The sequence below is a fragment of the Hyperolius riggenbachi genome, chromosome 9, assembly GCF_040937935.1.
Source record: "Hyperolius riggenbachi isolate aHypRig1 chromosome 9, aHypRig1.pri, whole genome shotgun sequence".
NCBI lineage: Eukaryota > Metazoa > Chordata > Amphibia > Anura > Hyperoliidae > Hyperolius > Hyperolius riggenbachi.
Window position 1 is genome coordinate 274,439,699 of NC_090654.1, and position 144,179 is coordinate 274,583,877.

Below are 144,179 nucleotides of genomic sequence, written 5' to 3' on the forward strand. Positions count from 1 at the left end.
CATCACTGAGAATGCAGCCTACCCATTCACTAGAGACCAGTGACATCACTGAGAATGCAGCCTATCCATTCACTGAGACCAGTGACATCACTGAGAATGCAGCCTATCCATTCACTAGAGACCAGTGACATCACTGAGAATGCAGCCTATCCATTCACTAGAGACCAGTGACATCCCTGAGAATGCAGCCTATCCATTCACTAGAGACCAGTGACATCACTGAGAATGCAGCCTATCCATTCACTGAGACCAGTGACATCACTGAGAATGCAGCCTATCCATTCACTAGAGACCAGTGACATCACTGAGAATGCAGCCTATCCATTCACTAGAGACCAGTGACATCACTGAGAATGCAGCCTATCCATTCACTAGAGACCAGTGACATCACAGAGAATGCAGGATATCCATTCACTAGAGACCAGTGACATCACTGAGAATGCAGCCTATCCATTCACTAGAGACCAGTGACATCACTGAGAATGCAGGATATCCATTCACTAGAGACCAGTGACATCACTGAGTGCAGCCTATCCATTCACTAGATGCCAGTGACATCACTGAGAATGCAGCCTATCCATTCACTAGAGACCAGTGACATCACTGAGAATCATAGCTCCCGACTGTCTCTCTTTTGGAGTGACAGTCCCTCTTTGGGAACCCTGTGCCTCTTTTCTCCTCATTTGTATCTCTGTCTATGTAAATATATGTATTTCTCTGCTGAAAAAAAATGTGTTTAATTGCCTCTAAACTTTATTCCCATCTTTTAAATAAATATATTTCTTATTTTCAAATGTTAATATGAAGGAAAATGCGCCAGGATAGAAAGGACCAATATGGTTTGAATTAAAAAACAACATATTTTTCTTAAGAAACCTTTATGGTATGCGGGACTAGGGGTGTGCCGGGGGCGTGATCAGGGGTGTGGCTTAAGTGTTCCTCTTTCTCATCTCAAAAAGTTGGGAGGTATGGAGAATGCAGCCCATCCCTTCATTAGAGACCAACGATTCAAGGTCGGCTGGCACACCAAAGTCAGTTTCCAAGCAAATTTATTGAATGCACAGCATGACAATTGTTTCGGGGCCAAGCATGGTCCCCTTCATCAGATAAGTGCAGACATACAAGTGATGCAAAAAACCAGCACATATATATACCCAACAATGATCAATCACCAGGCATCAGAGGAAGGGACCTCCCCCCTAATTACCATGCATGATTAAGCTCAATGCAAATCCATTGCATATATGTTACACTAAAATACGTATTTCATAACCTCATACCTGACTTTCATGGTAAGTCTCTCCAAATGTGATAATACGTTTCTTTCAAAGTGTCCAAAATCCGCAGCAGCTCCTGTTGTTGATGTTGCAGACTGCAAATGACAGTCTACAACTATGAAACTCGTGCTACTCGCCGCCTGAGGAGTCGGTCAGCCGTTAGGCTGATCAGGCTGTTGCCGATGGAGTCGCCATGGTAACCTGACAAGCAGGCTGCCTTAGCCAGTGAGCTCACGGCGGGGCGTGGTCAAGACGTCACCTCGTTCCCTGCTCAAACCGCGCTGTCAGCGAGCGGGGAACGGGCGAATAGTGGGCGTGGCCGTGGCATACGGCGCTGCCCTCAATGGCTCTGTGGCTCTCGATTGGCTAGGGGGCGCGGACACGCGCGCAACCATCCTGCCTCCTCGTCTCAACATGGGTAACCTAGGTTACCCTAAACAACCAGGCTGCGTAGGACTTGGGCATACTCTGAATGCCAGTAACAGCTCTAGGATACATATGGTAACCCAAAGGGGAGGGCAAAGAGATAGGGAAACCGGGAAAGAGATGATTAAAGGGAAGTTGGCAGAGGGAAGCCAGATACAGAAGGACTGAGATAGACAGGTGGGAAAAAAAGGGGGGGGGGGGGGAAAGGGAACAAAAGAACAGAAAGATGCCATAATAACACAACATAATAAAATAAAAACAGTGCAGCATATGATTCACGCACCAGGCGTGGATGGCTGAGTTGTCACTACATGCCACTCACCGCTCATGCCCATTAATCAAATCGGAAGACTGTGGAAAGCGAGATATACACAACAATAATATTACAAGGCATATGGAACCCAATTTTATGTTACCACCTGAAAAAATGAATATGACAATCTCATCTGTCATCCAGAAAGCAAGTCAATGGATTAATTTGGTTTAGACCTTTTGGTTGTAATGTCTCCAATGTATAAATCCAATATGCTTCCCTCTGAAGGAGCAGTTTGTCTCTATCGCCCCCTCTCCTTGGTTTTTTCACCTGATCAATGACCAGTCCCCTTAGCTCACTGACTCGATGACCTCTCTCAATAAAATGCATGGCAACTGGTTTTGTGACATCAGGTTTTTTATTCTTCAATTTCGCTTCTGTGGCTATTTTGATATCACTCCTATGATGCTGAAACCTCACCTTAAATGCACTCGTAGTTTTACCAACATATCCCATGCCACATGGGCATTTGAGCATGTAGACACAGTACTCGGTGTTGCAGTTATAGTACTCATGCATGAAGTGTTTTTCGCCATTACAAGGATGTACAAAATATTCACCGGTGATCAAAGAGTTACATACATTACAGTTTTGGCATCGATAGCATCCTTTCTTATTGGAAAACTTAAACGGTGTACTGCAATATTTGTCATAGGGATCCGCTTGTACCAGCATATCCCTCAAGCTCCTGTTAGATCTATAGGAGAACAAAGGTTTCTCTTTAAGCAGTGGACTTAGACTCACATCTGATTTCAGTATCGATAAATTTTTTGCTACACAATTTTTGATGCATGCTGACATGGGGCTGAAGTCCTGTACAAAAGGGATACCACTCTTGTTTCCCCGTGTGGCACTGCCCATATATATCTCTCTTGCTCTTGTAATGGCGACTGTCAACACGCCTTCTGGGTACCCTCTCTCCATGAACCTTAATTTCATACACCCAAGTTCGGATTCTGCATCTTCCCCAAACGTACAAATTCTTAAGACCCTGAGGAATTGTGAGACCGGTAGTCCCTTCATCAGGTGACTCGGGTGTCCACTATTATATTGTAACAATGTGTTGCGGTCCGTGGGTTTCCTGTATAAGGTAGTCGTAAGCCCACCCTCTGTTTTTCTCACCATAACATCAAGAAATGGTACCTCCTGGTATGAGATTTCCGGATTGAACACTATTCCCTCAAACAAAGTGTTCAAATATGCAACAAACTCTCTCAACAACTCCTGCCCGCCGCTCCATATCACAAACACGTCATCTATGAATCTAGTCCAAAAGATGACGTGTTCGCGATACAGCGGCGAACTGTACACCCTTTCCTCCTCAAGATATCCTACAAATAAATTTGCATATGCCGGGGCTGCCGAGCTGCCCATGGCAGTCCCCCGGCATTGCCTGAACCAAGTCTTTTCAAATTTGAAACAGTTTGTAGTCAGTATCAATTCCAATCCTGCTAGGATAAATTCCGTGGGTAACAAAACATTATTCGATTTTGATAAGAAATGACCTACCGCCTCCAAACCTGCTGTATTCGGAATCGATGTGTAGAGAGACCCGATGTCCATCGTGCACAAGATCATATCCCGGGTGTTCACTGTAATCCGTTCCAGTTTGCTCAAAAAGTGGTTAGTATCCTTTAAATAAGCAGGTAAGGATTGCACAATTGGTTGTAGCTGGAAATCAATAAACTGTGCAATTGGTTGTGTAACCGAGTCCGTGCCTGAAATGATTGGGCGAAACTTAAGTGGTGTCAGTCCCTTGTGTATTTTTGGCAACCCGTATATAACGGGCCGCTGAGGAAATTCCGGAGATAGGAACTCTTTTTCGCTTTCTGTAATCCAGTTGTTATTAATGCCAAGCATGAGAAGGTCATCGAGCTGTTTCAGGATCCTCTGGGTCGGGTCATTCGCAATTTCTTGATAGCTGGTGTGATCTGCCAGCATTTCTTTAATGCCCATACTGTATTGTTTATAGTCCATGACGACAATGGCTCCCCCCTTATCCGCGGGTTTTATAATTATCCCTCTGTTATTCTTTAATAAGAGGACAGCCACCTAGAGGCAGACCAAGGCCACGAGGAGGACCACGTCCTCAACCCAGACCTAAACCAAACCCGGATTCTGACGTTCCCACAGAGAATCCGTCTTCTGAGAGCGATACCCCTGGTCCATCGGGGTTTCAGGGGGACGCAAAAGGAGACACCCCAGGAGGGGAAAAACCAAAAGGAAGAGGACCCCAACCTCAACCACTACGCCCACAAACACGGAGCCAGAATCACCAGTGATTAATCTAAGTAGTACTGCCCTCAGTAAATACGAAATGGGTGTCCTTTCAAAGGGATTATCATTCTGCCCGACGGCAAGGTTCGACCCCTTTAAATTTGAGGTAGATCTCTTTAAGTTTGAGCGTACGTTGAAACTTAAACAATTCTTTTATGAAAAACCGAGTACCGCCACAGTGACACAAACCTCCAGGTTCAAGTTAAAAAGCTCATTTATACCACCAGGCTCCTTTTCTAGTATTGAAACTTTTGCCAATACAGTGAGACATGATGTCTTACGATACAATAAGAATAGCAAAGTAAATAAATCTAACTTGACATGGAATGAAAGACAAGCCATCAAATCATTAAAGAATAACAGAGGGATAATTATAAAACCCGCGGATAAGGGGGGAGCCATTGTCGTCATGGACTATAAACAATACAGTATGGGCATTAAAGAAATGCTGGCAGATCACACCAGCTATCAAGAAATTGCGAATGACCCGACCCAGAGGATCCTGAAACAGCTCGATGACCTTCTCATGCTTGGCATTAATAACAACTGGATTACAGAAAGCGAAAAAGAGTTCCTATCTCCGGAATTTCCTCAGCGGCCCGTTATATACGGGTTGCCAAAAATACACAAGGGACTGACACCACTTAAGTTTCGCCCAATCATTTCAGGCACGGACTCGGTTACACAACCAATTGCACAGTTTATTGATTTCCAGCTACAACCAATTGTGCAATCCTTACCTGCTTATTTAAAGGATACTAACCACTTTTTGAGCAAACTGGAACGGATTACAGTGAACACCCGGGATATGATCTTGTGCACGATGGACATCGGGTCTCTCTACACATCGATTCCGAATACAGCAGGTTTGGAGGCGGTAGGTCATTTCTTATCAAAATCGAATAATGTTTTGTTACCCACGGAATTTATCCTAGCAGGATTGGAATTGATACTGACTACAAACTGTTTCAAATTTGAAAAGACTTGGTTCAGGCAATGCCGGGGGACTGCCATGGGCAGCTCGGCAGCCCCGGCATATGCAAATTTATTTGTAGGATATCTTGAGGAGGAAAGGGTGTACAGTTCGCCGCTGTATCGCGAACACGTCATCTTTTGGACTAGATTCATAGATGACGTGTTTGTGATATGGAGCGGCGGGCAGGAGTTGTTGAGAGAGTTTGTTGCATATTTGAACACTTTGTTTGAGGGAATAGTGTTCAATCCGGAAATCTCATACCAGGAGGTACCATTTCTTGATGTTATGGTGAGAAAAACAGAGGGTGGGCTTACGACTACCTTATACAGGAAACCCACGGACCGCAACACATTGTTACAATATAATAGTGGACACCCGAGTCACCTGATGAAGGGACTACCGGTCTCACAATTCCTCAGGGTCTTAAGAATTTGTACGTTTGGGGAAGATGCAGAATCCGAACTTGGGTGTATGAAATTAAGGTTCATGGAGAGAGGGTACCCAGAAGGCGTGTTGACAGTCGCCATTACAAGAGCAAGAGAGATATATATGGGCAGTGCCACACGGGGAAACAAGAGTGGTATCCCTTTTGTACAGGACTTCAGCCCCATGTCAGCATGCATCAAAAATTGTGTAGCAAAAAATTTATCGATACTGAAATCAGATGTGAGTCTAAGTCCACTGCTTAAAGAGAAACCTTTGTTCTCCTATAGATCTAACAGGAGCTTGAGGGATATGCTGGTACAAGCGGATCCCTATGACAAATATTGCAGTACACCGTTTAAGTTTTCCAATAAGAAAGGATGCTATCGATGCCAAAACTGTAATGTATGTAACTCTTTGATCACCGGTGAATATTTTGTACATCCTTGTAATGGCGAAAAACACTTCATGCATGAGTACTATAACTGCAACACCGAGTACTGTGTCTACATGCTCAAATGCCCATGTGGCATGGGATATGTTGGTAAAACTACGAGTGCATTTAAGGTGAGGTTTCAGCATCATAGGAGTGATATCAAAATAGCCACAGAAGCGAAATTGAAGAATAAAAAACCTGATGTCACAAAACCAGTTGCCATGCATTTTATTGAGAGAGGTCATCGAGTCAGTGAGCTAAGGGGACTGGTCATTGATCAGGTGAAAAAACCAAGGAGAGGGGGCGATAGAGACAAACTGCTCCTTCAGAGGGAAGCATATTGGATTTATACATTGGAGACATTACAACCAAAAGGTCTAAACCAAATTAATCCATTGACTTGCTTTCTGGATGACAGATGAGATTGTCATATTCATTTTTTCAGGTGGTAACATAAAATTGGGTTCCATATGCCTTGTAATATTATTGTTGTGTATATCTCGCTTTCCACAGTCTTCCGATTTGATTAATGGGCATGAGCGGTGAGTGGCATGTAGTGACAACTCAGCCATCCACGCCTGGTGCGTGAATCATATGCTGCACTGTTTTTATTTTATTATGTTGTGTTATTATGGCATCTTTCTGTTCTTTTGTTCCCTTTCCCCCCCCCCCCCTTTTTTTCCCACCTGTCTATCTCAGTCCTTCTGTATCTGGCTTCCCTCTGCCAACTTCCCTTTAATCATCTCTTTCCCGGTTTCCCTATCTCTTTGCCCTCCCCTTTGGGTTACCATATGTATCCTAGAGCTGTTACTGGCATTCAGAGTATGCCCAAGTCCTACGCAGCCTGGTTGTTTAGGGTAACCTAGGTTACCCATGTTGAGACGAGGAGGCAGGATGGTTGCGCGCGTGTCCGCGCCCCCTAGCCAATCGAGAGCCACAGAGCCATTGAGGGCAGCGCCGTATGCCACGGCCACGCCCACTATTCGCCCGTTCCCCGCTCGCTGACAGCGCGGTTTGAGCAGGGAACGAGGTGACGTCTTGACCACGCCCCGCCGTGAGCTCACTGGCTAAGGCAGCCTGCTTGTCAGGTTACCATGGCGACTCCATCGGCAACAGCCTGATCAGCCTAACGGCTGACCGACTCCTCAGGCGGCGAGTAGCACGAGTTTCATAGTTGTAGACTGTCATTTGCAGTCTGCAACATCAACAACAGGAGCTGCTGCGGATTTTGGACACTTTGAAAGAAACGTATTATCACATTTGGAGAGACTTACCATGAAAGTCAGGTATGAGGTTATGAAATACGTATTTTAGTGTAACATATATGCAATGGATTTTGCATTGAGCTTAATCATGCATGGTAATTAGGGGGGAGGTCCCTTCCTCTGATGCCTGGTGATTGATCATTGTTGGGTATATATATATGTGCTGGTTTTTTGCATCACTTGTATGTCTGCACTTATCTGATGAAGGGGACCATGCTTGGCCCCGAAACAATTGTCATGCTGTGCATTCAATAAATTTGCTTGGAAACTGACTTTGGTGTGCCAGCCGACCTTGAATCGTTTGTATTGGATTGATGTCGCTTCTACATCAAGGCTGAGCACCCAATAACCCACGGCAAGGTGTGCCTATCCTAAACCCAATATTTCATTAGAGACCAGTGACATCACTGAGAATACAGCCTATCCATTCACTAGAGAGCAGTGACATCACTGAGAATACAGCCTATACATTCACTAGAGAGCAGTGACATCACTGAGAATACAGCCTATCCATTCACTAGAGACCAGTGACATCACAGAAGCTGCACTCTAGAAGACAATATTTAGGTCAAACGTACAGAATGCCATTACAACAAATATCACAGAGGCATTTTTAGAACTCAAGAATGATACGTCTGTTTATTAATAATGTTCATCTTTCAACTTAACTGTACATTTGATTGATGTGTAATTTTAGTGCATCAGACATAGATAAGCATCTTGTGGGGAGGTAAGCCAAATTCCTTCCATCTTCCCAGGCTGATAAATTTAAATGCGAACAATCTGCCTTACGGATAAAACACAGTGTGCGGGTCTGTCAGTATCTCACAGGCAGCACGTCTTCCGTGTATGGAGGTAGTCGGGACAGTCAGCATATTCTAGGGGCAGTCCAGAGAACCCAAACTACCTTGCTTTCACATTGGTGAGAACCACCAGCGTCACCATGAGTGGTTATAAAGTACCACACTGCAGACCGCAGGCAGCGGCGGAACCCATCTGAGGCCTCGGCAGTTCCGTAACTCTGCAGCACATCTCAACAAAATACGGCAGTCAAACAATTCTTTAAAACAAATCAATGCTAAACATTCTTTGGATTAAAAAAAAAAAATCTTAAACAAAATATCCAATAACAAAAATGTCAAACTCACATACTGAAAAGTTAAAAGCTAAAACGAGAAGTGTACTTAAAACGTCACTTTACCAAATCAGTCCCCGACAGTTCCCTGATCAGTAACGCAATCATAACCAATTCCCGATCTTGCCTCCTCCCCCCTTTAAGTGCACCTTGCTTTAGTAAACAGGCTTTGAAATAATGAGTGCTGACTAAATGTCCAGATACCTACAGGGAGGAGCGGTGGAGGAAGCTGAAGAGTTACAGGGCATTGCTGAACTAGTCACCACTAGCCCAGTTGTTTGCTCAAATTTCTTCTCATCAGGGTTTTAACGGTTTCAGGGGACAAAAGAGGAGGAGAGGGGGGGGGGGGGGGGGGGGGGCAAGATCATGATCTTTACAAGGGGAACAAAAAGATCTTTCCTTAGGTTATACTTAAAGCGGAATATAACCCTGCATTTCAACTTTGCTCTAAAACATTATTTACAGCATATTATATGCAAAAAGCATTTTTTTTTTACTAGACCAGCATTGGAAGGGTTAAACACAGAGGTTTTAAGTTCCGTGCAGACATTCAGATGGTTACATTCTATTTAGTTAGTGTGTAACTGTTTATCAATAGATACATCTCTTTGGCTGTCCTCCAAGCTCCTTCTCAGTGAGAGAGATGAGTCATAATAAACACATATTTGTAAACAAAAAGTATCTAACTCAAGTTCGGATTCGGTTGCAGAAATCTCTAGGGACTTTAAAGCCCTGTGTAACCCTTCCAATGCTGGTCTAGTAAAAAAAAAAAATGCTGGTTGCATATAATATACTGTAAATAATGTTTTAGAGCAAAGTTGAAATGCAGGGTTATATTCCGCTTTAAGTACATTTATCCTTTACGTGAAATCTAAAAAAATGATTTAAGAGAGAAGCAGGTGTTTGTTTATACTGGCCATCTCTAGTTTAGATCTAGTGTTAATAATCATGTCCATTAGGTCTGATAACGCAAGTCAGTCATTGCCAGCAAATCAGATACTTCCACATCATACAATAATTCTAGCAGCTACAGGACAATTACAGCCCCCCCGGCTACCAGGTAGGGATCTCAGTATGACTGCTGAAAAGTCACTTGCTTTGGTTGAGTAAACCAAGCCCCATTGATTTGGCCCAGCAGAAGATCGTTCCGGCCCGGACTTGCAGGTAAAGGTACGGGTGGTATAAGAGATGACAGGTGATGACAAAGAAGGCAAAATCGGTCAAGTGGAGAGTAGATTTCAGGTAGCAGCTGCAGGCAGAGAGGAATAATCACCATCAATGCCCTCTCTACTGCCTCCTTCTGGAGGAGATTGTTGTCAGTAGTTTCAGTTTTGGTCTGGGCAGACGGTGTTCATAGCATACTCAATCCTAAAAGACACAAATTGAGAAAACATCAGTGTCCAAGAATGCTAAACTTATGCACAGCAGCGTATCAAAGAAATACAGAGGATATGAAGTCTCGTCTCCAGAAATTATATTTTCTACTTCTCCCTCACCAGATCTCTAGGCTGACAGGTGCCTGCAGCCCATTCCCCTCACCAGATCTCTAGGCTGACAGGTGCCTGCAGCCCATTCCCCTCACCAAATCACTAGACTGACAGGTGCCTGCAGCCCATTTCCCTCATCAGATCTCTAGACTGACAGGAGCCTGCAGCCCATTTCCCTCATCAGATCTCTAGACTGACAGGAGCCTGCAGCCCATTTCCCTCACCAGATCTGTAGGCTGACAGGTGCCTGCAGCCCATTCCCCTCACCAGATCTGTAGACTGACAGGTGCCTGCAGCCCATTCCCCTCACCAGATCTATGGACTGACAGGTGCCTGCAGCCCGTTTCCCTCACCAGATCTGTAGGCTGACAGGTGCCTGCAGCCCATTCCCCTCACCAGATCTGTAGACTGACAGGTGCCTGCAGCCCATTCCTCTCACCAAATCACTAGACTGACAGGTGCCTGCAGCCCATTCCCCTCACCAGATCTCTAGGCTGACAGGTGCCTGCAGCCCATTCCCCTCACCAGATCTATGGACTGACAGGTGCCTGCAGCCCGTTTCCCTCACCAGATCTCTGGACTGACAGGTGCCTGCAGCCAGTTTCCCTCACCAGATCTCTGGACTGACAGGTGCCTGCCGCCCATTCCCCTCCCCAGATCACTAGACTGACAGGCGCCTGCAGCCCATTCCCCTCCCCAGATCTCTGGACTGACAGGTGCCTGCAGCCCATTCCCCTCCCCAGATCTCTAGGCTGACAGGTGCCTGCAGCCCATTCCCCTCCCCAGATCTCTGGACTGACAGGTGCCTGCAGCCAGTTTCCCTCACCAGATCTCTGGACTGACAGGTGCCTGCAGCCCATTTCCCTCACCAGATCTCTAGGCTGACAGGTGCCTGCAGCCCGTTTCCCTCACCAGATCTCTAGACTGACAGGTGCCTGCAGCCCGTTTCCCTCACCAGATCTCTAGACTGACAGGTGCCTGCAGCCAGTTTCCCTCAGCAGATCTCTAGACTGACAGGTGCCTGCAGCCCATTCCCCTCACCAGATCTCTGGACTGACAGGTGCCTGCACCCCATTTCCCTCACCAGATCTCTGGACTGACAGGTGCCTGCAGTCTGTTTCCCTCACCAGATCTCTGGACTGACAGGTGCCTGCACCCCATTTCCCTCACCAGATCTCTGGACTGACAGGTGCCTGCAGCCCATTCCCCTCACCAGATCTCTAGACTGACATCTCAGCAGATCTCCCTATTCACACACTAGACCAGGCTTTCTCAGCCAGTGTTCCTCGAGTACTCTGCAGGGGGTTCTTGGGATTTTGCCCCCATTATGTGTGTTGGGGGGAAGTATGCTAGAGGGCACACTAAAATAAGGGGTACTGTAAAAAGAAGCACTAAATTGGTGGTCAGAATAATAAAAAGCACTAAAACAGACATTATAATAGAGACAATACAAAATAGAGTCATTATAATGAAAGGCACTGTGATAGGGTATAAACGGGCACACCAGCTTTTAAAGATAATGCCACCTGCAAAGTAAATTCAGGGCTTCCTTGAGATCCAAAAGGTATTTGCTGGGTTCCTCCAGGGTAAAAAGGTTGAGAAAGGCTGCACTAGACTGTCAGCATATATGCACAGGACTACACAGGACCATGAACTCTCATCTCACATCTATGGGGTGTTTCTGCACCAGAACTTCAGAGGTAACAAAACAATTCTAGATGAGAATTAAGGTTTCTAATAAAAAAAAAAGACAGCAAGCTTCACCTTTCTAATGGGTATCCAGACTCACAGAGGTTGACCAGAGTATACAGCTCTCTCATGGCATATTCATACTGCAAGGACAAAGACACAGAGTCAGGCCTCTAGTACAGCATGCAGTACAGGAAACACATGTAATTGTATAGCAGTTACAGTACATCATCTGCAATGATCAGACTGCAACACAACCTCATTAAAGTGAACCAGAGATGAAGCATCGTCATGTATTTTACCATATATATCAGTGGGAACATAGAGAAAACCCCTACCCTGCTCTCTGTTTCATTATTTACTGTTCAGATTGCTTCTTAGCAGCCCAGGTAAAATCCCCCACTGAGCTTTCAGTCTGGCTTTCCTATAATGACTCAGCTATAATGATTCCTGAGCAGAGCCACAAGGGGGCAGGCTTGGGCTTGAAAAGACAGCACAGAAGACAGACTCAGCTATAAAGATTCCTGAACAGAGCCAGAGTGAATGCTCAGTGGGGGATTTTATCAGGGCTAATAAGAAGCAACCTGAACAGTAAATAATGAAACAGACAGCAGGGTAGGTGTTTTCTCTAATGTTCCCACTGATATATATGGTAAAATACATGAGGGTGCTTCGTCTCTGGTTCACTTTAAGGAGACATAATTATTCTTAAAGTGACACTGAAGCGAACATAAATCTGTGAGATAAGGAATTTTATGTGTGGTACGGATAATGAATAGAACATTAGTAGCAAAGAGAAGAGTCTCATATTTTTCAGTTACATAGCTTTATTTATAACATTGCATCACACTGTCATATTTGCAGTTGAGAAACCACACTCTGTATTTTAACAGTAAAACAGAGCAGAGTTAATGACCTTTTAACTTTCCTGCAGTAAACCTTATCTAAATCTGCCTCTGGCTGTTTCTTGGCTGTTTAGGCTGTTCAGAAAACAGTATTGAGTTTTATCAAGTTGGTCGAATAGCTCAGAGAAGCTCTTTGCACAGAGGACTGAAGTTTTTCGGGCCAACTCTTCATGTACTGGAAAACAATATGAGACTTTTTTCTTTGCTAATAATGTTCTATTTCTTAGTTGTACTACACATACAATTGAATTCATTATCCCATAGGTGTATTTTAGCTTAAAATTTGCTTTAACTACTTTAGCATTTCGGATGTAGCTGCTATGTCCAAAATGCTACCCTTGCTGCCGCTCGCCACGCGTGCTCCCGCAGCCTTCCGTTAGCCCGGAGATCAATAAATGGGAACACATTTCCCATTCATTGATCTAAGTCCCGGTATGAATGACCAACGCCATCTATGAGACGGCTCCGTCATTCATAAAGCCCATACTTACATGTCCACGCATTGCTTCCGTTTTGTGCAGTAATACTACGCATATGGAAAATAGGTGCAATATCTTGTGGCCAAAGAGTATATTCCTGTTATTTTTAAACTATGGGCTTGTAATAAGTGATCGACGCAAAACTGAAAAAAAAGCACCTTTTTTTCGAAATAAAATATCGCCGCCATACAATGTGATAGGAACATAATTTAAATGGTGTAATAAACTAGACAAAGGGGCAAATAAAATATGTGAATTTTTTATTACGGCAGCATGTATTATTTTAAAACTATAATGGCAGAAAAATTAGGAATGATGAAGTGTTGGCGAATGAATGGGAGGTGAAAGTTGCTTGGATGCACAAGGTGAAACAACACTGAAGGCTGAAGTGGTTAAAGTCCATCTAAAGCCCCCAATACCAATAAATAATAATAATAATTAAAAAAAAAATGGTTGACGAGTTAGAGATGACCAAAAATGTTCCTTGCTGCCAATTTATTGCTGTGTAGCTGTGTGCTGCTTTCTCTCACTGCCAGATATCGGTGCCCTCTCTCCACCGTGCTAGGAAAAATACTGTAAAAAGTTCTGGTGGGCCCAGTTCCCGCAGGCTAACACTAGGTGGCATGGAGGCACCATGGCATTAGTTTATGGCTGCTACAAAAGCCAAACAGGACTACAAGGTGGGGTCCCCAAGACAATGGTGGACGCAGACATTAACCGTTCCGGGACTGACGCCGCTGAAATCTACGTCCTACATGTGGCAGCACGGATCTGACAGGACGTAGTTTTCAATCATTGCGCCGCGCAGTCTCGCCGTTCAAGACGTTTTGTCCCCACCGCAATACATTCGCCCTGCCGTCTCTATGACGGCAGAGTTCTGTGAGCCGGTCAGGAGTAGTTTTCATTGGCTCCTGGCCCTGTCATCACTGTAAGCCAATCCCACTGGCTTACATTGATTGACAGGGTCAGGAGCCAATGAAAGCGGCTCCTGACCGGCGCACAACGCTCTGCCGTCATAGAGACAGCAGAGAGAGGAGCCTGTGGTGATGGGTGAGCGGTGTGACCGGCGAGAGCGGCTGGACTGCGCGGAGATTCGTTTGTAAGCGCCGTTTTGCTGTACCAGCAGTCTCTGGTCCTTGAGGGGCCAGAGGCAGCTGGTAGAGAAATGGCTTAAGGGAACCTTAACTCAATAAAAAAAAAAAGTTTCACTTCCCTGGGGCTTCTACCAGCCCCCTGCAGCCTCAGCTGCCCCGTGCCCTCGATGTCCTGGAAGGATGCTTCGGTCCTCTGCAGCAGCCAAGTTACGTGTTCAGAGACTGGCCAGTCAACAAGCCACTGCGTCGAGCACCTGCAGAGAACTCACATGCTGTGCAGTATGGGGGCGGCGATGTGAGCGAGGAGGCGTGCGGCCAGGGCCGTGCAAGCGCAGTGAAAATGAAACTTAGCCGCTGCGGGAGGCAGGACATCGAGGGCACAAGGCGGCTGCAGGGGGCTAGTAGAAGCCCCAGGTAAGTACTTTTTTTTTTTTAAAGTAGCGTTAAGGTTCCCTTTAAGCCAAGGGAGGAAGCCGCACAACACTACAATGCGAAAAGCAGCAGTGATGAACATAAAGGGTATGTAGAAGCAAAGCAGGGGGCACAATATAGCATCATATATTCAGTTGGTGGGCAGGCAGGCAAGGTGTGACCATGTGACACAAAGTAGGTAGAATAGATGCCAGGCTACATTCCCTACCATCCCATTACAAGCTGTGTGTTTAAAAGGAGGAGGCGGGACCTTCAGGTCACAGGGGGTAAAAGGCAATATTTCCCGGTGTCTAGTCATTTCCACCTCCCTCCCCATATGGCTTCCCTGGTGATCTAGAGTGGGTCAAACATGATGCAAAGTGAGGATACTGCTTGAGGGCCAAATCTGATGGCTCTGCGGGCCAGAGATTTGGCCCACAGGCTGGAGTTTCACATGTATGCCCTAGAAGAAGCCCCAGGTGAGTAGATGTGATCTTTAACATTTCAGCTCGGGTGTCCTTTAACCTTTAAAGTGGAAGTGTCAGGAAGGAGCCTGTGTTGTGCGGAGATGTAAAACAATGACGCATAAAGCGCTGACGCTGGTGACAGATGGAGCGTCTCAGATGCAAGAAGGATTAATGTAGACGTGTAGAAAAAATTAAAAACAGAATCCGGGCACCCCCCACAATAGCAATTACATCGCCTTTAATTAATTCCCAGCATCCTGACATGAAATACAAAGTTGAAGCCTGACAGCCGTTTCGCAGGCTAAATGCTCGTTTCGTTAGTGGCAAGAATTAACCTAACTCTTGCCTCTGACGAAGCGGGCATTTAGCCTGCGAAACGGTTGTCAGGCCTTAAAGCGGATTCGAGATGAAAAACTAACTATAAGGCCTCTTGCACACTGCAAGCAATTCAGATTCCGATTCCGCTTTTTAATCTGTTTTTACTTCCGATTCAGATTCAGATTTGCAGTTTGCTCCTTGCACACTGCAATTCTGAATCTGAATCGGAGGTAAAAACTGATTAAAAAGCGGAATCTGAATCTGAATTGCTTGCAGTGTGCAAGAGGCCACACAAGTAACTTGTCTATATATTTTATCTAAAGTTTAGATAGTTTACACAGCAAATATAGCTGCAAACAGCTTTAATAGAAAATGATTATTTCTTCCTGTGATACAATGACAGCAGCCATGTTGTTTGTAAACATTACACAGAGGCAGGCTTATCTGTATCTTGATCACTAAGCCTGTGAAAAAAAGCTAATCCCCCCTCCCCTCTGTCTCGGAAATCAATGGCTAGTAACACCTCCTCCTCCTCCTGCCCAGACTGAGCTCCCATGAGCCCTTGCTACTGCCAAGGCTCTCTGAATACCTGTGGGTGTGGTTTATTTAGTTTATAGGGAATTAGAGTATTAAAACAAAAAAGTATTTGGCTTGAGGAATGCCCTATAAACAATAGGAAAGGAACACAATTATGCAATGAGTAAAAGTTCACCTCGGATCCACTTTAAACTTGTATTTCATGTCGGGATGCTGGGAATTAAAGGCGACCTAAATTGCTATTGTGGTCGGTGCCCGGATTCTGTTTATTTTCTACACATCTACATTGTTGCTTGCCTCTGGAGACACGACCACGGCACCAGCTCCTCTCAGCTTGCCTGTCATCTAGTGCTGATTACCCCTTCTCCATGGCTAAGAAGGAATAAAGTGGGAGTGTCTCACCAGGGGCATATGCCAGTTGAAGCACTTGTACTTGAAGCGTTCTGCGGCTGCGCTGTAACAACCGAAATCATTAAGGACCATCTGATCAGTCAGAATTTCCTTCGTCATCTCGTCCGATTCCGTCACCAAGTCAATTATCTTCTTCACCTTTTCCTTGATTACTTCTTTGGCCTGGAGGGAAAACAAAAAAGGGGGAAGAATCAGAAGTTTTCCAACAAGTTGCAACGATCACAGATTTCTGTGATTACACAGAGATGAGAGGGCAATGCGTAAAATGATGCACATCCTTATCAGTTATTGCAATACGTTGTGGAGAAAATATTAAGAATAATACTTCCATGTAGTACAGGGGTGTCAAACTCTAATACAAAGTGAGCCAAGATTGAACACTGGGACCAAGTCGTGGGCCAATCTCAATGTCTAGTGGCCACCTCCCTTCCTTATAAAAAGTTTCCTGGTGTCTAACGGCCCCCCTCCAACCCCTATACAGTTCCCTGGTGTCTAGTGGTCCTCTTACCTCCCCTATACATTTCCCTGGTGTTTAGTGGTCCTCCTCTCTCCTCTATACAGTTCCCTGGTGTCTAGTGGTCCTCTTACCTCCCCTATACATTTCCCTGGTGTCTAGTGGTCCTCCTCTCTCCTCTATACAGTTCCTTGGTGTCTAGTGGTCCTCTTACCTCCCCTATACATTTCCCTGGTGTCTAGTGGTCCTCCTCTCTCCTCTATACAGTTCCCTGGTGTCTAGTGTTCCTCTTCCCTCTATACCAGGCATGGGCAAACTTGGCCCTCCGGCAGTTAAGGAACTACAAGTCCCACAATGCATTTGCCTTTATGAGTCATGACTGTGGCTGTAAGACTCCTGCAATGCATTGTGAGACTTCTAGTTCCTTACCAGCTGGAGGGCCAAGTTTGCCCATGCCTGCTCTATACAGTTCCCTGGTGTCTGGTGGCCCCCACCCTCCCATATACAGTTCTCTGCAGTGTTTAGTGCTTTCCCCCTACCTCCCCCATATGGATTCCCTGGTGTTTTAGGGCTTCTCTTCCAATATAGCGTCCCTGGTGGTCTAGAGTGGGCCAAACACAATGCAGAGTGGGGAAACCACTTGGGGGCCAACTTTAATAACTCTGAGGGCCAGAAATGGCCCGTGGGCCGGAGTTTGACATGCATGATGTAGTAGGAAGCCCAACAGATTTTGCATACTATAAACAGATTGTGTAGGTAAGCACCAATACTACATGGAAGTGGTAGAACTGGTCAGTTATTACAGCCCGGCTAAACAAACATCTCTTGGTTCACAATTCACAGCTCACTTTATTGTGCTTGATAATTAAGGGATAACCTTGAGGGCCCTTTCACACTGGAGCGGTGTGGTGCTGTAAATTTAGGGTAATAAAAGTCTATGGAGACTTTCATACGGATGCAGTACGGCGTGATGTGACGTTTTCGCCACATCCCTGACGCTCGGACAGATGTACGTTACCACGCAGGTTCTGCGCCGACCTGAAAATAATGCAAGTCTATGGCGACGTGTGCCAATGTGAAAACCTGCTGCAGTTTTACGCGTCGCACACGCACATTCTTTGCAATACGCTTCTGCGCATATGATTGCATCGGCCACAGGAAGTGACGTCACTTCCTGCTTGGCAGCCTGCCAGAAGGCCTGCTTTTGGCGGTGCGGCCCAATACCACCAATCTGCAGTGTAAAGTCGCCCTCAATGTATAATAATAATAATAATAATAATACTATGGTGTGTGATATTGGAGTGCAGCTGGGGACTAGCGACATACCTTTAGAAGGGCATTGATCCTAATCATGATATTTCTGGCCTCCTGAGCATCGTTAGTAGCCATGTACTTCCTTTTTAGGATGGCCAGAGGTACGTCTGGGCTGGGGGTCAGATCCAACCTCTTCACCGGCTCCAGGGTCATTCGGGGGGCCTGACCTTTGTTGCTGCCCTGGAACTGTTTCACCTTCATCTTGGAAATGGTCTGAGAAGGAAAGAACAATAAAAATGAATTTATCTTGAGAATTAACGCTAATACACTGGCCGCTGCAGCCAAAAGATAGATCCCTCATATCATCATCTGACCAGGGATGGATCTACCCGATTGAACCCCTCCACACAGGGTAGCATGAAATCAATTGATAATTTGTGTGCACTTCCTGCTGGCCTCCAGGTCCCCCAATCTACACCCACCCTCGGGCTGTGCAGTGTGGACAGCGGAGCTTACACTCACCTGTCCTCCGACGCGTCCTCTGCACCACTTCCTCTCTCCCGGTTATCGGGTGTCCAATGAGAAATGCTAGAGGCCACACACTGGGGACACCATGGCACATACCTTACTTGACCACTAGAGGCCTCTAGTGTTTGTGACGTGATACGGGATACCCAGAAGGAAAGGAAAAGAGAGGAGCGCCGGCAGTGGCCAACTAGTGTATAGCCACCTTAAAGGGATCCTGAGCAGACCCTTAAAATGAAAATCTGCACATACCTAGGGCTTCCCCCAGCCCCCCATAGCCTGCGAGATTCCTCAGCATCCCCTGGGTCCCCGCTCTGTGGTTCAGCTGGCGGGCCCTTTAGCCTGGCGACTTGGGGTGCATGCGTGGTTCTCGAAAGACTGCTCATGTGCAGGAGGCTTATGGCGACAGGCACGTGAACGAGCCAGGTGCACAGACGGGCCCCATATGTGCACAACTTCGCCCAAAGTCGCCAGGCTAACAGAGCTGCTAAAGACACCATGGAGGGGACCCAGAGGGACCTAGCGGGCTATGGGGAGGGAGGAAGCCACAGATAAGTGCAGATTTTCATTTTTAAAGTCTGCTCATGGTCCCTTTAAGGTGGCTATACACAACCACATTTAAAGTGAGGATAGAAAAAAAAAAAAAAAAAGTGTTTCACTTAACTGCAGATGTCCTGTGCCCGCGCTGTCTGAACAGAGCCAGTTTCGTTTTCAGCAGTGCGTCTGCAGGCTTTGGCTGTGCATGTACTCTTATCGTACGATCGAGTACATGCGTGGCCAGAGCCAGTCACTGAAAACGGAACTAGCTGCCTGTGGGGGACCAGAGGATCGGTTTGAGATGGCGGGGGCACAGGTCATCTCCAGGGGGCTGGGCAAGTGAAATTTTTTTATTATTCCTCAGTTAAGGTTCCCTTTAAAGAGAAACCGTGACCAACTATTGACCTTCATCCCAATCAGTAGCTGATACCCCCATTTACATGAGAAATCTATTCCTTTTCACTAACAGACCATCAGGGGGCGCTGTATGACTGATATTGTGGTGAAACCCCTCCCACAATAAACTCTAAGGACCGTGGTACTCCTGGCAGTTTCCGGGCTGTGAACCTTGTTGCATTGTGGGAAATAGCGGTTTACAGCGGTTTCCAACCGCCAAAAAAGCAAGCATAGCTACATCACCTGCCAGCAGCAAAAATGTCACCATGTGATAAATGTCAGAATGTAAATCAGGCAGAAGAACGATTTTACAATTTTACAATGGCCAATCACTGATTGACATTTATACATAATTATGATAAAAATAAAGCAGTTTTTTCTTACATTATTTTTACTGGAGTTCCTCTTTAAAGGATACCCGAACTGACATGTGACATGATGAGATAGACATGTGTATGTACAGTGCCTAGCACACAAATAACTATGCTGTGTTCCTTTTTTTCTTTCTCTGCCTGAAATAGTTAAATATCAGGTATGTAAGTAGCTGACTCAGTCCTGACTCAGACAGGAAGTGACTACAGTGTGACTCGCACTGATAAGATTTTCCCCTTTTTATCTCTGTCTTGCTCTCAGAAGCCATTTTCTGCTAGGAAAGTGTTTTATTGTTGGAATTTCTTAACAGTGAGGGTCACACTGTGCTCACTTCATGTTTGAGTCAGGACTGAGTCAGCCACTTACATACTTGATATTTAACTCTTTCAGAGAAAGAAAAAAAGGAACACAGCATAGTTATTAATCTGCTAGGCACTGTACATACACATGTCTATCTCATCATGTCACATGTCAGTTCGGGTATCCTTTAAGAACTGCTCACCCTCAAAAAATATTACACAAGCTTTTGCATGAGCTGCGCTTAGCATGCCTGCAGCTCTCCGGGCCTTGCGTTAACCCGTCCAGCCAGTTCTTGAGGTGTCCATCAATTACACTATTTAGCGAGCAATCAACCTTCCGAGCCAATAATTGTGATTGGAAGGAAACGATCGATTGGACCCTTAAATGGGATAAAAAAAAAAAAAAATGTATAACCAATCTGATTACTTCAAATAGAATCAATCTGCAAAACAGATTGCTAAAATGATCAATTAATCGATCATTTGTGGTCAATTCACACCATCAATACTGATCTGATTGGAAGGTCGATCATTCACTAAATTGTATCGTTAATGGGCACTTTAAGACTCATTCCCGTAAGACAATCAATGGACTTCATGAACATGCTTTGTAAAAATGTGGAAACTTACCCGGTTTCCATACTGCATCACGTGACTGAGGTTAGTGTGCTGTTTGACCAATAGGAACTGCTGATGAAGTGTCTCCTTCGTTAGATCCTCCTACAGCAAGACAGATAGGAGAGATTAGTGCTCTATCATTCATTATCCTCATCCACACATCCAATTTTGATTGCCCAATAATACCACCTCCATGTACTATGAAGGCCAACAAATTTTGAATACTATGAACAGATTGGGTTGGTAAGCTCTCAAAATGAATGGAGGTGGTAAAATTGGCCAATCAAAGGTGTGGCCACACCGTTAAAACAGGAGTGTCACCATAAAAATCTAATTTCAACAGCAACTGGTCTGAGTGTATTAAGTGATAAAGATGCTAATCCTGCATTCAAAACTTTTTCTGCTGTTCTGGTTTGGAGTTATCACATACTTTAGGAGCACTGGCCCTTTAGTAGTCAGTGCCAAACAGTTGCATGCTGGGGATTCTTTTTATTTATAATATATTCCTCTTCCATTTATTTCCCTGCTTAGCTGCTTATCTGAAACACGATCCTCTGCTCACTTGTGTTACAAGCAAGGCTGAGGTGACTCAGCGATTGGAGGAGAAAAGAAAAAAGTAAAGGGCAGAAATGACATCAGGATTTAGCCTAAACTGTGGGCAAAAGACATGGCCCCCACCAGGAACAGAATTCTCTTCAGTATATAAAATTCAGTGAAATCAAAACGTGGACAGTACAATACAGGTGTTATGTAAGTAGATCAAGTATTTATCTACTTATATACCGTATGTGTTTTCTTTCCCTATCATAGTATGGCTAATCCTCCTGCTTTAAAGCAAATCTGAAGGTAAAAATTTAAAAAAACAAAAAAACAAAACAAAAAAAAAACCCAGATACTTACCTAAGGAGGCGGAAGGCTCTGGGTAGAGCCTTCCTGCACCTCTCCTCATCCCCTCGTTCCCCGCAGGCTCTTCCATTTAAATCTCCCACGGTGGGAGGCTTCGGCAGACTTCTGGAGCCCGAGTGCTCCCGAAGACGGGCGGACCTGTACTGCGCATGCGCAAAAGAGAGTGCTGACATGTGCGCAGTAAGTAGCAGCACGTCTTCGGGAGTCTGAGGCTCCCAAAGATTCCCGAATTCCACTCAAAGCAGAAAAGAGCAGTCTCCGACTGATCGGTCAGAGAATGCCAGCGCAGGAACGGGGAAACCAGTAGAGAAACAGGAAGGCTCATTAGGACCCAGAGCCTACCCTCTCCTCAGGCAAGTATTGTTTTTTGTTTTTAATTTTTGCCTTCAGACCATTTCTCTGAACAACCCTGCGCTAGACCGCAGCACTGTACACTTGTTTATGACTTTTTCCTCTTAGTTTCAGCCTGCCAGCTCCAATCGCGGCAGGCAGGCTGTTCGCGGCTGTCTCCCGTGTTACCCTGCAGGAAACGCGTGCTCGCACTCTTTCACTGCTAATCTCAAGAGGACTGCCATGATGCCAATCAGCGTTAGGCGGTCCTGGGGGAGCCACTCTGCAACCGCCCATCGGCGTAAGGTGGTCGCAGAGTAGTCAAAAAGGAATAGATAAAAACTATCGGATTTCCCAAAAAATCTAAAGCTTTTTTTCTTATTCGAGCACGAAATCCAAGTGGATTTTTTTCTGATCAATTTTTATGAAACTTGAATGGTGTGTGGTAGATTGTCAACTTATTAATATGCACCCCCAAGCAATTTTCTCAGCGTTTTCAATCTTTTTTTTTTCATAATTGGGGAAAAACAGAACATGTGTGCGGTACATTGGTCAGATTTTTGAAATGTTAAGGTGGTCACACACCATACAATTAAAAGATCCAGTTTTTCACCAGTTCAATAATTTTGATCGGTTGTCTCGAAAAATCGAGAGCTTTTCTTTGTTTTCGATCGAGAAATCTGATCGAATTTCTCGATTTTGGGGAATGGGACATGTTGGAAATTTCAGACCAACTTTATCAAGAATTGTATGGTGTGTGAAGGATTGTCAATTACTTGATGTACAGTTCCAATCAATGTTTTCTGAGCTTTCAATTATTTTATTCATCATTGGGTAAAAATTTAACACACGTGTGTAATACATTGGTCAGAGTTCTGAATAGTTACAATCAGTCAGAAAAATTAATTGCTATTCTTGAATTGAACAGATATTTAAAAAATTGTACGGTGTGTGGCCACCTTTATGAGAGAAAATAATTCTTAGGGTTTTGCGAGTCACTCTGCTGCCTTGTGTTGCCAATGTGTCACGTCCTGGTGTGTTGGGACCCGTCCCCTCCCCCCGTGATATTTATCTGGACAGGGTTGGGGGAAATCGGCAAAGACCCCCACAACTCAGTGACACTATGTTTAGTGGGCAGACAGGAGGAGGAACACGACCAACACCGTTAAAGTGATCTCGAGCTGAAGCTTGGGGTACAAAATCAGATACTTACCTATAAGGAGAAGGGAAGCTTCAGGATCCTATTGAGGCTTCCCTCGCTATTCCTTGGTCAACCGTTGCAGAGTCTCCCCCCCCCCCCCAACCGGAAGATTAGCGAGGTAGGTATTGCCAGGCCGAGCAAGGTCTCTCTTTGGGTTAAGGCAGAAATAGCCGAACCCGGTCGTATCCGCTCTAACATGCAGGCGCGAGTCCTTTTGCGTCTGCACAGTAGAGTTGATACGATTGGGTTCGACTATTTCCGCCTTACCCGAAGGAAGAGCTGTTACTGCGCTTGCGTTGGATTCCGACAAGGTAAATAAATCAGTGCTTATCAGGCTTGTTGGGGGAGGATTGCGGGACACTTCAGGGGAGCCAGCGCTGGATTGCCTGCAGCTACAGGGGAGGGGGAAGCCTCATTGGGACCCTGAGGCTTCCCCCTCCCGAGGTGAGTACCCCCCAGGGGATGTTTTTTTTCGTTACAGAGTCTCATTAAGATTCGTACACACGTGCAACTTTCTGCGCAGCTATTGCCCAAACTTGGTCTGTTGGAAAAACTTTGGGCATGTAAACGTGTCACAAACGACTAGAGAAGCGACTGATAACAGGTGGTTTCCCTGATCCAACAGGCATATCGACTCACACGACTGTTGGGCTGGTTGTCGTGCAGTTGGCCACGTGTGTACAATGTAGTTTGAACGACTTGTACTTGTTTTGAATGCACCCATATCGTGCAGTCCATCGTTCAGTGTGCAAACGAGTTGGTCATTCAGTTGGTTGGTGCGCGGAAAATACAAGTCGTGCAATTGCTTGGTCATGCAGTCGGTCATGTCGTTGGGTTGGTCATGCAGAAAAAGTTGCATGTGTGTACGAACCTTAAAGAGGCACTTAAAGGGAACCAGAGACGAAGCACCCTTGTGTATTTTACCATGTATATCAGTAAGAACATTAGAGAAAACACTTACCATGCTCTCTGTTTCATCCTCACTGCTAAAAGTGTCTGTTATCAGCAGTCACAAGAATCCCAGACTGAGCAATTAACCCCCCTGGCGGTTTGCAAAAAATCCGCCAGGGGGCAGCAAATCTTTTTTTTTAATTTTTTTTTTTTTTTTTCATGTAGCGAGACAAAGTCTCGCTACATGATAGCCGCTGCTCAGCGGCATCCCCCCAGCCCCTCCGATCGCCGCCGGCGATCGGAGATCAGGAGATCCCGTTCAAAGAACGGGATCTCCTGGAGGGCTTCCCCCGTCGCCATGGCGACGGGCGGGATGACGTCACCGACGTCATCGACGTCGTGACGTCAGAGGGGACTCCGATCTGCCCCATAGCGCTGCCTGGCACTGATTGGCCAGGCAGCGCACGGGGTCTGGGGGGGGGGCGGCCGCGGCGAGAGGAATTGCGGCGGATCGGCGGGTAGCGGCGGCGATCAGATGCTACACGCAGCTAGCAAAGTGCTAGCTGCGTGTAGCAAAAAAAAAATTATGCAAATCGGCCCAGCGGGGCCTGAGCGGTGCCTCCCGGCGGCATAGCCCGTGCTCAGCACGGGCTTACCGCCAGGGAGGTTAAATCTGGCTTTGCTGGGAATGATTATTGCTGAGTCATTATAGCAAAGCCACAAGGGGGCAGGCTTGGTCTTCAAATAACACCACAGAAGACAGACTTAGCTATAATCTTTCTGTAGCAAAGCTAGACGGAGCAGCCTGACTGTTCAGTCGGGGATTCTTATCAGAGGTGATTATAGTCAGATTACACAGAGAACAATGAAACAAAGGGCAGATTAGGTGTTTACTGTCATGTTCCCACTGATTTATAAGGTAAAATACAAGAGGGTGCTTCATCTCTGGTTCTCTTTAAGTCAACAACAACAACAACAAAAATGAGTTTTACTCACCTGGGGCTTCCCTCAGCCCCCTGTAGCTGATCAGTGCCCTCGTCGTGTGCCTCCGATCCTCGTGTCCCCGCCGGCTGCTACTTCTGGTTTCGCCGTCAGGACCCGACAGGCTGGGAACGCGAGTGATTCTTTGCGTTCACAATATCGCCCCCCCTATGCTGCTATTGCGGCAAGGAAGGCCTCAATAGCAGCATAGGGGGCGATATTGTGGCTGGGAACGCGAAGAATCACTCGTGTTCCCAGCGTGTCAGATCCTGAGGCCGAAACCGGAAGTAGCCGCCGGCGGGGACACGAGGATCGGAGGGACACCACGAGGGCACTGATCAGCTACAGGGGGCCGAGGGAAGTCCCAGGTGAGTAAAACTCATTTTTTTTTGTTGACTTAACGTTCACTTTATGACTGCATTGTACAGTATTTGATTGATCGATAAAAGTCATCTTTTAGCTTATGGCTAGGCACATATCGGGCTCGCCCTTCAGATTGATTGCTGCAGTATCAGTGTTGGTAGACTATCTCACCACGTCAGAGTCCTCCATCCAGCTGATGCTGTAGAGGTCGCCGAGGTAGGTGTCTCGCTTGTCGTCGTAGTAACAGGCATAGGAAGACTCGTGAGGGTTGGCCGCTGTGGTGGCATAAACTGTAAATACACAAAGATGCAGGTCACACATCAACTCAAGAGGAGGTTTCTGAAAAGAGTCTCCTAGCGGGTTACAAATGACAACTTTATGCAGTCGTGTACCGCACTACCTACGGATAAACATGCAGGTTAAAAAGGGAGAACAGAGTTCTGCTGCAACTTCTGGCAGGATTAGGAAATTCTTAGCTTGCTGGAGATTCAAATTGAGAGTTCATTTTTAGCAACCTTAAAGAGAACCTGTATTGAGTAAAAATATTTCAAATAAACACATGAGGTAACTTCAAATGAACATTACATAGTTACCTTGCCATCAGTTCCTCTCAGAAGCTCACCATTTTCTTCTTACAGTGATCCCTTCCAGTTCTGACAATATTTTGTCAGATCTGAAATATATCAGTTGCTGTCAATAAAATATCAGTTGCTGTCAGTTACAGCTGAGAGGATGTACCAGGTAATGTCCATGTTTCCCTATGGCTCAAGTGGGCGATGTTACAGTTTAACTGTGTGCTGACCAGAAAGCGGTTATGGGTAATGACCATTTTCAAAATGGAGGACGGAAAATTCCCTTGATCATAGTGAACAAACAGGACGCGGGACAGGAGAAAGACACTGAGGAGTAGACAACATGGAAGGTAAGTATGACTTGTGTATGCTTATTTTGACTTTTATTTTCAGTTCAGGTTTTCTTTAAAGTGAACCAGAGATGAAAATAAACTAACGAGATAAACAATTGGATCTGTCCTTCTACTCCTAAAAAAATGACACTTTTCAATATCTCAAGGTTTTATTTTATGTATAAACATTTACAAAGCAGATGTGGCTTCATGGTGTAATGGTTAAAGGGGAACTGAAGAGAGAGGTATATGGAGGCTGTCATGTTTATTTCCTTTTAATCAATACCAGTTGCCTGGCAGCCCTGCTGGTCTATTTCTCTGCAGTAGTATCTGATTAAAACCAGAAACAAGCATGCAGCTAGTCTTGTCAGATCAGACTTATAAGTCTGAACCACTGAAACACCTGATCTGCTGCATGCTTGTTCAGGGGCTAGTATTAGAGGCAGAGGATCAGCAGGGCTGCCAGGCAACTGGTATTGTCTAAAAGGAAATAAACATGACAGCCTCCATATACCTCTCTCTTCAGTTCCCCTTTAAGGGCTCTGCCTCTGACACAGGAGACCAGGGTTCGAATTTCAGCTCTGCCCGTTCAGTAAGCCAGCACCCATTCAGTAGGAGACCTTGGGCAAGACTCCCTAACGCTGCTACTGCCTATAGAGCGCGTCCTAGTGGCTGCAGCTCTGGTGCTTTGAGTCCGCCAGGAGAAAAGCGCTATATAAATGTTCTGTGTTTAGATGTAATGTTTTATAGTCTGTGCTCAATTGCAGTGTCTCAAGAGTCCCAGAGTGAAAGGGACCCTTTTATCTTTTCCCCTCGCCGTAAAAAGCCCAGGTCTCTGCTTAGGAAAAGGTTTTATAGCTGTAATTTGTTATCAGTGAGCCGACGGAGTCCTGACTGGAGAAAAACTAAGTTCCATAGCTAATTATAAACTCTTTCAAGCAGGGGGAAAAAAAAAGAAAAAAAGCACAGCATAAGTGTCTCTATGCTTGCCACTGTATATACACGTCTATCTCATCATGTTACATGTCATCTCTGGTACACTTTAAAGGTAACCAGAGACGAAGCACCCTCATGTATTTTACCCTATAGATCAGTGGGAACATTAGAGAAAACACCTACCCTGCTCTCTGTTTCATCCTTCACTGCTCAGCCTGCTTGTTATCAGCTCTGATAAAATCTCCCACTGAGCATTCAGTCTGGCTTTGCTCAGGAATCATTATAGCTGAGTCATTATAGCAGAGCCAGAAGGGGACAGGCTTGGGCTTGAAAATACATCAGAGAAGACAGACTCCGCTATAATGATTCCTGAGCAAAGCCAGACCGAATGCTCAGTCGGGGATTTTATCAGGGCTGATAACAGGCACACAAATTGTCACATGTGAAAGTTGCAAAAAGACTGGGAAAGATCAGATCTGTACATGGTCAGAATGAGAGGCGAATACCCCCCCCCCCCCTCTCACACACACACCAAGAATTGCTCCATCATAAGTGACTCAAACAGCCGACAATTTACCGTCAGATAGTCACATGACTTGTCGGCAGAATTCACCGCTTTTCATTATTCAGCTCTCACATGAGAGGACGGGATTTCAGTTCTGCAATCTGAATTTCAGGGGGAGGTCAGCGTCGGGGGAGCTCATGATGTACAGACGTCAGAACGCGGGCGCGGTCATATCAGATCTTCACACGAGGAAGTGAAAGAATAAGAGGAGCACAATGCATCCATACACACAAGAGGAAGTTGTACTTTAAAGCATATGAAAGAAAAGCGTCACTTAGATGTTACTCATCCCCGGCTGTGAATAATAAATACATGTGGAATAAAATAAAGTCCCTTTAAAAGGTTAAGGCGCTCGTGGATAGCAGCAGTGGCAGGCATTTTAAAATGTCCTGTGGTCCGTTAACAGGTACTAACAGGACGTTTTAAAACATAGCGGGGGCGGGTAATGGTTAATAACCGCCCATGTCTCTGATTGGACAGCACACTTACTGTTGATGTTGTTGGGTAAGTGGTTCATCATAGAGCCGGACTCGCAGGCCTCGATGTACAGGACCATCTGTAAGAGAGAGAACTCCGCTGTGACAGGCAGCCCAGAATACAGGATCACCAGATCTCCAGCAACAGGACAAGCTGCTGCCGGGAGATCGCACTATATATCCCTGGAGAGGGGAAACTCCAGCAAATCTCTCCCCCCTCCCCTATATATAAGAACATGGAGCTGCAGATCCACTTCCAGTTTTTATTGCCATTTTACAAAAGCTGGGATGTGTACGTGTAAAAACAGCACCGTGCTAATTTGGAAGCCAGGAGAGGCTGAACTTACCAATATTCTACTATTGGGCTCTGACTAATTTCGATACGACTTTAGCGAACCCTCATCTCTCACTAACCCTCCCTCTACCTTCCCCTAACCCACCCTGTACATATCCCTAACACTAACCCTCCCTTTACCTACCCCTAACCCTCCCTCTACATATCCCTAACACTAACCCTCCCTCTACCTACGCCTAACCTCCCTCTACCTACCCCTAACCCACCCTGTACTTACCCTAACCCCCCCCCCCTCAACCTATCCCTAACACTAACCCTCCCTCTACCTACCCCTATCTAACCCTGCCTCTACCTACCTCTAACACTAACCCTCCCTCTACCTACCCCTAACCCACCCAATACCTACCCCTAACACTGACCCATCCTCTACTGACCCCTAACACTAACCCTCCCTCCACCTACCCTTAACACTAATACACCCAATACCTACCACTAACATTTACCCATCCTCTGCTGACCCCTAACACTAACCCACTCTCTACCTACCCCAAACACTAACTTATCACCAATCACCTGCAGTTATTACTGACACACCCACTAAGAAACTCTGTAGCAATGCTGAAGTGGCCTTTTCAGGTTCAATCAAACTAACAAATCGAAATGGGTATTTGCAAAAAAATTCTAGTACTGCAGTAATCTGAATGGAGGGCAACAAAAAAAAAAAAATGGAATATCACTCTTACTGTAAAGATTCCCTTCCTCTATGAGCAGTTTATATTTTCCGTACCCTTTTGTACTTCTTGTTCTCATACATGTACTGTAAGGTCTTGTTCAGGTCTTTGACATGAAGCTGAAAGAGAACAAAGTATACAAAAACATTGAAAAAGTGAGCCAACAATCATACAAGGACTGTCACTGTGGCAGGGGGGAGGGGGGCTTAATCCCTCCCGAGACAGCAGTATAGATGTGTCACTGGCCCCCAGGCTAGCGGTGGGTTGTTAGTATAGAAGGGGATGACACGTGGCCCACGCTTCTTGCAGGCGGGGCTAGTGGGAGAATAATGAGTTTGGGGGTCACTCGGGCATTAGACGTCGCTATGGATGCGCCATGGCGGATCTTAAGGTGACATTTGGGGCTCTCATACACAAGCTAGATTGTCACCCGAAGTGGACTTTATTGTGACAAAGGTAATTTGGCCACTCCCATTTTAAAATTCTGGAGAAGCTCGAGAAGATAGCTGAGGGGAAATTTGCACTGATGGAGCAGAGCATCGTAGCGACCATTTTATCCGCTACAGAGTTCTGCGGGCTGACGGTAATCTGACGCCAGCTAGCTCAGCATTTGCAGCTGTACACGGACCTTTTCTACAATGTGAGTACAGGCAGACATCAAACAACTGAAATCAACGTTCTGAGAACACAAGCCCTTAAAGAGAGTCTGAAGCTAGAATAAATCTCGCTTCAGACCTCATATATAGCAGGGGCATGTGTGCCCCTGCTAAACCGCCGCTATCCCGCAGCTTAACGAGGGTCCCTGTCCCCCCAAATACCCTCCGTAATGCGGGGGAGCGCTTCCTGGTTGGGGCAGGGCTAACCGCCGCAGCCCTGCCCCACGCGCGTCTGTCAGCGCGTATCTCCGCCTCTCCCCCGCCCCTCTCAGTCTTCCTTCACTGAGAGGGGCGGGGGAGAGGCGGCGATGCGCGGCTGATAGACGCAAATGGAGGCAGGGCTGCAGCCGTTAGCCCTGCCTCCAGGAGCGACCAAGCCTGCGATCAAGTGTCGCAGTGGGAGGTTTGGGGGTGAAGGGACCCCCGTTTAGCGGCGCGTATGCGGCGGTTTAGCAGGGGCACACATGCCCCTGCTAACTATGAGCTCTGAAGCGAGATTTATTCTCGCTTCAGAGTCTCTTTAACTGAGAGGGATATGGAGACTGCCATTTTACTTCCATGTAAACAATAACAGTTGCCTGGCTATCCTGCTGATCTCTTTGGCTGCAGTAGTGTCTGAATCACACACCTGAAATAAGCATGCGGCGAAACCAGTCACACTTCAGTCAGAGCACCTGATCTGCTGCATGCTTGTTCAGGGTCTATGGCGAAAGGTGGCCACGCAAAATACAATCAAATGATCCAATTCAATTCCAGATTTCCTTTTTTTTTTTTTTTTTTTTTTCTCGATATAAGTCAATCGGGAGAGGTGGATTTTTCTAATAAACTTTTATGCAAATTGAATGGAATGGAATAGGGTAGATTGTCAATTTCTCAATATATACAGCCAAGTGATTTTTTCAGAGTTTTCAATCATTCTTTTTCATAATTGGGGAAAAATTGGATTTTTCAAATGTTATAATCAATCAGAAAAATGGATTGCATTCCTTGAATTGAAATTGTTTTTAAAATAAATAAAAATTGTATGGTGTGTGGCCACCTTTAAAATATTAGAGGCAGATGATAAAGGACTTACGAGGCGAGCATTGAAAAAAAAGTTAAGTACCTCATGTCCATTGTAGTCCTAAAGCCTCATCTACACGATGAGGTTTCGATCCGGCGGCTTGATTCGTTTCCGGATCGCCTCTTCCGCGTCCCCGCTGGCCACGCGTGCGCCGGATTTGATTCCCCGCTCGTATCAGCCGGCGCCGCTCATCTTCCGCTCGATTCCCTGCCATTGTCCCCTCGCGGGGAACGAGCAGGGAATCGGCGGTGCGGAGATCCGTCCTGTCGGATCTTATCAATCGAGCCGCATCAGCGGCTCGATTGATAAGCCACATCGCCGCCTCATCTACCCGTGTAGATGAGGCTTTCTATCAGCACCTTCCTTTCAACTGACTGGCGCTCTGATAAGCTAATCCACTTTGCATTGCCAGCCCCGACCCTGCCCCGAGTCGCCTTATCAGGCGGCGACTAGAGTCACCGCTTTAAAAGTTCCAACGCCTGCGCAGTTCTCTTAGCCTAGTGCGGCTGCGCAGGTATTGTGATGTCTGCGGCCGTCCTCGCTCCTATCACTCTGTTGTACGTCATGTGGGCGTGTCCACAAGACCGCCCACATGACATGAATGATGTAAAAGTCAGCCGCACCCCCTCAGCAGAGACGAACAGTGCTGAGGGACGCAAGACGTGACTTGTCATATACTTGTGTGTCAGCACAAGCAAATGCAAAGTGGATTAGCTTATCAGAGCGCCAGTCAGTTGAAAGGAAGGCGCTGATAGTCTGTCCTAAGGACTACAATGGACATGAGGTACTTAACTTTTTTTTCAATGCTCGCCTCGTAAGTCCTATGATAAGCAGAGCAGGCGTGCAATTTGCATTGCGTAAAAGGAAATACAGGTCAGCCTTCATATTCCTCTAACTTCAGGTGTGCTTTAATATATATAAAAAAACAAACAAACAAAAAAAAAAAACAGTCCAGAGATAACATGCAGAATAGTTTCCTGTCCATCTGGCTGCAGCCTGTGTATAAGGAGACATTACTGAGGTCAGTCCTGAAAGGGTTACAATATAAAGCAGCTTCTGGTTCTTCTGGTTCTGCCAAGTGACACTGCTGCTTTCACTTCCCCCTTCTCCATCTATTGTGCTCACATCTATTATTATAACCAATCAGAATGAGGAATTGGGACAGGCAGCGATCCTAGCAGCGGGGTGGGGGCGGGACAGTACTTACATCATCACTGGGAAAGGCCAGCAGACCCGGAGCTCCGTGGTCAGTGAAGTAGACAAACACGTGATCGTCAGGTCCGCTGCAAGACAACAGTGTCCTATGGTTATGTAGGGCAGAGAATAGCTGCACAACCCTTCAGTTAAGCCTATCGGACATCATAACAGAACCCCCTACCCCATAAAAAAACGCCCCCCCTACCACCACACTAAGACAAAAACAGCCCCCACCTAACAGGCAAAAACACCCCCACCACCACCCCACTAAGACAAAAACAACCACCCCACCCTTCAAAGACAGACCCCCCTACCCAAAAAAGACAGAAACAGTCCCCCACCACACTGACAAAAACTACCCACACCCTTCAAAGACAGAGACAGTGTTCTCCCCAGGCTCTTTTAGCCGGGCGCGCCACCCGGCTAGTTTTGGTGAGCACCCGGCTGTCATCGGCTCACCTCCTTCTCTGCTGTAAGCAGAATTATGCAGAGAAGCGCCGGCCCTGCATTCTCTCATCTCGCCCCACCCGGCTACTATTTCATGCCACCCGGCTGGAAAAAAATTCTGGGGAGAACACGGAGACCCGACCCCACAAAGACAGAAATGCCCCCCCCCCCTCCAAACAAAGACAAAAACAGCCCCTCACCACCCAGGCTGTAAAAGTAAAAAAAAAACGAGGACCTGGGCAGGTATGGAAACAAGGCTGCATTAAGGTGGGTACACACGTCAGATAAAAGTCTTTGGAAAATGAAAGATCACAGACCAATCTTACCCCCTTTCATGTAGTATGAGAGCCATACTCTGCACAGTCTATTCTATGGAGCTGAACTCCCCATCAGATAAAATCTTTGCAAGATGCTGCACACACAGATGCTGTACACATGCAACAGATCAGTATCTGCAAAAGATCTGTTCCTGCAAAAGATCCATTCCTGCAAAACGCATTCATAGTCTATGATATCTGCAGACCTTATACACACCTTGTTTAATGGACAATTATCTGTAGATCAGATCCACCAGATTGGATCTTCAGATCGGCAGATAATCGGCTGATCTGCAGATGAATGTCCATTAAACAAGGTGTGTATGGGATCTGCAGATATCATAGACTATGAAAGCATTTTGCAGGAATGGATCTTTTGCAGGAACAGATCTTTTGCAGATACTGATCTGTTGAATGTGTACAGCATCTTTGTGTGCAGCATCTTGCAAAGATTTTTATCTGATGGGGAGTTCAGCTCCATAGAATAGACTGTGTAGGTATGGCTCTCATACTATATGAAAGGGGGTAAAATTGGTCTGTGATCTTTCATTTTCCAAAGACTTTTATCTGACGTGTGTACGCACCTTTAGCTTAGCACAGAGGGAGATGCTGTGTGAGGTCCGTTGGCTCGGGGGATGCCGCAATGCAGGCTGAAGCTTCTACTTCCGCATCTCGGCAGGCCGGCGTCGTCATTGGAGCGCAGGAGGTGACAGAGCGGATTGGCCGGACGGAGGAGGCGCTCTCAGTACGCCCTGCGCAGGGGAAACCAGTGACAGCCTTTCACTGCAGCATGGGTCTGCGCTGCTCACTAATTGGCTGTCACCTGTTTAAATATCAGGAAGTCCTTTCTGTCAGTGCCCGTGATAGTAACTGCTAACTAACTAATTACTGGCTAGCTCTCATCACTTGTTTGTTTGACTAATGCTGGCAATACACAGTACGTTTGTGCCACTCGATTGAGCCATTTAGATAGCTCGATTGATAAATTCCGACATGTCCGATCACCCGCCGGATCGATTCCGCGCTCTATACCGCGGGCGGGAAAATGATAAGGAAAACGAGCAGAAGATAAAAGAATCGCCCGTCATTAAAGAGACACTAAAGCGAAAAAAAATATATGATATAATGAATTGGTTGTGTACTATGAATAATTACTAGAAGATTAGCAGCAAAGAAAATATTCTCATATTGTTATTTTCAGGTATACAGTGTTTTTTCTAACATTGCATCATTCTATAATATGTGCAGATTACACAACATTCAGCATTCAAAATGAGTCTTTCAGAGCAGTCTGTGAAGTAATGAACTCTCCTCTAGCAGAGGAAAAGTAAACAGTTCAATTACAGTTCAGATAATAAAAGTCAGATAACAGCCCTCTCCAGGACTAAGTTAGTCGGAGAGCTTAATGGCTTTTTTGCATAGAGATAACAACTGGAGTTTCTCAACTCTTCCTGTACTGGAAACAATTAGACTGATGTATCTGATCTTAATGTTTTTTTTCTTAGCTGTGCTACACATACAAATGATAATATCATTTTTTTTTCGCTTCAGTGATATACCTCCTGGACTTATCCTACCCTGGAATCTGCATACCCATAAGCTCATTTTCATAGGACTATCTACCTTCTGGACTCATTATTGGCCCTGGATCCTGCATATCCAAAAGCAATCATCTCTGGACTTCCGTGCTTACAGTACCTCTGTTCATTCATCTGGATTGCTGCTGCTTCTGGAACTCAGGTGACTATTACTACTTCTGAGGGCCCGTTTCCACTTGTGCGGTGCGAATTAGTTGCGGAAAACGCAAAAAAGAATTTGCGCGTGGATGCAAATTTTACCGCAAATCCGCGAGCGTTTTTTGCATATGTTAATGAGTATGCGTATTTAACCATATCAGTGCCTTAGGCTTTAACATTGATTTCATGCGAAAACGCCCGCAAATTTGCGGTAAAATTCGCATACGAAATTCCTATTAAATACATTGTATGCGAATTGCGAATTTTGAGGGCTCTGCCGTGCAGATTTTTTTCTGCACAGAAAAACGCTCAGAAATCCTGACAAGTGGAAACAGGCCCATCCACTTGTATTGTCTATGCGAATCTGCATGCAGGAAACGCATGCAGATTCGCTATAGTGGAATCGGGCCCTGACTCATTACTTCTTGTGCCCTGCCATCTGTTTTGCAGAAGAATTGCTGGTATAATCTCTGCGCTTCACATTGTATGCAGTATCTGCTTACAAAGAGTTAAGGTGGCCATACACTGGTCGATTTGCCATCAATTTGACCAACAGATAGATCCCTCTCTGATCGAATCTGATCAGAGAGGGGTCGTATGGCTGCCTTTACTGCAAACAGATTGTGAATCGATTTCAGCATGAAACCGATCAGAATCTGTGGAGCTGCCTTTGTGGCCCTCATACATGACCTGATCCGGCCGGCGCGAGTCCCCCTCTGTCCGCGCTGCTTCTTCTCCGCGCTCGGCTCCAGCTTCACTGAACTTCCTGTCCGGGGAAGTTTAACCAGTAGAGGGCGCTCTACTGTTTAAACTTCCTGCCGGGACAGGAAGTTCAGTAAAGCCGGTCCGGAGCCCAGCACGGAGAAGAAGCAGCGCGGACAGCGGGGATACGCGCCGACTGGATCAGGTCATGTATTGCCGCTAGCGTCGGGCATTCGAACGCCGCTATCGAAGCACTCCTGACCCGCCAGCGATCGAGGGAAATCTTCCGCATGGAACAACAGGAATCGTCTGGAACGATCGATTTCGGACGGAAATCACTCTGTCAGCGTTTGCGCGACGATTTAACAGCCGATTCAATCACAGTGATCGAATCGGCTGTATATCGTCGGGAAAATCTGTGTGTGGTTAGGTCACTCTTTGGAAGTGTTAGCTAGTCAGCCGCATCCGCATACAGTGTGAATCAGAGTCTAATACCAGCAAGCCCTGACATGCTGCTTGTTTGGCAGTCAGAAAAAGCAGTTATCTCCCACGTTGCAATGAGGTTCACAGACTGGAAACTGTCATGGCCATGACCTCACACTGTGGGAGGGGTTTCACCACAATATCATCCATACAGACCCCCCTGATTATCTATTCGAGAAAATGTAAAGATCTTTTGTGGGAAAGGGGGTATCAGCTACTGATTGGGATGAAGTTCAAAGGAACAGGTTTCTTTACAAAACGTTCACAAACCTCTGAATCACCTTCCCGGATCCCTTGCCCTTCACGGCCTTGGCGTCGCCCTTGAGAACTGCCAGGAAGTTTGCGGGGGTGACATCCTGGAATTAAAGCAATCGCACCATCAAAAAAATGAGGGCTCAATATCAACTCCTGACAAGTGGCCAACACAGCACAGATGAGATACGATATAACTGAGCGGTCTTCCCTACCACAAGAATTACGGTAATATCTAAAGTGACTAGTCGCTGGAGGCATCCAATCAAATAATAAAAGCCGGCTTTAAAAAAAAAAAAAGATAGGTGTTGGTTTACCTTCAATGATGACAACTGGTCAATATATTCAGACAGTTTATTGAAAAGTGCAGACAACAACAACATGTTTTGTGTCCTGGAGCCTCTTCCTCTGGCTGGATAGTGTAATGGTTAAGGCCTCTGCCTCTGACACAGGAGACCTGGGTTCAAATCTCTACTCTGCCTGTTCAGTAAGCCAGCACCTATTCAGTAGGAGATCTTGGGCAAGTCTTCCTAACACTGCTACTGCCTATAGAGCGTGTCCCAGAGGATGCAGCTCTGGTGCTTTGAGTCCGCCAGGAAAAAAGCGAGATATAAATGTTCTGTGTTTGTTTGTTTCTTAGGTAAATATATATATGCCTTGCCAACAGCTGAAAATAGCTCAGTTGTAAAACATGTTGTTGCCTGTCTGGCTTTATGCAATAAAGTGTTTTCTCATATGATAAAGTTGTTTTCTCGTGCCTTACAGACATCAATACATTTGTGTAAAAAATAAAAGTGATTGATGCCTTCCTCTATGCCAATTTCAGCTCCTAATGCTTACTCCTTGATGAGGCGTGAATCAGAATTAAAGGGATACTGTAGGGGGGGCGGGGGGGAAATCGGGGGAAAATGAGTTCAAGTTACCCCGGGGCTTCTAATGGTCCCCGCAGACATCCTGTGCCGGGCAGCCACTCACCGATGCTCCAGCCCCGCCTCCGATTCACTTCTGGAATTTCAGACTTTAAAGTCTGAAAACTACTGCGCCTGCTTTGCCGTGTCCTTGCTCCCGCTGATGTCACCAGGAGCGTACTGCGCAGGCCCAGTATGGTCTGTGCCTGCGCTCCTGGTGACATCAGCGGGAGCGAGGACATGGCAACGCAGGCGCAGTGGTTTTCAGACTTTAAAGTCTGAAATTCCAGAAGTGAACCGGAGGCGGGGCCGGAGCATCGGTGAGTGGCTGCGCGGGCACAGGATGTCTGCGAGGGACCATTAGAAGCCCCGGGTAACTTCAACTCATTTTCCCCTGACCCCCGCTACAGTATTCCTTTAAAGTAAGGCCCTATTACCATTTTTAGAGGACTTACAGTTGCTACAGTGACCAGAATTGTGAGCCGGCAGCATGAGTCATTTCCTTCAGACAACATAGACAGGGAGCAGAATGGAAACCGCTATGCAATGACGGATTACAAACTCACAAATCCGGCCAATCAAGTACAGTCACTAGTGATTTGGATTGGCCTCATTCCGAGCTGCCTACAAGCTGCAACAGAACTCCCATCGGGATGGAAGTATCTGCATCTCATTGAACAGCTGTGCTAGCAATATGTTGTGGTTGGAAATGTAACTCACAACAGACGCAAGAAAACCACCTTTGGGTGCAGGTACAAGGTCACTAGACAAGAATGGGGTATCGGTTCCTTACCTCTCCTGTGTAGTCCTTCAGCACTCCGGCATAGACATCTGTCCCGTTAGGCCTGTTAATTACTACTCCTTTGGTTGGATTCCTGCAAATAAGATGAAATAATTTATAACTATTAGTTCTATGGGGCGGCTTATCACATAAGACATTGAGGAGTACAGGAAGGTAGAGCAGTTTTTGCCTCAAAGGAGCTGACACTCTAAAGGTGGCCACACACCATACAATTTTTAAAATATCTGTTCAATTTAACAATCGCAATCAATTTTTCTGACTGATTGTAACATTTCAAAAATTTGACCACACAGATATGTTCAATTTTTCCCCAATTATGATAAAAATAATTGGAAACTCTGATAAAATTGCTAGGGTGCGTGTATTAATACATTGACAATCCAACACACATCATACAATCTTTAGAAAGATTGAAGAAAAATATCTGTCATTCCGGATCGATAAAAATCAAAGAAAAAAACGGGAAATCCGATCTGATTTTTCAGTCGAATGAAAAAAAAAAAAAAGCTCTCAATTTTTTCGGGAGATCCGATCGGTTTTATCGAATTGCCGTAAAATCGGATCATTTTATTGTATCGTGTGTGGCCACCTTAACCACTTAACGACCACGGTCAGACGATTGGCGGACCTAGGTGTTACCATGTTACCATGGAAACGGACGCTCGTTCTAGCGGCCTTTCCATGTCAGTTCACGGAGGGTGTCTCCGTGAACAGTCTGCGAGCCGCCGATCGCGGCTCGCAGGCGAAATGTAAACACGTGGGGAAGAAATCCCCGCTGTTTACATCGTACGGCGCTGCAGCAGCGCCGTAAAGCAGATCGACGATCCCCGGTTTCTGATTGGCCGGGGATCGCCGGCATCTGATAGGCTGAAGCCTATCCTAGGCGCCGCCCATAGAGTGAGGGAGGGAAGGGCAGAGGGGGCGGAAATCGCTGTGGAGGGGGGCTTTGAGGAGCCCCCCCCCCGCAGATAGCCGGCGGTGATCAGAACCCCCCAGCAGGGGGTGGGGAAGGAGGGGGGGGGGGGGGGGGGGGGAGTCTGATCGCCCTGCACTAATCATGATCTGTGCTGCGGGCTGGAGAGCACACGCAGCACAGATCAGCCAAAATGAGCCCGGTCCTTAAGTGGTTAAGTCATCTGTCACACTCCTACTGACCAGCCTATAACACAGCAGTCAGATATCCATTAACCCACTAGTATGCTGGTGTGTCCCAAAAGGAAACCCAACAGTATTGCCACCCCTAGTGGTACCCGACAGCTGCCCCTACCCACAGCTGTACATGGCATGCGTGGTTTTGGTGCAATAAATTAGATCTAACACAGAAAATACCAGTGTAGAAACGACACTGCAGTGACAAAGAGTTGAATGCAGTAAATGAGTCCAGATAGCCACTTCCTGGTTTCAGCATCAGAAACACTTCCTATAGTTATATATCCTTGTGTAGTGGCATGTAGCCCCACCCTCCCAGTGATGTCACAGCCTAGGCTGTTTAGCTATGCAGAATTATCCTCCCAGAGCATTCTGGGAGTCCAGGTATATTTTTACTGGCTTCGGGAACAGTCAGTAAACAAACATTCCGCACAGCTGCAGCTGACAAGTTGAAAGATGTTGCCACCTGTGATACATTTTGGAATGTAAATCAGGGAGAGGAAAGATTTTACAATGGGCTATGGATAGGGAACTGGCTAATGGACAGAAAACAAAGAGTTGTGGTCAATGGATCGTACTCAAAATGGGAGACTGTTAGCAGTGGGGTACCACAGGGGTCTGTTCTGGGTCCAGTGCTCTTCAATTTATTTATTAATGACCTAGTAGATGCAGTAGTGAGCAATGTTGCTATTTTTGCAGATGATACAAAATTGTGCAGAATCATCAACTCTCAGGAAGATAGTGTCATATTGCAACAGGATCTGGATAGGATGGCTATATGGGCACATACATGGCAGATGAAATTCAATGTTAACAAATGTAAAGTCATGCATTTTGGACGTACTAATGGTCTAGCACCATGCAAAATAAATGGGATACAGTTGGGGACATCAAACTTGGAGAAGGACTTAGGAGTACTCATCGACAACAAGTTAAATAATCGGACTCAATGCCAAGCCGCTGCAGCTAAAGCTAACAAAATTTTGGGATGCATTAAAAAGGAAATAAAAACTCGAGATGCTAGCATAATATTGCCCCTGTTTAACTCTCTAGTAAGGCCACATCTGGAATATGGAATTCAGCTCTGGGCACCACATTACAGGAAATATATTGCAGTCTTAGAGCAGGTGCAGAGACGAGCAACAAAATTGATACGTGGGATGGAAGGTCTCACTTACCAAGAAAGGTTAGATAAACTGGGTTTATTTAGTCTAGAGAAAAGATGCCTTAGAGGAGATCTAATTAACATGTATAAATACATCAGAGGGCAAAATAATAGCTTGGCAGATGAGCTTTTTGTCCCTAGGCCTTCTCAAAGGACTAGAGGACATGATCTGCGCATGGAGGAAAACAGTTTTAGCCATTTATTTAGGAAAGGGTTCTTTACAGTAAGAGTGATTAAGATGTGGAATGCATTGCCACAGGAAGTCGTTATGGCAACCTCTATACCTGCATTTAAAGGGGGCTTAGATGCTTTCCTTGCGTTGAAAGACATCCATGGCTACAATTACTAGGTAATGCCTAATGATGTTGATCCAGGGATTTTATCTGATTCTGGAGTCGGGAAGGAATTTTTCCCCTTTTGGGGCTAATTGGACCATGCCTTGTAAGGGTTTTTCGCCTTCCTCTGGATCAACAGGGATATGTGAGGGAGCAGGCTGGTGTTGTACTTTATACTAGTTGAACTTGATGGACGTATGTCTTTTTTCAACCAAAATAACTATGTAACTATGTAACCACTGACTAAATCATTTATAAATGAATATTGTACAAAAAAAAAAAAAAACGACAAATTTATTACGTTTTTTTTTACTGCACAAAGCAATATCAACTCCCATATCTCTATTTTTAGAGGTTTTATTCAAAGCTCTCTAAGGCCTGGGGCACACCAAAACCGCTAGCGGATCCACAAACACTAGCGGTTTTGGGTGCAGAAGACAGAGTTTGGTCCAAGTGCACACCGGGCGGATCTTGATGCAATCTGCCGGCCGCATCCGCCTCAGCATCCGCGTGGCTAATGTATCTATGGGCTGGTGCACACCGGCGGTTTTAGGTTTTAAGCAAACCGCAAACGTGCAGCAAGAGGCACGTTTGCGGCTTGCTAAAAACCTCGAACCGCCGGTGTGCGCCAGCCCATAGAGATACATTAGCCACGCGGATTTTCAGGCGGATGCGGCCGGCGGATCCGCCCGGTGTGCACTGGGCCTAAGATTTATGGGCAATAATTCAGAAAGTGTTCAGATGCGGTCCTGGCTTTATGTGTGAGGATCACCCCAGAAGACCCAGTCTGATAGCAATAGGACTCCACGCTGATTCAGAAACCTCCACAGGCAGTTTAAATCGATGAAAAGTAGAATCCGATATATCTTACTTGCAAACAAAAAGCATACACTGATGTTTTTAGAACTTTTTCATAGATAAAAAGACAATGCGTACAATGTACAATGTACACACAGATTACCTAACTGACCCAAATCTAGAAGGGCCGGTTCACACTTGGCGCTTGGAGCGCCGCTTGCCCTGATCGCGATTTTTCGCTTGTGATTTCCATTCAATAGAACGAGAATCACACAGCGCAATCGCCCCCGAAACGCTGCCTGCAGCGTGTTTGCGATTGATGGAAATCACAAATGCTGCAGTGTGAATGTATCCATAGGTATACATTAGTAGCAGCGCTTTGCTGATCACCGGCGATCAGCAAAGCGCTGAAGAAGAAAAAAAAAAAAAAAATTAACTCAGTATGAACCAATGATCTACAAAATGGCTGCCGTGCAGGAAGTGACAGCAGGGATATGCTAACTAGCTAAATCCTGCAGGGATTTTAGATTATTATAAAAAAAATGTAAAATAAACAATGTTTAATGCTGGAAATACACGGTTCGTTTCTGGCGCTCGATTCTCCTCTCGATCGTTTTTGCCGCTCGATTCTGCAGTCAATTCTCTTATCTTCCGCTTGTTTTTCTTATCTTTTTCCATTCACTTCTATCAGAAATCGAGCGGCGAAAGGATCGAAAGGGAGATCGGACATGTCGGAAATTATCGAACCATCTAATCAGCTCAAAAATGAACTGTGTATTCCCAGCATAACATACAGAGAGGCTGTTGTGACAGCACAGAAAGGTTATTCAACAACCAGTTTTTCACGATCACGAGGGGTTGTAAAAAGTGCAACAGAGATACTGTAAATGCTGTATAAATCTGGGAGGTAAAGGCTCTGCTCTGAGACAAACACTGCAGACAGTCACACCAGGTTCCAGACTGGATTATTTTACAGCGACAGGAGACTATGTACCTAAACTTTTCTCTCTAGAAAAAAACACCAATGTCACTGTACAGTCATAAGGACCACATGCCCACAGACAAGGGAGGTTACAACACCACCATATTTATTTCCAATTAAACAAAACCAGTTGCCTGGCAGCCCTGCCCAGCTGCAATAGTGTCTGAATCACACACACTGCAGTGTTTGAATAGAATTTGGTTTTGTGGCTGACAATCCCGCTTTAAGTGGTTAAGGCCACACTTTTGCTTATAGTAAGAGGACACTTACGCTTCATTCTGTGCGATGTCGTCATACATCATCACCACGATCTGCTCATCGGGGATGCCGTTTTTCTTGATGATTTGGTAAGCGTGGCACAGGTCGGCCTGGAAAAGAGACCAAAGTCTGTTTAAAGCGGATCCGAGATGAAAAACTAGATAAGATATATCAACAAGTTACTTGTTATAATTAAAGTTTAGATAGTTTACACAGAAAATCTAGCTGCAAACAGCTTCAAAAGTTTATGATCATTTATTCCTGTGATACAATGACAGCAGCCATGATTTGTTTGTCACATTACACAGAGGCAAGCTACTCTGCATCTCCAGCCCTCAGCCTGTGACCTTCAGTCCCCTCTCCTCCTCCCCTCTGCCTTTGAAATCTCTGGCTAGTAAGTCCTCCTGCCCCTCCTCCTCCTGTCCTGAGCTCCCATAAGCCTTTGCTACAGTGCCAAGGCACTCTGAAAAAGCTGTGGACGTGGCTTGTTTAGTTTATAGGGAATTAGGGTATTAAAACAAAAAAAAAGTATTTGGCTTGAGGAATGCCCTATAAACTATATGTAAGGAACACAATTATGCAATGAGTAAAAGTTTATCTCGGATCCACTTTAAAAAGAGAACCCGAGGTGGGGTTCTGACAATGCTATCCGCACACAGAGGCTGGGTCTGCTTATATTGCCCAGCCTCTGTTGCTATCTCAATCCCCCCCTAAGTTCCCCCAGCACTCTGCTATGCCGCCATAAATCACAGCCGTGCTGTCGACACGCAGCGGGGTGTGTTTACCTATGTAGTGTCACTCTGGCCGCTCCCCCTGCCTCCTGCATAGCTCCGGTCCCCGCTCGCGTCCCTTCCCTCCCACGCTGATTGGAGGGAAGGGACGGGGACTGTGCGTGTCGACAGCACGGCTGTGATTTATGGGGGACAGCAGAGTGCAGGGGGAACTTAGAGGGAATTAAGGGAATTGAGATAGCAACAGAAGCTGGGCAATATAAGTAGACCTAGCCTCTGTATGCGGATAGCATTCTTAGAAACCACCTCGGGTTCTCTTTAATGTCATCCTGCTACAGCGCTTTCAGCCCTGCCTAGTGCGAAGAGGCGGGGCTATAATCCATGCTCCTCCCACATGGTGGATGGAAAAATAACAGCTTTAATGGAGGTCGGGGGGGGATGGGCACTTAGAGGCCCTGTAGTGACATATAGAAAAATGCAGTAAATTATTCAGGACACCCATGTTTACGGTGATCTTCCTGGTTTCAGAAACATCTATATATTGCTGTATATTGGTATGCAGCCACTCCCTCCCAGTGATGTCACAGCCTAGCCTGTTAAGCTATGTGGAATTCTCCTCCCAGAGCACTCTGAGCAAATTAAAGGGAACCTGAGGTTAGAGTGAAATGGAGGCTGCCATATTTATTTCCTTTTAAACAATCAGGTCAGGTACTCTGACTCAGGTTTTACTAGATTAGCCATATGCTTGTTCCAGGGTTTTGACTCAGGTACTACTTATGCCAGAAGATCAACAGGACTGCCAGGCAACTGGCATGGTTTACAAGGAAGTAAATATGGCAGCCTCCATATGCCCCTCCGATTCCCTTTAAAGGAGAACTGTAGTGAAAGGTATATGGAGGCTGCCATATTGATTTCCTTTTAAGCAATACCGGTTACCTGGCAGCCCTGCTGAGCTATCTGCCTGCAGAATCACACCAGGAACAAGCATGCAGCTAATCTTGTCAGATCTGACAAAAATGCCAGAATCACCTGATCTGCTGCATGCTTGTTCACAGTCTAGGGCAAAAAGTATTAGACGCAGATGATCAGCAGGACAGCCAGGCAACTAGTATTGCGTAAAAGGAAATCAATATGGCAGCCTCCATATACCTCTCACTTCGTTTCCACTAACGCAAATTTGCATGCGTTGTACGCATGCAGATTCGCATTACCAATACAAGTGGATGGGACCGTTTCCACTTGTCAGGAATTCTGTGCGGTTTGCTGTGCAGAAAAAATCTGCACGGCAGAGCCATCAGAATTCGCATGCCGCACACGAATAGCCAGTAATGTTATGTAATAGGAAAACCGCAAGCATTGTAGTCTTGCGATTTTCCCGGCATTTCCGCGTGAAAACCCATGTCAATGCTTGCCGGCATTGACATGGTTAAAATTGCATAGCGCAAACCGTGGGCAATTACACGTGAAAATCCGCATGGAAACGTGAATAAATCCGCACGTGGATTCGTTGATGCGATTTTCGTGTCAAAAACGCAACGCTCAAGTGGAAACGTACCCTGAAGCCATTTAAAATACCTCTTTTTATCCAGCAGGCTGCTTCAGCATTACAATCCAAACTGATTCGCCACGAGAAAGTGGCAGAGCAAGGTCTTTATCCCCATGAAATCCCCGGGGCAAAATTCCACAACTTTCCAGGTTCTGGATTTTGCTGCCCGGGGAGGCAGAGCTTTGGGCTGTAGCTCTGCCTCTGGTACAGTCGATCTCTGCAGATCTCTGCCTCTCCCCGCCCCTCTCAGAGAAAGAAGGCAGAGGGGGGCGGGGAGAGGCAGAGATTGACGCGAGCAGAGCAGAGCTACTGCACAAAGCTCTGCCTCTACCCGGAAGGAGCCCCGAATTTTGCCCCGTGGATTTGGGAGGTATCAAGACCTCAGTTTGCTAAATATTGCTAAAGCTGCATGCTGGATAAAAACAAGTATTTTAAATGGCTTCAGACTCTCTTTAAACCCTAAATCCTGTTCTTGGGCACATGAACTTTTCCCCAGGGAGGGGACTTTCTGCACTTGCCAAGCTCTCCCTCGGCTGACCTTCTCCTATACGCCGCACCATCACACCCCTCCTGCCGCTGTTCCGGTTATACGATAGGTGCTTGTCAGCTCTTCAGCGGTGAAGGGCTCTCGGCTGCCTGGCAATACCTCCTTCACCTCGCTGTATAAACACTCTCCTGTCCACTGTGAGGCAGCTAATGCAGGCCGAGTACACCAGCCGGCCTCACAGAACACCCATTAGACGTCCATTCATCTCAATCCTCTCAGAAACAAACAATCTGAGGCAGCAAGAGTGCAAAAATCTCTGGACAAAATCCAAAACTCTGGACACACATTTGAGGCCTGATCTGATACGGCGTGGACGACGTTAAAGTGAACCTCCAGACTAAAAATCTACTCAGCAGCACTGAAAAGGCTTGGTGTTTCTTTCATAGTTTCACAGCATCATAACTGTTTTTCTTACCCAAGCCTCATTTTTAGCTGCACAGGAAAAAAAACTGCATTTTTCCCCTGATGCTGTGCAAAGCATGATGGGATTTCTGATGTTGTTCTCCTTCTGCTGTTTTAGCGCAAATTTTTTTATTTTGAATTTGAGATTTGAAGCCTAACGCACGCAGCTGGGAGGGGTGATCAGCACAGAGGACAGTTGGAACTGTGTCTCATGCTCCCTGTCACCTCCTTTCAACCAAAAAGATGGCTGCCCGTTGGAATCACAAACATTTGCTTGCTCTTTTAAAACAGGGTGGGTAAGATTACATTACCTATTTTAATTAACATAACTAATGTAACTTAATGACAGTATGTTTGTTTAGGCTGAATTTCCCCTTTAAAGTGCACCTGTAGCCATTTATCGTGTGAGCATGCCTTTGTGGCAGATAAAACAAGGTGTTTGCAGGGAAACAAACCTGGGGTGGTTTGTTGGCAAATGTCATCACCTAAAAAGAATTTTAAGACGTATAACATTTATATTGCGCTTTTCTCCTGGCTGACTTAAAGTGGACCTGATTTAAACTCAGAACTCCTCTCTGCTCTAAAAGATACACAACAGCGTAATAACCTTTACACAAAAAACATTTCTGTGTTACAGCTGATACAAATCCTAAAATAAATCTGCACAGTTTCTACTTCCTGATTCATGGAAGCAGACATATTGTTTACAGGCTATACTTTCAAATGGGCTTATCTGCCATAGGCAGTCAGGTGAAACAGGGGAGGGAGCAGATTACAACTTGTGATAAGATACAAATGAGGGGGAATTAGACAGGCTAAACTCTCTGAATACACACAGGGTGCATTTCTCTATGCTTTCCTTCTGTCCTGTGCAAGAGTTCAGGTCCACTTTAAAGCAATTGAGCTGCAGCCACTATGGCGCGCTTAGTAGGCAGTAGCAGTGTTGAGCGTGAGTCTTGCCTGATGACTCCTTACTAAATAGGCGCTGGCTTACTTAATAGGAAGAGCGGAGATTCAAAGCCTGGTCTCCTGTGTCAGAGGCAGAGCCCTTAACCAGTACACTATCCAGCCACTGTGCTACCTGCAGTCACTGAAAGGCAGTGGGAGTGGATATAGAATGTGTAGACGGTGGGGTGGATATATAATGGGGTTATAAAAAGGGGTGGGCAGTGGATTATATGGGAGGGGTGCGAGCATAAAGCAGGAAATGGGCAGCTGCGGATCACAACAGGAACTACAATAGTGGTCAGCCAATTACTATCTCACCAAAAGGCAAGACCACCAACACTGGGGGACACCTACTCACTCTAGACCAGGGGTGTCAAACTCAAATACAAAGGCTATCATTCATGAAAGTGCTGTCGGTAAGGAGAATCAGTGCGGGAAAACACTGCTGCCGGTATTTTAGACTTCTGGGTGGGCATTCATAAAAAAGTATCCATGTGTGGTAGCAGTGCGGAGATTCCCCGAACTAAGCTGGCGGTAGGCTTGCGGAGACATGGAAGCTGCCGAGTTGATACATTTCTCCGTGTTCCGCTCTGCTGCAGCTGCCTGGGAGGTCTGTGTGTCTCCATTCACTTACATTGGTATCGCCACATCAGAGTGAGCGGTACTTCCCGACCTCACACCGCTTGCGTCAGTGGCGGACACAGGCAGCAGTGGGCCCCTGTGCAAAATATCAATTGTGGGCCCACCTGACCTGCGGCGCGCGAAGCGCGCCGCGCCCAAAAATGGGTGCAGCTATAACCTGCGGCGCGCGAAGCGCGCCGCGGCAAAAAATGGGCGTGGATAGAACCTGCGGCGCGTAGCGCCGCGGCAAAAAATGGGCGTGGCAATGACCGGATAAGGGCGGAGCTAACTGTAATTTAAAGTGATCCCGGGGTGAGAGTGATATGGAGGCTGCCATATTTATTTCCTTTTAAACAATACTAGTTGCCTGGCGGCCCTGCTGATCTATTTGGCTGCAGTAATAAACTGAATTACACCAGCAACAAGCATGCAGCTTAATCTTCTCAGTTCTGACAATATTGTCAGAAACCCCTGACCTGCTGCATGCTTGTTCAGGGTCTATGGTTGAAAGAATAAGAGGCAGAGGACCAGAACGGCAACCAGGCAACTGGTATTGCTTAAAAGGAGAGAAATATGGCAGCCTCAATATTATTCTCACCTCAGGTTCCCATGAAAAGTGCAACGCAAAGACAGTGGGCCCAAGTTTTGGTGACCCTTTCCCCAGAAAATTCACATAATTGTGCAGGTTTTCTCAAGAAAATACACATAATGTGAGCAGATTTGCCCAGAAAATACATTCAATCATGTCGGCAGATTTGCCCAGAAAATACGTGCAATGATGTCGGCAGATATGCCCAGAAAATACGTGCAATGATGTCGGCAGATATGCCCAGAAAATACGTGCAATGATGTCGGCAGATATGCCCAGAAAATACGTGCAATGATGTCGGCAGATATGCCCAGAAAATACGTGCAATGATGTCGGCAGATATGCCCAGAAAATACGTGCAATCATGTCGGCAGATATGCCCAGAAAATACGTGCAATCATGTCAGCAGATATGCCCAGAAAATACGTGCAATCATGTCGGCAGATATGCCCAGAAAATACGTGCAATCATGTCGGCAGATATGCCCAGAAAATACGTGCAAACATGTCGGCAGATATGCCCAGAAAATACGTGCAATCATGTCGGCAGATATGCCCAGAAAATACGTGCAATCATGTCGGCAGATATGCCCAGAAAATACGTGCAATCATGTCGGCAGATATGCCCAGAAAATACGTGCAATCATGTCGGCAGATATGCCCAGAAAATACGTGCAATCATGTCAGCAGATATGCCCAGAAAATACGTGCAATCATGTCGGCAGATATGCCCAGAAAATACCTGCAATCATGTCGGCAGATATGCCCAGAAAATACCTGCAATCATGTCGGCAGATATGCCCAGAAAATACCTGCAATCATGTCGGCAGATATGCCCAGAAAATACGTGCAATCATGTCGGCAGATTTGCCCAGAAAACACATGCAATCATGTAGCAAATTTGCCCAGAACATACATGCAATCATGTGGCAGACCTGCCCAGAACATACACGCAATCATGTGGCAGACCTGCCCAGAACATACACGCAATCATGTGGCAGACCTGCCCAGAACATACACCTGCTAAAATAAATAATAAAAAAAAAACATTTACTCACCTGCAGCAGCAGACCTCCTGTCCCAGCCTCCATCCGGCGCGCAGCTCCCATGGGTGGTTGGGTGGATAGGTAGCCTGGTGGGTAGGTAGGCAGCCGGGTGGGTAGGTAGGTAGCCCTTAGCCGGGTGGGTAAGTAGCCTGGTGGGTGGCTGGGTAGCCGGGTGGGTAGCCTGGTGGGTGGCTGGGTAGGCGGGTGGGTAGGTAGCCTGGTGGGTGGGTAGGTGGGTGGTTAGGTAGCTGGGTGGGTGGGTAGGTAGCCTTCTGGGTTGGTAGGTAGCCGGGTGGGTAGGTAGGTAGGTAGCCTGGTGGGTAGGTAGGTAGCCGGGTGGGTGTGTAGGTAGCCGGGTGGGTGGTTAGGTAGCCGGGTGGGTAGGTAGCCGGGTGGGTGGGTAGGTAGCCGGGTGGGTAGGTAGGTATCCGGGTGGGTAGGTAGGTATCCGGGTGGGTGGGTAGGTAGCCGGGTGGGTGGGTAGCCAGGTAGATAGCCGGCAGGGTGGTTAGGTAGCCGGGTGGGTAGGTAGCCAGGTAGATAGCCGGCAGGGTGGTTAGGTAGCCGGGTGGGTAGGTAGCCGGGTGGGTGGGTAGGTAGCCGGGTGGGTAGGTAGGTATCCGGGTGGGTAGGTAGCCGGGTGGGTGGGTAGGTAGCCGGGTGGGTAGGTAGCCAGCAGGGTGGGTAGGTAGCCGGGTGGGTAGGTAGCCAGGTAGATAGCCGGCAGGGTGGTTAGGTAGCCGGGTGGGTAGCTAGGTAGCCGGGTGGGTAGGTAGCCGGCAGGGTGGTTAGGTAGCCGGGTGGGTAGCTAGGTAGCCGGGTGGGTAGGTAGCCGGGTGGGTAGGTAGCCAGGTAGATAGCCGGCAGGGTGGTTAGGTAGCCGGGTGGGTAGCTAGGTAGCCGGGTGGGTAGGTAGCCAGGTAGATAGCCGGCAGGGTGGTTAGGTAGCCGGGTGGGTAGGTAGCCAGGTAGGTAGCCGGCAGGGTGGTTAGGTAGCCGGGTGGGTAGCTAGGTAGCCGGGTGGGTAGGTAGCCGGGTGGGTAGGTAGCCAGGTAGATAGCCGGCAGGGTGGTTAGGTAGCCGGGTGGGTAGCTAGGTAGCCGGGTGGGTAGGTAGCCAGGTAGATAGCCGGCAGGGTGGTTAGGTAGCCGGGTGGGTAGCTAGGTAGCCGGGTGGGTAGGTAGCCGGCAGGGTGGTTAGGTAGCCGGGTGGGTAGCTAGGTAGCCGGGTGGGTAGGTAGCCGGGTGGGTAGGTAGCCAGGTAGATAGCCGGCAGGGTGGTCAGGTAGCCGGGTGGGTAGCTAGGTAGCCGGGTGGGTAGGTAGCCAGGTAGGTAGCCGGCAGGGTGGTTAGGTAGCCGGGTGGGTAGCTAGGTAGCCGGGTGGGTGGGTAGGTAGCCGGGTAGGTAGCCGGGTGGATGGTTAGGTAGCGGGGTAGGTAGCCGGGTGGGTGGGTAAGGTAGCCGGGTGGGTAGCTATCCGGGTGGGGGGCCCGACTCCTATCCTCCCTCACTCACCTCGGGGCCCCCCTCCCGGTATGCGCTGCAGCCGGCGGGAGAGCAGAAAATACAGGAAGTCTCCGGCCGGGGCTGCAGCAGACGCTAGAGGCAGCTGCTGCTTAGTTTCCGATATGTCTCCAAAGTTGGAGACCAAGCGGCAGCTGCCGCCCCGGCCGGAGACTTCTTGTATTTTCCGCTCTCCCGCCGCATGAGGGGGGGGGGGGCGAGGTGAGGGGGGAGGACAGGAGTTGGGCCCCCCAGGTTAAAAAAAAATAAAATAAAATAAAAAAAAAAAAAAAAAATAAAAAAAAACCTGCAATACTTAATGGGCCCCTGAAGCAGCAGAACTTCAGGGGCCCTCGTGCGGCGGCACGGCCTGCACGGCCGTATGTCCGCCACTGGCTTGCGTGATCTTTATGAATGAACATTTTGCTACATTTGTTCTGATAATCACCGCACAAGGCGGCGATTTATCACTCTGCTCGGTAGTGTCCTTTTTTCATGTGGAAAGAGCCTTTATGAATGCTGACTTTGCTAAGTGGTCGGTAAAGTCAGCTGTTTTAAGCATTTCCGCATGCGGAAATGCTTTATGAATGATAGCCAAAGTGGGCCGAAATTGTACACTGGGACCTAGTCGCGGGCTGTCCTCAATGTCTACTGGCCACCTTCCTCCGTTCTAAACTTCCCTGGTTTCTACTAGCCCCCCTTCAACCCCTATACAGTTCCCTGGTGTCAAGTGGGTCTCCCTCCCCTACATAGTTCCCTAGTGTCTAGAGGCCCACGCCCCCTCCTATACAGTTCCCTAGTGTTTAGTGCTTTCCCCCTACCTCCCCCATACCTACTGGTGTTCGAGGGCTTCACCTCCAATATAGCTTCCCTGATGGTCTAGAGTGGGCCAAGCATAATGCAAAGTGGAAAAACCACTTGAGGGCCAAATTTAATGGCTCTGAGGGCCAGATTTGGCCCGCAGGCCGGAGTTTGATATGTATGCTCTAGACTGTGATGGTTTACAATGACTGAGATCATGGATCTGCACATAGAATGTATAACTCTCCCTCATGTTCCCCTCATGGCAGATCTCTTACGATCCCCTCCCCTCCTCAGAGTCCAGCGAGCTGTGCACAGTGCTGATAACTCAGACTCCCGATCATCTATCTCTGCAGACGTCTGCTGGACAAACTGGGGAAAAGGTCACACCACAGAATGTGAAGGAGAGACACGCCCTGCCGGATCCTGACAACCAGCACTGTGTGGAGAGCACAGCCATGTGGTGTGTGGTGCAGCCCTGCCCTGTTTGCACTGAGGGGTCAGGGGAAGGGATTTCACTGGGCCCCCAACAATCGACATGAGCTATCCGCCCCCCCCCTCCCCCAATGGATACAGGCAGCTAGGGGCTCCATAAATGGACACAAGGCAGCTACAGGCCCCCAGCAGACACGAGGTAGCCAAGCCGCCCCCCCACCTCAATGGAGGTGGGCAGATACAGGCCGCCTCCACAGACACATGAAGCAGCTAACCCCCCTCCCAACAACGGACACGGGCAGCTACATCTATAGATATGTTAGAAATATAAACAGGGACATAAAAAAAACACTAGAAAGATTAAAGTCTGTAGTCTGAGTATGATGTTGTTGGACCTGCCGTCGTGGCAAAGCATGCTGGGCAAAGGAGTCATTCTCAGCACTGTCTGACCTGATTTTGGGACCTTTGCTCACACTCCTGCAGTAAGCAAAGGATGACGAGGAATGATTAACTCGCTGATTACAGTCACAAGAATGATTGTGAAACAAGGAAGAACAATAAGACGGTGAGTCAGGTGCCAATACTGGCACACGTTCCTGAACAGGCGCCAATAAAACAAGCTGGAATGACATTTTGGATTCAGGACAGATGATTCTAACCAAAACAGCAGTGGTAGACGCTCCGCCTTCAGCAAACAGGGGGAGGGGCATACTACATTAGCACCAAGGCTCTTTGTTACTCAATCACGCAACAATGGCTGAACGGATTTGAATGAAATGTGGCACACACATAGTACATTACCTGGAATAACATATAGGAAACTTTTTATCCCCATAACCAAAAAGTGGGCGGAGACAAATACAAATTTCACTGGGAAAATATAAACTGCAGCCATTCTTACACTATTAATGGCGGGGATCTCAAACTTGCCACACTTGGTCACTGGGTGACTGGGATTATTATTCAGAAAAGTGGGTGGAGCCTACTAAAACCAGTCAAAATTCACCTATTGATTTCATTGCTCCCATTCTTGCACTGTTAACCTCCCTAGCGTTCTGGACGAGCTGAGCTCGCCCAGAGATGCCGGAGGGCACCGCTCAGGCCCTGCTGGGCCGATTTGAATACTTATTTTTTTAAACACGCAGCTAGCACTTTGCTAGCTGCGTGTTTAATTTGACCGCCGCCGCTCGCCGCCGATACCCGACGCGAAAGAGGGGGACCCCCCCCGGGACACCGGCCAATCAGTGCCAGGCAGCGCTGAGGGGTGGATCGGGAGTCCCTGATGGCGACGGGGAGTCGCCATGGCGACGGGGGAAGCCCTAAAGGAAATCCCGTTCAGAACGGTATGGTATTTCCGGATGAGACTTCACGCCGGCGGCGATCGGAGACGCTGGGGGGGACGCAGCAGGGAGCAGCCAATCATTTAGCTAGCGCTAGGCTAGCTATATGATGATAAAAAAAAAAAAAAAAGGGGGCGCGAAAAAACCCTCAGAACGCCCAACAGGTTAATGGCACAAGCCTCAAACCTGGTACAGTTGGTCATTGGGTGACTGGGGTTCAAATTCAGAAAAGGGGGTGGAGCCACAGACAGCGTATTATTTCAATGCATTGGGTGACTGGGGTTCAAATTCAGAAAAGGGGGTGGAGCCACAGACAGCGTATTATTTCAATGCAAATTATTGATGCCAAAGACCGCAAAGCTCACAAACTAGGTAATTGAGCAATTGAGTGTTTGTGTGTTCGAGTTAGAAAAAGTGGGCGGAGCCAACACCAGCCAAATACATACCCAGGCAACGCCCCACCATCAGCTAGTGTATAGTAATAATAATGTGTGACTGTGGTGAGGACATTAAGAGTGCAAGCTCCTCTGGTGCAGAGGCTGATGGGAATGGATCAGTGATCTCTGTACAGCGCTGTAGAATAGGCCAGCTATTCAAATATTTAATAATAGTGTGTGACTGTAGTAAGACCATTAGAGTGTTCGCTCCTCTGGTGCATAGATTGATGGGAATGGATCAGTGATCTCTGTACGGTGCTATGGAATATGGCAGACCTATTTAAATGTATAATATAATAATAACAGTAACTGTGGTGAGGCCATTAGAGTGCTAGCTCCACTGGTGCAGAGACCGATGCGTATGGATCAGTGATCGCTGTACAACGCTGTGGAATATGTCAGAGCTATATAAATGTGTTTCGAAGAAAGGTAGCTGGGCACATAGGATTGCAATTCTGGTACAAGGTTTACTCCATGGGGAGGGGAGGGTACACACAATGGCAGTGGGAGATCGTGGAAAAAGAAGTCAACGCCTAACATCCGTTTCGCGGTACATCTGCTTCTTCAGAGGCAAAAGGATGAATTTTGCCAATGAAGAAGCAGTTGTACTGCAAAACGGCTGCAAACCTATGTGCCTAGCTACCTTTCTTTCGATTACTTGAACAGCTTCTTGTGTTAGCTGGGGGGAATACTCCGCTTGCGATATCTAGTGCCAGCTCTTCCATCCTCTGCTGGTAATTGTGTGACTAGTGGCTGGATAGTGTAATGGTTAAATGCTCGGCCTCTGACACAGGAGACCTGGGTTCGAATCTCGTCTCTGCCTGTTCAGTAAGCCAGCACCTATTCAGTAGGAGACCTTGGGCAAGACTCCCTAACACTGCTACTGCCTATAGAGCACGTCCTAGTGGCTGCAGCTCTGGCGCTTTGAGTCCGCCAGGAGAAAAAGCGCGATATAAATGTTCTGTGCTCAAGTGATAGGATTGCTGTCTGCTCACCTGGTGTCTGTAGTTGTACCAGCCATTAGATCCGGCCACTAGGACCACCCAGTGCTTCCCAGCATCCTCTGGGTCATTGATGGGCATAGACGAGGCCAGAGCAGCCAGGCCCAGCAGAAGTGTCGCCGGCAGCATCATGGGAGGAAGTAACGGAACCCTGAAAAGACAAAAATAGAAATAATACATCAGGAGAGCTGAGATTCGCTTTTTATGTCTATATATTCCGGTCTGGAGAAAGTTGTCCAGACAGGTCATTAAAGTGAGATGATTCTCCAGGTTAACTATAATAAAAAAAAAAATAAAAAAAAATTTATATATAATCCTCCAATAGGGAATTACTTACATATCCTGTTTTTAGTGTTCACTGTCAAATGTGATATGAAAAATAGGATATTTCTGCTGGTTTTCCATCGTTACCGCTTCTTTATGATGCCAAAAGTGTCATTACTTCTGCCCTTTCCTTTTTTCGACCCAGCTCAGTGTTAGTTCCCCCCACAGCAAACATAACCCACACAGAAGGCTTACCGCACTGTGTGAGCTCTTTAAGGGGAGAGTTGTCCAGGCTTGTCTTCCCAGACTCTGGGATGCACACTCTAGCCTATTTACTGTCATAGCAACCTCTGTATAGTCCTACACCTAATGTGGCAGTTGCCCTACAAGGATGGCTCCATTCATTAAAGAGCAAATATCGGAGAAAAAGAAAAATTAAAATGCATATACTGTAGTGTATCTAAAATGAATATTGTTCCCAAAGTTAAATGCGCTATAAATTACTATGTTGCTGTCACTTACAGTAAGTACTAAAAAGCAGATCTGACAGATTATGAACTAGTCCATTTCCTCATGGGAGGTTCTCAGTATCCAGAGGTTCTCAGCTGAGCTCGTCCTTACTGCTCAGGAGGTTAATGCTGTATGTTTTACATGCGTTGTGGCTTCACATGCTGCCCTGATTTCCCCCATGAAACTACCGTGTGCTGCCAGCTTTCCCTGCTGAGCTCCTCCTCCTCATGAATATGCCTACATGGTGGATATCCCACAGTTTGTTCTGTAGCGGCTGCAACCAATGACAGTCCTGCAATCTCTGGATAATACCGGACTGCTGCAAACACAACTCTGCTGTGGGAAGGAGCAGAATAGTTCTCTTTCTACTTCCTTGTCAGCAGTGTTGCCAGCTGTCAGTACATTTACTGAAAGTCAGTAAAAAAAGTAAACAAATCTGGGCTGCCAGTAAAGTCTGTGGAAACTCTCCTCCCAAGTACATTACAGCACTTACTGCTTATCAGGTCATGTGTCACTCTGGAATGTACCCTGCTCTAGCTAAAGTTGGCCATGCATCCATAAGGTGGCCATACACTTATAGATTTGCAGCAGATTCGACCATCAGATAGATTCCCATCAGGTTGAATCAGACAGGAATCTATCTGATGTGTGCCACACACCAGGAACAGATTTCCAATAGATTTCATTATGAAATCTATTGAAAAATCCATAAAAATGCAGAAAGTTGCACTATTCGATCCAATGCAATCTTATGGGATATCGATCTGCCGCCTGCCACCAATTGACTTAGAAATTCTGTCCGGACCGTTTGAGTTAATCGATCGAATTCAGACAGAAATCGGTTGGTCAATCATGCTGCGTGCTGCATCGATTTCTAGCCGATTCGATGAGCGATTCGACCGTATATCGATGGCAGAAATCGATGAGTGTATGGCTAGCTTTAGACTTGGCAGCCGATCGACCATCAGATTCAATAATTACGGGATCTGACGAAAATCGGTGCCGCCAGGAGAGTGCTCGATTGACAACGCAACCAATTTTGGACCATAATTGGTTGCATGCATCGATCAGACATGCAGGAAAATCTCTGGCCGACATGCGCGATCGGGTGTGCGGCGGCACCGGCATGATGGCGTGCTTTAATAGCGAACGATGAATGATCCCGCCTCTCAAATGTAGATGTACCCCTCCCAGTGTCCACCGCTGTATCTGCACTGTTCTTCCTCATTCGCGCCCCACGTGGCTGGCGGTATATTGCGCGTGGGGCGTGTGTGATATCTTAAACTTAATTTCAGTAATATTAAACTTCAGTAAAAAAAAAAAAAAAAAAGTTGTCAGTAAAATTTGTCAGTAATTTTTTTGTTTTCTGAGGTTGGCAACACTGCTTGCCAGAATCTGTCCATTACCCAACCACAGAACGATGTTATTCCATGCTTAAAGTGAGCCTGAAGTGAGAGGGATATGGAGGCTGCCATTTTTATTTACTTTTAAACAATACCAGTTGCCTGGCTAGCTGATCTATTTGGCTGCAGTAGTGTCTAAATAACGCACCTAAAACAAGCATGCAGCTAATTCAGTCAGGACTTCAGTCAGAAACATCTAATCTGCATGCTAGTACAGGGTCTATGGCAGGGGCGTAGCAATAGGGGTTGCAGAGGTTGCAACCGCATCGGGGCCCTTGGGCCAGAGGGGCCCTCCCTCAACTACAGTAATAGCTCTCTATTGGTCTTGTGCTCATAATAATCACTTCTATAGATACTTTGAATAGTGGTAATCATTCATAAACTGTTCCCCATCCCCTTCTTGCAACTCTGACACTGTAGTTGCCATTGGCAGGTTTTGGTGCGCCGTATCAATTGTTATGTATAGAGTGCTTGGGGGGCCCCATTGTAAAACTTGCATCGGGGCCCACAGCTCCTTAGCTACGCCACTGGTATGGCTTAAGATATTAGAGGCAGAAGATCACCAAGACAGCCAGGCAATCTGCATTGCATAAAAGGAAATACAGTAAGGTGTGATAGTTGACTTCCCTGGTATCCGGCACCGGTGGGGGAATCACCTGATGCCAGGTACATGTGCTTGCCGGCTGCTCGAGCAACCGGACTAAAAAGGACAACCCCCCACAGCATAAAATAAATACTTACCAAGCCTCAGCGATGGCTTCTACCCATCCTGTAGTTCCTAGAGCAGCTTTCCAGCGTCCTCCGAGTACGGCTCCTGGCGTGTCACCTGACCTGCATTGGGTCACATGACACACCAGGAGCCCTGCACAGATGCAGGAAATCTGCTAGGAGCTGCAGGAAAGTTAAAAGATGCCGCTTAGAGGCTCAGTAAGTATTTTCTGTCCTACAAACCCCCCAAAGCACTGTCCCCGTTATCCCCTCAGGCATGCCGGTTAGTTGAGACTTCCAGTAGCCCGAGTTCCAGATAACGGGGACTTTGCTGTAAATATGGCAGCCTTCATATCTCTTTCACTTCATGGGCCTTATCAGAGTAGCATAGCGAGCGCTACTTATGCCTGCTAATTGGCAATGGCACTCGTCCTGTCCTGAGCCACTGCGGGTTCGTAGCACTCGCTATTCTACTCTGATAAGGCGTGTTAACTTTGATAAGGTGTGATTGTTGAGTTATCACGGTTTTAGTGAAATCAAGCCCATCGTGTGCTATAACAGTCCTTTGGGTGCAGTGATGTGTTGTGAGGTGAGTGTGCTGTGCTGTCCACGACGATACGCCACAGAACACGCCAGACTGAGCCCAAACTCTGAAACCAAAGCAGACTTCCACACGTCATGTTTATGTAACACTATATGCAGAGTGTACAGATCAGAGCGTAATATGCGTCTATGGCCGGGAATAATGCTCGGCTGGCTGCATTTTGCATAGCAGCAGCAGAGAGTAAACTTAACTCTCATTTCACAACATCTCCTCCTCCTGGGAGATCACAGACCATCTGCACACTCAGCAAACAGGAAGCTGGCCGGAGCTCTCTGTCACATGACTTACTTTTAGCAGAGATTGCTTTTTGGGACAATTCTGGCTCCTATTACCGGTCTGGTATGTGGTGAATTCTGTAAAGGAAGTCCTATCAGCGATATTTACATATGAGCTGCTGACAGGACATTTACTGGAAAATGCACTCAGCTGACAAGAGCTCATATGATCGATACCAAGTACTGTACACAGCAAGGCCTACACTGCACAAATTACTTTAATAGATTAGGTGTTAAAGCGAACATAAATTTAGATCTTCCTCTTGGCTCTAAAAGATACACAACAACATAACCTTTAAACAAACAAAAAACATTGTTACAGCTGATATACTGTAAATCCTTCAAGAAATCTGCAGTGTCTACTTCCTGCTTTCAATGGAATTTACCAATTAGCTCTCTGCAGTGGCAGCCAGTTGACACAGCTGAGGGATCAAATTACAACTTGTCATAGATGATGATTTGCCTGATCCTTCATCTGGTACAATAGATAATTAAAGGACAACTTAAGGTAGCCATACACTGGTCGATTTGCCATCAGATTCGACCAACAGATAGATCCCTCTCTGATCGAATCTGATCAGAGAGGGATCGTATGGCTACCTTTACTGCAAACAGATTGTGAACCGATTTCAGCCTGAAACCGTTCACAATCTGATGTGGTGGTGGTGCTGCCGCCGCTCCCCCCGCCCGCATACATTACCTGCTCCGCCGGTGCGACTCCAGTCCCCAGATCTCCGCTGTCTTCTCCGCTCTGGTCTCCAGGTCCGGCATGCTTTACTTCTTCCTGCCCGGCAGGAAGTTTAAACAGTAGAGCGCCCTCTACTGTTTAAACTTCCTGCCGGGCAGGAGGAACTGAAGCATGCCGGAGACCAGAGCGGAGACGGAGCAGCGGTGACCGGGGGACTGGAGTCGCGCCGGCGGAGCAGGTAATGTATTGCCGCTCTATTGCGTCGGTCGTCGGGCACTCGAACGCCGCTAGCAATGCGCTCCCTACCCGCGGGCGATCGACGGTAATTTTCCGCACGGAGCGATCGGACGAAATGGATCGAAATTCGGCGTGTAGCGCGAACGATTGGCAGCAGATTTGATCCCAGTGATCGAATCTGCTGTCGAAACGGCGGCAAATCGGGCCAGTGTATGGCCAGCTTAAGGATATGGAGGCTGCTGTATTTATTCCCAAGCATGCAGCTAATCCAGTCAGACTTCAAGGGACTCCGAGCACCTCTCATGGGATGGGCATGCCTTTAAGCCAGACGCCTTCCAACAAAGTTGTGCTATGACCCCTCTGGAGGAGCCTCTTGCAATGGCCATGCGTGTCACTTCCTCTTCCTGCTTCATTCAGTGATGCACTTCTCTAACAGAGAAGACAGGGGTGACCCAGAAGTTATAACAAGGCCAAGATGGCAGCCGCAATTTTTTTTATTGAAATCGAACGAAAACTATTTGGTGTAGAACGGCGATTCATCAAATGAAGGAGGAGAGCACAAGCTACAGAAAGGTATGCATCTTTAACTACTTTGCAGTACTGGTCGGAGTCTTAAGCTCCATCTACACCACATACGTTTTTTTTGTGCGATTCGATTCATCAATTCGATCCCACATGTCCAATCGGGATTTGATTCGATTCACCATTGCACAGCAATGGCAAACCAATTCGAATCGAATTCTGATCGGACATGTCGGATTGAATCGCACAAAAAAATTGTATGGTGTAGATGAGGCTTTAAAGGCATGCCTATGAAAGGTGCTCTGAGTCCCTTTCAGTCAGAGACTCCAGATCTGCTGCATGCTTGTTCAGGGGCTATGGCTAAAAGTATTAGAGGAAGAGGATCAGCAGGACAGCCAGGCAACCGGTATGGTTTATAAGGAAATAAATATGGCAGCCTCCATATCCCTCTCACTTTAGGTTCCCTTTAAAGGACAATCGAAGGAAGAGGTATATGGAGGCTGCCATATTTCCTTTTAAGCAATACCAGTTGCCTGGCAGCCCTGCTGATCCTCTGCCTCTAATACTTTTAGCCATAGCCCCTGAACAAGCATGCAGCAGATCAGGTGTTTCTGACATTATTGTCAGTTCTGACAAGATTAGCTGCATGCTTGTTTCTGGTGTCATTCAGACACTACTGCAGCCAAATCGATCATCAGGTCTACCAGGCAACTGGTATTAACAGGAAATAAATATGACAGCCTCCATATCTCTCTCACTTCAGTTGTCCTTTATGTCAACCTGAACTCTTGCACAGGACAGAAGGAAAGCATGGAAAAATGCACCCTGTATGCACAGAGAGTTTACCTTGTCTAATGACCCCTCATCTGTGACTCATCACAACTGAAATTTGATCGCTCAGCTGTGTCACATGAATCCACGGCAGAGCAGCTAATTTGTAAACACAGGATGTTAACATCTCTGCTACCATGAAAGCAGGAAGTAGACACACAGCAGATTTATTGCAGGATTTGTATCAGCTGGAACAAAGAAATCTGTAAGGCTGCTTTCACAGTGGGACGTTACAGGCGCACATTAGTGCAGCCTGTAACGCAGCCCAACTTACAGTAATGTAAAATCAATGGGCTGTTCACAGTGCCCATGTTGCGTTAGAGTATAACGCAGCATGTTAAATGAAAGTGCAGCATGCTGTGCGTTATACTCGTATTTCCCTGCGTTAGACTGTTTGCACATGCTCAGTACGTTTTATTTTTTTAAATGTGCCACATGCGCTGCTTTCATTCGATCCGTATGAGTCAAAAAGTACGCATCGTGTACGCATCAAGAGACGCATAACGCAGTTCAATGTAACGTCCAACTTCTAAGCTAACATGCGTTGCGTTAGGGGCACGTTATGCGACCTCAACGTCGCATCAAACGCAACGTCTTAGTGTGAAAGAGCCCTAAAGGTTATTATGCTGTTGCTGATATTTTAGAGCATAGAGGAAGTTCTGAGTTTAGGCCCGCTTTCATTTCCTGTTCTTCCTCTGCCTGGGTATTGGAAGCACTTCCAGGGCCCTGTCTGGAGCATAAACCACCCTGCTATTTCCAGCCTGGCATAGCTGCAGAGGCATCATGTGCTTTTATGCTGATGGATCTTGTTGTTGGGCTGTTCATGAAAATTAACTACAGTATAAACATGACTAATGCTTTCTGAGTGCTGCAAGCGCCCGGTACAAAAGGATCGATTTGTCTTCCTGAAATTGTGTCTGGCTGCTCCTAAAGGTGGCCACACACCATACAAATTTTTTTAACCTCCCCGGCGTTCTATTGAGATCGCCAGGGAGGCTGCGGGAGGGTTTTTTTTTAATTAAAAAAAAACTATTTCATGCAGCCAACTGAAAGTTGGCTGCATGAAAGCCCACTAGAGGGCGCTCCGGAGGCGTTCTTCCGATCGCCTCCGGCGCCCATAATAAACAAGGAAGGCCGCAATGAGCGGCCTTCCTTGTTTTGCTTAGATCGTCGCCATGGCGACGAGCGGAGTGACGTCATGGACGTCAGCCGCCTCCAATCCAGCCCTTAGCGCTGGCCGGAACTTTTTGTTCCGGCTGCGCAGGGCTCAGGCGGCTAGGGGGGCCCTCTTTCGCCGCTGCTCAGGCAGCACACGCGGCTGGCAAAGTGCCGGCTGCGTGTGCTGCACTTTATTTGAAGAAAATCGGCCCAGCAGGGCCTGAGCGGCAGCCCCTGGCGGTGATGGACGAGCTGAGCTCGTCCATACCGCTCAGGAGGTAATATCTCTTCAATTTAAGAATTGCAATCAATCAAACATTTCAAAAATATGACCAATGTACCACACACACGTATGTTAAATCTTTCCCCAATTATGATAAAAATGATTGGTAGCTGACAAAATTACTAGGTTGTGTACATTAATAAATTGACAATCTAACACACACCATACAATCTTCAAAAAGATTGAAGAAAAATATCTGGCATTCCGGATCGATAATCGAAGAAACCGGGAAATCTGATCGGATTTTGAAATGAAAGTCAATCGAAAAAAAAAAAAAAAACTTCAGATTTTTCCGAGAGATCCGATTGTTTTTATCAAATTACTGTAAAATCGGATCATTTTATTGTATCGTGTGTGGCCACCTTTAGATTAACCCACCAGACAAATTCCACATGTTATATGTATGCATTTTGAAGTTAACAATTTTTGGGGTATGGCGGTCCTTTAATAATTATTTCCAAGCCAGGGCGCTGTGTGTCTGAACCCGTCCCCCGCTCTGGTTGGCTACGGCGCTGCGTCAGTCTGCCTCGCACACACACCCTCCTGTGACTGGCGATTGTGCAGATCGGATGCCATGAGCAGGATGGAGCATAAACATGTGACGAGAGCAATGTCCAGAGAGATAGCTTGCGCACTCCAGCCCCCCCCTTCCCCCCCAAGCTAGTTAAAGAGGAACTGTAGTGAAAATAGCATAGCTTATTTTTTTTTACAATATTCATTATTCAGTCAGCATTTGCCCATTGTAAAAATCTGTCCTCTCCCTGATTTACATTCTGACATTTATCACAGGTGGCGACATCTCTATTCCTGTCTGGTGATCTCTGCAGAATGTTCGTTACTGAGTGTTCTATGCACAGAGGGAGATGCTGCTTGCTTGGCAATTGGAAAAAGCTGTTATTTCCCACAATGCAACAAGGCTCACAGACAACATACTGTCAGGACCATGGTCATGACATCACACTGTGGGAGGGGTTTCACTTTGATGATCTATGAGAGAAAAGGTAAAGCATTCTCCTGGGAAAGGGGGTGTCAGCTACAGATTGGGATGCAGTACAAGTTCCTCATTTATATACAGTAAATAGCTGTTAATAATAGAACTGCCAGTAAAGTTGTGCAGCAATCAGCCGGCTACAACCTGTGCTGGTAAACAACATCTAAACTATGAAAACTGGAAAGTGACAGACAGGTAGTCCTGATATTGGATTTCAGTAGAGTGTAGATTTCTGTACATCCAGACAGCCAATCCCCAGACCAGAGATCATCACTGCAGTTTTGTGCCTGATGTATGTAATCATGTGACAAGGAAATTACAGGTCAGCATGCCATTCCTGGATACTGCTCATTAGAGAACTATTCCCTTGGTGAACCAGAAGTTAGGGATAGTAATTGGAGGACTAGCAGATAAAAAAGGGTTTATCTGTCTTCTTAAAGGCGCGTACACACGCCGTACTTCTTCAAACAAGGGGTCCGTCAGACCCTCCCGCGGTGCGGTTGTTTTGCCGACAGTTGCACGTGATTACAGGCTGTCAGCAGACTGATAAGACTGCTCGGCGGATCAGTCAAAAACAGTCTCATCAGTCTGCCTACAGCTTGTACTCACGTGCAACTGTCAGCAGAACGACCGCACCGTGGGAGGGTCTGCCGGACCAGTCGTTTGAAGAAGTACGACGTGTGTACGTGCCTTTAAAATCTCAAATCTTACTATAATTGAATTACATAAATAAAAGGTGCTCATACATCAGGCGACTTTGGCAACCAACCAATTTGATTATTATTATCGAATTGGTTGGAAATCGGTGCCGCCAAGTGCCGGACCCGGCCAACTATGCGACCAATTTCAGGCTGGTTAGTCGATCGCGCCTGATGCAAGATGTCGGGCCGAAGTTGGTGTGTGGCAGTACGGCGGACGATTTCGGAACGAGCAACAAAAACCCCCACCACTGCCCCTCAATGTATAATTGTGCACCCAAGTCCCCCCTTGTGTGTGTAATTATACATTACCTGTCCTGTGTCAGCCTCCTCGCGGTGTCCATAACCTACGGCGGCTCTCTGTACACGCCACTGGCACATAGCGGCTCAGCCGATTCCCTGCAGATTTCATGCTGAAATCAGACGGGAATGGTGCTGCAGTATATGAGCAGCTTCGACAAATTTATCTCTAATTAGATTCGATTCGAGATAAATTTGTCTCTTTGTCGAATCTGCCCATAATCTTCTGATGTATGAGCACCTTAAGTCTAGGGATAAGTGTACCTCATGTAGAGAACTTAAAAGGAACCTGAGGTGTTAGGCCCCGTTCAGACTGCAGAACGCAGACCGCAACGCATGTGGACCGCAACGCGTACGAACGCACGCCATCCGCGTTCGTATGCGTTGCGTGGCTGATCCCATCACTGAAAAGTGAATGGGACAGCCATGCGTTTTTACAAAAAATGCGTGCAGCATGCGTTCCCGGACCGCACAGGTCCGGAACGCATGCAGTGTGAACATCAGACATTGCACTCTATGCAATGTCTGATGTCGTGCGTGTCGGCCACCTGCACGCGTTTCCAAAACGCGGCTGGAAACGCGTGCAGTGTGAACGGGGCCTTAGACCTATGGTAGCTGCCATATTTATTTTCAAAAATACCAGTTGCCTGGCAGTCCTGCTGATCTTTCTGGTCAGTAGGGTCTAAATCCTAGGTTCTCAACGTGCGGTACGCGTACCCCAGGGGGTACTTCTGATGGTTCCAGGGGGTACTCGGGCTTGATATAATTAACCGAGAATACAAATTTAGAGTTTTAGAAAATGATAAATCTTATTTAAACAACACCAAATTAGTATTTTAGTTAATTAAAAGCAATAGTAATTGCTTGGAAATGGTTTAGAACCAATTATCATGTACTACGATTAAATATATATTTGTCAAGGGGTACTTGTGATAATGATTAATATGCTAGGGGGTACTTGGTGAGTACAGGGTTTTAGAAGGGGTACATACCAATAAAATGTTGAGAAACACTGGTCTAAATCACACACCTGAAACAAGCATACAGCTAATCTTGTCAGATTTGTCAGAAACATCCGATCTGCAGGCTTGTTCGGGGTCTATGGCTTAAAGTATTAGAGGCTGATGATCAGCAGGACAGCCAGGCAATGTGTATTGTTTAAAAGGAAATAAACATGCCAGCCTCCATATTCCCTCTCACCTCGGGGTCCCTTTAACCAGCCTGGCGGTATGGACGAGCTCAGCTCGTCCATTACCGCCGGAGGCTGCTGCTCAGGCCCTGCTGGGCCGATTTTTATCAAATAAAAAGGAGCACACGCAGCCGGCACTTTACCAGCCGCGTGTGCTACCTGATCGCCGCCGCAGCGCGGCGATCCGCCGCCCGAGCCCAGCGCAGCCGGACCAAACAGTTCCGGCCGGCGCTAAGGGCTGGATCGGAGGCGGCTGACGTCAGGACGTCGGCTGACGTCCATGACGTCACTCCGCTCGTCGCCATGGCGACGAGGAAAGCAAAACAAGAAAGGCCGCTCATCGCGCCCTTTCTTGTTACTTCTGATCGCCGGAGGCGATCAGAAGTACGCAACAGGAGCGCCCTCTAGTGGGCTTTCATGCAGCCAACTTTTAGTTGGCTGCATGCGATAGTTTTTTTTTAATTAAAAAAAAACAAAACGTCCGATTCCCAGCTTGGCGATCTTAATAAAACGCCAGGCTGGTTAAGGTGCCCATAGGCAAGTCGACCAAGATACAGATCTCTCTCTGATCTAATCTGACTACAGAGAGATCTAGTGGCTGTCCATAAATTGTAGGCAGATTCCCAATCGATTTCAGCATGAAATCTCTGGTAATCGGCCTTGTGTTGCCGCATCCATCGCCTTCCACCGTGCTGTCCCCCTGAATGTAAACCCCCCCCCATATGTGAGGCCATTTCCACCACGCACCCGATCAAGCAAGTTGGACCAACATCATGTCCAATCGATACATGCGACCAATTTTCGGCCCGAAATTGGTCGCATTGTTGATTGGGTATACCTTCAGCTTCACCAATTTTCTTTCAATGCGATTATAATAATTGAGTCGGATGGTCGATTGGCTGCCAATTCGCTGATGTTTGACCACCTTAAGGGCTCTTTATCCTCAAGGGAAAGCAATCACATAGCAATCGCGTTTCTTTCCAATTCCCCCACTGATCAGTCGGTTGTACAGCGTGATTTCAGTTAAACTCGATCACAGAGAGATCTACCTCTTGGTCGATCTAGCCATACACCTGAACAGGTGCAGAACGCTCCCAGGGACGGGAGCACACCTGGCTGGGCCTCGCAGCGTAGAGAAGCAACACTCGGCCAGGCTTTCGGGCTGAATTGCCGGGGGCTGGAGCCACCCGGGGAGACGGCAAGGGACAAGCCCCAGGTAAGTATGGAACAGCTTTAGACAAAATTTCTGAAAACAAATCTTGTTGAATATCAATCTCATCCATACAACTTTGCATTCCACAATCCAGTACAAAAGCTATGGAATCCTAGGTTGGGCACGGCTTCCACACTGCACTCCCGCTGACAACAAACATAGCAAGAATCATGCAAATCGGATTAATATTCTGTCCACAGTTCTAACATCCATACAGATGGGTCAGCACCACCGTAGGTAGATTATAGCTCTTTTATTGTAGAGGCAGCAATTACAGACTGCTGTTTCGGGCAGACATGCCCTTTTTCAAATTGCATATAAAGCCGTGACAATTTGAAAAAGGGCATGTCTGCCCGAAACAGCAGTCTGTAACTGCTGCCTCTACAGTAAAAGAGCTATAATTTACCTACGGTGGTGCTGACCCATCTGTGTGGATCTCTGAAGTATACCCCTTGAGGTGCTGGGGTAGGGGTCTAGCACGCTTTCTGCTCCATTGGGTGCTCCTTGCTGCTTCTTTGTATGTTCACAGTTCTAATGCTGGGAATACACCATACAATTTTATGTTAGATTTTCTGTTATACTGGGGATACACGGGTAGACCCGGCGGCTCGATTAGCCGCCAGATCGACTCCCGCCGTGTCCCCGCTCGTTCCCGTGAGCGCTCCTCATCGTTCCGCTCGATTACCCGCTATTGTCCGCCCGCGGGGATCGAGCGGGGAATCTACCCGGCGGGTCATCGGACCTGTTGGATATTATCAATCGAGCCATCAGCGGCTCAATTGATAAGGGAAAAACGACTATGACCAGCATTAGATTTATTTGCCAGAAAGATAATTTCCAACATGTTGGAAATTATCGATCTAACCATCTATCTGCCTAATGCTGGATACACACGTTGCGTTTTCCCGTGCGATTCGCAGGATCGATTCCGTCACATCGATTATTTACAACATGTCCGATCGTGTTTCGATGGAATATGCAAAATCGACGGCTGTATCCATCGAAACACGATCGAACATGTTGGAAAACGCAACGTGGGTATTCAGCATAACAATTAAGCATTGTTCTACTCAGCAGGAGATAACCAGAAGACAATGCACCGGAGATAAAAACCATTCTCTACAGAAAATAATCTAATTACAGTAAATAAGGGCTGGTTCACACGGGCGTTTTTGTGGCGTTAAACGCGGCATTTAGGATGCAGCATTTTTTGGGATCTACTGCCGTCCCATTCAAGTGAATGGGAGCGTTTAGAGCTGGCTTTTGCAGGCCTTCATGAAAGCCTGGCTGTAGATCCTGGCGTTGCGTCTCGAAAGTAACATGTTGCTTTCAGAGGCGGTAAACGCCAGCAAACAATAGCAGAGACCAGAACTGCTAGCCTTGAACGCTTCCCAAAAGCTAGCGGCTAAACGCTGGCATTTAAACGTGGCACCGAGCGAAAGCTTGGCAGAAGCCCGTGTGAACCAGCCCTAACAGAAAAATCTAACAGAAAATTGTATGGTGTATTCCCAGAATAACATAAAATGACAGTTTTAATGGTTTTTAAGCCTGGCACACACCATGCAATCTTCCCTTCAGATCCTATTTGAGCGAGTGATCAGATATTGAATGCTAGCGTACTAATGTATGCGATTTCTTCAAATTCATTTCAGATTTCCCATCATTTTTTCGATCGGAGATTGATTGAAGATTCATTTTGAGTTTGGGATTGGTATTATTTTTTTTCCCCAATCCAATTTTTCTCAAGCGGAAATAATTGGATTGTACCTCATCATAATGTTTATATCGAATCGGACTTCTAATCTATTAAAAATACTGTTTAATGTAAGGGTAATTTAAGGACAACAGGTCTCCATTCACCTCCTGGAGTGACAAATCCCTCTATCCCATAATCCCTCAGCACAGATCAATAGTCCTCCCCATCCCCCAACAGACAGCTGTATGGCTACCCCCAACCCCACACCCATACACCTCCCCTCCCCCATGCCTCCTGTTATAATGCCTGGTACACACCATGCAATCTTCACTCCATATTCTACTTGCAATTGAGAAAACGATCAGATTGGGTAAAAACATTACCAGCGACCAATCCCAGCTCAAAATCAATGTATTCTCTATCAAAAGCAGATCGGACAGGCAGGAAAATATCTATCAAGATACCGGCCATCATCCTTTCGATTCATTTTCAATAGATTGCCAATCGGGAATCTGATCGGAATTTGAATCCAAATTATGTCAGATTTGAATATCGATCGAATCACTCGCTCAAATATTATAATTATAAATCAATAATAATAAAAAATAGGCTCTAAAAATGAAAACACAATCCCGTGGCCGATCGATCATTTCCAACCGTAATCAATCGGTCATGCCCATTAATGGCTGAATTCCGCTAACAAATTAGATCAGTTTAATGGAATCAAATCAAAATGGTTAGCAGGAATTCATTCGTTAACAGGCACAACCGGTCGTTTACAGCAGCGATCAGAAACGATTGATCGGCTGTGGGATTGTATCATTAATGGCCTCCTTTAGGGCGCGTTTCCACTAAAGAGAATCTGCATGCTTTTTCTGCATGCAGATTCGCATAACCAATATAAATCAATGGGCCTGTTTCCACTTGTCAGGATATATGCGCGGTGGACTGTGCAGAAAAAAATCTGCACAGCACAGCCATCAGAATTCGCACACCGCAAGGCTAGTGTGCGATTCACCTGTAATGTATTTAATAGTGAATTCGCCTGCGTTTTCTTTATGCGAAGTCGCATGTGCGTTTCGCTTAAAGTCAATGTAAAAGCACACAGGCACTGACATGGTTAAATTTGCATACTTACCAACAGATGCAAATTTCAACGCGTTTCCGTTTTTAAAATGCACAAACGCATACAATTTGCACCGCAATAGTGGAAACAGCCCTTCAGCCTTCCATAACTATTGATCTCTGAGTGGATATTTCCCCCATACAGATCCATACATTTCCACCACTGATTTATACCCTGCTCAGTATATTCCATATATACAGATGTATAGATGACCCCCATGCACCCCTCCCCTCCATACACAGATCCATAGTACAGCAGATAATAGTAACAATATTGATACATCACCTTCTCTCTGTGCGGCCGCAGCGCTGCTGTTATCAGCCTGATGATGTGACCGCAGATATATCTCCCAGAACTACACACAACAACTGGGCGGGGCTCACTCAGCTTGACTGACAGCCGCGCTTTCCAATCACCGGCGCCAGATCTTGCGCAGCACAGCAGAATATAGCCGGGCGGGGCCTCCTGCGGCTGACACGCCCTACAGCCTATCAGCTGCCTCTACGGCTCCCTTCTCCCCACCCCCATGTCATGTGGGCCTCGAGCTCGTGACTGTGAGTCATCAGTAAGCCTAAGCCGCGCCTGGAGCCAAAGTAATGGCGGCGCCCAGGAGGCGACAACCTGTGCAGTATAGGCAGCATGGGAGCACTCCTATAGCAGCGCAGAGTATGGGGGGATTATATACCCCCCCCCCCCAACTTTTTGAGATGAGAAAGAGGGACAATTAAACCATGCCCACGTCACGCCCCCTGTCACACCCCTAGTCACGCAGAAAAATATGTTGTTTTATATTAACCACTTCCCAACTGAGGGGTTTTACCCCCTGACCACCAGAGCAATTTTCATCTTTCAGCGCTCCTTCCATTCATTCGTCTATAATTTTACCATTACTTATCGCAATGAAATGAACTATATCTTGTTTTTTTCGCCACCAATTAGGCTTTATTTAGGTGGGACATTATGCCAAGAATAATTTTATTCTAAATGTGTTTTAATGGGAAAATAGGAAAAAATGTGGGAAAAAATTATTTTTCAGTTTTCGGCCATTATAGTTTTTAAATAATGCATGCTACTGTAATTAAAACCCATTAAATGTATATGCCTATTTATCCCGGTTATAAAACCGTTTAAATTATGTCCCTATCACAATGTTTGCCGCCAATATTTTAATTGGAAATAAATGTGCATTTTTTTCAGTTTTGCGTCCATCCCTAATTACAAGCCCATAGTTTATAAAGTAACAGTGTTATACCCTCTTGACATAAATATTTAAAAAGTTCAGTCCCTAAGGTAACTATGTATTTTTTTTACATTGTAAATTTTTTATTTTTTTTTAATTACAAAAAAAAATAAAAATTGGGGAGTGTGGGAGGTAAGGAGTTAATTTTTTGTGTAAAACTAGTTTATTTGTGTGTAAAAAATGGTTAGGGTGTAGTTTTACTATTTGGCCACAAGATGGCAACAGTAACTTTTTGTTACTTTCCGGACGCTTGCAGGAAGTAGAAAGAGGCTGGGACTTTGTTATTGCTCACAATGATCGCGCTGCTCAGCCGAGCGGCAGCGGATCATTGCGGGGCTTAGATCAACGAACGGGAATGGATTTTCCCGTTCGTTGATCTCTGGGCGAGCGGGCGGCGGCGTGTTTACTAGCGGCGGGCGGCATGTTTACGAGCGGGAGCGCGGGCAGCGGCGGGAGCGCGGAAAGTACGGATTTCTCCGTCCCTGGGGGTTAAAGGATGGAAAAAGGGACGGAGAAATCCGTACGGGCGGGGGTAAAGTGGTTAATGCATGGTGCTCCCGGGGATTGTGCTGTAACTATATCTGTGGCCCCCAGAGCATTGACTCTTCCTCTAGTTCAGGGGTGTCAAACTCAAATATAAAGTGGGCTGATACTGTACACTGGGACCTAGTCGCAGGCCAACTTTAATGTCTACTGGCCATCTTCCTCCCTTATAAAGTTCCCAGGTGTCAAATCATATGCCACCCCCTCCAAATCCTATACAGTTCCCTGGTGTCTAGTGGTCCTCTTCCTATACAGTTGTCTGGTGGTCCTCCTTCCCCTATACAGTTCCCTGGTGTCTAGAGGCCCCCCTCCAACCTGTATACAGTTCCCTGGTGTTTAGTGGTCCTCACTCTCTCCCCTATACAGTTCCCTGGTGTCTAGTGGTCCTCCTTCCCCTATACAGTTCCCTGGTGTCTAGAGGCCCCCACCCTCCCCTATAGAGTTCCCTGCTGTCTAGAGGCCCCCTCCCTCCCCTAATACAGTTCCCCAGTGTTTAGGGCTTTCCCCCTACCTACCTTATATGGCTCCCCTGGTTTTCAAGGCCTTCACCTCCAATATGGCTTTCCTGGTGGCCTTCTTGCCGCAATAGTCGCATAGGGGGTGCTATTGTGGCTGGGAACGCGAACAATCACTCACGTTCCCATGCCTGTCAGCCGGTGACGGCGAAACCGGAAGTCGTCGCCGGCGGGTCCAGGAGCATCGGAGCGGAGCTGCGAGGGCACCGATCAGCTGCAGGGGGCTGAGGGACGCCCCAGGTGAGTTAAACTCATTTTTTTGGCCAGACTTAAGTATCCCTTTAAGCTGCTTTCACAGTAAGACGTTACAGGCGCACGTTAGTGCAGCCTGTAACGCATCCCAACTCACAGCAATGATTAATCAATGGGCTGTTCACAGTGCCCACGTTGCGTTACATTGTAACGCAGCACGTAAGTTGAAAGTGCTGCATGCTGTGCATTATGCTGTGCGCACATGCTCAGTAGTGTTGGAGGAGGAGGTCTTCCCTCCCCCTCCTCGGCCAGGCACATGGCTAATTAATATTCACTGCACGGTGTGACTGCAGGGTTTACTTCCTGGAGAGCCGCTCTGTGCGGCAATTGGCTGGCGGGACCACGTGATGCCGCATGCGTCCTAGAGTACGCATCACGGCATCACAGACGCCAGAGTGAGCTGCACAACGCGGCTCACTCTGACGTCCACATCCAAGAGCACCAGGCGTTGCGTTAGGGGCACGTTATGCGACCATAACGTCCACTAAAATGCAACGTCTTGGTGTGAAGGTAGCCTTAAGGTGTATTATCCGCATAGGGGATATAGATGTGTGTTTGCCTTCACAGAAGGTAGCTGGATACTAGTGGGGGTATGGGGATAATACATGGGGATAATACACCTTCATGCTGGGGATACACGGTACGTTTCTGTACCGTGTATCGACCAGCTGATCCGGCCAGCTGATAATATTCAGCTGGCCCGATCAAGCGGCTCGACCCCCGCCCGCTCGATTCCCGCCTGCGGACAATGGCAAGTAATCGAGGGCTGATAAGGAAGCGCCGGCGGGGCCGAACGGCAATCGATCCACGCGCACGCGGGGACGCGGCTGGGGTCGATCTGGCGGCTAATCGAGCCGCCAGTCGACCCATGTATCCCCAGTATAAGAGACACCAATGAATGGCTGCAACACAAGTTTCTTTACAAGCCATCTCGAGTGTCTAGGTGTACCAATTATTATCTAGTGTGCATTAGTCGGTTACACTTCTAGTAAAGCAACTAAGGGCATTTATTTGTCTATAGGAAGTGCACTTGCAAGATAGCTACACCTCATGATATATGTATGGGGAGGATCAGCAAAGACCCTTGTAATGTGTATACAATAGACTCCCAATGTATTTGCTGGATGCTAGAAATAATTGATGACTATAAGCACAAGTTCTATTGATTGTAAATAAGCAAATCCCTGCTTGTGAAACAAGAAGCCCTCATTGAGGCCTACAACCAGGGACAGGATTCATACAATTTCCTTTGTGTACATATGGTCAGGCTGCATAGCAAAGTGTGATATTTATTTTTTCACCAGTACAATCTATTTTCGGTAGTGAAACATCTAATGTTGGTTGTGACAATAAAAAAAAATTGCAGTCAGCTATTTTTGTGGATATATTATGTGGAAACTGCATTTCTAATTTGCGACCGCCAGTAAACTTCTGAATCCTCTCATTGGCCTAATGCTTGATTGGCCTAAGGCTGCATTTCCACTTGTGCGGTGCGGAATCGCCGGGAAATCACCGCAGACGAAATTGCATGCGGGTGCAATTTTGCATGCGTTTTTTCCCACGATTTCGCATAGGGTAGTAGGTGGCCGATTTTAACCATGTCACTGCCTGTGTAAATTAATATTACCTCCTATACGAAATCGCATGCGAAATCGCGGGGGAAAACGCATGCCAAAACCGCATGCGATTTCCCTACTAGATACATTGTATGCGATTCGCTTAGCGGTGTGTGGGGAGCGAATTCTGACGGCTCTGCCGTGCAGATTTTCCCCGCACACAAAAACGCTCCGCACAACGCACAAGTGGAAACAGGCCCATCCACTTGTATTAGCTGTGCGAATCCGCATGCGGACAACGCATGCGGATTCGCTATAGTGGAAACGAGCCCTAAAGGTACTGTGGTAATCTGATTTCTCTGTGGAAAAATTCGGCATTCTCTGGCTGGTCTAAAATCTCCAAAGTCTCGTTATGTGGCCCAAAATTACTGTGGTAATCAGATTTCCGTTGAGAAATGTTGCTTTCTAGGATTGGATTAAAATTCCTGCAGTAATCCAACTTTTGCAGAAAAAATCTGCATTCTCTGATTCGCCCAATGCTTCCAATGCTACGTACGCACATGCGACAACGATCGTTCGTTGAGAACGACAAACGAACTTTTAATTGAAGAAAGAACGACCTAAGTAAAGTTAGTTTTAAAAGGTGTGTAACGATCTGATAATTAGAACGAACGTTACATCGCGTAAAGCAACTATTGCGCCTGCGCATAAAAATGAAAAGTTCCATGGAGGAATAGTGAAATGCACATGTCAAGCCTAGTACGAACGACCGTTTCCAACGATGTACTACTTTTGCAAACGATCGTCGTTGGTTAAAATCCGCCGAGACAGAACTTTCTTTTGTAGCGATTTGGCTCGTTCGTCGTTTGCCTTAATAGTCGGTGGTTCGTTTTTTGTAACGATCGTCGTTGGTAAATATCGGGGAACGATCGTTACAAACGACTATAGTCGCATGTGTGTACGCACCTCAAGTTCTGTGGTTGGGCTAAAATGACGGTACACCCATTGTGATTTCCATTTCTAGAAATCAGAATGCCGCAGACATTTTCCGACTCTGGATCAGTGGCCTCTGTAAGCTCTTGGAAGCCCTTATAATGAAAACTAGTGCTGCCCTTGAGGCTGGGTCCACATATAACATAGCGTTTTTTTCCTGCGTTTTCCGCAGGTGCGTTTGCATTTTTGCATTGCAAGTTCTTTGGGCCAGATTCGTTTTCAAAGCGTTTTGCGTGCGTTTACGCGTTTGTGGGTCGCTAATAGAAAACGCATATGCGTTTTGTATGCGTTTTTACATTTAAATATATGCAAATCATTAGGAAGACAACAGGAAGCGGAAACACGTCAGAAATCAATGTTTTTTTAAAATTAAAAACGCATAAAAAAAATGCATAAAAAACACAATGGCTATCATTCATAATGCATTTCTGCATGCGTAAATGCTTAAAACAGCTGACTTTACCGAACACTTAACAACTGCTGCATTCATAAAGGCTCTTTCTGCATGAAAAGCTGACACTACTACAGAGCGATAAATCACCGCCTTGTGCGGTGATTATCATAAAAAATGTAATAAAATGATAATTCATAAAGATCACCGCAAGCGGTATGAGGAGGGGAAATACCGCTCCCTCTGATGTGGCGATAATAATGTTAAGTGAATGTAGAGATGGACTTCCCAGGCAGCTGCAGTAGAGCGGAACACAAAGAAATGTATCAACTCCGCAGCTTCCTGTGCTTCCTCAAGCCTACCGCCTGTCTTCCGACAGCCTAGTTCGGGGAATCTCCGCACTGCTACCGCAACTGGATATATTTTTATGAATGAGCAGCCAGAAGTCTAAAACACCGACAGCGGTGTTTTCCCACACAGATTCTCTTTACCGACAACAGGTTTATGAATGATAGCCAATCCATATGTGTTCCCATAGACTTATGTGCTTGCAACACTGCAAGCGTCTGCAGAACGCTTACTGTAAATCGCAGGGGCAATGCTTGTGTGTGTGTGTGTGTGCTCATATAAAAACATGAACACAATTTATTAACAAAAGTGTAAATCTCCATTGACATTTAGTGTGTGCAGCGAACATGTCGGTGCTAGTCTACTTTAGGGTACCCAGCAGGAAACTTCATAGGGAACAGTTCTCCAGTCACAGCACCGTCTACAGCACAAAGCGATGTGATTGGCCGAATAGTGTGCGCATAATTTACTACAACCTATTGGAAATCTAGCAGTTTGAGAGTTTGCTCTCCACCCAAATTTGTTAGTTGAAGCTACATGTGACCCTTAGCATTAGGTAGCCAGACGTACCCTCAGTATTAAGTAGCTAGAGGTAGGGGTGTAACTAGAAATCACTGGGCCCCCTGTAAATCTTTGGATGGGGCCCCCTCCCCCGTCGCACACATGGTGTACAGAAAACCAACAGACGAGTGTGCTCCCAGCCTCAGCTTCTTTTTACATTCACTATGTCCATCTCTAATGGAGCGAACTGGCTCTGCAGACTTCACCAGCATCACTACAGTACAGTGCACTTTGGGAGGGGTAGAGAGGTTGGGGGCTGGACGCTGTACACAAGACCATGCTGCACACTGAATAGGGACTGTCTACAAATCTTTGTCTGCAAAACTTTGTACGATTCCTTATCAGTGGCTGAGCAGATGCAGTCATTAGAACAATTCTGCAAAGGGCAGAAAGTTTTTTTCTCTCCATGCCCTTAATTGTCAGTGTCTCAAGACAGGGAAAATAAACTTCTCCCCCCAATGGGGCCCCCTGCTGCTTTTGGCCCCCCTGCAGCTGCATCCCTTGCAGGGTCTATTGTTACGCCCCTGGCTAGAGGTGCTCCCAAATATTAAAGGGGAACTGAAGAGAGAGGTATATGGAGGCTGCCATGTTTATTTCCTTTTAAGCAATACCCGTCTCCTGGCAGTCCTGCTGATCCTCTGCCTCTAATGCTATTAGCCATAGCCCCTGAGCAGTGGCTGGATGGTGCCTCTGACACAGGAGACCTGGGTTCGAATCTCGGCTCTGCCTGTTCAGTAAGCCAGCACCTATTCAGTAGGAGACCTTAGGCAAGTCTCCCTAACACTGCTACTGCCTATAGAGCGCGTCCTTGTGGCTGCAGCTCTGGCGCTTTGAGTCCGCAAGGAGAAAAGCGTGATATAAATGTTATTTGTCTTGTCATGTCTTGAACAAGCATGCAGCAGATCAGGTGTTTCAGACTTTAAAGTCAGATCTGACAAGACTAGATGCATGCTTGTTTCTGGTGTTTTTCAGATACTACTGCAGAGAAATAGACCAGCAGGGCTGCCAGGCAACTGGTATTGATTAAAAGGAAATAAACATGGCAGCCTCCGTATACCTCTTACTTCAGTTCCCCTTTAAGTTGCTGGAGGTGCCCCTGAATGAAGGGAGATCATCAGTGGAATGCCAAGAGTAAACTCTCATTTATGCTCCACTCGGGACTCTGCATAGGGAAGGAGGGAGGCACCGCCCTTCCATCATCAGGCGCCTGTAGGCACATGCCTACAGTGCCTCATGGTAAATTCGGCCCTGGGGGCGAACTAGCAAAGTTAAGCACAGTTATTGAGTACACTATGCCTCTGACATGTTGTCAAATAAAACATTCCCAATGGAAAAATAGTAACCCAAATACCGTGTGTAGTTAGCACAGTGACAGCTGCTAATCAATGGCTGCTATTGCTACAGTGGTGGCCAATAACCTACAGACGGGCAAAGGGGGAAGGGGAGGGGTGACGCAAGATGGTCCCTACATGCGGCACCACAGCTACTGAAGAGGAGGGATTTCTGAGATTATTGAGGATTATGTACATTTGTATGCAAATCTATGCAGCTTGAAAATGGACCAATCAAGTCCCACCAAGGTTTAAATCGATTGGTACATTTTCAAGATGCATATATTTGCATAAAAAAAAATTACATAATCCCGAATGAATTCGTAAATATTTGCATGTCATTGATCATCCCCCGACTGAAGAGAGCTTGAGGCCTGGAACCCACTACAAAACGCTATCGCTAATCGCAATCGCTAGCGTTTTCTATGAGCAGTTTGTAAGCGAGTTCATGAGCGTTTTAGGGATAGATTTTAGAAAGTGTAATCAATTTGCCATCGGTTGTGTAGCGATTAGCGATTAGCGTTTTAAAGTCTGATTGGTCCTTGCAATTATTTTTAATTTTGTTACAGTGTACATTAACTTAAAACGCTAGCAAAATCGCTCCGTGCAGGTTTTGATGAGCGATTACGCCAGCGTTTATATACTTTACATTGAAGCGCAAACGCTAACAAAATGCTGCATGTCCTGCGTTTGCGATTTTGCTAATCGCAATCGCTTCTGTGGAATTTGCACCATCCATTTACATTGGCAGAGCGTTTAGGGAAATCGCTAGCGATTTCTCACGCTCCCTAAACGCTCAAAAAAATCGCTCTAGTGGGTTCCAGCCCTCAGGGGGGGACCTGAAATGGCTCAGTGGGCTGCATTTGGCCCTGAGCCAGACTTTGGACATGTCTGATCTAAGCCACAGGGGCGTAACTAGAAATTACTGGGCTCCTGTGCGAAACTATGGATGCGGCCCCCTCCTGTCAACCCCTCCCCCGCTCCCAGTCATTAGAACAATTGTGCAGAGAGCAGAAAGCATTTTCCCTCCATGCCCAGACTCTCAAGCATCACTACAGTACACAGCACTTGGGAGGGGTAGAGAGGTGGGAGTAGAACAGGGACGTACACAAGACCCTGCTGAACACTGAATAGGGACTGTCTATAAATCTCTGTCTGCAATACTTTGTATGATTCCTTATCAGTGGCTGAGCAGATGCAGTCATTAGAACAGTTGTGCAGAGAGCAGATAGTTTTTTCTTTCCTTGCCATTAGTTGTCAGTCTCTCAGGACGGGGCCCCCTGTGGCTTCTGGGCTCCCCTGCAGCTGCATCCCTTGCAGGGTCTATTGTTATGACCCTACTACCATGATTGGCGACCTGTACCGTAGTCACAAGGGGGTTCTAAGCTGGCATTTAGAGATGGGTTGACATTAACGGTTTTGAAGGCAGAAAACAAACAAGCAATTTAGTTCTTTTCCACTCCAAATTGCGATCATGATAATAAATGCAATTTTCTGTATGTTGTGCCGTGATTTTGTGTGCGATCATCGACAGTTCATGCTGCGATCTTCCGACGATCGGGGGGAGGGGATGTTGCATAAGGAAATCACAATTAAAACAGTGTCTTTTCTAAGCGATTTTGTTTTGCAACATGGGGCATCCCGAGATTACACCGCCCTGAACTGCATATATATGTGTAGGTGAGGTTTTCATATTTTGGTGGTGGTTAACTACTAATATGCTGGGTTTCAGATATCTAGAAGCAGCTATACGTGTCAAGTCAGTGATTGGCCAATCATAATTGATAGTGTGTATCAAGCTTTAGCTATTTTTTTCCCCAAGTTTTCAGGATTTTGTACTCCTAAACATCCTAGTAAAAACCTGGTACACACTTCCAATTTTGATTGTTCATCGATAGGCCAATTTTACCCTAATTATTTCAGACTTAATTGTCAGCATACTTTGCTTAACAGTGCAGCTTTCAAAGGGAAAAAAAAAGTAACACTTCCCCCAATATCTGTCATCACCAGTCCACTTTGCACCAGTGTAAAAGTGCTGAGGCCAGCATGTGCGTTCACAGTCAGCTGACCAGATCACTCGGTACACTTCTGGCTGTTTATTACGCCTTCAGGTGACTCACGAGCTGCACAAAAACACAACACGAACCAACTTCCTTCTACTGATATCAGCATTTTCAGGGAAATGCCACAAAGTGTGACGTGAAATGGAAAACGCATAGAAAGGGGATCTTGAAAATTGGTTCATGGATTTAAAGAGGCTCTGTAGTAACGTGACATATGATGGGCCTCAATTCACTAAGCAGTTTAGACTAGTCTACAGATGGTTTTTAGTCTACTGATGGTTTGGTGTAATGTTTTAAGCCCCATCTACGCGATACGATTCTTTGTGCGATTCGATTACGATTCTATTTACGATCCGATTAAATCCGACATGTTCGATCAGGATTTGATTCTATTCAATTCGCCATTGTTTTGCAATGGCAAATCGAATTGAATTGAATTCCAATCGGACATGTCGGATTTAATCGGATCGTAAATAGAATCATAATCGAATTGCACAAAGAATCGTATCGTGTAGATGGGGCTTTAGGGCTCATTTCCACTATCGCGAATTCGCATGCGTTTTTCGCATACAAATTCGCATAGCAATACAAGTCAATGGGACTGTTTCCACTTGTCAGGATTCCTTTGCGTTTTTCTGTGCAGAAAAAATTCGCATGGAAGAGCCATCAGAATCCGCATACCGCTATGCGAATCGCATACAATGTATTTAATAGGAAATTCGCATGAGGGTTTTATGCGAATTTTCATGCGAATTTTCATGCGAATTCGCATAGAAACAATGGAAAAGCACACCAGCACTGCCATGGTTAAATTCGCACACATCGTCATCCATGCAAATTCGTGTGCGAATGCGCGTGAAAATTCGCATGCACCCGCATACGAATTTCGCATCCGCATGCGAATTTTTACCGCGGCGATTCGCACCGCACAAGTGGAAATGCAGCCTGAGATCTGTTTTTTTTTAGACCTGGTCTAACGTTCAGTAATTACACAATTCACAAAGGCAAACAAGGAGTAACCACGCCCACTTTTTCTGACAGCGATTAGACCAGCTGATTTCTGTAGGTAAAGTAATTCTGTGAGGTATTTTAGATGGGAGGATGGAACATTTTGAATTAAATATGCAGGATTTATAATTGTATGCAGAGGAGAGCTCATCAGAGGAGAAGGGTGTCAGTCATAGCTACTTGTTTGTGAATTGCATCTTTTGATCATTTCCCCTGCTTTACCCACCTAATTACCAAATGGTTTAGACCAGGTCTAAAAACAGGTCTAAGGCCCAGTGCACACCAAAACCGCTAGCAGATCGTCAAAACGCTAGTGGTTTGGGGAGCAGAGAGCCGATATTTGGCCGGGTGCACATCGAGCAGATTTTGTATGCGATCCGCCAGCCGCATCAGCCAGTGAAAACGCGTGGCTATTGTATTTAAATGTGTGGTGCACACCAGCGGTTTGAGGTTTTTAGCAAACCGCAAACGTGCAGCAGGAGGCACGTTTGCAATTTGCTAAAAACCTCAAACCGCCAGTGTGCACCAGCCCATTGAAATACATTACCCGAGCGGCTTTACAGGCGGTTGCGGCCGGCGGATCGCATCAAGATCCGCTCGGTGTACACTGGGCCTAAAACATTGGTAATAGTGAATTCCCCTTTCATGCAACTGACCAAACCATCAGTAGACTTATAAGGGGCCCATACACTCAGCCGATTTTTGGCCGATCGATCCATCGCAAATCGATTGACCAATCTATCGATTTGCGGCCGATTTCAATTGATTTCAATCGATTTGACATGTTGGAAAATTTAGGCTTATCTCTTGAGATGGCTTATCAGTTTGCATTGGACCTAATGGAAATCTGATGGCAAAAAAATGCCATCAGATCGATTTTCAATAGATTTCATACTGAAATCTATTGGAAATCTGTTCCTAGTAAAAAATGTTCCTAAACACATCAGATAGATAAGAAATCCATCTGATAAACTATCTGCTGCTAATCTGACGAGTGTATGGACACCTTTAGTGAATTGAGGCCATAGGCCTCAATTGACTAAAGGTGGCCATATACTCGTTAGATTAGCAGCAGATAGATCATCAGATACATTTCTGATCTATCTGATGTGTTTAGGAACATTTTTTACTAGGATTAAAATTCTAATAGATTTCAGTTTGAAATCTATTTAAAATCGATCTGATGGCATTTTTTTGCCATCAGATTTCCATTAGGGCCAATGCAAAATGATAAGGAATCTCAACAGATCCACCTAGATTTTCCAGCCTGCCAGATCGATTGAAATCGGCCGCAAATCGGTTGATTGGTGAATCGACTTGCAATCGACCGATCGATCTTGATCAATCGATCTTGATCGATCGGCCAGAAATCGGCTGAGTGTATGGGCCCCTTAAGGGAAGTTCAGTAACATAATTAAAGCAAGTCTGGAGCTTAAAGAGAACCAGAGATGAAGCACCCTCTTGTATTTTACCTTATAAATCAGTGGGAACATGACAGTAAACACCTAATCTGCTCTCTGTGTCATTGTTCTCTGTGTAATCTGACTGTTATCACGTCTGATAAGAATCCCCGACTGAGAAGTCAGGCTGCTCCGTCTAGCTTTGCTACAGAAAGATTATAGCTAAGTCTGTATTCTGTGGTGTTATTTCAAGCCCAAGCCTGCCCCCTTGTGGCTTTGCTATAATGACTCAGCAATAATCATTCCCAGCAAAGCCAGATTTAATTGCTCAGTCTGGGATTCTTGTGACTGCTGTTAACAGACACTTTTAGCAGTGAGGAGGAAACAGAGAGCATGGTAAGTGTTTTCTCTAATGTTCTTACTGATATACATGGTAAAATACACAAGGGTGCTTCGTCTCTGGTTCCCTTTAAATAAAAATAGAAAACCGATACTCACCTAAGGAGAAGGAAGGCTTTGAGTCCTATAGAGCCGCCCTGTTCTCCTCCTGGCATCCCCGTTTCCTCGCAGGCTCCTCAGTTTGAATCTCGCACCGTGGAAGTCTTCGGCAGTCTTCGAAAAGCACTTGGGCTCCCGAAGATGGGCGGCTCTGTACTGCACATGTGCAGGAGAAGATGCTTCTGAAGACTGCCAAAGCCCACCCAACGCGGAAGAGAGCAGTCCACAACCGTGGAACAGGAAGCCTATAGGACCCAGAACCTTCCCTCTCCTTAGGTGAGATCTTCAGACTCCCTTTAAGGTCGGTAAAATACTGCATTCTGTATTTTACACTCCCCCCCCCCCCCCCAAATTCCAAATTTCCCTCATGTAGTAGAAGTTTGGTAATTTATGGAAATAACATGCTACAATTCACTAAGCCCTGCTTGGTAAGTCTCACCAGCTGTGATCAGGCCAGGCAGGAAGCTGTGTGTCTTCCCACATATAGCATGAATGAGGGGGGGGGGGGTTCTGTCCAGTGCATCCCTTTAGATGTGCTGCAGCCACTAGAAGGAGCTCTTCTGTATACCAGTATATAGACGTGCACGTCTAAAGGCATACAGAAAACCCTTTTTAAAATGTCACCTCTTTCTCTATCGTTCTGAAGTCCCACCCTCTAGGAGTATCGGACCAAATGGGGTGAGAAGCAGGGCTGTCTGCTACATCTCTCAATATTACCGCCTGGAGAGTGTGTGAGTTACTGGCTGATCAGAGCTGGAGGTAAATACGGAACACTTTCTTTGTGAATTGCAATTCCCTGACTTTTCTTGAGGTATTTACCTCACTAGTCAGTAATTTCAGTGCAGTAATAGGTTTAGCGAGTTGGCATTTGACAAGATGATCGGTAAAATCAGCTGTTTTCTGCATTATTGAATGCATTAATGCTCAGTGAATTGAGGCCATAGTAGATTGCAGTAAATTATCCAGGCTGGGTTCACATATGACATAGCGTGAAAGGCTGCTGTTTAGGTCATGTTTTATGCTAATATTGTGTGTGTTTGTGAGTTTTACTGCGTTTTTGGAGCTTTTGCGATGCGGTTTGCGCGCATTTTAATGAGTTTGCGGTTCGCATATACAAAACGCATGTGTGGTGTATGCGTTTTCCATGCGTTTTTTTTATATTTCCATTTATGCAAATTACTTGGAAGAGAACAGGAAGAGGAAATACAGCGGAAAGTTCCCATTGACTTTCATTATGTGAGTTTTTGATGTGTTCATGAATATTCTGTAACACAACCAGCATTTCTAAAAACGCAGGTTTGAAAACACATATGCGTTTTTTTCCCTGCGGCCCATAGTAGTTTTTTTGCATTGCATTGGGAAGCAGCAGGAGCATCGCATCCCCACCGCAGACAAAAACGTCATGAAATATTACTCCTATTGAAAAGTAAGTCTAATGATGCTTCCACCTCCATACTAGGCCTCTAGTATTTAGTCTCTGTATTACGTCACACAGGCGGACAAGGGAGTGAAAAAGACGGAGCAGCCGCCTGGGAGAAGCAGAGACCGGACCATGCGGTACACAGGCATTGAATCGAATGCCACTAACGATGTGCTCCTGATCCGCCACCGATCGTTCAGTCCGAACCAATCAACCTAATCGACCGGTATTAGCTGGGAGAAGTCGATGAGTGTATGGCCACCTTTTAAAGCGGTATTGTCAACATAAGATTCAAATTTCAACAGCAACTGGTCTGAGTGTATTAAATGATAAAGATGTTAATCCTGCATTCAGAACTTTTTCTGTTGATATGGTTTGGAGTTATCACATACCTTAGAAGCATTGGCCCTTTATTAGCCATTGCAGTTGCATGCTGGGGGGTCTTTTTATCTATAATATATGTCTCCTCTTCCCTTTATTTCCCTGCCTAGCTGAAGCATTATCCTCTGCTCACTTGTTTACAAGCAAGGCTGAGGTGACTCAGTGATTGGAGGAGAAAAGAAAAAAAGTTAAGGGCAGAAATGACATCAGTGTTTAGCCTCAAACTGTGGGCAAAAGACATGGCCCCCACCAGGAACAGAATTCTCTTCATTTACTATATAAAATTACTGAAATCAAAACGTGGACAGTACAATACATGTGTTATGTACCGTATAGTCCGGCGTATAAGACTGGGCTTATAAGACGATCCCCTAACTTTTCCAGTTAAAATATAGAGTTTGTGATATACTCGCCGTATAAGACTACCCCTCTTCCAACGCACACCAAATAAAAATTTAAAAAAACATCATATACTGGTGCTATGTCTGAATAGATACTGGTGCTGTACTGTATGTGGTACCCAGAATATAACAGTATATAGGCAATTGACTGGTTGGATTGGTCAGCTCTCCCTGTCTTCCTGTTTATCAGAGCGGTATGGAAGAATAGATTGCGCTGTGCCCATAAAACACGCCTCTTTCACCCTTCTGGCCCCGCCCTTGTATCCTATTTACCCCCTTCTCTGCCTCTCAGATCTCGCACATGTGCACCTGCACCGCGTCGCTATAGTCCTCAGCAGCGAGATCTGAGAGGCGGTAACAGGATAGGGCCTATGAATTACACCCGGCGTATAAGACGACCCCTAACTTTTCAGAAGATTTTCAAGGGTTAAAAAGTAGTCTTATACGCCAGAATATACAGTAAGTACATCAAGTATTTATCTACTTCTATATGTAGGCAATCAGGAAACAACCGCTCGACTGCACTGTGGAAGGCAGTGCTGGACCATAGGCAGCCAGGCCTGGACACTGTAGTAAAGAAGAAAGATGCGGGTCCGCTAGCTAGCTTTGTACTTTTTTTAAATGCTGTGAGGATACGTCCTAAATAAACTACAAGACTGTGGAGAGACTTGTTGCGGACCGCATCTTTCTTCTTTACTTCTATATGTGTTTTTTTCCCCTGGCATAGTATGACTAATCCTCCTGCTTTAACCACTTGAGGACCCACCCTTTACCCCCCCTTAAGGACCAGCGCTAGTTTGATTGATCTGTGCTGGGTGGGCTCTGCAGCCCCCAGCACAGATCAGGGTGCAGGCAGGGAGATCAGATTGCCCCCCTTTTTTCCCCCCTATGGGGATGATGTGCTGGGGGGGTCTGATCTCTGCTGCCTGCGAGTGGCTGGCGGGGGGGGCACCTCAAAGCCCCCCTCCGCGGCGAAATGCTCCCTCTCCTACCTGGCCCCCTTTGGTAAGCCGGGCTGCACAGGACGCTATCCGTCCTGTGCAGCCAGTGACAGGCTGTCTCCTGTCACATGGCGGCGATCCCCGGCCGCTGATTGGCCGGGGATCGCCGATCTGCCTTACGGCGCTGCTGCGCAGCAGCGCCGTACAAATGTAAACAAAGCGGATTATTTCCGCTTGTGTTTACATCTAGCCTGCGAGCCGCCATCGGCGGCCCGCAGGCTATTCACGGAGCCCCCCGCCGTGATTTGACAGGAAGCAGCCGCTCGTACGAGCGGCTGCTTCCTGATTAATTAGGCTGCAGCTGGCGACGCAGTACTGCGTCGCTGATCCTGCAGCTGCCACTTTGCCGACGCACGTTATGAGTGTGCGGTCGGCAAGTGGTTAAACGGCGCATGCGTTACATTAAAAAAAAACATTACTGAGCATTGCAACACACAACGCAGCAAATGTATTGCTAAACGCACAGCATTCAGCTAGCCTCTGATGAGTCGCCATAGCGACGAAATGCGTAGGGCGGAGCTACGGAGCAGCGTTGCGTCTGACGTCATCGGACACGGTGATTGGTGGACGCGCGCCATCTTTGACCTAGCAGTGGATTTTTTCTAGTAGGGACCCATCAGGATCACGCTCAGCGGCTGCTCTATGCAGGCCTTGGCTGCACGCTATTTCCTCAGTCCCAGACCACGCTAGGTTGCTGTTTTATGAGCTACTGCTCTTTTAAACATTTTTATCTACAATAAACGTGGGCGTTATCCCTTTTACGCTATGTGAAGCGTCTTCCTTTCTTTGGAGGTTCATGTGATTCCCGGAGGTCCAGCTGTGGAGTTTTGCCAGAGAGGCTGAGGGGTGGCCGATACCCCTGACGTGCAGACGGGCCCATCTCAGACCGCTCCATCTGGTGAGTCGTTCCACATTTGGGGGAGGGGGACACAGTTGTGTCACCCACTACTAGATGAACTTTATTTTGATTAATCTCTGTGAGATCCATTGGCGTTAAAGAGAGTCTGAAGCGAGAATAAATCTCGCTTCAGACCTCATAGTCAGCAGGGGCATGTGTGCCCCTGCTAAAACGCCGCTATCCCGCGGCTAAACGGGGGTCCCTTACACCCCGAAATCCCCTCCGTAGTGCGCATCCCCTCTTCCGCATTGAGGCAGGGCTGATGGCTGCAGCCCTGCCTCACGCGCGTCTGTCAGCGCGTATCTCCGCCTCTCCCCCGCCCCTCTCAGTCTTCCTTCGCTGAGAGGGGCGGGGAGAGGCGGCGATGCGCCACTGATAGACGGCGCTGAGAGGCAGGGCTGCAGCCGTTAGCCCTGCATCAAGAGCAGCAAAATCTACGACTAAGTTGGTCGTAGTTTTTGCGGGGGGGTTGGGGGGTAAGGGACCCTCGTTTAGCCGCGGGATAGCGGCGTTTTAGCAGGGGCACACATGCCCCTGCTAACTATGAGACAAGAAGCGAGATTTATTCTCGCTTCAGTGTCTCTTTAAGAAGTGGTGACAACTTCCTTTAGGCTTCTTTCCCACTAAGACGTTGCGGTAGATGACACGTTAAGGCCGCTTAACGTGCCCCTAACGCAACGCCTGGTGGTGTTGGAGCAGGACGCTACTAAGAGCCGTGTTAAAAGCAGCTCTTGCTGCGCCTGCTCTGTCGGATGCGCTGCGGAGACCACGTGAGCGGAGCTCTCCGCATCACGTGGTCCCGCCAGCCAATCCGCGGCTGCTCCAGGATGTAAACAATGCAAGTGCAGTGAATATAAAGTAGCCATGTGCCTGGCTACGTAGCGGCCTCTCCCCGCCTCCTCTCCGCCCACAAAATAAAAACACCCATACTGAGCATGTGCAAGCCGTTATAACGCACAGTATGCTGCACTTCAAACGAACGTGCAGCGTTACTGTGTAACACAACGTGGGCACTGTGAACAGCCCATTGATTTTTCATTGCTGTGCGTTGGGCTGTGTTACAGGCTGCACTAACGTGCGCCTGTAACATCCCACTGTGAAAGCAGCCTTAAGCTTTAAGGACTGTAATCTTTGAGCGCTAATCTATTTGCCTGTTTGTGAATCTTTTTATACAGAGAGCGCTTCACCTGTATATTATTGGTATTTTTTAATCAGTCATTTGCTAGTTTTAGGATTGTTTATTTTTTGAAGCACTTAACCTATTTTGGTTTCTGGACGTAGAAACTACGTCCAGAAACCATGTGCGCTGCCGTGCGCCCCTGCGGCCGATCGCGCACGCGCACTCCCGGCCGCGGATTCGGTAGTCAGGGAATCAATGTATCGGACTATGAAGTCCGATCACTGATTCCTCTCCCCCGCTGAAAAAGCGACAGCTTCTCTCGGAAGCTGCGCCTTTTCTGGCCATTCACTTCCTGATGCGCCACTCTAAGCGTGTGTTACGCTTAGAGTGACGTCATGTAAACAAACTCATGGCCGCCATCTTGTGGCCAAAAAGTAATACTACACCTGAAAATAAAAATGAATTAAAATCAACACACATTTACATTATAAATCTATTGTTTACCCCCCACCCTCCCAAAACTACCCAAATAAAATGTTTACTATAAATAAAAAAAACCATTACAATAAAAAAAAAAAAAACATGTAAATATTTACCTAAGGGTCTAAACTTTTTAAATATCAATGTAAAGATGAAATATTTCTATATTTTTTTTATTTTAAACTTGTTAATAGTGATGGATGCAAAATGGAAAAAATGCACCTTTATTTCCAAATAAAATATTGTCGCCATACATTGTGATAGGGACATAATTTTAACGGTGTAATAACCGGGACATATCGGCATATACAATACGTGAGTTTTAATTATGGAGGCATGTATTATTTTAAAACTATAATGGCTGAAAACTGAGAAATAATGAATTTTTCCATTTTTTTCTTATTCTTCCTGTTAAAATGCGTTTACAGTAAAGTGGCTCTTAGCAAAATGTACCCCCCAAAGAAAGCCTAATTGGTGGCAGAAAAAACAAGATATAGATCAGTTCATTGTGATAAGTAGTGATAAAGTTATAGGCTAATGAATGGGAGGTGAACATTTCTCTCGTGAAAACCACGGAACCTGAATGGGTAAGTACATTTTGTTTTATATGTAAACTTCTGACTTCAATGGTGCAAAACCGTGATGAGGGAAAATGGCAATATTCCTTTTGCGTACATTTTTGCAAAAGTGATGTTAAATCCAATAAAATTTTTGTGCTAAAATATTTTTCACGTTTTGTGGAAAAAAATTGTCACGGTGAAAATATTGGTTTTCCGTATTTTTCATGGTAAAAATAACGATTTTTTTGTGAAAAAAACTTGAAAATACAAGCTATTTTCGAAAAATGGCATTTTCGATGCGAAAATTACTTTGCCGAAAATTTGCATGCAACACTGGTGCAGATAAACAGTTCTTCACTTTTCAAGCTCAAATTGCCTAAGAGCAAAACCTTTTCCCAACTTTATAAATGTAGCATTTTTTTTTAGATTTGGATTTGAAAAGTGAAGAAAAGGTTATTGGAGATCCTTTTTCAATTTAACACAATTATTACAAACAGGACCCACAGAATACTCAAAAGTTGTGGGGAGTTGCTTTTAGAATAGTTAGCTTGCAACAAACATAGGATTATACTGCCCTCCAGTGGCAATTGCAGACATTGGTACACAATACAGAAGCGCTGCCTTTCTCTGCTGTGTACAATAGTAATTGTACACAGCAGAGAAAGGCAGCGCTACTGAAGACAAACTGCATCCGAATGACTAGCTGCATGAGTGTGCATAACCTACTAATAGACAACATGCACACCCTGCATTCAAATCAGATGACCCAAATTACCATGGCTGGCGGATGTTGGTTTCTTTAATAGTCTTTAATAGGAGTCTGAAGCCTCCTAAAATGCCCCCTTTTTTAGGCAGTCTTCTTAAAGGACCTCTGTTGCAAAAATATTAAAATTTTAAATATACAGTGGTTTGCAAAAGTATTTGCCCCCCCCCCCCCCCCCCCCCTGAAGTTTTCCACATTTTGTCACATTACTGCCACAAACATGAATAAATTTTATTGGAATTCCACATGGAAAACCAATACAAAGTGGTGTACACCTGAGAAGTGGAACGAAAATCATACATGATTCCAGGGCTGTGGAGTCGGTACAAAAATCCACCGACTCCGACTCCTCAGTTTAGGATTCCTCCGACTCCGACTCCTTGACTCAGACTCCTCTAATTTGCATATTACAATCTTGTTGATTGAAAGTATGTAACATGAAATTCGTCTCTTAACTGCCAACGCTTAGGAATTTTAAAAGACAACTGAAGTGAGAAGGATATGGAGACTGCCATATTTATTCCCTTTAGTCATAGACTAAATCTAGTCCTTGGTAAGAGTACTTGTAAAAGGTACAGACCGGAACAAAGAACATCTATCAGGCCCTAGGCAATGTAAGTGTGGGTACATGTAAGAATGATGTGCAGGTACTCTGCAGGGGAATGAGGGGATTCTTCCTCTATTACACATTCTTCATGCACAATCTGAACCAGGTTTATGGGTGACAGACAACACCTCTGTGTTCAATGTGCACAACATTCTCAGTGGATTCCCTGCAGCTCTGTGGGGAGTGTATATGTAGAGTATAGTACTACTGTGTAACAAAGTAAACCTGAGACAGATGAAATTAAAGTTTTATACATACCTGGGGCTTCCTCCAGCCCCCTTCAGGCTAATAAGTCCCTCACTGTCCTCCTCCGCCACTTGGATCTTCTGCTATGAGTCCAGGTACTTGAGCCAGTCTGGCGCATGCACACACTCCGCCGCCGGGAGCGTACTACACCTGCGCAGCACTATTGCGCAGGTGCAGAACGCTCCTGGCTGTGGAAGCGGCATGCAGCCGGACTGCGCTGACTGGCTGAATACCAGGACTCATAGCAGAAGATCCAGGTGGTGGAGGAGGACAGCGAGGGACTGATTAGCCTGAAGGGGGCTGGAAGAAGCCCCAGGTATGTATAAAAAATTTCTTTTCATCCTTCTCAGGTACCATTTAATTCGTAGTCACCAAACCAAATTTTAACATATCAAATTATTTGATTTCATGAGCAAAGAGAGTGCATACATTTGCATAAATCAGAATCAACGCAGAATTATTTCCATCTCATTGACCATCTCTATTAGTGACACGGCTACACATCAGGCTTTATACTTACAGCATAGATGTTATTTAGTATATATAAGAGATTCCTGTGTACACATCATATACAGTCACAATCAGATGTGTATATCTGACTTCAAAAATACGGGGACTGCTTTATTGAAGCAGCACAAGTAACTAATTTTGATTGGTTTATTTCATTTATGTGGACTAAGCACAGCTATTACTGTGTATATATAAATTATTTATGATGACTATTCTCTGAGAAATAGAACATTTTATCATATTTTCTATTTTAATTACAGTTTAAATTCATTAGGAGTCGGAGTCGGTGCATTTTTTCCCAACTCCAGGCACCCAAACTTGCCCCTACTCCACGACTCCGACTCCACAGCCCTGCATGATTCCAAACATTTTTTACAGATAAATAACTGCAAAGTGGGGTGTGCGTAATTATTCAGCCCCCTGAGTCAATATTTGTAGAACCACCTTTTGCTGCAATTACAGCTGCCAGTCTTTTAGGGTATGTCTCTACCAGCTTTGCACATCTAGAGACTGAAATCCTTGCCCATTCTTCTTTGCAAAACAGATCCAGCTCAGTCAGATTAGATGTACAGCGTTTGTGAACAGCAGTTTTCAGATCTTGCCACAGATTCTTGATTGGATTTAGATCTGGACTTTGACTGGGCCATTCTTACACATGGATATGTTTTGTTTTAAAGAGACACTGAAGCGAAAAAAAAAATTATGATGTAATGATTTGTATGTGTAGTACAGCTAAGAAAAAAAACATTAGCAGCAGAGACACAAGTCTAGTATTGTTTCCCAGTAAAGGAAGAGCTAAGAAACTCCAGTTGTTATCTATGCAAATTAGCCATTCAGCTCTACGACTTTCAAAGTCGCAGAGAACTCTGCCAGACACTTGAGATAATAAACTTTAAAAGACAATAGCCTCAATTCACTAAGATCATGCTGGAGATAATAAGGCAAGAGAAGACGTACTCCACACAGTGAGAGAGTTATCTTATCTCTTCATTTCTTGAAGAGACTCTGAAGCGAGAATAATCTCGCTTCAGAGCTCATAGTCAGCAGGGGCATGTGTGCCCCTGCTAAAACGCCGCTATCCCACGGCTAAACGAGGGTCCCTTACCCCCCCGAAATCCCCTCCGAGCAGTGGGGGATCTCTTCCGGATTGAGGCAGGGCTAACCGCCGCAGCCCTGCCTCACGAGCGTCTGTCAACGCGTATCTCCGCCTCTCCCCCGCCCCTCTGTCTTCCTTCGCTGAGAGGGGGGAGAGGCGGCGATGCACCGCTGATAGACGCGCTGTGAGGCAGGGCTGCAGCCGTTTGGGGGGTCAAGGACCCTCGTTTAGCCGCGGGATAGCGGCGTTTTAGCAGGGGCACACATGCCCCTGCTGACTATGAGACAAGAAGCGAGATTTATTCTCGCTTCAGTGTCTCTTTAAACCATTCCATTGTTGCCCTGGCTTTATGTTTAGGGTTGTTGTCCTGCTGGAAGGCGAACCTCCGCCCCAGTCTCAAGTCTTTTGCAGACTCCAAGAGGTTTTCTTCCAAGATTGCCCTGTATTTGGCTCCATCCATTTTCCCATCAACTCTGACCAGCTTCCCTGTCCCTGCTGAAGAGATGCACCCCCCGAGCATGATGCTGCCACCACCATATTTGACAGTGGGGATGGTGTGTTCAGAGTGATGTGCAGGGTTAGTTTTTCGCCACACATAGCGTTTTGCATTTTGGCCAAAAAGTTCAATTTTGGTCTCATCTGACCAGAGCACCTTCTTCCACATGTTTGCTGTATCCCCCACATGGCTTGTGGCAAACTGCAAACAGGACTTCTTATGCTTTTCTGTTAACAATGCCTTTCTTCTTGCCACTCTTCCATAAAGGCCAACTTTGTGCAGTGCACGACTAATAGTTGTCCTATAGACAGATTCCCCCACCTGAGCTGTAGATCTCTGCAGCTTGTCCAGAGTCACCATGGGCCTCTTGACTGCATTTCCTTGTTCGCCTGTGGGTTTAGGTGGACGGCCTTATCTTGGTAGGATTACAGTTGTGCCATACTCCTTCCATTTCTGAATGATCGCTTGAACAGTGCTCCGTGGGATGTTCAAGGCTTTGGAAATCTTTTTGTAGCCTGAGGGCTGGAACCCACAGGAGCGCTTTTGGCAGCACTGCGATACGCTAGCAGTTTGCCAAAACGCTGGGCTAATGTTAATGGATGGGGCAACTTCCACAGGAGCGTTTGCGTTTCCCAGAAACGCAAACGCAGGACCTGCAGCATTTTGGGAGCGTTAGCGCTTCAATGTAAAGTATTGAAACGCTAGCAGAAACGCTCAGCAAAACCTAAACTGAGCGGTTTTGCTAGCGTTTTGTGGTTCAGCACACTGTAACAAAATTAAAAATAATTCACAGGACCAATCAGGATAAAAACGCAAAACGCTACGCACCCGCTGGGCAAAAAAATACAATGTTGCAAAACACGACCAAAAACGCGCATGAATCCGCTTGCAAACCGCTCAGACAAAACGCTAGCGGTTGCGTTTTGCGTTTGCTGATTTCAGTGGGTTCCAGGCCTAAGCCTGCTTTGAATTTCTCAATAACTTTATCCCTGACCTGTCTGGTGTGTTCTTTGGACTTCATGGTGTTGTTGCTCCCAATATTCTATTAGACAACCTCTGAGGCCATCACAGAGCAGCTGTATTTGTACTGACATTATATTACACACAGGTGCACTCTATTTAGTAATTAGCACTCATCAGGCAATGTCTATGGGCAACTGACTGCACTCAGACCAAAGGGGGCTGAAAAATTACGCACACCCCACTTTGCAGTTATTGATTTGTAAAAAATGTTTGGAATCATGTATGATTTTCATTCCACTTCTCACATGTACACCACTTTGTATTGGTCTTTCATGTGGAATTCCAATAAAATTGATTCATGTTTGTGGCAGTAATGTGACAAAATGTGGAAAACTTCAAGGGGGCCGAATACGTTTGCAAACCACTGTATGTAAATATATACAATTAAGAAGTACATCTCTTCCAGAGTAAAATGAGCCATAAATTACTTTTCTGCTATGTTGCTGTCACTTACAGTAGGTAGTAGAAATCTGTCAGAACCGACAGGTTTTGGACTAGCCCATTTCTTCATAGGGGGTTCACAGGGATTTCTTTATTTTTAAAATGCACTTAGTGAATGGCAGTTCCCCCGTCCAACTGCCAAAAAAAAGTGTACGATGAGCAGGGAGGCTGGCCAGCATATTTGTATAAATTTTTTTCAGGCAATGTCTTTATAAAAAATAAAGGCTATGCTGAGAATCCCATATGAAGAGATGGGCTAGCCCAAAGCCTGTCAGTAATGTCAGATTTCTACTACCTACTGTAAGTGACAGCAACATAGGAGAAAAGTAATTTATGGCTCATTTTACTCTGGAAGAAATGTACTTCTTATTTGTATGTGTTCTAAATTGTAAGATTTTCGCAACAGTTCCTCTATAAGCATTAATGGATTAGCTGAAACCTGAAACACTGCTATCCCACAGCAAAATGAGGCTTTATCCCACCGCAAAACAAGGCAAATAAACCTATTTAAATCACGAATTTGTGTCCTTAGGGACTCGTAACCAGTGGTGCTCATCCGGATTCCAGATATCCGTGTAACCCGGATAATGGACCATTTTTCAGCTATCCGATCCGGATTCCGGATTTCTTCGGAAATCCGGATAGCTATCTGCAGATACTTGGTCGCATACGCGGATATCCAGATTCGAACACTGAAGCTAATGAGATGACGTCCTGGAGCCAATCAGAGGGCTCCCAGCAGAAGCCCTAGCAACCAATAAGAGAAGGGAACCCTGGCCAGACCCACCTGACCTCATTGAGCCAATCAGAGGGCTCCCAGCCTAAAACCTGGCACCCAATCACAGAAAGGAACACTGGCCAGCCCCCCTGTATAATAAGGTGCCAAGTGCCACGTGCCATGTCCGGCATGCTCCGGGCAGACGTTACACCTGCTGCATTGCCCTGCTCCTGCTGCCTTTGCTGCTCCCGCCACCTCCAGGGTGCCACAGGCCACTGCTGCTGTGCTGATACCACCTATATTTAACCAAAAACACAATTTCTGCATATTTTTTGGAGGTGTCTGGGCTGAAAACTGCCATGTCCCAGTCGTGCGGTTGGACTTTGGACACAATGTGGGCTGCACGACCGCTGTCTGGAACCTAGGCCTGATGTTGTTTGACAGCCATTTTTTTTTTTTGGGGGGGGGGGGGGGGATTTTAAGTCCCCACATCATCAATTAGTATTCCCCTTTAAAAAAATAATGATGCTACATGCCTCATTGACCCTAAAAAACGTTTTTAAAGCAACTTAAAGGCCACTTCTGGGTTTTCTATCCGGGTATCCGAATTTGCCCAGATATCACGGATACTAGGGTCGGATATCCGATTCGGATTGGAAATGGGATATCTGAAAGATAGCTAGTCAATCATCATCTAGGGTAGAGGTGATTCTAGGGAAGGAAAGCAGGTTATGTGTAGAAATGAAGCTGTAGTTGGGATGGTATTTGGATTGCAAACTAGTGGTGAGAAGATGTATGAGGAAGGAGGGCAAGATTGTGGAGAGCTTTGTAGGTTAGAGTTGTTTTTGAAGTGAATCCTCTGGTCAACTGACAGGCAATGAAGAGCTTGGCAGAGAGGAGGAGGAGCAGCAGTTGAAGAGAGAGGTGGATGAGTAAGTAGAGTTACCAAGTTCAGTACCTGAAGGTATGAAAGTCTGTTGGTAGGTAGGCCACAGAGTTTTACAGGGTATTACAGTAGTCAGGGCAAGATAAACTGTATTTTTAAACTGGAGAAGACCAGAAGTGGCTAAAGAGTGTGTGGTATACATGAGAGAGGAGTCGAATATTACCCCTAAGCACCGTGCTTGGAGAACTGAAGTTATTGCGGCGTTATTGACGTTAATTGTTATATCAGACAGAGAAGTGGACAGAGATGGTGGAAAAGTGATCATTTCTGTTTTACTCATGTTAGATTTTAGGAAACGAGAGGTCATGAAAGAAGCCACAGCAGACAGACAGCCAGAAATGTGTATCAAGACAAGAAGTATGCGGTCAAACGGCACTACAGTTTTTCTTGCGGCGGGCAGAGTGGGATATATGGATGTAAGGAGGATCAGGCCAACAAAATCACCTTGGTATAAACTACTGCATGCTCATGATAAGCTCAGCAACAGATGCATAACATTGATCAATTGAATAAGAACAAGTTCCATCAGTCACTGCAGTTAATTCAAATGTATTCAATATCCAAGCATAGTGTGAAACATCACATGTAGACTTGCTATTTTCGAAGGTAGGTGCATGAGTCACGGGCAAGCAGCTTGCATGCACCTACCTTCGAAAATAGCAAGTCTACATGTGATGTTTCACACTATGCTTGGATATTGAATACATTTGAATTCACTGCAGGGCATTGCTAGGTTCCTGGGAGATCCGGGGCACCCCTGGGCACAAAGAGTGAATGAATATGCGAGACGATAAATGGGCGTGGTCATGTCGTGGGAAAGTGGGCGTGATCATAGGTGGGGCCAAATGTACATGAACATAGCAGTGGTGTAACTTAAATATATTAACCTATTTTGGTTCCTGGACGTAGAAACTACGTCCAGGAACCATGTGCGCTCCCGCGGCCAATCGCGCTCCCGGCCGCGGATCGTTTGCCCAGAAATCAGTGAATTGGGCCATGGTGCCCGATCGCTGATTTCTCTCCCCCGCAGAAAAAGTGACAGCTTCTCTTGGAAGCTTTACTTTTTCTGGCTGTTGCGTCCATGCGCGCCCATGCGTCTCTCTAAGCGTATGTCATGTAAATAAACTCATGGCTGTCATCTTGGGGCCAAAAAGTAAAACTACAACTAAAAGTAAAAAAAATAAAACTCAACACACATTTACATTACAAAACTACTGTTTACATTCCCACCCTCCCAAAAATACCCAAATAAAATGTTTAATATAAAAAAAACATGTAAATATTTACCTAAGGGTCTAAGCTTTTTAAATATCAATGTAAAGATGAAATATTTCTATATATTTTTTTTATTTTAAACTTGTAAATAGTGATAGATGCAAAACGGAAAAAATGCACCTTTATTTCCAAATAAAATATTGTCGCCATACATTGTGATAGGGACATAATGTTAATGGTGTAATAACCGGGACATATGGGCAAATACAATACATGAGTTTTAATTATGGAAGCATGTATTATTTTAAAACTATAATGGCTGAAAACTGAGAAATAATGAATTTTTTCCATTTTTTTTTCTTATTCTTCCTGTTAAAATGCATTTACAGTAAGGTAGTTCTTAGCAAAATGTACCCCCCCAAAGAAAGCCTAATTGGTTGCGGAAAAAACAAGATATAGATCAGTTCATTGTGATAAGTAGTGATAAAGTTATAGGCTAATCAATGGGAGGTGAACATTGCTCAAGTGAAAACGACGGAACGCGAATGGGTTAAACAGGCAGTATTTCACATAAATAAGCCCCTCACCTGGATTCTGTCTTGTTTTCGGCAGGCTGGCCTGTGTGCTGTACTCGGCTGGTGGTTATGCTGGGCTTGCATGCTCCATGTCCGTGGGTAGCGTGCGCCTCTGTCTGGTCACCGCCGATCTGAAGTCTCAGTGCAGAGGCAGCAGGGACCAGGAGCCGGCACACTATAGGGGGAGGGCAGGGTAGTTGCTAGGCTAAATTGCACCCAGGGCAAGGTTGTAAAATTTGCCCCCCCCCCCCCCCCGAAACCAGGTATAAGTCACCCCCAGTATGGGTAGTCAGGCATAGTTGCGTCCAGTATAGGGTAGCCCATATAATTGCCACAAGTATAGGTAGCCCATATAATTGCCACAAGTATAAGTATAGGTAGGTGCCCCCAGTACAGGTTAGATAGGTAGGTGCCCAGAGTACAGGTTAGAAAGGTAGGTTGCCCCAGTATAGGCTAGATAGGCAGGTGCCCCAGTATAGGTTAGATAGGTAGGTTTCCCCAGTATAGGCTAGATAGGCAGGTGCCTCCAGCGGCGGGGAGAGCGGGCACAGGTAATTACAAACTCACCTTCTTCCGCGATCCCCAAACGCAGCCTCCAGCTTCTTGGTATTTCCTCCCCTGGCGTCCATCCATTGGTAACAGCACCTCCTGTGATAACATGCAGTTAAGTCATCACAGGAGGTGCTGTAAACAACATATGGACACCAGGGAAGGAAATAGAAAGAAGCTGGAGGCTGCATGCGGGGATCGCGGAGGAAGCCTCCCCCACCGCTCCGGCCAGTGCGCCCTCTCCTGCCGCTCAAAGTGGCCGAAACAGCCCAAGGAGAGGATCTGGGGCACCATGACAACAGGTTTAGGGGCGGTTTCCCCGGATCAAACCCCCTAGTGACGCCACTGGTGCCTGTTGGAACTTGTTCTTATTCAATTAGTCAGAAATGTGTGAAGGTTGCTCAGGAGAAACAAGAGGTGTGTGCTCAGACCAAGCTGCACCTGACTTATAATTGCTGCAGAAATATGTGAAACGAGGGAATTAAGGCCTGGGGCTGAATAGTACAGTTGTGCATCGTCAGCAAATAAGTGGTACAAAAAAACCATGAATTTATCCCTAACGTATTTACAGTATAATCTTGGTATAGTGAACTCCAAGGGACCAGGAAAAGTGGTTTACTATATCAGAAGTTTACTGTATAAGAAATTGTCCTAGAAATGGCTCTGCATGCCCTGGTGCATTCTCTGCTGCAAACTTAACTCTGTCCCCCCGTTGGTGGTACAGTACAAGCACTTGCCCATTTTGGTGGACTACAAGGTTAAGTATACCTTAGGGCTGCATAGCCAAGCTGGACAAATTGCTGATTCAGTAAACAGGGCTCTTTAAAAATTGCAGCCTTCACTGAATAGAGCAGGCATGGGCAAACTTGGCCCTCCAGCTGTTACGGAACTACAAGTCCCACAATGCATTTGCCTTTATGAGTCATGACTGTGGCTGTCAGACCCCTGCAATGCATTGTGGGACTTGTAGTTCCTTAACAGCTGGAGGGCAAGTTTGCCCATGCCTGGAATAGAGGCAGCCACTCAGGGCCGGGCCGAGGCATAGGCTGGAGAGGCTCCAGCCTCGGGGCGCAGTGTAGGAGGGGGCGCAGAATTCATTCAGCTGTCATTCCTAATTGTGTTTGAAGCAGAAAGAAATAAGAAAAGGGGATACATAGCAGTGACTGCAAGCCATATAACTAGATATTAAGGTGTAGGGGAGGTTATGGGCCCTGTGGCGCCTCTTAGTCTAATAGCAATCAGAGTGTGACGGCTGGGGTGGGTGGGATGGAGGGGCGCACTTTGGTGTCTCAGCCTTGGGTGCTGGAGGACCTTGTCCCGGCTCTGCCACTCGCTTCCTGTGAGTGGCTCCGAAACCACTGCAGACGAAATTTGCAGCACGTGTCTTGCAAAAGTTTCTGCTTGCACTTAAAGGGACTCCGAGCTCAAAATGAAAACAAAATTAAAACTCCCCTTGGGCTTTCTGTAGCCCAGTGTAGGTCAGGAGTTCCCCCGGCGGCATCCTGGCTATTCTCCCAAGGCCTGTGCAGAAATGGCTCCCGGCCAGCAGCCCGGCGACACTGGCCCAAGTGTCGGGCTCCTTCTTCCGCATACGCGACGTATGACTTCACACGCCGGCCGCCTCGCGTCATCACGGCGGCCGACATGACAGTACGGCGCATGCACGATTAAACCGCGCATGCGCTGTAATGTCATGCCACCCGGCGTGTAAAGTCATAGGTCGCGTATGCGGAAGAAGGAGCCCGATACTCAGGCCAGTGTCGCCCGGAGCCATTTCTGCACAGACCTTGGGAGAAGAGCCAGGACGCCGCCTGTTGACCTCCCGACCTACACTGGGCTACAGAAAGCCCAAGGTGAGTACTAATTTCATTTTTATTTTGAGCTCGGAGTCCCTTTAAGCCAATCATGAAGTCTCTCTTCAAAATGCAGCCAATCATGATAAGCCGCTTGCATTACAGAGTTCGATACCTCTGTGGGCGGAACTTAGCACTCTCCTCTCCGGTCTCCTTAGTTTTGCAGCGAGCAGGGATGCTCATCACGGATTAAACACGAGTAACCACGGTGGTTACTCGTGATTCAAATGAGGTTTAATTACAGCAGCTGAGCGGCGGGGAATGAAAGGGTTATTTACCCATAAATCTGCCTCCTCCCCGCGCTCCATATAGGTCCATGCATCCTATTATTAGAGTTCCAAGCCTCGCTGCCGTCACCTCCTCCTTCAAGCCGGAAGGAGGAGGTGACGGCAGCGAGGCTTGGAACGCTAATAATAGGATGCATGGACCAATATGGAGTGCGGGGAGGAGGCAGATTTATGGGTAAATAACCCTTTCATTCCCCGCCACTCAGCTGCTATAATTAAATCTCATTTCATTCACTAGTAACCACCGTGGTTACTCGTGTTTAACCCATGATGAGCATCCCTGGCAGCGAGTAGACCTGCACTGATCTGCACTGATCTGCACTACAAGTGAAAGTAACTTGTACTGCACTCCACACGGTACCAGGAGCGTCATCTCTAACAAGAAAAGAAAAAAACATTTGGATGCCCCCCCCCCCCCCCCCATAGGTGCCAAATAATCATAATGGGCAGAGTTTCACTATAAAATAATTGTAATGAGGCAGCGTTTCACCAGAAAATAATCGTAACGTGGGCAGCAGTCACCAGAAAATAATCGTAATGTGGGTAGCAGTCACCAGAAAATAATCGTAAAGTGGGCAGCAGTCACCAGAAAATAATCGTAAAGTGGGCAGCAGTCACCAGAAAATAATCATAAAGTGGGCAGCAGTCACCAGAAAATAATCGTAAAGTGAGCAGCAGTCACCAGAAAATAATTGTAATGTGGACAGCAGTCACCCAAAAATAATCGTAATGTGGGCAGCAGTCACCAAAAATAATAGTAAAGTGGGCAGCAGGCAACAGAAAATCGTCATGTGGGCAGCATTGCACAAGAAAAAAATCATAATGTGGGCAGCAGTCACCAGAAAAAAATGCACCTGTAAAAAAAACAATTCACTCACCTGGCAGAAGTCTCCTTTCCCGGCTGGCCTCTGGTGCACAGCTCCCCGACGATCCTCCAGCAGCAAATCTCCCGCGCTGACAGGCAGAGATCAGGGCTACGGGAATATGGCGCCCAAAGCCCTGTACTGGAGACACAAATAGTCTCCAGTGCAGGGCTTCGGACGCTATCTTCCCGTAGCCCTGCTCTGCCTGCCGGAAGACTCCCGCAGGCTAAGTGGGCTGCGGGGAATGAACTGGCGCGGCGTCTATTAGACGCCGCGGCCAGTTCACCACCGGGAAGGTCTCCGAATCGGGCAGGCGGCAGCGCTCCCCTCGCACATGGCGGGCGGGCCCCCCTGCGGCTGAAAGGGGTTGCATCCCCTATAGTTACGCCTCTGCCCATAGACTTATAATGGAGATTGGCCAGGACCTGGAGAGGTAGTTTACTATAGCCAAATGTTTACTACACCCGAGTTTATTATAATGAGTTTATTATAATGAGATTATACTGTATATATGTATTGAAAAAAAGAGGACCAAGGGCAGAACCTAGGGCATAGAGTGATGATCTGAATAACAGACAGTGAAAGACCTTCCAAAAGGATAGAATGATATGCAAGAAAGAGGAAGGCCCTTAACCTCCCTGGCGGTCTGATTATTTCCAGATTTTAGGTTCTAAAAGCGGTGCATTTTTTTTGCATGTTTTTAGACCCTAAAACCGCAAAACAATTATACTGCCAGAAAGCCTTCTGCAGCTTACTCACCTCCCTGGGATCCAGCGCTGCAGTTCTAACTCCATCCTCCGGGTGGCGCAGTACCCCTATGGTGAGAACGACGACTGTCATCATGATGACAGATGGAGATCTCACCAGAGGAATCTAGAGCCTCCATGGACAGGAGGAAGTAGAATGGCTGCCGTCTTCTGGATCACGGAAGAGGTGAGTTTAAACACCCACTTCACGCTATGCTCTGCAACAACCTTGCGGCAGCTACCATGAGTCAGGCTTGGGGTTACCGTTCTGAGCTGCGGATTTCTAGCCCCGAGCTTGACTCGGGGTTACCGCTAGGAGGTTAATACTGGTTAAAGGAACTATGCATTCATTTTTTAAAACTTCTTAAATGAATGTTCCCCTAAGGAGAGTTTAATTGTGTGGGCTTTTGGGGATGCAGCAGAATTTTACTTTCCTATGAAGGTATGGAGGGGCTGCTCAGTAGAACTCCCTGTCTATACGGAGGCCTCCATTTTCTATGTCCCTGATCCAGAGAACTGCAGGTTCCCGCAGTAATGTCCTAAGTCCCTGACAGCCACAATGCATGCTGGGAATGCTCGATGCATGCTGGCAAATGTAGTTCCCATTGATCATCACCAATCAATAAACTACATCTCCAGGCATGCATGGCATATCCCCAGCATGCATTGAGGCTGCCAGGGACACAGAAAGTCATTGTCAAAATGCCAGGGACACAGAAGCTGGAGGCTTCCATATGGGTGGGAGAGTGGCACGGAATAGGAGGACCCTGGCAGAAATGGACACCTCTCCACTCTCCAGAGGTGTCTGTAGATAAGTATATAAACCACCATATTTTTTTTTTATTTATTTTTTTTACTTTATTTGCTGGTTCAGTTGTGCTACAAGACCTCTTTTCCACGAACTGTTGAGCTGTGTGCTCAGCGAGCAGTTACCAGGCAGCAGCGAGCAGTTGCCAGGCAGCAGCGAACAGTTGTCAGGCAGCAGCGGGCAGTTGTCAGGCAGCAGCGGGCAGTTGTCAGGCAGCAGCGGGCAGTTGTCAGGCAGCAGCGGGCAGTTGTCAGGCAGCAGCGGGCAGTTGCCATGCAGCGGCGGGCAGTTGTCAGGCAGCGGCGGGCAGTTGTCAGGCAGCGGCGGGCAGTTGTCAGGCAGCGGCGGGCAGTTGTCAGGCAGCGGCGGGCAGTTGTCAGGCAGCGGCGGGCAGTTGTCAGGCAGCGGCGGGCAGTTGCCAGGCAGCGGCGGGCAGTTGCCAGGCAGCGGCGGGCAGTTGCCAGGCAGCAGCGGGCAGTTGCCAGGCAGCAGCGAGCAGTTACCAGGCGGCAGCAGCAAGCAGTTTTGAGAGTTTGAGAGGCATTTCACTGCCTGTCAACAGTTCGTGGAAAAGAGGCCTAACTCATGAGTAGGGATGGTCAATGAAATGCAAATAATTCAAAATTGATGCAGTATTATGTAAATAGTGCATGCTAATTTGTGTAGCTTGAGGCCTCTTTTCCACAGACTGATGATAGGCAGTGAAATGCCTCTCAAACTCACAACTGCTGCCTGGTATCTGCCTACCGCTGCCTGGTAACTGCTTGCTGAGCACACAGTTCAACAGTCCGTGGAAAAGAGGCCTGAAAATGCAGCAATCAATTTCTGCCAGGGTTAAATTCAACTGGTGCATTTTCAAGCTGCATATAATTTGCATGCTAAATTTGCATAATCCTGTATGCACTGAGAACGATTTGCATCTCATTGACCATCCCCATTATTGACGAGTCTAGTGATGGTCATGTCTAGGAGAAGCATGTGATCAGTTTGGTCAGATGATAGATATGTACAGGTAAGTCTCTGATTTGCCAGTCATGATCATGTACCAACAAGGCCGGCGCTGCCACAGAGACAAAGGGGGCAATTGCCCTGGGGCCCCGACCTCCGCAGGTGCCCTTGCGCTGCCGGCCCTGCTGTTGCTCTCAGTGGCACTGCTCCCCAGGGAACCTGCAAGTATAACTGCATCACTATTCTATATATATATATATATATTAGAGTAAGTGCCTCAACCTTCAAGCAAGAAGAAGTACTTTGCATGAGAAAATGTATGCGCGCTCAAACACCAAGTTTAACCCTAGCAAGTCTGTCTTTGCAAATATGGCCTAATTGGCTATTCATGAGGCAATGCTCATGCAAATATGAATTTGCTTTCGCATGCCAAACTATGCAGGGTAAAAAAAACAATTCCGCAAAGTGATCGCCCTGCGGCAATTAGCTCTTGCTACATTAGCACTATCCAGGAGCACCATGGGGAGGCTTCCCAATGCCCCCACACAACCGGGGGGACCGCGGGGTCCCAGGCTCTCTCACTGCCTGGGAACCACAGCGGCACCCCGGAGGGGGAGGCTGGGTGGCGCAGCCGACCTCCCCCCCCCCCCCCCCCCCCAAGCGTGGGGAGAGCCGTCCGCACCAACCTCTCTATATTAAAAACAGGCACTTACCTTAACATCCATTGGGCTCTATTCATAAAAGGTTACTGCAAGTTTTCCGCTCAAAACAGCGGATTTTCCCGTCCATTTAGCAAAGTGGGCATTCATAAAAGCTGTTCCCGCATGAAAATCTACAATCCCCCAGCAGAGCGAGAAATTTCCGCCCTCTCCAGTGTTTTTCTAGATTTATCTAGAAAAAAGTAACAAAATGGCCATTCATGAAGTTTAGAGGAAGCGGTATGTGGACGGGAAATACCGCTTTCTCTGATTTTGCGGATTACATACAAGTGAATGGGACAGACCTCCCAGAGAGAGCAGTGCACGGAGGGACTCTGCCGGCAGAAGTGTTTCCGCATGCCTTCCGACAGCTTACCGCCAGCCTTCAGCGGGAGATCTCTAGAGTTGGGCCGAACGGTTCGCCTGCGAACGGTTCCATGCGAACGTCCGTGGTTCGCGTTCGCTTCCCGCAGGCGAACCTTTGCGGAAGTTCGGTTCGCCCCATAATGCACATGGAGGGTCAACTTTGACCCTCTACATCAGTCAGCAGGCCCAGTGTAGCCAATTAGGCTACACTAGCCCCTGGAGCCCCACCCCCCCTTATATAAGGCAGGCAGCGGCGGCCATTACGGTCACTCGTGTGCTGCCTGCGTTAGTGAGAGTAGGGCGAGCTGCTGCAGACTGTCTCTCAGGGAAAGATTAGTTAGGCTTAACTTGTTCCTGTCTGGCTGCATACCTGTGCTGTGAACCCACCACTGCATACCTGTGCTGTGAACCCACCACTGCATACCTGTGCTGTGAACCCACCACTGCATACCTGTGCTGTGAACCCACCACTGCATACCTGTGCTGTGAACCCACCACTGCATACCTGTGCTGTGAACCCACCACTGCATACCTGTGCTGTGAACCCACCACTGCATACCTGTGCTGTGAACCCACCACTGCATACCTGTGCTGTGAACCCACCACTGCATACCTGTTCTGTTCAGTGGACCCGCCACTGTATACCTGTGCTGTGAACCCACCACTGCATACCTGTGCTGTGAACCCACCACTGCATACCTGTGCTGTGAACCCACCACTGCATACCTGTGCTGTGAACCCACCACTGCGTACCTGTTCAGTGAACCCGCCACTGCATACCTGTTCTGTTCAGTGAACCCGCCACTGCATACCTGTTCTGTTCAGTGGACCCGCCACTGTATACCTGTGCTGTGAACCCACCACTGCATACCTGTTCTGTTCAGTGGACCCGCCACTGTATACCTGTTCATTGAACCCACCACTGCATACCTGTGCTGTGAACCCACCACTGCATACCTGTGCTGTGAACCCACCACTGCATACCTGTTCTGTGAACCCACCACTGCATACCTGTTCTGTTTAGTGAACCCGCCACTGCATACCTGTTCTGTTCAGTGGACCCGCCACTGTATACCTGTTCAGTGAACCCGCCACTGCATACCTGTTGTGTTCAGTGGACCCGCCACTGCATACCTGTTCTGTGAACCCGCCACTGTATACCTGTTCTGTTTAGTGAACCCGCCACTGCATACCTGTTCTGTTCAGTGGACCCGCCACTGTATACCTGTTCAGTGAACCCGCCACTGCATACCTGTTGTGTTCAGTGAACCTGCCACTGCATACCTGTTCTGTTCAGTGGACCCGCCACTGCATACCTGTTCTGTGAACCCGCCACTGTATACCTGTTCTGTTTAGTGAACCCACCACTGCATACCTGTGCTGTGAACCCACCACTGCATACCTGTTCTGTTCAGTGGACCCGCCACTGTATACCTGTTCAGTGAACCCGCCACTGCATACCTGTTGTGTTCAGTGAACCTGCCACTGCATACCTGTTCTGTTCAGTGGACCCGCCACTGTATACCTGTGCTGTGAACCCACCACTGCATACCTGTTCTGTTCAGTGGACCCGCCACTGTATACCTGTTCATTGAACCCACCACTGCATACCTGTGCTGTGAACCCACCACAGCATACCTGTTCTGTGAACCCGCCACTGCATACCTGTTCAGTGAACCTGCCACTGCATACCTGTTCTGTTCAGTGGACCCGCCACTGCATACCTGTTCTGTGAACCCGCCACTGTATACCTGTTCTGTTTACTGAACCCGCCACTGCATACCTGTTCTGTTCAGTGGACCCGCCACTGCATACCTGTTCTGTGAACCCGCCACTGTATACCTGTTCTGTTTAGTGAACCCACCACTGCATACCTGTGCTGTGAACCCACCACTGCATACCTGTTCTGTTCAGTGGACCCGCCACTGTATACCTGTTCAGTGAACCCGCCACTGCATACCTGTTGTGTTCAGTGAACCTGCCACTGCATACCTGTTCTGTTCAGTGGACCCGCCACTGCATACCTGTTCTGTGAACCCGCCACTGTATACCTGTTCTGTTTAGTGAACCCGCCACTGCATACCTGTTCTGTTCAGTGGACCCGCCACTGTATACCTGTTCAGTGAACCCGCCACTGCATACCTGTTGTGTTCAGTGAACCTGCCACTGCATACCTGTTCTGTTCAGTGGACCCGCCACTGCATACCTGTTCAGTGAACCCACCGCATCAGTGCGCATACCTGTGCAGTTAAGTGAACCCACCTACCTACGTGAGTGCACACAGTGTGATATACCACTCCGTGCATACCCGATATGGACAAAACAGGTAGAGGAAGAGATAGTGCCAGAGCCAGAGGAAGGCCACCCGGCAGGTCTGCGCGAGGTCGTGTAAATGTAATTTCGTGTGGACCTGGCCCACAGTACAGTGCTCGGAAGAAGGCACGTCCCATCACCTCCCAAGATTGTCAGGACGTGGTTGAGTATTTAGCGACACAGAACACCTCATCTTGCTCAGCCACCAGCGCTACTACTAGCACCACTTCCGCTGCATTTGACACTTCGCAAGAATTATTTAGTGGTGAAATCACTGATGCACAGCCATTGTTGTTACAGCCAGATGAATTTTCACCAGCTCATATGTCTGAGTTACGCGGCAACATTATGGATGTAACGTGTAAGGAGGATGAAGGACCTACTGATGGTGCATGTTTGGATTTGTCTGAGGCAAGCGAAGCTGGGCAGGATGATTACGATGATGACGATGATAGGGATCCTCTGTATGTTCCCAATAGAGGAGATGAAGAGGGGGACAGTTCAGAGGGGGAGTCAGAGAGTAGTAGGAGAAGAGAAGTTGCTGAAAAAAGCTGGGGCAGCTCTTCGTCAGAAACAGCTGGTGGCAGTGTCCGGCACCATGTATCGCCACCTATGTACAGCCAGCCGACTTGCCCTTCAGCATCAGCTGCTGAGGTCCCCATAGTGCCCACATCCCAGGGTGGCTCAGCGGTGTGGAAATTTTTTAATGTGTGTGCCTCAGATCGGACCAAAGCCATCTGTTCGCTCTGCCAACAAAAATTGAGCCGTGGAAAGGCCAACACTCACGTAGGGACAAGTGCCTTACGAAGGCACCTGGAGAAAAGGCACAAACAGCAATGGGATGGCCACCTGAGCAAAAGCAGCAGCAGCACACAAAAGCAAAGCCACCCTCCTTCTCCTCTTCCTCCTCCATCAGGTGCATTATCTGCTTCTGTCGCTTTCTCCCTTGCACCTTCACAGGCACCCTCCTCCACTCCGCCTCTGCCCTTGAGCGGTTCCTGCTCCTCTGCCCACAGCAGCAGTCAGGTGTCCGTGAAGGAAATGTTTGAGCGGAAGAAGCCAATTTCGGCCAGTCACCCCCTTGCCCGGCGTCTGACAGCTGGCGTGGCGGAACTGTTAGCTCGGCAGCTGTTACCATACCGGCTGGTGGACTCTGAGGCCTTCCGTAAATTTGTGGCCATCGGAACACCGCAGTGGAAGATGCCAGGCCGCACTTATTTTTCGAGAAAGGCCATACCCCAACTGCACCGTGAAGTTGAGAGGCAAGTGGTGTCATCTCTTGCGAAGAGCGTTGGGTCAAGGGTACACCTGACCACGGATGCCTGGTCTGCCAAGCACGGGCAGGGCCGCTACATTACCTACACAGCCCATTGGGTGAACCTGGTGGTGAAAGATGGCAAGCAGGGCGCAGCGGACCAAATTGTGACACCTCCACGGCTTGCAGGCAGGCCTCCTGCCACCTCCTCTCCTCCTGCTACATGCTCTTCGCTGTCCTTCTCTTCCTTGGCTGAGTGGCAGTTCTCCTCTCCAGCTACACAGCCCCAGCTCCGCAGGGCCTATGCTGCATGCCAGGTACGACGCTGTCACGCCATCTTAGACATGGCTTGTCTCAAAGCGGAGAGTCACACTGGAGCAGCTCTCCTGGCTGCTCTTAAGAAACAGGTGCATGAGTGGCTGACCCCGCACCACCTGGAGATAGGCAACGTGGTGTGCGACAACGGCAGCAATCTGCTTGCCGCTTTGCATATGGGGAAGCTGACACACATACCCTGCATGGCACATGTCATGAATCTAGTGGTTCAAAGATTTGTGGCAAAGTACCCTGGCTTAGCGAATGTCCTGAAGCAGGCCAAGTTCTGTGGGCATTTGAGGCGGTCTTACACAGCCATGGCACGCTTTGCGGAAATTCAGCGCAAAAACAACATGCCGGTGAGACGCCTCATTTGCGATAGCCCGACTCGCTGGAACTCGACCCTGCTCATGTTCTCCCGCCTGCTAGAACAGAAGAAAGCCGTGACCCACTACCTCTACAACTACAGTAGAATGAAACAGTCTGGGAAGATGGGGATGTTCTGGCCCGACAACTGGACACTGATGGAAAATGCATGCAGGCTCATGCGGCCGTTTGAGGAGGTGACCAACCTGGTGAGCCGCAGTGAGGGCACCATCAGCGACTTAATTCCCTACGCTTACTTCTTGGAGCGTGCTGTGCGTAGAGTGACGGATGAAGCTGTGAATGAGCGTGACCAGGAACCGTTACGGCAGGAACAGGCATGGGACCAATTTTCATCAGACCCAGCTGTTTCCTCAACACCTGTGGCAGCACAGAGGGGGGAGGAGGAGGAAGAAGAGAAGTCGTGTGCAGAAGACGAGTCAGACTCAGAGGATGATGAGCAAGGTGTTTCTTTGGGGGAGGAGGAGGAGGAGGAGGAGGGGACAGCAGCAGGAGAACAACCTCAGCAGGCATCGCAAGGGGCTTGTGCTGCTCAACCTTCCCGTGGTATTGTTCGCGGCTGGGGGGAGGAGGTTGACTTACCTGACGTCACTGAGGAAGAGCAAGAGGAGATGGAGGGTACTGGATCAGACTTTGTGCAGATGTCGTCTTTTATGCTGTCCTGCCTGTTGAGGGAGCCCCGTATAAAAAACCTCAAGGGGAATGAGCTGTACTGGGTGGCCACACTACTAGACCCTCGGTACAGGCACAAAGTGGCGGACCTGTTACCAACTCACCGGAAGGTGGAAAGGATGCAGCACATGCAGAACCAGCTGTCAACTATGCTTTACAATGCCTTTAAGGGTGATGTGACGGCACAACGCCAGCAAGGTACCACTGCCACAAATCCTCCTCCCGTGTCCACGCAGTCAAAGACAGGACGCTCCAGCGATCTCGTGGTGATGTCGGACATGCGGACGTTCTTTAGTCCAACGCCTCGCCGTAGCCCTTCCGGATCCACCCTCCACCAACGCCTGGAACGGCAGGTAGCCGACTACCTGGCCTTGTGGATGTAGACACTGCTGTGAACAGCGATGACGAACCCTTGAACTACTGGGTGCGCAGGCTTGACCTGTGGCCAGAGCTGTCCCAATTTGCCATCCAACTTCTCTCCTGCCCTGCCGCAAGCGTCCTGTCAGAAAGGACCTTCAGCGCAGCTGGAGGCATTGTCACAGAGAAGAGAAGTCGCCTAAGTCACAAAAGTGTTAAGTACCTCACCTTTATCAAAATGAATGAGGCATGGATCCCGGAGGGCTGCTGCCCGCCCCAAGACTAAGTCAGTCCCCGCACACACAGCATCTCTGCCTGCATGCCGTGTGACTGGCTGCCTGGCCTGCCCCAAGAAGACTAAGTCGCTCCCAGTCCCTCCACACAGCATGTCTGCCTGCAGGCCGCTTGACTACCTTCTCCGCCACCACCAACAGGGTCCGGGACTCCAGGCGGATTGCTGAATTTTTTAGGCCGCTGCTAGCAGCGGCCGCTGTAATAATTTTTCGGGTGCGTGTACATGACTGCCTAATTTTTCTGGCTGCACTGCGGGCAGCTGCAACAACAAAAGAAAAGGCATGTACATGCACCCATTCCCCTTCGTGATCATTACCTTGCCGTGGTGAAGGGGCTTGCGTATCACAATGAAGCAATGACCGGCGCCTAGATGAGTGTCTCGGGGGGCACACCCACGATAATAAGGTCGTTGCCTCATTGTGGTCAGACCAAATTTGATCAGCTGGACAGTCACTGTTCTGTCATTCAGCTACATCAGCCAGGCGACCATATGGGCTGTAAAGCCACCAAAACCTGCACTCTCGCCATGGTGCGCACCAGTCCAGCACGGCCGTCACTACACAAACAGCTGTTTGCGGTGCGTTACACGGTGAGTTTGGTGTGTCAGTGTGAAGCAGTACCTTAATTACACTACCTGATTGATGTATACACATGCAAGATGTTTGAAAGCACTTTAGGCCTGTCATTTAGCATTCAATGTGATTTCTGCCCTTAAAACGCTGCTTTGCGTCAAATTCAGATTTTTCCCGGGGACTTTTGGCATGTATCCCACTCCGCCATCCCCCCCCTCCAGGTGTTAGACCCCTTGAAACATCTTTTCCATCACTTTTGTGGCCAGCATAATTTTTTTTTTTTTTTCAAAGTTCGCATCCCCATTGAAGTCTATTGCGGTTCGCGAACTTTTCCGCGAACCGAACGTTCCGCGGAAGTTCGCGAACCCGGTTCGCGAACCGAAAATCGGAGGTTCGGCCCAACTCTAGAGATCTCCGCTCTTGCATCGCAGCTGGCAAGATTTTTTTGAATGACCACCCAGAAGTGTAAAATACCGCTGCGGTATTTTCCCTCCAGGAGTTTTTTCACCACAACTTTTTTATGAATAGAGCCCATTGCGTTCTGCTACATGCACATTAATTTTCTCATGGAAAACAGTTTTTACAGTTTGTATCCTTTGGAGGCAGGTGGTGGATGGCTTGCTCTGGTGGTGTGAGCCCTAGAGTGAGTTATCTGCGCCTGTCCTCCCCCCCCCCTGGAGTGCTGTATGTGAGCCAGCCCTGAGCTCTAAAGCTCGGGGTGACCCATGCTTCACTCCTTTCTCATGTGGTGCCCCCAAGTGAATGCGCATGTAGCAGAAAGCAATTGACGTTAAGGTAAGTGCCTGTTTTTAATATTGGGAAGTGTGTGCGAACGGCTCTCTCCGGCGCTGGCCACGCTTGGGGGGGGGGGGGGGGGGGGAGGCTGCGCCACCCAGCCTCACCCTCTGGGGTGCCGCTGTGGTTCCCAGGCAGTGAGAGAGCCTGGGACCCCGCAATCCCCCCGGTTGTATGGGGGCATTGGGAAGCCTCCCCGTGGCGCTCCTGGATAGTGATAATGTAGCATGAACTAATTCCGCAGGGCGACCGCTTTGCAGTATTGGTTTTTTGACCCTGCATAGTTTGGCATGCGAAAGCAATTGCTTCATGATGATTAGCCAATTAGGCTAGATTTGCAAAGCCAGACTTGCTAGGGTTAAACTTGGTGTTTGAGCACAGCGACACTGTGAAAAAAAGAGAAATACCTGGCTGGTAGTTGTAGCCTTAGGGGACGCCATCCGCGTCCTCCGTTCCATTCCGCTGCGGGTTCTTATCAAGATGCTCAGGCCCCGACCCCATCCCTTGGGTCATCCTGATTTTTCCCAATAAAGATGGCCGCCAGCCTTGCCGCACGTCTTGCAGCGCCTGTGCAGTTCGTGTATAGCCGCGAGTGTGGCTGCGCAGCTCTAACTCCTCCTCCAGTCCTGAACTGCGGAGGCGCGGCAAGACGTGTGGCTAGGCTGGCGGACATCCTTATTGGGGAAAATCAGGACGACCAGAGGGATGGGGTCGGGGCCTGAGCATCTTGAAAAGAACCCGCAGCGGAATGGAACGGAGGACGCAGATGGCGTCCCCTAAGGCTACAACTACCAGCCAGGTATTTCACTTTTTTTTTCACAGTGTCGCCTCGTAAGTCCTGGAGGGGGAGCGCAGATGGGGGACTAGACTGACTTCATGAACAATCACCGCAATGTACTGGAGTGTATTCAGTCACAGACAACTGTATGTTGCTCTGTCCACAGTTCCATCTTTTCATATCCTAACAGTGATAACCTCAAACCTACCCCATCTGCACAACTGTGTCTTTCAGGAAGTCTTCACGCATTCATAATTATGCGGCGTATGGTACGCTGCGGGTGACTGAGGCGGGTCGGCTAGTTATATTGTGGTTTATGCAAGCTGCTGGAGGACAGATAAGCAGCAGTGAGAGGGCAGGGTGTGTCTCTGTGTGTTCTGGGGCCAGAAAAAGCTAAAAGTGAAAGTATTTGTGAAGGTTGTAATGGAAAGTGAGATGCAACCACTGATAAAAGGTGCGTCCTCTCTGCTCTCCTCACACCTGTTTTGTTTTCCTATCATTTCCTTGTATCTCTTTCTGCCTTGCACTTAGCTGAGATCTGCACCAACACCACCATTTTTTTTTTTTTTTTTTTTTTTTTTTTTTTTTTTTGAGAATTACAATCACTTTTTATTTGATTGTAACATTTGAAAAACCTGACCTACGTATCACACATCTGCAAGGCTCCCAACTGTCCCTCTGTCCTCCTCATTTGTCCCTCTTTCAGGACTTTGCCCCTCAATCTATGTAAATATTTATCTACTATAAAAAAGTTTGTTTGACTCTAAGCTTTATTCCCATCATTTAAATGGATATATGAATAATTTTTTAAAATGTTAACATGAAGGAAAATGAACCAGGATAAAAAGGACCAGTGTGGTTTTTAATTATAGAACATATTTTTCTCATCAAATTGTTATGGTATGCGTGACTAGGGGTGTGACGGGGGTGTGATCATGGGCGTGGCTTAAGTGTCCCTCTTTCTCATCTCAAAAAGTTGGGAGGTATGCATCTGTGTTTAATAATTCCTCAATTAGAAATACTATGATTAAGGTGCGTACACACATGCGACTATAGTCGTTTGTAACGATCGTTCCCCGATATTTACCAACGACGATCGTTACAAAAAACGAACCACCGACTATTAAGGCAAACGACGAACGAGCCAAATCGCTACAAAAGAAAGTTCTGTCTCGGCGGATTTTAACCAACGACGATCGTTTGCAAAAGTAGTACATCGTTGGAAACGATCGTTCATACTAGGCTTGACATGCACATTTCACTATTTCTCCATGGAACTTCTCATTTTTATGCGCAGGCGCAATAGTTGCTTTCTGTGATGTAACGTTCGTTCTAACGATCAGATCGTTACACACATTTTAAAACTACCTTTACTTAGGTCGTTCTTTCATCAATTAAAAGTTCGTTCGTCGTTCTTAACGAACGATCGTTGTCGCATGTGTGTACGTAGCATAAGGGTCTTTAAGGCCTCTTTTCCATGGACTGTTTGGCAGTAAATTGCCTCTCAAACTCTCACAACTGCTCGTTGCTGCCTGGTAACTGCTTGCTGAGCACTCAGTTCAACAGTCCATGGAAAAGAGGCAAGTAGTTGTGAGAGTTTGAGAGGCATTTCACTGCCTATCAACTGTCCGTGGAAAAGAGGCCTAAAGGATACCCGAAGTGAGTGGTATATGGAGGCTGCCATATTTATTTCCTTTTAAGCAATACCAGTTGGCTCTGGCTGTCCTGCTGATCCTCTGCCTCTAATCCATTTAGTCATAGTACCTGAACAAGCATGCAGCTAATCAGGTGTTTCTGACATTATTGTCAGATCTGACAAGACTAGCTGCATGATTGTTTCTAGTGTTATTCAGACACTACTGCAGCCAAATAGACCTGCAGGGCTGCCAGGCAACTGGTATTATTTTAAAGGAAATAAAAATGGCAACCCCCATATACCTCTCATTGAAGTCGTCATTTGAGGTGAGAGGTATATGGAGGCTGACATGTCCATTTCCTTTAAACAATGCAGATTGCCTGGTTGTCCTGCTGAGGGTACATTTAAAAAAAGCACCGCAAAAAATAGCACAGTGTGATGCCGATGATGGCAGCTTGCTACTAAGGTTAAAGTTTCAGAAAGTTCCTAAAACTTTAAATAACGCTAGTAACAAGATGTCATCACCCGGTCCCAATGATCGCGACTCCTCCACTCAGGGGCGGACATAGGGCCGTGCTGTGTGTTTTTTTTTTTTTCCCCCTTGTGGGGCCCGAATCCTATCCTCCCCTCTTCACCTCAGGGCCCCCCTCATGCGGCGGAAGAGCTGCAGATATAGGAAGGCTCCGGCGGTTCCAGCAGGCGCTAGAGGTTCAGCCGCCTGGTCTACATTGGCCTCAATTCACTAAGATCATGCTGGAGATAATAAGGCAAGAGAAAACGTACCTCCACACATTGAGTTATCTTATCTCTTCATTCCTTAAGTTACCTCCTCTGTAGTTATTTTCACACACCAGCCTGTCTTTAACTTTAGAATTCTGGAGTTATTTTAAGGATTGAAGAGTTAACTTAAAGACAGAAGAGTTAACTTTAGGTTTGCCTGAGGTAAAATGTTTCCTGAATACTACATGCCTTATCACCATGGTGATAACTGTAGAAACGTTATTAAAGACAGGAGATAAGTTTAGTGAATTGAGGCTATTGTCTTCTCTCCTCTGTAAGCCGCTCACACTAAACCAGGAAGTAGCGAGCGGCATACAGAGGAGAGGAAACAATGTAGACCAGGTGGCTGAACCTCCTAGTGCCTGCTGGAACCGCCGGAACCTCCCCTATATCTGCCGACTGCCACACTTCCGCTGCGCATACTGGGAGGGGGGGGCCCCCACCAGGCTAGCTACCCATTAGCCCACCAGCTACCCAAGCACCCACCCCTCCCACCAGGCTACCTATCAGTCCACCCACCAGGCTACCTACCTATTAGCCCACCCTCCTACCTAGTACCTACCTATTAGCCCTCCCTCCCAACAGGCTACCACCTATTAGCCCTCCCTCCCTCCCACCAGGCTACCTACCTATTAGCCCTCCCTCCCTCCCACCAGGCTACCTACCTATTAGCCCACCCTCCCTCCCACCAGGCTACCTACCTATTAGCCCACCCTCCCTCCCACCAGGCTACCTACCTATTAGCCCACCCTCCCTCCCACCAGGCTACCTACCTATTAGCCCACCCTCCCTCCAACCAGGCTACCTACCTATTAGCCCACCCTCCCTCCCACCAGGCTACCTACCTATTAGCCCACCCTCCCTCCCTCCCACCAGGCTACCTACCTATTAGCCCACCCTCCCTCCCACCAGGCTACCTACCTATTAGCCCACCCTCCCTCCCACCAGGCTACCTACCTATTAGCCCACCCTCCCTCCCTCCCTCCCACCAAGCTACCTACCTGTTAGCCCACCCTCCCTCCCTCCAGGCTACCTACCTACTAGCCCACCCTCCCTCCCACCAGGCTACCTACCTCCCACCAGGCTACCTACCTATTAGCCCACCCTCCCTCCCTCCCACCAGGCTACCTACCTATTAGCCCACCCTCCCTCCCTCCCACCAGGCTACCTACCTATTAGCCCACCCTCCCTCCCACCAGGCTACCTACCTATTAGCCCACCCTCCCTCCCACCAGGCTACCTACCTATTAGCCCACCCTCCCTCCAACCAGGCTACCTACCTATTAGCCCACCCTCCCTCCCACCAGGCTACCTACCTATTAGCCCGCCCACCCTCCCTCCCACCAGGCTACCTACCTATTAGCCCACCCTCCCTCCCTCCCACCAGGCTACCTACCTATTAGCCCACCCTCCCTCCCACCAGGCTACCTACCTATTAGCCCACCCTCCCTCCCACCAGGCTACCTACCTATTAGCCCACCCTCCCTCCCTCCCTCCCTCCCACCAAGCTACCTACCTATTAGCCCACCCTCCCTCCCTCCAGGCTACCTACCTACTAGCCCACCCTCCCTCCCACCAGGCTACCTACCTCCCACCAGGCTACCTACCTATTAGCCCACCAGGCTACCTACCTATTAGCCCACCCTCCCTCCCTCCCACCAGGCTACCTACCTATTAGCCCACCCTCCCTCCCTCCCACCAGGCTACCTACCTATTAGCCCACCCACCCTCCCTCCCACCAGGCTACCTACCTATAAGCCCACCCTCCCTCCCACCAGGCTACCTACCTATAAGCCCACCCTCCCTCCCACCAGGCTACCTACCTATTAGCCCACCCACCCTTCCACCAGGCTACCTACCTATTAGCCCCCCCCCCCTCCCACCAGGCTACCTACCTGTTAGCCTTCCCACCAGGCTACCTACCTATTAGCCCCCCCCCCTCCCACCAGGCTACCTACCTATTAGCCCCCCCTTCCACCAGGCTACCTACCTATTAGCCCCCCCCCCCTCCCACCAGGCTACCTACCTGTTAGCCTTCCCACCAGGCTACCTATTAGCCTACCAGCCCTCCCACCAGGCTACCTACCTATTAGCCCCCCCTCCCACCAGGCTACCTACCTATTAGCCAGCCCACCAGGCTACCTACCTATTAGCCAGCCCACCCATCCTCCCTCCCACCAGGCTACCTACCTATTTGCCAGCCCACCCACCCTCCCACCAGGCTACCTACCTATTAGCCCACCCGCCCTCCCACCAGGCTACCTACCTATTAGAACACCCGCCCTCCCACCAGGCTACCTACCTATTAGAACACCCGCCCTCCCACCAGGCTACCTACCTATTAGAACACCCGCCCTCCCACCAGGCTACCTACCTATTAGAACACCCGCCCTCCCACCAGGCTACCTACCTATTAGAACACCCACCCTCCCACCAGGCTACCTACCTATTGGCCCACCAGGCTACCTACCTATGAGCCAGCCCACCAGGCTACCTACCTATTAGCCAGCCCAGGTGAAAATTGCTCAGATGCATTAAGGTGAAAAACACTGAAGGCTGAAGTGGTTATTTTTTTTTTTTTTTTTCAGTAGAAACACATTCTTTCTGTAGAAAAATACATATTTACACCGTTTTGTACATCAGTTCTGAAAGAGGGACAGAGAAACTGGGTTCTACAAAGAGGGACTGTTGGGAGCTGTGTGAATAGCTGGAGGTGAGGCAGGGGTGTTGGCAGGGTGGATTCTGGTCTCTGGGCTGCAGCAATGCAGAACGTTCACAAACTGAAAGTGAAACTAGAAAGTGCAAACAAAGAGCTGCAAAGGCTGAGAGAGACACACAGACCAGACGAGGACGAGAGGTAGGTGCTTCCCCATCTGTAGTCCTGCAGAACATCTCCCTCCCCAGCTCTGCCAATCACTGCCTCTTCCCTGTGTCCTGCAGGACATCTGCCCTCCACATAATCCCCAGTCCTTCCCCGTGTCCCCCTCTCCTCCTGCAGAACATCTCCCTCCCCAGCTCAGCCAATCATTGCCTCTTCCCTGTGTCCTGCAGGACATCTGCCCTCCACATAATCCTCAGTCCTTCCCCATGTCCCCCTCTCCTCCTGCAGAACATCTCCCTCCCCAGCTCAGCCAATCATTGCCTCTTCCCTGTGTCCTGCAGGACATCTGCCCTCCACATAATCCTCAGTCCTTCCCCGTGTCCCCCTCTCCTCCTGCAGAACATCTCCCCCCCCCCCCCCCCCCCCCCATAATCCTCAGTCCTTCCCCATGTCCCCCTCTCCTCCTGCAGAAACATCGCCTCTCCCCCTCAGCAGCACACCCATCCCCATCTCCTCTTTATTTCTCCCACTTTCCTTCCTCATCTCTTGTGCTGCAGAACATATCTTTCTGTTCTCCTGCACTGCTGAATGTTCCTCTTCCAGTCAGTCTCTTACCTGTTCACTCTTATCCTGCTGAACTTTTCTCCTTCCTTCTACTAGAGCTGGATTAAGACCTGAAAGGAAATAGTCAAAGTAATGGCTTTGCCTGTGCTGCTTAGTGAACAAACAGGTAATCGGAGGTGTTGGTGATATGAGACTGCAATGCATGATACTAGGTGGTTTAGCTATCATCTGTAGGCTGCATTACAGCTCTTAGACAGTCGTGTGGCCTACAGACCCGCAGCTTGGTGCCCCCATATATATTATTAGTTATGAAGGTGCCTGGCTTGTTCCCCTCCACTTCTGATGTCGGACGTAGAACCTGAACACAGAGCCGGGACAAGGTCCTTCAGCACCCAAGGCTGAGACACCAAAGTGCGCCCCTCCATCCCTCCCACCCCAGCTGTCACACACTGATTGCTGTTAGACGCCACAGGGCCCACAACCTCCCTAACACCTTAATCTCTAGTTATCTGGCTTGCAGTCACTGCCATGTATCCCCTTTTCTTATTTCTTTCAGCTTCATACACAATTAGGAATGACAGCTGAATGAATTGTGAGCCCCCTCCTACACTGCGCCCTGAGGCTGGAGCCTCTCCAGCCTATGCCTCGGCCCGGCCCTCCTACACTGCGCCCTGAGGCTGGAGCCTCTCCAGCCTATGCATCGGCCCGGCCCTGCCTGAACAAGCATGCAGATCAGGGCCCATATGCAATTCACTTTTTCACCTGAGTTTTCTACTAGGTTGTACTTTTTTAATCTTCTCTTTAACCACTTGAGGACCGTAGGTTTACATGCCCCTAGTGACCAGGCTATTTTTTACTAAATAGGCTGCTGCAGCTTTAAGGGCTTGCTGCAGGGCCGTACAACTCAGCACACAAGTGATCCCCCCCCCCCCTTTCTGCCCACCAACAGAGCTTTCTGTTGGTGGGCTATGATCGCTCCCAGGATGTTTGTTTGTTTGTTTGTTTTTTATAAATATTTATTTTTAAATAAATATTACTATTATTATTTTTATAACCCTCCCGCCGCCAGCCTATGACAGCGATCGGCATCAGTGCGCGCGATCTCCAGCAAAACCCCGCCCCAGGATTTGACGCTAATTGGCGTTAGGCAGTCCTGGGGCTTCCGCCTTGTTTACGCCCAGGCGTTAGGCGGACGCTAGGTAGTTAAAACATTTTTTCAGCATTTTACAATTAAAAAAATAACCGAAAGTAGTAGAAAAAAAAGTACTGTCAGAATGTTTTGTGTATTTTCTTGCTTGGGGATTTAAAAGTCATTTTATTGATGGTGTGAAAATATCAACTTGAAGAAAACTAAGAAGAAAAAGTGAATTACATATGGCCCCAGCTGTCTGACTGAAGTTTGGCTGGATTTGCTGCATGCTTGTTTTAGGTGTGTGATTCAGATGCTGATGCATGAAAGATCAGCAGGATGCAATAGATTTTTATTTGAAATTTAAAACGTGCAAATAGCATAAAGCATCATATTGTAGATAAACGAGATGACAAAAGGAGAATATTACTAGTCTGTCACCTCCTTCCATTTTTCAGGTTCTTAAAAGGAATGTCCAGGGTTAAAAATAAACAAAAATCTACTTACCCCGGGCTTCCTCCAGCCCCTGCCAGCCGTACTGTGCCCTCCCCGCAGCTCCGCTCCCCGCCAATGGCCCTTCATCCCCTCCAGTACAAGAGGCCTACTTGCGTTCCAGCGTGCGTCACAGTCACGCTGATGTCTTCCAGACTGCACTGCGTAGTAGTTTTGCTCCTGCGCAGTACAGTCGGGATGACGTCAGTGAGCCACACGCTGGAACGCAAGTAGATGCCGACCTGGCAAGATCAGCATCTTCACCGGAGGGGAGCGGGTGCTATGGCGAGGGCACAGGATGGCTGCCAAGGGCTAGATTTTTTTTTTTATTTTTCACCCTGGACCTTAATGAAAGCTATGAGTAAGTCAACAACCAACAACATAAAGTATCAGAAATACTGATAAGTATAGTGTCGCCTTTTATGAGGCAAAAAAAAAAAAAGTAATAATGAAATAAGAGAAAGTTACTGTTCTCACTCAGAATAACATAACAGAAACAATTCGGGCTGGATTGACTATAAGGCACTGTAGGCACATGCTTACAGGCGCCTGGTGATGGAAAGGCGGCTTCCTTCCCTCCCCTAGTGTGTCCTTCCTTCCATATGCAGAGTCCTGAGCATGAGAGTTTACTCACCCAACTCTCGACATTCCACTGTTGAAATCTCTCCAGTCGTGTGCACCACTAGCTACTTGATACTGAGGATAGCTCTGGCTACATAATACTAAGGGGCACCTGTAGCTACCTATGACGGGCAGGGGAAGTGAGGGAGAAATGACAGCTGGGCCAGCCAGCGCACTTGTGGGCCGTTTGGTGGGGGTTATTAGGTTCATGGAGGGCAGGGTCGAGGCAGATGCGAGAGAGGCTCCAGCCTCAGGGCGCAGTGTAGGAGGGCGCACAACTCATTCAGCTATCATTCCCCTATTGTGTATGAAGCAGAGAGAAATCAGAAAAGGGGATACATAGAAGTGACTGCAAGCCAGGTAACTAGAGATTAAGGTGTTGGAGGCCCTGGGGCCCCTCTTAGTCTAATAGCAATCAGTGTGTGACGGCTGGGGTGGGAGGGATGGAGGGGTGCACTTTGGTGTCTCAGCCTTGGGTGCTGGAGGACCTTGTCCCGGCTGTTATGGAGGGCCACGTCTAGGGTGCCAGGACGTCTGTGCCTATAGGCTCCTGTGATGTCAATCTGGGCCTAGCCTAATAAAAATGTACCCGTTAAAAAAAAATCTGATCCTGGCCATATCTGCATATAAAATATAGAAGGAGAAGAATATAAAACAACAATGGTAGTCTTCTTGATTGGATATTGCCAAGGTCGAGGGATGTTCCACGTCCCCCCAGATACCAGGCTTTACCTTCTCCAGTTCTGAATTCTGCTACCTGCAAGTGGAGCGTGGAATAGTTATTCACTCACTTTCCTTGCCACCTCACTCCTGTTCCATACAGTCAGAATGTTCTTATTGAGGGCATGTGTAGGCATGTCACGGGAGCAGTGACAGAGGTGTGAGAAACCATGAAGACCAGTCAGGAGGAAGAAGGAACATGCTGGCAGGATAAGTGAGTACACCACTTGCAGCTAAGCTCCAGTCGGGGACATTTCCAGCTCTGGTCCTCATGGAGACCTAAGGCAGGCTGCACCAAAATTGTAATCTCGCACACACTAAAAGATCCAACCTGTTGTCTCTGGGGGAGTGCAACAGCTGGAAAAGAGGGATGATACCCTCAATGCACAAAGTAGAGAGCTGGCACATCCAAAGTAAACCTTTATTGGTTCCATGTAAAAGCATATGACCAACATTTCGGAGCCACGTAGGGCCTCTTTATCAGGGCAATATTTGCACGGAAGCAAAATTCTGTCTGCTGCTGCAAATCGGTTCAAAGGAGGTAGGAGTCAGGCTTCTTTAGACACTGCAGTCTAGCGATGTGTACTCAGCGGGCCCTTGATAAAGGGGTCCTACATGGCTTTATAACATTGGCCATATGCTTTTACATGGAACCAATAAAGATTTACTTTGGATGTGCCAGCTGCTGTTTACTTTTTTGAAGCTTGCACCAAAAGCCTGTGGTTGGGCTTTCAAAATACAGGCCCTGTCCCCGTTCTGCCCTGCTTCGTGGTACTACCTTTCCAGCTGCGGGCCTCATGGAGCAATTCAGGCATGACTTGGAACAGGCCGTGAGGCAGGAGATTCTACTTCTACTGTTACCTCAGGAATATAAGGCTGCACTCTGCAACACCTTGGACTGCCTCACTGACTTCTGCTGACAGAAGAAATTATCCATTAACTTTGAGTTGTTGTGATGTGTGGACTATTGCCTGGCAACCTTTGGTCATCTCTCTTAAAGGTCCAATATCTCTCCCCCCCCCCCCCCCATAAAAAAAAGTAAAACTTAAATTACAAATAAACACATACAAATAAGAACTAAACAGAGGAGAAAAGCAATGTAAAGCACATTTTACTCCAGACGAAATGTACTCTTTTATTTGTGTCTTCATGTATTTTTAAATTGTACTATTTTTCGTGGTCCTCTAAGGTGCCCATACATCAGAAGATGTATGGGCATATCGAACCGTACAGAGAGAGAGATCTGTCGGCTGCCAATACACCAGTGACCAATTCCTGATTGAGTCCAGTAAGAAATCTCCCGGGAATCAGCCTTGAGACGCCATATCTGCTGCTGCGCCACCCCCCCCCACCCGCGCTGTCCCCCCTAAAGCAAAACGTCCCCCCCCTCTTTTGTTTCAGTATACTTTTCCTGTCCTTCGCTGGCGGGCGGGGCAAATCTGGCTATCTAAACAGCATTTGTCCAACTGTGTCTGTCCACGACTACGCCCACATTCTGATGTGTGTCTATGCCCATTTTGTCTGGGTGTGGGTGGGGCACAAACATTGTCTTTGTCCCTGGGCGCTGAAAACCATAGCCACGCCGCATCCGTCACTCAGGCCGATATCGCGTGCTGTTACTGCAACGCACCCGATCAAGCGAGTCGGCCCAACATCTTGCAGCATGTGCGATCGATACATGCGACCAATATTAGCCCTAAATTGGTCGCATCGTCGATCGAGCATGCTCTTGGCAGCACCAATTTTCATCAGAGCCGATTATAATAATTGAATCGGATGGTCGAATGGCCCCCAAGTCGCCTGATGTATGGCCACCTTTACTTTAATCAGCTGATGCATTAGGCATGTTCTATTGAACAGCATTGTTTTGAATGGCTTCAGTATCTCCACCAACATGGCTCTAGATCCATGCTCACCTGGACATTTAGTTTGGTCACCCCACCTTGTTTGTTCTTCTTTCTGCATCTTTTTCTAGCATGTTCTTCTTCCTCTTGCCTATGTTTGCACTTGATTCCTGATTCTGAGTTAACGCTTTTCATATAATAAATGTGCATGGTGGCAGCACAATGTAATGCTAACATCTTTCCTCTGATGGACAACTCATTACAGTAGATGGGAAAAGGCCCATTGATTAACCAGTTAGCAGCTTCAATAGAGTTATCTTGTTTGAGATCAGTGCGCTGCTTATTACCTCAGTCGGTAGAACTTGTGCTGTAAATTCTTGGAATGCTTTGATCTTGGGATGTAAGGATTTATTTATTGTATTTATAAAGCGCCAACATATTTGTTGTTGTTCATCTGAGGTTGCTACCTAATTTTATGATCTGCAAAGAACTTTATGCTTTTTTTTTTTTTTTTTAAATTATTTCTTGTTGATATGAAAACCCTTAGAATTTTAAAGGGGGTGTACTTTCCTTTTCTCAAGACTGTATATTATATTTGTATTTTTATGGGTGCTCCCTGGGCATCTGGTTTCCGCCTACATCCCAAGAACATGCTGGTAGCTTAATGGGATTCTTTCAGAATTGGTTCTACTGTACAGTATATAGTGAAGACATTAGATTAGGGCTATGACACTGGCATAACAATAGGGGTTGCAGCCCCTGCATCTGTGGGGGTGAGTGGGGGGGAGACCGGGCTGTTTTGGGGGGCAGGAGGGGTCACAACATGAGGGGAGAGCATTGGCCACACATCGGTGGGGAGGGGGGAAAATCGCCCCCTCCACCTTGGGCTCTCCCCTCAGCGCTCCCCTCCAGCATCAATCAGTGGCAACAGGCGGTGGGCAGGAGCACATACCTTAGAGATCAGACCTCCGCAGTAGATGGAGGTATGTGTTCCTGTCCACCGCCTGCTGCCACTGATTGATGCTGGAAGGGAGCACTGAGGGGAGAGCCCAAGGTGGGGGGGGGACTGCCCCCCCCTCCCCACCGTTGTGTGACCATGCTCTCCCCTCATCCCTCATTCTGCAACTCCTCCTGCCCCCCGCAAAACAGCCCTGAGCGGGCCCAGGGGGGGGGGGGGGGGGGGGAGGGGCCATGCAAATTTTTGCAGGGGGGGCCTGGTGATTTCTAGTTACGCCCCTCGGCTATGATAAAAATATTAGCTTGTGAGCCCTGTCGATAACCTGTATTGTATGTTAAACTGTTACATACTATAGAGTAAAGGCATAATAATAATAAGAATCTCAGTTTCACAGGAACCCAAGATGAAAGGGATATTGAGGCTGACATATTTATTTCCTTTTAAATAATGCAGATTGCCTGGATGTCCTATTGATCCTCTGATACTTTAAGCCATGGACCCTGAACAAGCATGCAGATCAGATGTGTATCTGACAAGATTAGCTGCATGCCTGTTTCAGGCGTGTGATGTAGACCCTACTGACCAGAAAGATCAGCAGGACTGTCAGGTAACTGGCATTGTTTAAAGGGAAATAAATCTGGCATTCTCCATAGGTCTTTCACCTCAGGTTCCTTTTTTAAATTGCTTTGACATATTTCAAGGCCACTTTAAGAAGTTCATCATTCTCTTCCACAGACTATAGAAAATCCTCTCCAAAGAAAATACAGAAGTGGAGCCAAAGCTTCCAGGTAAAGATGGGGACCTTTTTCGTATGCATTTGTTTGCATTGTATGTTATACAGTCTTTCAATGTCTAGAAAATAAATCTTAAATAATACTGTATAACGCACAAGTTATTTAAATATATTGTTGATGTTTTCCAGCCATGTCTGAGAACCTTCCCAAAAAAACAACACATGATGAAGCTCCAGCAAGCCCGGCAAGAAACGAACTTGGCAGAAGACTAGAAGCAGTTGGACTTAAACCAGATATATGGCTGTTGCATCTCCGCAATACCCTTGGAGTAGAAGATGCACTGCTTTTACAATACTTGGGTAATGAAGATTACCTTAAGCTCGAAAAATATGCAAATCATTCTTGGGAAAAACAGGCACTGAAAAAACTGTTGAACATAGAAGATACAAAAGCTTCTGTGAAAGAAATGCTAGATGAGAAAGACAAAAAAAGGAAAGACAACCAAGCCAAAGCCAAAACAGGACTAGAAGAAACTAAAAAAGTGACACAGGAAGTCAAAACAAGGACTGATAAAATGGCTAACCCACCAGCTGAAACCATGCAGAAAGCCAGAAATACATCTGCAGAACGCTCCCAATCACTTGAAAAAACTATGGAGAAGCAACACAAAGATTTGGGTGTAACAGATGGAGAACTTGCAAATCTGGGTAACCTATCAGGTAAAGATCTATTATACCAGGCATCAGGAGGCCTTGCTTTGGAAGGGGTATACCTGACCAAACAGTTGGAAGATGTTCTGAGGAAGCGGGAGAGGCTACTCGCTGCCCCAGAGGGCATTGTAATAACTGGCCCTGTTCAGAAGCCCGTGCTTAAGCAGAAAGAGTTCACCTCTTCGGAAGCAGAAACAACATTTTCACAATCTGTTGAGAAACTAGGTTTCAGCATTGCTACTTCAGCCAAAGGAGGCTTCTGGGGATTCCAAGCAGAGGGCAGCTACAGTTCTAGCTCAAGTAGCATGTCAGAAGGAAAAAAAGAGTCTCACATGGAACAAACCTATATCTCTACAACTAAGTACAACTACATTCCTTTGGCATCCTGCTACATTAGCCACGAGCAGCTTTGTCTTTCTCCAGCAGCCCTGGAGGAGCTGAAGGCTGTTGAAAAGATTTTAACAACCTGTGATAAAATGGAGAAACATACCATTGCTAAGCAGCGATATGAAAAGTTCTTCAGTCGCTTTGGCTCTCATGCTAACCAGGGTCCTCTTCATTTTGGTGGAATATACTGGTGGACGGCTTCTTCTCATGGATTTAAACAGGAGCTGCTGGAAGAAATTAGACAGGAAACTAGGACAGCTGTGAATGTCTCAGCAGGTATAAGTTATTCAGGTTTATTCTCGACTTCAGCTAGCATTGAGCATTCAAAAACTCATTCAAGGGAAGCATTTTCCAAAGGAGAAAAAAGCAAAATGAAAAAAATGTATGAAATGTTGGTTACAAAAACTGGAGGACCGGTTACTGTGGATTCTCTCGATAAATGGAAGTCAGGACTTCAAGCCAACAGTAAGACTTGGAGTGTGATCGATCGAGGCGTCCAACTCATTCCAGTTTGGGATATAATACTATCTCATCACGAGGAAGACTTTGGTAATGTTTATGAAGTTGCAAAAGATCTGAAAAACATCTATGGATCAGCCACTGGTCTACACTATAGCTTGTCATTTGGTGAAAATGTTTCTACTGCTTTAAATGAAGCCAACGCCTTTCTGTATCAGATGAACTCTTGGCAGGTTGAACCAGCATGCCAGCAATTAAACAAGTTGAATAAGTTCCGTCAATATCTTAATGAAAAGACTGGAAACTACAATATTTGGTTAAATGTTTGTCTTCCTCATCCAGACTTAAAATGTTTCTTAGAAAAAGTTGTGGAGTTTTACAAAGAAAGGCCCAGATCAGATAAATCTGTCATCCGTTGTCTGCTAAAATGTCTTCTGGAGCACATTGCATGTTCCAGTGAAAACATAGATTCCTACTCGACTGTAACAAAATGGATTTATCAGTCTAAGAAAGAAGAGCCATTTCTTAAAATCACTGGCTTTTCTGTGTTCATGGATTTGATGTCTCAGGCAAAAAATGATCTTCTGCAAATTAGCCCAGCTGATGATGTCACTGAGGACAATCAAGAAGCACGAGTCAAAGTTACTGTTGTTATTAGTTCCTATCTTCAGTCTTTTCTAAAAACACTGAAACACATGGAGCGAAAAGAGGAGGAGCTTCTGATTCTTTGTGCTGCAAGCTGTGTTGGATATTCAGTGCAGAATAATTATTTCACATGGTGTCTTGGGTGGCAAGAGGTCAACTTTTTGCTGGAGAAAATGCAGTATTTGTTTCAAGAATACAAGGACCTCAAAGGTTCCAAAGCTCAGGCTTTTATCTTGTTTTCCGGGCTCACTTTAGGAGATGAGATAATGCCCAGGTCCACTGAACAAAAAAAGGAATTTCTTCGCTTCATGGAAGAGAAAATGAAAAGTACTTTGGAATCAGAAGTTCATAACATTTTAAATGAATACAGTAAAGATGGTGATTTACGGTCTTTAATTAGAAACTTAAACCAGGTGTACTTAGGAAATTATGAACCTGTCAACACTGAAAGCTTGGTCAATGAAATAAAGTCAGCGTGTGAGGTGAACATGGAAGATACAGTATCTGCAACTGCACCTCAACCCCAAAAGAATATCACCAATAAAGAGGAAAATCTTTCATACAGTCAGGATATCCGCAATCTTATGCAAAGTTTCGGACTAGACCAGTATTTTCCAAAAGGCTTAACTCGGAGAAATTTTTGTGTAGTTCACAAATCTTTTCAGAACCTTTTAGAAAAGGAGACTGAACTTCCTTTGCGGTTTATGCAGCTGCTGATGAGATTAGACTACAGGTTCCGGTACCTGGCCTGCAAGAACAGTGATCTTACTTACACTGAAAATGTACAGGACACTAACGATGACAATAGCGTATTTGACACAGTAGATGACTTGTTTGAATACTGTGCTGAAGAAGAAACTGAAGAATTCCAAACAGATATAAAAGGGAAGCACCCCATGGACCTGATGATGGCCATCTACCACTGTGCAGATGACCTGATGAGACCTTATATTTTTACCAAATTGTCAATGTGCCAATTTGCATTACCGCTTGTAGTGCCAAGACTTTATGATGCAATGATAGAAATACCTCTATGGGCTTTCAGACAAGTCCAAAAAAATATATTAGAAGCAGGGAAACATAAAGAAAAGCCTATTTATCAAATTGACTTTCCAGTTGTGTGCTTCTCCAGGCTTGGGACATCTCCATTTTCAAAATCACAGCTCTTGAACAACCTACTGAGTAAGCACAGACATGATATATTTTTCCACAGGAACTGTGAGGGCAGCGTTAAGAATCGCGTATTATTTGATGGACTCGCTGAGATTTTCTGGTTTTGCCCAAGTGGAAAAGACACGGATCAGTTTGAAAACTGCACTGCCTTTGTTAATCTTCGAGGTGATGCCAGAAAGTATAGCAAGCAAGCTGCCTTTTTACAAGAAATTTCTACTGTAAATGTGGTAATGTTTTCAAAATCTGACCACAAGGAGTCTGGTAATGAAATGTCATCCAAAAAATTAAAAGAAAAACCTTTGATAATTCTCTCCCCAGATAGAGAGGCCTCAAGAAATGTAAACACAGAGAGCAAGCAAGTAATAATTGGTCTTAAAAACCAGAATGAAGCAAAAGTCTTGGAGGAACTAAATACAACCCTTCGACGATTGTTGGCTACGTCATCTAAACTCACCAATCTCGAACACTGTGCAGAAATGGGTCGACAGCATGGTTTCCTAGTGGATGAAGATGGAAAGGAATGTGGAGAGGGCAAAATGCATGCTCAGAAAATTATGTCAGTTTTAAAACAAAAAGATCTGAAGGCCAAGGAGGAACTGTTACCTCTGTCAGGTCAACTGTGGCATTCATGGTGCAAAAAAGACAAAGAACTTACTCGGCTGCAGAACAAGATGAATCGAAGCATTGAACAACACTGTAGTGAAATTGAGACGTTCAAGACATCCATCAGGAAAGAACAGTTAGAGAAGGCAAGTCATAATCAATTTATCAAAGCCATCATCACCCAACTGAAATCTCTTTCAAAAACAACCAAACTTTTCTTTTTACAGTGGTTAAAACTCTATATCGATAGCCTTTCCTATGACCGTGTAATGGATCTGAGAGATGAGTATAATAGATTGTGGGGTCTTCTTAATTCTGAAGAAATGAAGGAGAAAGATGTGATAGAGACCATACAGATATCCCTCGAGAATACTTCAGATCAGATGAACGCCTGTATGTTTGGTCTTGAACATGTCCTACGAGAGGTCGGCCAGACTTATGAAGCTTTGTGTGACTTGCAGTATAAAGATGACTGTTTCTATGAGCTGCCCAAAATTGCTGCAGATATGATGATTTCTGGATACCCCATTGAGCTAATGGACGGGGATGCTTGCTATGTTCCCTTGAAATGGATAAAAGCTGTGCTAGGAGAATTAAGTAAAAGTATAGGTGATAAAAATATATTTGTCCTCTCTGTACTTGGTGTTCAGAGTTCAGGAAAGTCCACACTGCTCAACACAATGTTTGGATTACAATTTGCCGTCAGTGCCGGGAGATGCACCCGAGGAGCGTTTATGCAACTTGTTGAAATTACAGATGAACTAAAGAAAGACCTGGACTTTGATTATATCCTAGTTATTGATACTGAAGGTCTGAGAGCCATGGAGCTATCCAACAAAGCAACATTAAATCATGATAATGAGCTAGCAACATTTGTCATTGGTGTGGGTAACATGACCTTGATCAATGTCTTTGGTGAAAACCCTTCGGAGATCAAAGATGTTCTCCAAATTGCTGTGCAGGCATTTCTAAGAATGAAGCAAGTGAAACTCTCCTCGAGCTGCCTCTTTGTTCACCAAAATGTTGGGGACTTAACTGCTAAAGATAAAAACATGGAAGGACGCCGCAATCTTCAGATTGAACTAGACAATATGACTGCTCTTGCGGCAGAACAGGAACAGTGCAATGTCCAACATTTCAGTGAGGTCATAAGTTTTGATGCAAATAGACACATTCGTTATTTTGCACACTTGTGGGAAGGAAACCCACCCATGGCTCCTCCTAACCCTCATTACAGCGAGGATGCTCAGAAAGTTAAAGATATTATTCTGCAATGCATGGCAAATGAGCGTCACAACATTCTAAACATCTCAAAGCTCACCGTTCGCATAGAAGACCTCTGGTCGGCTTTGAGAAATGAAAACTTTGTGTTTAGCTTTAAAAACACCCTGGAAATTTCAGCCTATAGTAAAGTGGAAAACAAATATAAAAAGCTAACGTGGCAGCTGAGGCGCAGGTTCCTTGAGCTCCAAACAAAACTAAACAACAAAATTAAGAAAGGTGAGATTGGTTCATTCAGCCAGAATGATGTGGAGGAGGAGGTGAAGGAAACATATGACTCCATCAAGGAGGAATTTAAATGTTTTTTCAGTGAAGAAAAGGACCGAGAGATCCTCATCCAGTGGAAAGCCAGCATTGAAAACCGGGTGAAAAGTCTGCATACAGAGCTTGTGGAAGAAACCAGAAGGCAAGCCATGGAACTTATAAGACTGAAGAAGAGTCAGAGCCAAGTGGAAAAGAGGCAAATGGGTTACGAGGAAGAACTGTTTAGGAAGAGTAAACAGCTGGCACTGGACCTAAAAAATGAAGGTCTCAAAGAATCTGAACTGAGAGACCATTTCAACATCCTTTGGCAAGAATGGGTTGCAGAAATAAACGCCACAGTCCCTCATACAGAACATCCTAATATAATTTCTGAAGCAGAAGATGTATTGTTACAAAATTTTAAACATGAGCGGAGTATGAATGATAAATTAAACAACTTCAGTACATGGATGTCCTTCTCTATTGATTTGTCAAAACATGCGATTGGTAAAAAAGGATGGCTTAAATCCTACAAACCCAATGAAGCCGATATGAAATGGATTATGCAACAGTTCAATCACTTGGTCAAAATTGTACAAGAATATCTAAAGAAAAAAAGAAACGAAAGGGTAGACTACAATCAAACATTCTTTTATGAAATAATCATTCAAGTATCTGAGACCATTTCAAACATAAATTCATCCGACGTGTCAAAGAAATTCACACTAACTGAGTTATTTAAGTATGATGTGACCTTGTATCTCTTTGGACTGGCAGTGCCCTTCTTTGATTCCATGCACAAAGCTTTTCAGGCAGCCAACAACCCTGTAGCAACTCTTGCGAGCAAACGTGGAGATTTCTTCAACTGCTTCACAATTTCTTGCCAAGGAGCTGCCTCAATCAAAACATTTTCTAACTTTCTGTGTTTGAAGATCCTGGAATCAATACGTCCAGCATTATATGACAAGACCGCTCTGGCGATTGTGGATGAGATGACGGCCAACTATCCAGCTTTTAGTGGCAATCGTTCCAAACTGGAAAACTACATTTTGATAGACCTAGCTGAGCAGGAAGACTTTGAACAATATAGGGAATATATTCATTTTCCAAAAATTTTTTTTAAAGGGTTTGTTGAGAAGTGTGTCAATGGTTACTGCCTAGGCAAGAATTCACAGAAACTGAAACATTTCTTACAGATCAGTTTTGATTATTTCAACAAACAAGTTCTTCGGAGCATCAGTGATTCCACCAGATTTGTTAAGAACAGAAATGGTGATATCTCTGAGTGGCTGGATGACTTCTATGAAATAATTGAGGATTTTGTGACCTTTTCTAGAGCAGATCTGAAGAGTATTGAACACCAGGAGATGCAGGATATTGAGTTCATTCAGGAAGCCATGTGTACAACTTGGGATATTGCAGCTGCAAATTTCCAAAAGAACTTTGAAACAACCAATTTTGAAGATTTTGAGAAGAAGCCTCATGAAATACTAATTGAACAACTATGTGGTTGCTGGGAACAGTGCCCGTTCTGTAGAGCAATTTGTACGAATACAATCCCTGGCCATGATGGTGACCACTCTGTACCTTTTCACCGCTCCCAGGCAATCAATGGTATGCCATGGATCAATTCAGATGAATTTGTCACGGAAATCTGTTCAACGCTCATAAGCTCCGATTCCTGCCTAGTTATAGACAGAGCAACCCAGTTTCTCTATAAAGATTACAGAAAGATAGGCCCAAACTATGCTAACTGGAGCATCACACCAGATACTTCCTCTCAACCGTACTGGAAGTGGTATGTGTGTCACTTCCGGACAAAACTGGAAGATGATTATTGCTTGAAGTTTCAAGGCAGAGGAGAGATTCCGGCCCAGTGGGAAACCGTCACTAAAAGGGAAGTGATTGCCACTTTGAGGGAACAGCTGTAAAACTGACAACGCCTACAAGCATTACAACTAAATGCATTGATTTAAATGACCAACTTCTGTATCTCAAAAGAGCTCTATTGATTTTAATGATGTACAGGATTTTCTCAAAAAATTAGCATATTGTGATAAAGTTCATTATTTTCTGTAATGTACTGATAAACATTAGACTTTCATATATTTTAGATTCAAATACACACAACTGAAGTAGTTCAAGCCTTTTATTGTTTTAATATTGATGATTTTGGCATACAGCTCATGAAAACCCAAATTTCCTATCTCAAAAAATTAGCATATTTCATCCGACCAATAAAAGAAAAAAAAAGTCAACCTTCAAATAATTATGTTCAGTTATGCACTCAATACTTGGCCGGGAATCCTTTTGCAGAAATGACTGCTTCAATGTGGCGTGGCATGGAGGCAATCAGCCTGTGGCACTGCTCAGGTGTTATGGAGGCCCAGGATGCTTCGATAGCGGCCTTAATCTCATCCAGAGTGTTGGGTCTTGCATCTCAACTTTCTCTTCACAATATCCCACAGATTCTCTATGGGGGGGTTCAAGTCAGGAGAGTTGGCAGGCCAATTGAGCACAGTAATACCATGATCAGTAAACCATTTACCAGTGGTTTTTTGCACTGTGAGCAGGTGCCAGGTCGTGCTGAAAAATGAAATCTTCATCTCCATAGGAGGCATTAAGTGCTCCAAAATCTCCTGATAGCTAGCTGCGTTGACCCTGCCCTTGATAAAACACCAGCATCTGACATGGCACCCCAGACCATCACTGACTGTGGGTACTTGACACTGGACTTCAGGCATTTTGGCATTCCCTCTCCCCAGTCTTCCTCCAGACTCTGGCACCTTGATGTCCGAATGACATGTAAAAGTAGCTTTCATCCAAAAAAAGTACTTTGGACCACTGAGCAACAGTCCAGTGCTGCTTCTCTGTAGCCCAGGTCAGGAGTTTCTGCCGATTTTTCTGGTTCAAAAGTGGTTTCATGCTTCTATCTGCTAAAAAGCTTTATGGAGATGAAGATTTTATTTTTCAGCACGACCTGGCACCTGCTCACAGTGCCTAAACCACTGGTAAATGGTTTACTGATCATGGTATTACTGTGCTCAATTGGCCTGCCAACTCTCCTGACCTGAACCCCATAGAGAATCTGTGGGATATTGTGAAGAGGAAGTTGAGAGACGCAAGACCCAACACTCTGGATGAGCTTAAGGCCGCTATCGAAGCATCCTGGGCCTCCATAACACCTGAGCAGTGCCACAGGCTGATTGCCTCCATGCCACGCCGCATTGAAGCAGTCATTTCTGCAAAAGGATTCCCGACCAAGTATAGAGTGCATAACTGAACATAATTCTTTGAAGGTTGACTTTTTTTGTTTTAAAAACCCTTTTCTTTTATTGGTCGGATGAAATATGCTAATTTTTTGAGATAGGAAATTTGGGTTTTCATGAGCTGTATGCCAAAATCATCAATATTAAAACAATAAAAGGCTTGAACTACTTCATGTGTGTGTATTTGAATCTAAAATATATGAAAGTCTAATGTTTATCAGTACATTACAGAAAATAATGAACTTTATCACAATATGCTAATTTTTTGAGAAGATCCTGTATATAGTAATAGTCATTGCCAGTATATGCTTAACCGATCTGACTTTCCCATTGGCATTGGGCATGACGTTCGGTCAATGGTGCTTCAGCCTTTCTTGAATTTACCATGCAAAAATAGGCAGGGGCTACCACTGCACCAACTTTATGATTTGACGAGCAGTACTGTTGATACAGTGTCTGTTCCCGATGTCAATCAACATGAGTTTTCAAATCCCAGATGCTGGTGTTGCTATGTGTATTAACCTCTGTAGATCCCAGCTCTAAGGCCTTTTTTCCATGGATGGCTGAACTGCTCGTTTATTGAGTAGTTGAGCCACTCGACTGTCAGCCACAAGTGCCATTCAGCTACAAATACTTGCAGTCAAATGGCAGCATTCAGTAACACCTTACACATCCTTTTTGACCCGGCAAAAAAAAGTCTTATGTTGTATCTGTGCTCAGGTGCAACTACATGGGGGGGGGGGGGGGGGCATTGGAAACCTTTAAGTGATATTTGCCTTCTTAAAACAGAAGGTATCTGTGATAAAATCTGTGGTTACCCACAATGCACCGCTACTGAATATGCAAACTATCTCTTTATGCCCCTGAAGCCAGGCTCACATCCAGGACCACTGGTGTATAGAAAGCTTATAGCTTTGAATTTTATGTGGGGGTATGTGCGTGTGGAGTTAGTGTGGCTCTGTAAAATTCAAAGCTATATGGGCTTGCTTTACACCAGCAGTTTTGGATGTAACCCTGGCTTCAGGAGAATAAAGAGATAATTTGCATATTCGGTAACCACAGATGTTCACTTAAAGCGGAACCAAACCAAACTTTTGAATTAAAGAAAAAAATTTGTTGCACCACTCTGACACATACAAAGATAAATAAACACTCCTTCAAGCCTATGAGTATTTCAGTGCATGCTTTTCACCCTTCTCTTTTCATAACTAGGGTTATACAGGTGGCAGCCATTACTTCTGAGCTTAGTAGGAGGTTTTAGATCACGGGTGTGTTTGTCATCAGCTACCCTCCCTCACATGGGCGTCGTCTAAGTGAAATCTCACACAAGCTGAGATCACCTCCCCTGTGACAGCATCAGTAGCAGCCTGGGTTTTGTTTTTGTTTTTTATCTCCTCCACCAGTCTGCCGGATTCTGTTCCGGCAATATGAAAGGAAGGGAGGGGTTCCTCCAATAAATGTAAAATATTTTATATTTGTCATCATGCAGCTAAAAAAAGGCTGCTATCTATTATTATAATTTAGAAAATAGGTTTTATTTCTGAAATCTTGTATTTTTTAATTTGGGTCTACTTTAAAGCTGAATTATCACAAATTCCTTCTGTTTTAAGAAGGCAAACCACACTGACCAAGAAACTCCGTTACAGGCAATTCGAGACTCCTGTCTTCTCACTCCAGAAAGCAGCATTTTGAATTTGAATAAAAAGAGTTTTTCTTTTTCACTATTACCCAATAAAATCTTATATTAATTACTGACAATGATTGTAGCAATATCTATGAATGTATGTAGCAAACCTGAAACAAAAATAAACTTATGAGATAATGCATTGTATGTGTGGTATAGCTAAGAAAATGTAGTATAATCCTCAGCGGCAGTAGGTCTCACTCTCCTCTATGCAACCTGCAGTAACCCAGGGCTCACACAGACGTGGCCACCACCAGGGTATAAACCACAATACAGACTATTAGTTACAAAAAACATTGAGTAACCTTTTATTAATAAAATCACAATCGCAAAGTTAAAAGCAGAACTCACATTGAGGGTCCATGCACACTGGACCCCTTTTGCATATCACTTCAAAGGTACCTGACTTAGGGGTATAAGGAGAGATGATGACGGCGTAAGCCGAAACCTAGGTCAGGAAGAAGAACGGACTTCTCCAATCCACCTGATGTGAGGGGATGTGTAAAAGGTGACCGCTGAGTCCATACAGGTACCTTTGAAGTGATATTATGCAAAAGGGGTCCAGTGTACATGGACCCTCAATGTGAGTTCTGTTTTAACTTTGTGATTGTGAATTTTTTAATAAAAGTTTACTCTCTGTTTTTGTAACTAATAGTCTGTATTGTGGTTTATACCCTGGTGGTGGCCACGTCTATGTGAGCCCTGGGTTACTGCAGGTTGCATAGAGGAGAGTGAGACCTACTGCCGCTGAGGATTATACTATATTTGGCCTTATTATTCCATTGTGGATTGGAAGTAGCAAAGAAAAGAGTCTTATATTGTTTTCCAGTACAGGAAGAGTTTAGAAACTTTATTTGTTATCTATGCAAAAGAGCTTCTCTTAGCTCTCCTACCCAACTTGGGTATACTACAGCCCTGTTTTCTGAAGCACTTAGACAGCCAAGAAACTGTGAGAGACAGCTTGAGATAAGTTTTTACTGCAGGAAAGTTCAAAGGGTCATTAGCTGTGCGCTGTAGCTTACTGTAAAAGACAGTGTGGTTGGTAAACTGCAAATGTGACAGAATGATGGGGGGGGGGGGGGGGGGAGCTATAACTGAAAATAAAAATACGAGACTCTTTTCTTTGCTACTAATGTTCTATTCCTTTTCCTTTTACTACACATACAGTTCATTATATTATAAGGTGTTTTTTTTTTTTGTTCGTTTCAGGTTTGCTTTAAAGGGGCACTATCGCAAAAATCTTAAAAATTTAAATATATGTAAACACATACAAATAAGAAGTATATCTTTTCCAGAGTAAAATGAACCACAAACTACTTCTCTCCTATGTTGCTGTCACAGTAGGTAGTAGAAGTCTGACATTACCGACAGGTTTTGGACTAGTCCATCTCTTCATGGGGGATTCTCAGCATGGCCTTTATTCTTTATAAAGACATTCCCTGAAAAGGATTTATACACTGATGCTGGCCAGCCTCCCTGCTCACTGCACACTTTTTTTGGCAGTTGGACGGAGCAACTGTTATTCGCTAAGTGCTTTTGAAAATAAAGAAAACCATGAGAATCCCCCATGAGGAGATGGGCTAGTGCAAAACCTGTCAGTTCTGTCAGATTTCTACTGCTTACTGTAAGTGACAGCAACATAGGAGAAAAGTAGTGTAGAGCCAAAATTTTCGTAATTTTGTGTTTCCTTAATTACGGACGTGAATTTTGATGCTACGACACGAATTCGTAATTGCTATACAAACCGTAATTCAGTATTCCGTAAGCAAAGTTTCAGTTTCGTAATTTCGCGTTTCGGCGCAAATTTGTGTGTAACGTGAAATTTCGTAATATCATGTTTTCTATGGAAACAAAGTTATTTTAGTTATGCATTTTGTTTCTAAAAGTAATTATTCACATTTAGGTAATGATTAAATTCAAAAAGTCACTCATTGATTGCAATATCTGATAATGCAAAGGCCCCTGCACAGGCTGTCGCTTTAAATGTATCAGGAGGCTTTATCTGCAGCCACTTTAAGGCAGGTGCTCTTTGTAAAAGTGCACTTAGCAGTCATGCATGCTGAGATGCTTGATTTTGGGCCTTGCTATATCTGATAATGCAAAAGATCCTGCACGTGCTGTTTCTTTAATTGTTTCAGGAGGCTCTGGACTGGAACACAATTTCAAGAATAGATGAATTTCCAAAATTCAGATTTGTTTGTGTTATGTAAACGATCGTACTTACAAAAACTTTCATAATTATGAATTTCCCCATAAACGCAAAATGTTGTGTGATTTTGTGAAATTCGTGAAATTTTTCGATTATGGCCATAATCGTAATTTTGAAAAATTACGTACATTTTTGGGGCGTAATCGTAATTAGGTCGTTGCAATCATCACTAACTGTAAGTGAAAGCAGCATAGGAGAAAAGTAATTTGTCTCATTTTACCCTGGAAGAAATGTATTTCGTATTTGTATGTGTTTACACGATTTTCGCAATAGTGGTACTTTAGAATAAATACTTGTTTTTGTAATAATTGTCCATTAAACACAACTGCCATAAGAAACAGTATGCATCAATATTAAAATTGTATTGAAACACCATTCCTGGGTGTAAAGATGTAAGCTTACAGCTGTACCCCCTTTATGCCTGTCCCCTCTCCTCCCGGGAGTCCAGTACATTTTACTGTATTAACTACCTTTCCACTTATAGAGTCCTTATCTAACCCTTGTTTGTTTGTACTGGTATAAGTGTAACTACCACTCATGTTCCTGCATGCTGACTTTCTCTGCATTATACAGAAATAAAAAATATATTGCATATTATTTTTTTTGAATTTTTTTGTTAGAAATCTGCATGTAATTTTTGTTATGAAACTAAAATTACTATTTTTGTTATGAAACTAAAATTACTAATAAAAATACACTGCAAATTATACTGATGAGTGTGTGGTCTCATTTTTCTATTGTGGTAATGGTTAAAGCACACCTGAACTAAAAATTAAAACTGAAAATAAGCATACACAGGACCTCCCGTGTAGTCTACTCATCAATCTCTTTCTGTCTGAGCTGCGGATGAAATCCAAATGGGTTTCATTCGGATTTAATCCAGATAATTAGTGCAGCTGATGTGGCTGGTGAGCGGGGGGTTAAACTTACCCAGAAGCCGTCTTCCAGTTAAACTTACCCAGAAGCCGTCTTCTTTAACCCCCCGGCGGTATGATTATTTCCGGATTTTAGGGTCTGTTTAAAAGGTTTCAGACCCTAAAATCAGGAACAAATCATGCCGCCAGAACGCCAGCAGCAGCCCCTTCTCTCACCTCCCTGGGCTCTAGTGCTGCAATTTTACCTCCGTTCTCCAGGTGGCGCTGTTACTCTTTGGTGAGATCCATGACGACGATCTCACCAGAGTGATTCAGAGCCTCCGAGGACAAGTAGAACAGCTACCGACATCTGGATCCCCCAGGAGGCGAGTAAAAGCTCTTGCTGCGCGCAATACTCTACCGCTAGCCCGAGTAGTATTACCGCCAGGGAGGTTATCCGTCCCACTTCGCATCTCATGCTGCATTGCAAGCCGCATTCACGTGACTACTGCGCTTCCTCCTTCCGGGTTGAAGGAGGAAGCGTAGTAGTCACGTGAGGCGGCTTGGAATGCAGCGTGAGACACGACATGGATGGATTAAAGAAGATTGCTTCTGGGTAAGTTTAACCACTTAAAGGAAAGGTCCAAGCTTAAAAAAAAAAAAAAAAAAACTCCCACTTACCTGGGGCTTCCTCCAGCCCCTGGCAGTCGTTCTGTGCCCTCGCAGCAGCCCCTCTCCCTCCCGGTGTCCAGCGCTGAAGAAGCCGACCACGCCAGGTTGGCTTCCGTGCGCTCCACGGCGGGGGGCACGTGGTGTACGTGACGTCATCGGGTCTCTACTGCACAGGCGCAGAACTACTGCGCCTGCGCAGTAGAGACCCGATGACTTCACGTACACCACGTGACCAGTGCCGCGGAGCGCACAGAAGCCGACCTGGCGAGGTCGGCTTCTTCAGCGCTGGACACCGGGAGGGAGAGGGGCTGCTGCGAGGGCACAGATTGACTGCCAGGGGCTGGAGGAAGCCCCAGGTAAGTGGAGGTTTTTTTTTTTTTTGCTTGGACCTTCCCTTTAAGCCCGAAGGGTTGTTTATTTTTTGCATCTGAGCAGCTTTCACCTCCCATTCATTTGCCAATACTTTTATCACTACGCATCTCAATGAATTGATCTATATCTTGTTTTTTCTGCCACCAATTAGGCTTTCTTTGGTTGATACATTTTGATAAGAATTAATTTGTTCTAAATCCATTTTAACAGGAATATTAAGAAAGAAATGGAAAAAAAATCATTATTTCTCAGTTTTTGGCCATTTTAATTTGAAATTAATACATGCTACCATAATTAAAACCCATGTATTTTATTTGCCCGTTTGTCCCACTTATTACACATTTAAATTATGTCCCTATCACAATTTGCGTCCATCACTATTTACAAGCCCATAATTTAAAAAAAATGTATAATATACTCCTTTGATATGCATATTTAAAAAGTTCAGATCCTTAGGTAACTGTATTTTTTTTTTTTTATTGTAACTTTTTTTTTTTTTTATAAAAAAATGTATTTGGGTAATTTTTGGTGTGGGAGGTAAACGGCTAACTTTAAATGTAAAATAATGTATTTGTTTAATAAAAAATAGATGTGGGTATAGTTTTACTATTTGGCCACAAGATGGCCACAGTCAAAAAATCCTGGAAGCGTGATCGTACGCTTCCAGGAAGTATTAGGTCAACGGGAAACTTTGTAACACAGAAAAACCACAGCCTCTGATGAGGCTGTTGGCTTTTCTGTGGGGGGCTTCGATCAATGAATGGGATCTATAATCCAATTTATTGATCGCTGGGCTAACGGCCAGCGGCGGGAGCGAACGCGCAACCCAAATGGACAAGAATTTTCGTCCAGTTGGGCTTAAGTGGTTAACCCCGATCACCAGCCACTTCAGCTGCACTAATTATCTGGATGAAATCAGAATGAGGCCTCTTGCACACTACTTGTGATTCAGATTAAAAAAGGTAACAGCATGCAGTACGTTTTTAATCTGAATCAAAAATTGGATCAGATAAAAAAATTGGAATTGCATGTAGTGTGCAAGAGGCCTGAAACCCATTCGCATTTCATCCGGAGCTCATCTCTGCTCCCGCGTCCTGTTTGTTCACTGTGATCAATGGAATTCTCAGTCCTCCATTTTGAAAATGGCCATTACCCCCTAACAGCTTCCTGTCCAGCACACTGTTAAACTGTAATATCGCCCACTTGAGCAATAGTTAAACATGGACATTACCTTGCTCATCAGTTGTCCTTTCAGTTATAACTGACAGCAACTGATATATTTCACTTCTGACAAAATCTTGTCAGAACTGGAAGGAATCTTTAGAAATAAATGGTGAGCTTCTGAGAGGAACTTACGACAAGGTAAATATGAAATATTCATTTGCCTGCACAGTACCGTCCTAATGACATCAGCGCTACCACGTGACCCACGCAGTGGAGCAGAGATAAAGCCGAACTGATGAGTTCGGCATCTGCAGTGGAAGAAACTGGGAGCCCCCGGAGCTGTGGCGAGGGACAGGACGGCTGGAGAAAGCCCCAGGTAAGTGGATTTTTTTTTATTTTATTTTTTTGCCTGGATGTATCCTTTAACTTAACCTCCTTGCCGGTTATCCCGAGCTCAGCTCGGGGTAACCTGCGTAGGAGGATTTCCCAGGCCCCGCTGGGTGGATTTTCAATTTTTTTTGTTTTTAATTGCACGCAGCTAGCACTTTGCTAGCTGCGTGCATATTCCGATTTGCCGCTACCCGCCGCGCCGCCTCCCCCTTCCCTCCAGACCCCTTGCGCAGCCTGGCCAATCAGTGCCAGGCAGCGCTGAGGGGTGGATCGAGATTCCCTCTGACATCCCGACGTCCATGACGTCAGTGACGTCATCTCGCCACGTCGCCATGGCGACCGGGGAAGCCCAGCAGGAAATCCCATTCTGAACGGGATTTCCTGCTTACTCTGATCGCCGGAGGCGATCGCAGTCGGTGGGGGGAAGCCGCTGCTCTGCGGCTATCATGTAGCGAGCCTTGGGCTCGCTACATGTTTTTTAAAGAAAAGTGCTCTGCTACCCCCTTGCCACGGGAATTGGACTGGCGAGGGGGTTAAAGACACAAGAGGTAACTTTAGGTTTGCCTGAGGAAAATTGTTTCCTGAATACTACATGCCTTATCACCATAGTGATAACTCTAGAAACAGCTCAGAAACTTTATTAAAGACAGCAGATAAGCTTATTGAATTAAAGGCCTGTATGAGACTCATATCTGTGCTAATAATGTTTTATGTCCTAGCTGTAGTACACATACAAATCATTTGAACAAAACAAATGGGCAAGCACCATCCACATATCCATATAATATGGGTAAATAGGTGAGGAGTGTGCAGAAAGGAACATATAACCCTTAAAGCACTACAAGAACCAGAAGTTCCATGAAAAACCGCACCACTCAACTCATGAGTACAAAAATATAAACATCTTTATTACGTACAATAACTATAAAAACATTTAAGATCAAGGTCAGGGGACACTCATGTAATTAACATCAAACATGATAAATGTATATATATTCACAATAATCATCCGTGGCTTCCTGTAATATATCACAATTCCACTATATTATATCCAGTATTCATAACCCATAAAGGTAGGAATTGACAGATTATATACCCCAAGTACCATAGTCCAGCACTATAGTTAGTAAAGTGCTAAGTGAGAAAGTGCATAGAGTAAATAAGAGGACCAGCATGTCCTGGAAAACAATTGAGATGGAAGACAAAGTATTAAGCCATCTCCAGTGTAAATATGCATGTGTGTAAGCTCGTGATGGTGAGAAAATACGGTAGAACAAGCCGGAAAATAAAACCAAGTGAAGGTGGGTATCTATAGGCTGGAGCTTACCGAGGTGCGGTGTTACAGGAACAGGAGGAGGAGTGTGCCCTCGTAAAGAGCCGTCGCGATTCGCTGCCTGCAGTATGCAGCTTCGTCTGGGCATAAGGACCTATCTGTTAGCCGGCGGTTTATGTGATTCAGGACCTCAATGGGCGGGGACTGGGAAAGCCCTATTGATCCCATGTTTGTGCGTGGCCGCGCACAACGAGGAGGCGGAAGCGGCGTCAATTGACGTCGCTCCACTTCCTCAAGCTATCTTAAGGGAGCCTGGGAACTGTAGTTTAAAAATACATATACAAAACTGCCGGGTATTTGAACTCTCGTACTTAATGTACATCAAGCAATAAAGCAATACAACTGTGTATTATGCAACATCTATTCACAAAAAGCTTATAATGGCATTATCCAATATTTATAAAGCATACAATATGCTAACATGTCTTAGTACCGCCATAACAGTAAATAGTCACGCATGTTGCCATCTTGCGGCCAAAAACAATCAGTGCAGCGCTAGAGATATAAATTGATCACAGCATACTGCACAATACATCCATCAACATTACCACACGATTATCATAATAAGGAGAAAAGACTTGAAGAGAAATCCGGGGCCGTCTCTTGGATAGGAGGAGAATTACATCATGCGTTAGTGAATGTTGTACCCATATCTAAGGAAAGAGAGAAATGTTCACACAATGAGTTATTACCATCATTGGAAACACAGAGAGAGAGCCCATCCTTTATATCAGATATCCCAATCGTATTGTTGAGACAAGAGACCAAATACAAAAACCACTTCAACAGTAGTTACATCGGAGGTGCCTAAAGACTACTAGCATGGGACTACTCACTAATCCCAGCTCAGTCACTTTTATTGTGCATACACAGGCTCAATAAAGTGTTCCGCAAATATCAAACACACAGCCAAATAATGACCCACTCACCACGGGTCAAAAAATGGTAAGCACGCGTGATTACTTGAGAAAACTCACAAATTAAAAGTCCTCATTTAGACCTACCGGTGATTTTGAGCCCAAATCGAAGATCCATTTTGTCTCATGTCTCAAAAGTGATGGAACCACATTGCCACCCCTAGAAGACAAAAATAAACGCTTTAATCCACACACAGTCCAACCAGTCGTGAGGCCCCCATGTATTTTTAAAGCATGGTCTGCTACTGGGGTAAGAGGTTTACCCTCCTCAAAATCCCTCTCCGCCAAACGTATGGTCGAGAGATGTTTCTGGATACGTTTTTTCAATTTATTTTTAGTTTGCCCCACATAGTATAGTTTACAGGGGCATTTTAACAGATAAATGACTGCTTCAGTTTGGCAGTTAATGAACTCCTCTATCTGATGTATCTTTTGTGTTTTAGGACTGATTACTTCCCTGGTAGGTTTCATCATAGGGCATATGTTACATCGTCCACAAGGGAAGCTGCCCTTGATATCTCGTCGAACGTTCGAGGATCGTTGAAAATGGCTTCTACATAACTTATCTCTTAAAGTGGGTGCCTTTATGAATACTGGATATAATATAGTGGAATTGTGATATATTACAGGAAGCCACGGATGATTATTGTGAATATATATACAATTATCATGTTTGATGTTAATTACATGAGTGTCCCCTGACCTTGATCTTACATGTTTTTATGGTTATTGTACATAATGTTATAAACTGTTCTAATCACCTTGCTTCGACACCATCGTCTCACAGACTGTGAGATCACTTGACTCTCCACACAGCAAACAGGAGATAGACTTTCTCAGGCTTCTTCAATGTTTACGTTATTTATTCAGGAAACAGGAATACAGATAGATACATTCATCATATCCTAGCTATGCCAATCTTCATGTTGCGTTACAAGCTCGTGATTAGACTCCCTGCTGAAGTCTATCAGGTACCTTCTTCCTAACTACGTTACACTAAACTACCTATGTACAGCATACATTATATCAGATTACAGAAAGGAAGAACATGCTTAGAAGTCCCAGTCAGCCTTGCTAGCTAGTGCGGAAGGAAGAAGCAGAAGTGAGCTCTCATAGCTCCCTCAGCCTTTAATACCGACTAGGAAAGAGTTAAATATGACATCATCTTCGCCACCCCCTAGACCAGATTATTGGTGGACCCACTCGTGGTGTCATCATACACACCTACTTGATTAATAATCAATGAGGCATTTGACCCATATGCAGGAACGTGGATGTTTAGTAAATATGGCCAATGTTTTCTGTTCCTGTGGTGTAGTGTTAAGGTCAGAGTAGTCCAATGGCCTTCTTTTAGGAACATGTTCTCAGTATCTGCGTGTATCCTCTGCTACACGCAGACCCTGAGATGCCTCTGCCTGCATCACAAAACCTCTATTTATTTCAAAGGCATACACTGCGGACAAGCCTTTTACATAAAACTCAGGCCAAGTAACTGAGGCTTACTTAAATTATAACACTTAATAAAGATGTTTATATTTTTGTACTCATGAGTTGAGTGGTGCGGTTTTTCAGGGAACTTCTGGTTCTTGTAACACATACAAATCATTATCATACATTTATTTTCACTTCAAATCCCCTTTAAGACTAGGGCCCGTTTGTCCTTGCAGCAGTAATGGAAATAATGTGTGTCTTCTGTTACCTCCAGGCTCATTCAAAAATATGAGTCAATCAGCTGGATGAACAGAGACTTTAACTTTAGCAGTCAGTAACTATTGAAGGACAGACATTTTTGATAAGGCATACACTAGAAATGT

At 46.3% G+C, this 144,179-nt stretch overlaps 2 protein-coding genes across 2 annotated transcripts; one reads left to right on the forward strand and one right to left on the reverse strand.

Annotated features, from left to right (window-relative positions):
• Nucleotides 1-9,021: 9,021 nt before the first annotated feature.
• On the reverse strand, nucleotides 9,022-69,645 carry LGMN (legumain). The gene is made up of 14 exons (XM_068254612.1): nucleotides 69,538-69,645; nucleotides 54,551-54,707; nucleotides 42,623-42,720; nucleotides 37,915-37,996; nucleotides 36,232-36,317; nucleotides 32,287-32,362; nucleotides 29,417-29,479; nucleotides 28,348-28,414; nucleotides 25,625-25,743; nucleotides 20,794-20,883; nucleotides 18,107-18,307; nucleotides 16,318-16,488; nucleotides 11,780-11,847; nucleotides 9,022-9,896 (listed from the first exon to the last, which is right to left on the reverse strand). Exons 2-14 carry the CDS (start codon nucleotides 54,686-54,688, stop codon nucleotides 9,854-9,856), a joined length of 1,302 nt encoding a protein of 433 aa, XP_068110713.1. The 5' UTR covers nucleotides 54,689-54,707; nucleotides 69,538-69,645; the 3' UTR covers nucleotides 9,022-9,853.
• A 47,290-nt stretch (nucleotides 69,646-116,935) lies between these two features.
• Nucleotides 116,936-131,524, forward strand: LOC137533299 (interferon-induced very large GTPase 1-like). Its single transcript, XM_068254613.1, has 3 exons — nucleotides 116,936-116,974; nucleotides 124,002-124,054; nucleotides 124,189-131,524. Exon 3 carries the CDS (start codon nucleotides 124,191-124,193, stop codon nucleotides 131,430-131,432), a length of 7,242 nt encoding a protein of 2,413 aa, XP_068110714.1. The 5' UTR covers nucleotides 116,936-116,974; nucleotides 124,002-124,054; nucleotides 124,189-124,190; the 3' UTR covers nucleotides 131,433-131,524.
• The last annotated feature ends 12,655 nt before the right edge of the window (nucleotides 131,525-144,179 follow it).

Coding starts and splice junctions, on each gene's coding strand:
- LOC137533299 (XM_068254613.1), top strand. CDS start 124,191: ATGTCTGAGAACCTTCCCAAAAAAACAACACATGATGAAGCTCCAGCA.
- LGMN (XM_068254612.1), bottom strand. CDS start 54,688: ATGATGCTGCCGGCGACACTTCTGCTGGGCCTGGCTGCTCTGGCCTCG. Junction 42,721..54,550: donor GGTACAACTACAGACACCAG/GTGAGCAGACAG, acceptor TCTCTTTTCCAG/GCCGACCTGTGCCACGCTTA. Junction 11,848..16,317: donor TCAACTGGCATATGCCCCTG/GTGAGACACTCC, acceptor TTGTCCTTGCAG/TATGAATATGCCATGAGAGA.